The following is a 111,891-nucleotide window of genomic DNA, read 5'->3' on the forward strand; positions in this document are numbered from 1 at the left end:
AATATATTGAATTTGGGGGACACAATTCAGTGTCTAGCAGTAGGAGAAAAGCAATGTTTGCCACATGTGTTCAAGTCCTTCCCTCCTTCAAAAGTTGCTGCCTTGATTCTGTACTTTCTCTTTGGTTCCTTCTTTCAATTAATGTTTATTCAAAAGAATAATTGAGCCCTGGGCTGTGTTGGTTGGAGCATCCTCCTGTGCCCCGAGGGGTCTCGGGCTTGACTCCTCGTCAGGGCACACACGTAGGTTGCGGGTTTGATCCCAGGCCAGGTGCATATGGGAGACAACCGATTGATGTTTCTCTCTCACATCGATATTTCTTTCTCTCCCTCTTCCTTCCTCTCTCTTGAATCAATGAGAAGCATGTTCTTGGGTGAGGATTTTTTTAAAAAGAATAATTGACATTAGCTCTTTCCATCTCTTTTCATCCCTCACTGATGACCACACTGGCTACCAGTTTTCTACCCTTAAGGATTCTACTGAACTTTTTTCCCCCTTGGAAACAAGTTTTCTAATGTTCTTGCTGCCAAGACAATGGGTCCTTTTCAGTTTTGACCCTTGGCTGGTCTTGGCAATATTAACCAACTCCTGGGTTGTCTCTTCCATCTTTCGGTTGTCACTCACTGTATTGTTATTATTATTATTATTATTATTATTTTAAATTTTCTTTTAATTTTTTTAAATATTGAAACGACTACTTTCTTTTTAAATATATCTTTATTGATTCCAGAGAGAGGAAAGGAGAGGGAGAGAGAGAGAGACAGAAACATCAATGATGAGAGAGTCATTGATCAAGCCCACAACCCGGGAATGTGCCCTGACCGGGAATCGAACCCCGATCGCCTGGATCCCAGGTTGACGCTCAACCGCTGAGCCACGCCCGGCTGGGCTATTATTTTTTAATATGTCTTCATCGACTTCAGAGAGAGGAAGGGAGAGGGACAGAGAGAGACAGAAACATCAATGATGAGAGTGTCGTTGATTAGCTGCCTCCTGCACGCCCCCGATGGGGACCAAGCCAGCAGCCTGGGCACGTGCCCTGACCTGGAATTCAAACCCGATCTCCTGGATCCTAGGCTGATGCTCAGCCTCTGAGCCACGCCTGCTGGGGCCACTCCTTGTCTTTTTTAGTCTTTTTCCCGTTATTGTCCATGGGACCCTGATCTTTTTTCTCTCTCTACATGTTATTGCCCCTCGGATTCCTCCTCAGCCCACAGTCCCTCTCATCCTGCATGCTCTCTGTCCGTCTCATTCATTCATTCATTCATTCATCTCTCCCTCTTCCTCCCTTTCTCTCTCAATAATTTCCGAAACCACATTGGAAATCTTGACCTCTCCCCTGAGTTTAAACTTAAACAGGTAGCTGATTACTAGATATATACTAACCTTGGTATTCCATAGGTCACAGACAGACTAGCATGACCATAACTGAATTCAATGTTCCCGCCTCCAATCCTGTCCCTCTCAAAAAGTATTATAGCCCGGCCGGGCGTGGCTCAGTGGTTGAACATTGACCTAGGATCCAGGCGATCAGGGTTCGATTCCCAGTCAGGGCATATGCCCGGGTTGCGGGCTCAATCTCCAGTCAGGCGCGTGTAGGAGGCAGCCGATCAATGAAATGACTCTCTCATCATTGATGTTTCTCTCTCTCTCTCTCCTTCTTCTTTCCTCTCTCTGAAATCAATAAAGATATATTTAAAAATAAATTTTAAAAGGTATTATAATAACCTGCCTCAGTTTACCTAATAAAAAATTAGACATGATCCCTCAGGGCCTCCTTTCTCTTCCCCCACCTGCCTTCCTTAGTCACTAAGTCAACAAGTTCCAAGAAGAAGGAATAATTCTTCTAAGCATTTCTCCAATTCTTTTTTAACACATTCACCCCTCGGCTACCAGGGTGATCACTTGGAAATGCAGAGCTCACGGAGCTCCTTACCCTCTGGGTGACGTCCAAGCTCTATCATGTGATACACTGAGCACCCCTTCTGACCTTTCACAGCCTGAATCTGCTGTTGAAATAATGTCGGGTGTCAGTGAGATGACTGCCCTTCCCCAGGGTAAGTCCCACCTTCTATCTCCGAATACTAGCAGCAAGCCTGGGGCACTCACGCCACCAGCACATACCCATTAGTCTGGGACCCCTCTAGAGCTAATGCTTGTCCAGGGGACTTATTCACAGGGACTTGGCAAACATCACTTCTTGGTTCTGGGCTTCCTGGGGTGTCTTAAAGGCTTTTCTGGACAAGGACATGGAGTTGCGGTGATCTCGCTTTGTCTCCTCCTGAAAAGACAAGAGTTGGTGCTTTCACTGTAGTCACAGTCAAGCAGCCTTTGGGGAATGCACTGGCTGAGTGTCGTGATTGCTTTATTACCAGCCACCGGGAGCAGGAGAGGCATGGAGTGGAGAGAGGGGAGGCAGTATCTGTACTTGGTGGAGGTCACAGACTCCCCGAAAGGTGTGGGTCCCCATCATCAGTCATTCTTGAGCCTGTCTGGGGGTCTGTTCAAGGGGTGAGATGGGGAGCCATGGCCTTTATTTCCTTCTTAAAAGCTGGTTTTCTGTTTCATTTGGTTACTGTTTATCTGGCCATCTGTGGGAGTCATAACAAGTTTCCCCCCTCCTTCCTCTCTCATCCTTCCTGTCTGCCGTCATTTTCTAATCAGTTTCTAGTTTTATGGATCTTTCTCTTCTTCTCCATCTTTTCTCCTTCTCTCTTTTCTCTCCCTTTAATTCTTTCCATCTTTCCTTCCTCCCTCCCTCCCTCCATCCCATCCTCCCCTTTTTTCCTTTCTCAATTGCTATCTTAATCTTTTTCTCTCATTTTTCTTTCCATTTCCTCTCCTATTTCCTTTCCTTACTTCCGTTCCCACCTTCCCTTTCTTCCTTCAATATCTACATGGAGGATTTTGAGCTAATAACCATGGAAAGACAAACATCAGATATCTTGTCATAAAGAATCTCATATGTCCAGAGGAAGGCAGGTGACCCAAAGGGAAATGAAGGGTAAGAAGGACAGGACCCAAAAGCAAAGCAGCCCTGCAGGTCTCACTGGGCCCCGCCCAACCCAGACCTCTTCCACTCCGTATATCGAAGCTTCGACCGCTGGATTTTTCCCTGAGATGGTTTTGGGCAGGTCCAAGACAAACTCCATCTGTTGGGACAAATCAGTCCAGGGTTGGCCATCCATGACTTCAATAGGGTTGAATGTTTTAGAGGACTTGCTGTAGGGTGAGGGGAAGCTCCTGAGGCTGGAGGCTCTAGGTGAGCCTGGAAAGCTACCGAGGCAGACCCCCTGTGCAATAAGAAGGTTCAAAAAGTGCTCTGGGATAAGAAAAAGAAGAAAATGACTAGAATAGGACATAAGAGTCAGTCAGCTGGTGTCTGACATAATGTAGGACAGGGAGACGCAGTGCAGGGAACTGACATGACACAGTAGTCAGACTCCTGGGCTTTGACATCAGACTCTGAGTTCTAGTCTCTCCTCTACCATTTACCTGGCTTTGAACAGGTCACTAGGCTTTTCTGAAGCTCAATTTTCCCCCTGAGTAAACTGGAAAATAACAACTTTGTTGAGTTGTTGTGAGAATAAAATGAGGTTACAAAGCCCTGGCTGGTGTGTCTCAGTGGTTAGAGCATCGGCCTGAGCACCAAAGGGTCATGGGTTCGATTCCCAGTCAAGTACAAGTACCTGGGTTGCAGGTTCAATCCCTGGGCCCAGTTCTGGGTGCATGAGGGAGGCAATCAACTGATGTGTCTCTTTCACATTGTAGTCTCTCTCTCTCCCTCCCTCCCTTTCTTCCACTCTCTCTATAAATCAATGGAAAAAATACCCTTGTGTGAGGATTAACAACAACAAAAAAGACTGACAAACCTCTAGCCAGACTCATGAAAATAAGAGAGAGGATCCAAATAAATAAAATCAGAAATGAAAGAGGAGAAGTAACAACTGACAACAAAGAAATATGAAAAAGTATAAGAAAATATTACAACAACTATATTCCAAAAAATTGGATAATCTGGATGAAATGATAAATTCCTAGAAACATACAATCTTCCAAAACTGAATCAGGAAGAATCAGAAAACCTGAAGAGACAGATAACAACTAGTGAAACTGAAGCAATAAAAAAATAACTCCCAGCAAATAAAAGTCTTAGACCAGATGGCTTCACAGGTAAAATTTACCAAACATTCTAAGAAGAACTAACACCAGTCCTCACAAACTTTTCCAAAAATTCAAGAGGAAAGACAACTCCCAAGCTCAATGTACAAGGTCAGCATTATCCTAATTCCAAAACCAGATAAGGACACTATAAAGGAAGCAAATTATAGGCCAATATACCTGATGAACGAAGATGCTAAAATCCTCAACAAAATATTAGCAAATGGGATACGGTAATACATAAAAAAGATCATACACTATGATCAAGTGGGATTTATTTCAGGGATGCAGGTTGATACAATATCTACAAATCAATAAATGTGATACACCACAGAAACAAATGAAGGGTAAAAACCACATGATCATATCAATAGATGCAGAAAAAACATTTGAAAAAAATTCAGCACCCATTTATGGTTAAAAACAACAACAAAAATAACTCTCACAAAGTGGGAATAGAGGGAACATACCTCAACATAATAAAGGCCATATGTGACAAACCCATAGCCACCATCATACTCAATGGGCAAAAACTAAAAACGTTTCCCTTAAGATCAGGAACAAGACAGGGTGTCTGCTTTCACCACCCTTATTCCACATAGCACTAGAAGTCATAGCCACAGCAATCAGACAAGAAGAAAAAAAGGCATCCAAATAGGAAGGGAGGAAGTACAACTGTAATTATTCAAAGATGACATGATATTGTGCTTAGGAAACCCTAAAGACTCCACCAAAAAGCTACTAGATCTAATAAATGAATTTGGTAAAATAGCAGAATACACAATTAATATTCAGAAATTGCTGGCATTTCTATCACCAATAATGAACTATCAGAAAGGGAAACTAAGAAAACAATCCCATTTACTATTGCAACAACAACAACAAAATAAGGCACCTAGGAATAAATTTAACTAAGGTGGTAAAAGACCCGTACTCAGAAAACTATAGGACATTGAAGAAAGAAATTGAGGAAGATACAAATAAGAGCAAGCATATACCATGTTCATGGATTGGAAGAAATAACATCATTAAAATGTCCATACTACCCAAAGCAATCTATAGAGTCAATGCAATTCCTATTAAAACACCAATGGCATATTTCACAGATCTAGAACAAATATACCAAACATTTATATGAAATCAAAAAAGGACACTTTATTATAGCCTCAGCAATCTTGAGCAAGGAGAACAAAGTTGGAGGTATCACAATACCTGATATCAAACTATACTACAAGGCCACTGTAAACCAAAGAGCCTGGTACTTGCATAAATACAGGCATATAGATCAATGGAACAGAATAGAGAGCCCAGAAATCAACCCACGACTATATGGTGAATTAATATTTGACAAAGAAGGTAAGAGCATACAACGGAATAGAGACAGTCTCTTCAGTAAATGGTGTTGTGAAAACCGTTGGAAGTCCTGCTTGGACAGGTACATGGAAAAAAATGAAACTAGACTACCGACTTACACCATACACAAGAATAAACTCAAAATGGATAAAAGACTTAAATGTAAGTCGTGAAACGATAAAAATCCTAGAAGAAAATGTAGGCAGTAAAATCTCAGACATCTCTTGTAGCAATATTTTTGCTGATATGTCTCCTAGGGCTAGGGAAACAAAGGAAAAAATAAACAAATGGGACTACATCAAACTGAAGCTTCTGCACAGCAAAGGAAACCATAAACAAAATGAAAACAGAACCCACTGTATGGGAGAACATATTTGCGAATGATACATCTGATAAGGGGTTAATTTCCAAAATATATAAAGAACTCATACAACTCAACCAAAGGAAGACAAATAACCCAATTAAAAAGTTGGCATCGGACCTGAATAAGCACTTCTCCAAAAAGGACATACAGAAAAAATGCTTATCATTACTAATCATCAGAGTGATGCAAATTAAAACTATAATGAGATATCATGTCACACCTGCCAGAATGGCTACATTCAATAAATCAACAAACAGCTCAGCCGTTGTGGCTCAGCGGTTGAACATCGACCTATAATCCAGGAGATTGCAGTTTGATTCCCGGTCAGGCCACATGCCCGGGTTGCTGGCTCGATCCCCAGTAGGGGGCGTGCAGGAGGCAGCCGATCAATGACTCTCTCATCATTGATGTTTCTGTCTCTCTCCCTCTCCTTTCCTCTCTCCAAAATCAATAAAGACTTTTTACTTTTTAAAAAAATAAAAATGTGTCTACCTTTTGACCCAGAGATCCCACTTCTGGGAATATATCCTAAGAATTCCAAAATACCAATTTGAAAGAATATATATGTACCCCTATATTCACAGCAGCATTATTTACAATAGCCAAGATCTGGAAATAGCCCAAGTGCCCATCAGTAGATGAGTGGATAAAAAAGCAATGGTACATTTACACAATGGAATACTATGTGGCTATAAAAAGAAGGAAATCTTACCTTTCGTGACAGCATAGATGGACCTGGAGAGAATTTGCTAAGTGAAATAAACCAGTCAGAGAAAGACAAATACCATATGGTTTCACTTATATGTAGGATCTAATGGACAAAATAAACTGGTGATCAAAATAGAAACAGAGGCATGAATACATGGAATAGACTGACAGCTGTCAGAGGGGAGGAAGGGGGGGCAAATGGATGAAAGGAGGTAAAGAGATTAGCCAAAGAACACACATATGCATAACTCATAGAAACAAATAACAGTATGGTGATGGCCAGAGGGAGGGTGGAGGCAGGGGTTGGATGGAGGTGAGCACAGGCGGAGACATCTGTAACAGTGTCAACAATAAAACTAAAGGTAAAAAAGAATTTTAAAAAAGGAGTCATTAGCCAGAAAAAAGCAATTAAGCCAATACAGAAAGGGGACTCAAAAGGTGAAAGAGCCATCCCTGACCACATCATTTGTGTACCTGTTGCCAGGCATGACTAAGGCTTCACACATCCTGGACTTATCAGTTGTGTGATCAATGAACTTCAAATTGAATTTCTGTTGCTTGCAGCTTAGAGAATCCTGAGTAATATAGCAAGACCTCGGTGCAGAGAGTGGGAATATAGGGCTGAATATTGGCTAGAACTTGTTCTTATGGAACCATCTGATTTTCAGAGTGAGTTAAATGCTGAGGCCAACTTTCAGGTATCCATAGTAGTTGCCAGATTCTTTGGGGCTTTTTTGGCCATAGTCAGGCAGAATTTGAAACTGGAGTCCTCTTCCATAGCTGGGAGAAGGGAAATATGAGAGGAGGGCATCTCCCTTTTCTCAAGTTTGGGGAGCCCAGAGTCCTCACCTTCCTCGGGTACTTGTACAGGGCTGTCACTGACTTCACGTGCAGCTCCTTAACGAGCTGGTCCAGGACATGGGACAGAAACTGTGGTGCCAGGACCACGAAAGCCTTCACCACCTGCAGCAAAGATGAGGGCCAGGGCCAGGAGAGAAAGGACCAAAGTGCAGCGTCATCTCCTGGGATGATGCAAAGTCAGTGTTAAGGCTTCCACCACAGTCACCACCTTTATGTGCTCTTGATTGAACCTCAGATATTTGGGGCTGCAGAAAGGGAGAGAATGCAGATACTAATGTACAAGAGTCTGATTCTCTCTCAAACGGCTTATGGGATGGGCAGTAGGACTGTAGATTGAGACTCACCTCCTGTCCCAGGGACACTAGAGAGTGACAGGGAGAAACTAGACAGTGAGGAGAAGAAAATAAAGACTGTGGACCATAACCCCCAATGATCTGTTTAAGCTCTTCAAACTGCAGTTTGCACAGCTATATTATGGAGATCCAGTTGTCATACTTAATTTATGGGAAATACAATGAAATCACATACAGCCTGGCTTAGCTCTGTGCTTGGCACACAGTTTTCTCAGTAGACGATTCTCTTTGGGCCTCATTTGCCTAGGGGCTCCTATGATCTCTATGGTGATATGTCCCATACCTGCCAGAGATATGATATTGTCAACTTGCACCCTACAGAAATGTACTTGGACACTGGCCCACACCTCTGAACCTTGACTTCTCTCCACACACCCACCAAGCTCCATGAGAGTCCAGCTGGGTCTTTTCTGTAGCACTGCATGATTGTAAGGGTCCTTCACCTTCCCCGTATTCTCACTGCAAACCCCGTGGCTCAGAGGCTCTGTCTCTTGGCTCAGATCTCTCTCTGTTCTTCCGGTCAGAGATCAGATTCTGATTCAAGTGCCACTAATAGAAGACCTTTGATATGCTTGCTATGTGCCAGATCTTAGTCCAAGCACATTTTAAATATTAGCACATTTAGTTCTCAAACAACCTTTCATCTTACTTATGGGAAACTAAGGCTCAGAGGCCAAGTAACTTGCCCAAGGTCACACTGCTAAGCAGTAGGGCCAAGATTTTGGCCCAAGCTGTCCAGCCCCCAGAATACATGCTCTTGATCATCATACTATACGCCCTTGTTTCCCAAATCTGCACAACCCCAGGCTTCCGCTCCCCATCACCTCTCCTCGGATGGGGCCCGGGCTGCTGACAACAGCCGTCTCCACAGCAGGGTGCTCCATCAGAACATTCTCCACCTCTACAGACCCCGTCAGATACCTGTAGAAGAACCCACCCGTCAGAGAAGTAGACACAACCTCCAGGCCAGCCCCATAGTCCAGAATCAGTCAGAATAAAGATCCAGGTTACCCTTCCCAGCCCAGAAACCAAGCTCACCCACTGGAGTTCATGATGTCATCTGCCAGGTCCATGAACTGGAAATAACCATCTTGATCTTTGATGGCTCGGTCTCCCATGAGCCAAATGAATATTGGCTGCCATCTTCTCAAGATTGTCCTGGTGACCACAGAAAGACAGTCATTGTGCCTGCAAAGCCTAAATCTCGTGTTCCAGGCTAGGGTTGCCATGAACAGATTTGCAGGTTGTGCAGTTTACAGCCTGAACATCTATGCATGGTGAGCTTTCCCTGAGCCTGTCAACCCAGCCCCCAGGCAGAACTGGATCTCTCCCCTTGATTTCAGTTACTCCTCCCAGGTTTTTCCCCTGCTCCCCCGGTCCAGTCGAGGGGGAAATGTTAATGCATTCATTTGCACAGGCTCTAGGGCATTTTCCCTGACTGATTCCACCTTCCCCTCAATGGTCAGCCTAACTAATCCTTGCTCCATTTCAGGATACCTTTGAAGGGTACCAAGGTTTATGAGACATTTTTCTTGGCTCCTTTCTTAGATTTGAAAGTTCTAGAAATACACCAGCAACCCCCCACCCCCGGGGCCTGCCAAAGTGCATATTTCTACAATGGCTGGACCCCTCTGTTCAGTTGAGGCACTTGTTCTTGAACAGTGAGAAGGTTTGGGGTTCGCCCCTTGTTAGTGCGTCTTTGTGTCTCGTTCAGGTGGAGGAGTGTGGGCTCCGGACTGGACGTTCAGTCACTGGGCTCGAAGGCAGCGTAGGGAGTTCATAGGCTGGCCTCGTCATCTGGGAAATAAGGGCATGGAAGGTCAGACGGACCAGGAGGCATGTCCAAAGCCTAACAGCCATTACAGATGACAGAGCTGACTGGAGTCAAATCTCTGACCCCCACCTTGACTCTTCCTCCTGGTCACCATTCAGCCCCTGCTGGCACTAGCTCTGCGGGCCTTGAGTCTACCTGTTCCCTGGACTATCCAATGGGGAGAAGCCCCTGCCTTAGCTGCCTCACTGACGTGTGAAATGAAGGGGGACAGCACCAGGAAAGGCCTGGAGAAGTGCACGTGCGGCTGAGCCCTCGTCTCAGGCTCACTTTTCCTCGTGTGTGTAATGGGAGTGAGAATTTGGGTCTCCAGCAATTCTTCTTTTACACACTCTTACACAGCACTGCTCCAAGTGTTTCACAGGTAATAATGCCTTTTGGTAGCCATGGTAGTGCTGTGAGATATTATGATACACATTTTACAGGTGGGGACAGCGAGGAAGAGAGATCAGTCACTTGCTCAGTGAGCAGTGGAGTCGGGTTTTGAACTCAAGCAGTTTGGCTCCAAGGATTTCATAAGGTCATTGGGAGGAATAAATGAGTGTAATGTACGCGACGTGCTTTAGGACTGTGCGTATCATGTAGTGAGCACACGATAAATGGCAGCAACTATCATTACCGACTGATTATTTCATTTAATATGAGGCCTTCCCTGCCCCTTTTCAGCAGCGCGGGGCTCGCGTGAGCCTCCCCTGGAGCGAGGTGTTTGGAGCCGAGGCTCATCTCGTTGTAACATCCCGAGGCCTGAAGACAGGAAAGCCTCCAGCTGCACGGGGCGGTCTCGGCGTGAGGTGTCTAACGGGGCCCTCAAGAGCATCGACGGCACAGCGGAGGGAGATGACACTTAGGGGGGGCGCAGGGCTGCCCCGGGAGAAGCCGCCATGCACAGCCCAGGGCAGTAAGCTTTCTGCCACGAAGCGGTTCTTGTGGGTGGAAAGGGGTGTCCAAATAAACATAAGGATCATTTTTTAGATGAGGCCTTAGTGACGGGCTAAGGATGCAGGGTGATTGGCCAGCCTTTTACTTGGCAAAGCGCCCATTCTTAGACACTGGATCTCCTTGTCAATGCCCTCGGGAAGTTCATAACTTTAGGACCCTCATTCCCACCAGGGGATGGTGGTGGGGAGACACATCCCTTACCACGTAGCCAGAGAAGATGCCTATGGGCCTCATGGGTTTGATCCTGATGCCCAAGTCTCCTTCTGCACCAGGGGGCAGGACATGGCCCTTGTCGTCTACGACCTGGAGGAAGAAGGCGATTGGAAGAATGCGCGGCCAGCAGGAGCTGCCTTCAAGAGCAGCATGGAAGAGCTGGGCTGGTCAAGTGGAGACCCTCTTGCTCTAGTGGTGACTGAAAACAAGAACCAGAAACCAGGAGAAGCCAAGAATTTGAAACCCAGATCTCTGATCCATCCGCCTGGAATGGGTTAGGTGAAGCCCCTTACTGAGACTGGACCAGTTGAGCTTGGGAAGCCTCTGGCTTCCGGAGCTCAGGAAACACAGCAGCCTCCCATTGTCTCTGAGGCCCATGGACTTGGACGTCAGACAGATCAAAACGCAAATTACAGCTCTGCTACCTTACTCGTTCGTTGCCTTTGAGCTACTTAAGTCCTATGTCTCAATGCCTTCCCCTGTAAATCAAAGATAGTAACGGCTTATTTCACAGGACTGCTGTCAGAATGAATGGGGTACTAAAACGAGAGCCCCACAAATGGTCACCATAGTTGGTTAGCGTCGTCGGAGCAGGAGTTACACGCAACACTGAACAGAATATAAATTGTTATGCTCCATGTCTGGGCAACTGTGCACAGAGCCATAGACACACGTACACGAATTCTACTCGTGGGAATTTAGCCCAGAGTAATAATAAAGGAGGGGAGCAAAGTCTTAGCTACAACACACTTATTGTAGTGATGTTTTTACCAGTGAAAATTTTAGAAATCATCTATTGACCGACAGAAGGCATAAGGAGTGGTGGAACCATGCTGTCTACACTAGGTAGTCGTTAAAGATCCTGCTGCACGTCAGTATTAATTGACCTGGGAAGATGGTCACCCCAGATTGTTCAACAGGAAAAGTAAGTAACAAAATGACATGTCAAAAATGACCCTTAGGTTTGATTTTAAAACGTGTGTGTTGATATAACTGACTGGTCGGCTAATTTGCTAGCTACTCAAAGTAACTTCCTCTTCATGATGAGAATATAAAATGTCCCTTTTCTTTCCTTCCGTCTTCTCTTCTTTCCTGCCTCCCTCCTTTGGCATATGATATTAATGCTTTTTAAATTTTTCATTTATTGATTTTATGAGCAAGTGGGAGAGAGAGAAAGCACACTGATCGCTGTTGGATTTACTCACCGCTCAGCGGCTGATTCCTGTACCTGCCCTGACTGGGGCTCGACCCCGCAGCCTTGGCCTATGGGGACGACGCTCTAACCAACTGAGCTACTTGGCCAGGGCTTATTTTAATATCTTTACTTTTCACTATTTTTCCTCAATGAAGAACGTAATAAATCAGTTACTGAAAAATGTGTGTGTTCCCCATTTCCCTTCCTCCTGAGTGCACCTAACACACCTGCACATCCTAAAGGGGAATCTCGGTCCCCAGGCAGCCAGGTTTCACTTCCATTGTCTCGGAACCTCTGCAGGTGAGTCCCGGTGGGAAGCAGTAGACAGATGGGCCGACTTCAGGAGGCTCAGAAGGTCGTAGAAAGAATGCAGCAGAGCAGGTCCTGACACAGTCCAGAAGGTGGCTCCCATTTGCTGGCTCTCTTCCTCGCGTTTCTCTGGCTCTCTCCCTTTTCCTGGAATCCCCATCCGAGGGGTTGCACTAAATTGTTTGGAACGCAATCTGATTGACTGCTCCCCAGGAAAAAGGAACTAATAACCACATTATCATATTTTTAAGGAGATCCATACTTTCCTAAGGGCCCATGGACACCAAAAGTCCTTTAAAATCTGATGGGATTAAATTGCCTCCCATAAGAGGGCCAGCCTTGCTTGAATCCTGAAATAAATTTTCCTACAGAGAGGCTGGTGTCAAAGGAGTATTTTCTGAACAAGGCTCCCTCCGAATGGCTGGGCCCCGGCCGTGCGTGCACTGTCCTCCCACAGAGCAAACCTCTTCCACATCGCAGCGCAGCCAGGAGCCCGCTCGGTTCCACCGGGGTCCCCTTAGCCACAGAAGGATGTCGGGTGAAAGAGTGGCAAGGAGGTGGGGACAGGTACAGAGAGTCACAAGTGACGGGTACCGGGGAAAGAAGCTGGGGGACAGCACTCCCAGGTTGTGTTGGCAAGTGGCACCGTGAATCCACATTGGGCCCAAGGGGCCCCAGGGGTTCCAAGGAGATACGACAGCAGGTGAGGCGGGGCTCCCAGGGGGTTCTTCTCACCCCTCACTTTAGTCTGAGCAGCTCAGCATAGTGCCTGACGCGTTTGACAAACTCAAGTCTCGGCTAAAATGTCACCCCACTACGAGGACTTTCCTGACCACCATTTCTGAAAAGCCAGGCCTTCATCCCACCTCACCCCATCTCACTCATCTTCACCTTTCCCCACAGACCTTCTCGCTGTCTGCCATGCCATGTGTTTATTAGTTCATGTCTTTCTGCCATGCCGTGTGTTTATTAGTTCATGTCTCTTTCTGCCATGTCGTGTGTTTATTAGCTCATGTCTCTTTCCCCCACTCCCATGGGAATGCAATCTCCATGAGAGTCTGGCCAGTTTTACTCTCTGCTGAATTTTCAGTACCTATCCCACAGTAGGTGCTCAATAAATAACTATGGAATAACCACGTGATAAATGGTGCCTCATATTTTTATAATCAAAGAATGATTGCCCAGGTTGACCCGCTCATGCTCCCCAGGAGCAGGTGTCATTTCTGTCTGGCCGTAGAATCTTGGATGTCCAGTCCTGTCTGGGACTTCCTGTTCTCCAGAGTGTCTGGGAGCAGGGTCTCCCCTCCACTGAAGCAGTTCTGTAGATGTGGGAACTTGTAACTGAAGAAGAGAAGAGAGGTCAGTGTTCCCCCTTAGCCTCCCTGCACCAAACTCTGCCCAGGCCCAGAGCTGGATTCTGGGTGCTTTGACGATGACATTGATTTCATGGGACAACTATGCTCAGAGGAGATAGATGTGCGTGTGTATAAGTAGGGGAGGCGGGAGAATGGGCCAGTAGATCCAGAGGTCTTCACCATGGCATGGACCTGTAGGTCCCAAAATGTGACTCAGTGGGAAAGGTCAAGAGGTGTGTGTATATAATCAGCCATGAGGAATTTTCCTTCTGCTTATGACTACCTTTGTGACACTCCAGGAGATTGCCAGACACGCCTATTATAACCCAGTAGGATCAGCCGGAGGTATGATCAACACAGGAGGGCAACTAACCCAGCAGAGGGTGCAGGGGGTTGGAGAGAGGATCAGGGCAGACTTCCTGGAGGTGGTGAAACTTCAACAAGTATGACTGAGAGAAAGACAGCAAGACATGCCCAACTCTGGGAGTTAAACCATCCACCAGGAAAGCCTGGACAGTCAGGGATGTGTGGAAGTCTTTGGCTCAAAGGGTCAGGAGCTTCCCACCTGAAGGCAGGATATGTAATCAATGTGGATTCTTGACTGTAGAACTAGGGCACTCAAGAAGCCTAAATGAGGTGAAGCAAGATGTGTCTATATGGCCCGGCCAGGCGTGGCTCAGCGGTTGAGCGTCGGCCTAGGCGATCCGGGTTCGATTACCCGTCAGGGCACATGCCCGGGTTGTGGGCTCGATCAATGACTCTCTCATCATTGATGTTTCTACCTCTCTCTCTCCCCCTCTCCTTTCCTCTGTCTGAAATCAATAAAGATATATTTTTAAAAGAAGAAAAAAGAAAAAAAAAGATGTGTCTATATGACTTCATGGCCCTGTCCAGAGAAACCCTCAAAGCTGGCACTTGCACCTATTCTCGGCTGTGTGATTTCATCACCTTGAATGCAAATGAGTGCAGTCTTTCAGTGGGCGATTTGGCAGTGCTGGTAAGAACACTCAATGAACATGCCCCTGATACTGTGGTTCTACTTGCAGGAATGTCTTACCGAAATGCTCCCTGCCTACTGTAGCTGACAAAAACAAAACAATCTCAGTGTCCATCAGTAGGTGACGGATCAGCATCCTTCTGTGAAATACTCTGTAGCCATTTAAAAAAATAAGTTATGTGTCTAGCTCTGATGAGAAAGTTGCCCATGATACATTGTTGGATGAACAAAAGCAGGTTGCAGAACATTATGTACACTATAATCTTAATTTTTGCATTAAAATTATTGAAGTAATACAGATTCTAAGCAATACATTGTTTTCAGCATAATATAGGTGTCCCACATTTCTCCTGGTTGCTAAAGAAGATAAATGGCCAGATAAAACAATAGTAAAAGAATCTGGAATACTAAATGGTATTACTGGAAGTCGCCCTAGAGATCAGCAAACCCAACTCCGTTGAACAGACCGGGAAATAAGGACCAGAATGGTTACTATTCTCCACTCTACAGATGTTTAGAGCACTAACCATGAGGCAGACACTTGCTTGGTGCTGGGATATAAAAGTTAGCAGAACATGGTACATGTACTCAAGGGCTCATTGACAGGCTAGTGGATGGTTGCAAGGTGCACCTAACCCAGGCTTGTGAGCAACTGCCAGAGAAGGGCACGTGTGAGCTGACCTGGGAAGGATGAGAAGAAGTCAGATAGAGCAGGAGGTGACAGAACAGGGTTCCAGGGAGGCCAAAGCAGGGGAAAGCATAGAGCCTTTAGTTAACCAAAGCAGTTGGAGGACAGGGAATTCTAGTCCTGGATTTAGGGCCATGGTCTCTGGTCCCCCAGTTCAGTGCTATTATTAAAATACTACCTGCCTCTTGCCCGGCCAGTGTGGCTCAGTGGTTGAGTGTCATCCTAGGAACCAGGAGGTCACAGTTGGATTCCTGGTCTGGGCCCACGCCCGGGATTTGGGCTCGATCCCCAGCAGGGTGTGTGCAGGAGGCAGCTCACCAATGACTCTCTCATCATTGATGTTTCTACCTCTCTCTCCCTCTCCCTTTCTCTCTCTAAAATCAATAAGAACATATTTTTTAAAAATAATAAAATAAAATAACAGTATGTGATGACTCAGCACATATATCAATTAAAAGTCTCATCTCAAGTCTTGAATCTGTCTCAGGCTCATGCCACTGGCATGTGACGTCCAATGCTGTCACTTTTGTGTTTGCAGGCTCACCAGGAGCACTCTCACTCACCTTCTCTGCTAGGCAGCCTGGCATGTGCTTGGTGGAACAAACGTGGAGAGGTCATTAATGCCCTGCTGTATGGTGAATATCTCACTAATTTTTAAAATTTTTATTGAATTTACTGTGGTAACATTGATTGATAAAATTACATAAGTTTCATGTGCACAACCCCACAACCTATCATCTGTACACTGTATTGTGTGTTCACCATCTCAAGTCAAGTCTCCTTCCATCACCATTTATATCCCCATACCCTATTCTACCTCCCCCCACCCCCCTTTCCCTCTGGAAGTCACCATGCTACAGTCTGTGTCTAAGAGTTGTTGTTTTTTTTGTTTTTGTTTTTACTTAATCCCTTCACCTTTTTCTCCCTAATTTTTTTAAAAAAATATATCTTTATTGATTTCAGAGAGAAAGAGAGAGGGAGAGAGAGAGAGAAACATCAGTGATGAGAGAGTCATTGATCAGCTGCAGCCCACAACCCTGGCATGTACCCTGACCGGGAATCGAACCCTGATCACCTGGATCCTAGGTCAATGCTCAACCGCTGAGCCACACCCGGCTGGGCTCTCCCTAATTTTTGATGAAGGTTTTCTGGACAATCCTTGACTATATCAACACCAATCCAAGTTTCATATGCTCTAGTTGACTTTCAGTAGACAACACCTGGATGGGGTGTGCTCCTAGGGGCCTCTATGGAGAGCTGGTCTTCAAAGGTGGCATCCTGAGGAATGTCTAGAGGATCCTTGGGATCTGTCAGGGTGACCTTTGAGTGTCGCTTGGTGGCTTATACTATCTGAAACATCACTCCATCCTTACAGAGGAAAATCTATTCAAATAATCTCTTGCCGGGGTTGACCAGCCCCTTGCAGGTTGAATGGGTGGTGGGAGAGTGGGGCATAGCTAGAGGGGAGAGCAGTGGGATGTGTACCAAACTCTCCCTAAACATCTGGAGGGTGGAGAATGCTGGTTATATCCTTGACCAGGATTGCAGAGAACTTTTATTTTGTCCATTGTAGATTTTAGATCTGTGCAGTGTTTCACTTTTTCACAGTATATATCTCTTTTAGAAGTGGTGGGGTGCCCTGGCTGGTTGGGTCAGTGGTTTGAGCATCGGCCTGTGGACTGAAGGGCCCCAGGTTCAATTCCAGTCAAGGGCTCTTGCCTCGGTTGGAGGCTCGATCAAATGTGTGGGAGGCAGCCAGTTGATGTGTCTCTCTCACATCAATGTTTCCTCCCTCCCTCTCTCTCTCCCTTCCACTCTCTCTGAAAAGCAATGGAAAAAATATCCTCAGGTGAGGGTTAAAAAAACTCAAAGAAGTGCTGAGGAAAGGGAACTTTTAAGAGTTAATTTATTTCATCTCCTTCCTCCTGGGTTCCATGCATACTATACCACCTTCTGATATGGCTTCTGTTGTATGTGTTGGGGACAGATACCATTAAATGTGAATACCTACAATTGCCCCCACCTGCCTGCCATGGGTGGCAGGTCCTAAAAGAGAGCCTTCTTTGTTTCCCCCAAGTGGATGATGGGTGAGCGTGATCAGGGACAAGCTGAGAGATGGGTAGGTGGCTTTACGTTGAAGGTGCCTGAAGCCCCCATGCAAAAAGCCAATTCTGCAGGCAGAGAGAGCAAAGAGGAGGGAGTGAGGTGAGCGTTGCCCTCAGCAGTGGAACTCTGGGATTTGTAAAGGGATTGTTAGGAAGTTATGCAATGTAACTCCCTCCTTGCATCCTCAAGAGACCTTCGGTGAAGAACCCTGTGAAGACTTTTCAAGGCTCTTTGGCAAAGCATTTCAGATGTGATGGTCTGAAGCATTGAGACTGTAGACCAGGAAGTCCCAGATTTGTTTGCCTTGCTGTGGCTCTCTCACAGGAAGGGGGACTTGCTGCCCAGGCAAAGGGAGTTCTGGTCAGCTCCACAGTTCTGACTCTCCCCATATGACTCGGCAAACTCCTGGTTTATACCTTGGTCCCTTGTGAGTTGCATCAGAAGGAGTCTATCCTGAGAGGTTGCTGACAAAATGGAATTTCTGGTCCTGTGCCGGGGCCAGCCGGCAGGCGAACGAGGACCTGATTGAGGGGGTGAGGATTAGAAAAGAAAGACACAGAGAAAAGAATGGGATCGGGAGGGCTGCAGCCAAAGCAGAGCTGAGCTGAGCTGAGCCAGGCTGGGCCCCGAGTTTATTGATTACATGCTTTTTATAGTACACCCAAACAATACCCCAAGCAGTGACCGTTACACAATTCCAACTCCTGCACGTCCGCACTTGTTTATCGAGACTGGATGTCTCCAGGTGAAGTCATAAATCTCTTGTGCAAGGCTTCTACTTCCCTAAAGCAATGGTTAATCTTTAAACTAAGCTACAGGGGGTAGAGGTGCTGGCTCAACCGACCCACCCTGCGGGTCAACGTGCCAGAGATTTCTCTCTAAGGCGGCGCTAGGGTCGGCGAGCCCCTGGCGATATTCCAGGGCAGCACCCTACCAGGGAGACTATTCATGAGGGGCAGCCAGCCGGCTCCCCACATCTCCCCCTTTCTTTTCTAAACTAAAGACTTAGGCTCTAAGGCTTTTGGGCGGGTATGCAGGTGGAGAGTATGTAGTCCTATTTTTAGGACTTTAATATCTTTCATGAGTGTTTTCAGTATGCAGGGTGTTATTAAAAAACCAAGGACAACGAGAATAGCCAGTCCGGCCACTCCGAGAATTCCATGTTTCCAATCTGTTGCTGAGAGGAAATGTCCCCTCATTCCATCAACCCAAGATTGCGCCATTTCTGCAAGTGAGGTGTCTATCTTAGGCGCTTCCCTTAAGGCCAGAATTTCTTGATGGAGTTGTATTAAGTCTAGAGAGACATTGCCATCATGCCAGACCCCTGCTAAATGCTTTTGCACTTTGTCCCAGGGGTAGGAAGAGCTGTTGTATTCCTTACGGGTCACGCAAATGTGTTTAAAATCAGCATGACAGTCTAAGTCTAGCCTTAGCTTTAAACTTTGCACTTCTCGCCCTATGATAGTAAGGGTGTTATAGAGTGCATTAAGTCTTTCTTCTATCTTTAAATCTATCGCTTCCTGGGTTCCTAGTGCCTGAGTAACATTGGCACTAAGTTGATTCACCTGATGTGCTGTTTGTATACTTTGAGACAGCGACACGGCCGCGGTGACACTGGCCGCAATGACGGCCACCAGGGCTGTAATGCCTGCAATTAGGAGGCCGATAAATCTCTTGCTCCGCAGGAGGAGCTCGGTGGTCTCTTTGATTACCTGAAGACCTCTATCATTATACCATTCCCCTGAAACATTTACAGGAATCATTACAAAGGTGGGTTGGTACATTACCATAAGTTGATAGTTCAGAGATACATTATACACACAATTACTGATGGTACAATTATTGCATTGGATCTGCCAATATGAGGCATCCCGAATAATATTCAGGGCGCCCACGAGTAGGGCATAGGGCGGTGGGACACAGGCCTGTATTTTACGGAACTGCTGTGTCGGCCCCATGAGGACTGCTGTATTTCCCCGCTCGTCATTGGTATAGATGTCTCCCCCCATGGCAGCAACGAGTCGCCACAGTTGAGTTTGAAATGGCCCCTGGTTCACTGACCAAAAGGACTCAGCAAGGGCCTTCCATTCCGGGCCTGCAGCAGACCAATCATGGATTGGGGACCCCCCGGTTGCATTGATTAGTATACCAAGTTTCCCTCTACAGTTCATCCAATGTGGTTGCTTTGTACGATTGGTGAGATCAGGTTCACAGATAGGCACCCCTTCCGGGGGATTTGTGGCGCTGCCCACAGCGATCTTACTGGGATACCATAGGTCCACATGCCAACGTGTCCAATCTGAAGCCGATGAGACCCAAGGCCGTTGACGGCCATCGAGAGAAAAGACTCCACTGAGTACCGGCAGTAAGGACTCAGACTTAGTGATGCCAATTTTTAAAGCAACCTGCTACCCCGTCGCTTTTTGAAAAGCAGATGGGCTGATTTTTGGCGTGCCCATGATAAGTAAAGTTCGAGGCCTTCACGGGCTGAATATGAATACTGGAATGTCCTCCCACTGCCCAGGTGTCATTGGTGTAAATCACCACCTCCTCATGCTGCCAGGTTACAGGTTGCAGCAATGGAGGACTGGGCAGGTAGGCCCAGTGAACCGCCGCAGAGGCTCCAGGGGCGGCCGCGACCAGGGCTATCATAGCCAGAAACAACCGTTTAGGAGTGACCTCCATTCTCTGGTTCTGCACCATCCTCCTCGCCTGGTCGGTCAGTCGCGCGAGGGTCTCCGTCACCGCGTTCTGGGGCGCTGGGTTCCGTCGAGGCGGGGCTCGGCCGTGCAGGGAGAAGTTTCTCATCCGGTCCTCGAGTGTTCTGGGACGCGTGTCGTACCAGCCTCTCCGGGAGCCACCTCGGCGCTTTGGCATCCTGTGGAAAAACACACACATGCCCTCGGCCCCAGATTAATACCGGATCTGGCCCATGCCAAGCCCCATCAAGCGGATCCTTCCATCTCACCAAGGCTTGGTGCTTAGATGAACTCGGCTGCCAAAGCCTTTGGGCTGCAGAGTGGCCTTCAGCATCCAAAATTAAAAAATTAAGAATAAAAAGAGCATGATTTAACTGATTCTGTGGGGTTGGGGGGTACAGCTCCCCCTTTTTTATTTTAATTAATTGATTTTTGAGGGTGCTGTGCGCACGCTCGACTATGCCTTGGCCCTGTGGGTTGTAAGGGATTCCAGTCTTGCTTTGAATTCCTAGTTGGGCGCAAAAATTCTGAAAACGCTGGCTGGTGTAACCAGGGCCATTATCAGTTTTTATTATTTTAGGTTGTCCTATAATGGCCATGCAGCGTAAGCAGTGAGCAATAACTTGAGTACTAGATTCACCCGGCAAGGCCGAGGCTATTATAAAGCCTGAATATGTGTCTACTGTAACATGAACAAATTTTTGCCTACCAAAACTAGGGATATGGGTGACATCCATTTGCCACAGATGGTTGGGCAGCAGCCCTCGGGGGTTAACTCCATAAGAGGGAACAGTAGTAAGAGCAGGACATGTGGGGCAGTCTTTTACTATTTGACGAGCCGCCTCTCTGGTGATTTTGAATTGGAGTCGGAGAGTATGTGCATTTTGGTGGTGCAGGGCATGGGATGCCTGGGCGGCGGGCACTCCGACGAGGTAAAGTCGGGTAGCTTCATCTGCCCGTCTATTGCCATCAGCTAAAGGCCCAGGTAAATTAGTGTGGGCGCGGATGTGCCCAAAATAACAAGAGTGACTGCGATTTAAAATGGCTGTTTGTATGGCCAGAAATAATTGTTGAACAGTGGAGTTAGTGGTGCCAATAAAGGGCACAGTTTCAATACATGAGAGCCCTCGGACTACATAGTGACTGTCAGATATGATGTTTATAGGCCTGTGTGCAAAGTCAACAAGCACCCGACATACAGCAGCCAATTCCACCTCTTGGGCTGAAGAATAGGGGGTGGTCCATCGGACAACTCGTTGCTCATGCACATAGGCGGCGGTGCCCGATGAAGAGCCATCAGTAAATACCGTGTCAGCATCAGGCAAAGGCTGGTCCGTCACTATCTTAGGAAAGATAACAGAATGCCTGAGAAAAAACTGTAAAAGTTTATCTGGAGGGTAATGATTGTCCACCTGTCCTGGGAATTCAGCTAGAGCAATGCCCCAAGGTGTGCATTTCTGGAATAACCAGTTTATCTGGGCCTGAGAATAAGGCACTAAGATGGCCGCAGGCTCTCGTCCGAAATACCGGCAAGATTCTTCTCGAGCCTGTTGGATAAGAATTGCCACATGCTCGTAATAAGGGGTTAACACTCGAGCAGGTGAAGATGGGAGATGCACCCAGCGGAGTGGGCGGTCCTGCCATAGGACGGCCGTGGGGGAGTGGGTGGTGGCCAGGATGCAGGCATACCAAGGCTTGCTATAATCACAAAAAGTCGCCTGCTGTGATTTTATGGCTGTCTCGACCCTTTGTAGGGCCGCCCGTCCCGCCTGTGTAAGTTGTCTTGGCGAAGACGGGCTTGAGTCACCCTTGAGAATGTCAAACAGGGGTTTTAACTCTCCAGTAGTTAGGCCTAAATAGGGTCTGATCCAATTAATGTCTCCAAGCAGCTTTTGAAAGTCATTTAAAGTACGGAGGTCGTCCACTCTGAGGGACACCTTCTGACAAGAAAATAGGTCAGGCTGAAGATGAAACCCCAAGTAAGCAAATGGTGGGTGGCGCTGCACCTTCTCTGGGGAGATAATTAAACCCTGCTTACTTAAGTCCTGTTCAAGGTCTGCAAAAGCCCTAAGTAAAATTCCTTCCTGACTAGCTGCAATTAATATATCATCCATATAGTGACATAGGTAAACAGTGGGGTAGCCCCGTCGGACTCGGGACAGAGCTGCGGCTACAAATTTTTGACACAAGGTGGGGCTATTTGCCATCCCCTGCGGCAGCACTCTCCACTGGTATCGTTGCATGGGTTCTTTGAAATTTGCTGATGGGACACTAAAAGCAAATCTTTTGCAATCCTGTGGATGAAGGGGAATGGTATAAAAACAGTCTTTCAGGTCAATAATTATTTTGAAAGTGCCTCGGGGGATGGCCGCAGGAGTGGGCAGTCCTGGCTGAAGAGCACCCATAATTTCCATAGTCTCATTAACTTTTCTTAAATCCTGGAGCAATCTCCACTTTCCAGATTTCTTTTTAATAACAAATATGGGGGAATTCCAGGGGGAGTTAGAAGGCTTTATGTGGCCCTGCCGGAGCTGGTCCTGCACCAGGTCTCTAGCGGCAGCTATCTTCTCCTCAGATAGGGGCCATTGATCTACCCACACAGGCTGATCTGATTTCCATGTTATTTTATCAGCGTGGGTAACAGGAATATCAAAGGCCCCACCTAAAAATACCCTAGGCCTGCGCGACTAGGGCGTGGTTGAGGCTGCAAAGGTTCCGTAATTCCATCTCCAGCCTTCCCAAGTCCCTGGTCAGGGAGGAGGCCTTGGTCGAATAGCTGTTGTGTGACTGCTGGATTGGAGCTGTGGAGATATACTCCCATACGCTCCATAACATCTCTCCCCCAGAGATTAACGGGGAGGTCTTCTAGAATATAAGGTTGAAACTCTCCCTGATGTCCCTCATTGTCAGCCCAGGTTAATAATCGTGAACTTATCTTGGGGGCTTTACTTTGGCCGATGCCCTGCAAGTCTGTCATGGCCGGGTGAAGAGGCCATTGGGGAGGCCAATGCTTCTGAGAGAGTACGGAGACATCTGCTCCTGTGTCTAAGATGCCTTTAAAAGGCTTTCCATCAATTAAAAGAACCATCTCTGGCCGTCCCCTTTTTATGGGCTGAATCCAATAAGCATCGGAGGACCCAAAACCTTGGGTTCCCCGTGTTCTTTTTGTCATAATTTTGCCCTGTTCTACGAGGGGCAGTAATACTATCTGGGCGATTCTTTGTCCTTTATTTATGGTGGCCACATTATGAGGAGCATGAGCCAATACTTTTATTTCCCCAGTATAATCTTGATCTATAACTCCAGGTGCGACTAAGAGACCTTTCATGGTGCTGCTACTTCGTCCCAGGAGGAGTCCCACCGTGCCTGGAGGCAGCGGCCCATAGACCCCCGTGGGTATGGTCTGCATTCCCATGGCTGGTGTTAGTACTGCATAGGTGGCGGAACTGAGGTCCAGTCCTGCGCTCCCTGAGGTGGCTCGGAAGAGGTCACAAATGGATTGTTTGCTGGGGGCTTCCCCAAAGTCTCCCCCTGCAGAGCCCCATATGTTTGCGGGGCCTGGGGCTGGCCCCTCCGCCAGTTTCCCGACGGGATGGTGGAGGCGAGGGGCCGTCCCTGCAAGTCTAGCTTCGATTTGCAGTCTCGGGCCCAGTGATTTCCTTTTTTACATCTTGGGCAGAGGCCAGGACTAGGTCCTTGCGGCGGTCCTGCGGGCGCAGGGCGGCCTCCAGCGGCTCTTTGAGGACATTCACGAGTAAAGTGTCTAGCAGCCGCGATACAAAATCCTGATATAATTCATCTGCACCCTGTCTAATTTTTGTCAAATCCATAGTAACGTTTTTGGTAGTGGGTAATTTTTTCCACGCTCTTTTGGCTGCAGCTGCCATTTGCGCATAAGTCCCCATCCCATACTGAAGTTGGGCCGGTGTATCAGCAAAAGGGCCGTCCCCTAAGAGCCCTTGCAAATCTGAGGGTATATTATTGCGCAGGTTAAGGCGATGTACTTTCTCACACTGCTCTGTGTACTCAGATTTCCACAGTAAATAATCCCCTCCCGACAGACATGCTCTGGCCAATAGTTTCCAATCATTGGGACACATAGTATATTCTGTGTCCAGGGCGTCTAGAATGGCCTCTGTGTAAGGTGCCGTGGGCCCGTATTGGGCACAGGCGAGCTTGAGTTCCTTCAATTTTTTAAAATCCATAGGCCCATAAAGTCTGTTCGGGGGATTGTTTCCCTGAGCGGGCTGTTCAAAAATTGGGTAGCATATGGATGCTTCTTCCTCAAAGCCTTCTAAGGACTCTCCCTGCTGCCGCGCCTGAGCTAAGGTTAATTGGAGCGATGATCTGGGTGGAATCTCTGTCTTTACTTTACCCCATCCGGGGTCGTTGATTTGACCCGGCCCTTTCTGTGCTAGGGCGAGCAGGGCGCGCTCTTGGGGGCCAAGCACTCTGAACCCTACCGATCCTGTAGGTGATGAGGCAGTCCCCGCCGCGGCAGCGCCAGGCCCTGTCCCGGGGTAACTAGGGGGGTCTTGTTTAAGGTCTATCGGCGGGGGGTCATCAGTACCTCCTCTCCGCCCGCCAGAGTCTGGACCCTGCAAGAGATCTCTCATCTGCTGTAACATTCCCTGCATTATGTCCTGCATTTCCTCCGCGGTAACTGCGGAGGGGGTAGGGCCAGACCTTTTTGTGCATTCCTCTGAAAGGAATGCAAACTCCCCATATCTCTCTCTCTCATATACTGCAGCGGCTTCTTCAAGATCTCCCTCTTCCTTTGGGGTTAGTCTATCAGGCCGGCTATTGCCAACAAGAGGCCCCGGCTCAAGCGGGGGAGCGGTGGCCACATCCTTAGAGTGTGGATCTTTCACAGAGTCAGCACGGACCTCTAGGGGAGGATTCATGCGGGTGCCTTCATGGCGTGGGTCAAGGCTGTCCCTAACCAAATTCCAAAGAGAAAAAGTTTCTACTGGCATCTTTTGGGGTCCATGGGCCTGAAAATATCCCTGCAAGCGTTCTCCTACCTTATTCCAAGTTTCTAAACTCACTGTGCCCTCTTCAGGGAACCAGGGGCACACTTCCTCCACAAACTGCAAAAATGTACGCAGTTGTGAGGTACTAACCTTAGCGCCCCTAGAACGGAGCATCGTTTTTAAGACTTGTGCGAACAGCATCCTACTATTCTCCTGTCCCATGATTTCTTACTCCCGATATACTGACCGCCCTCCCTGCTACTGCGATTTCACTTACCCAGTAGCGTTGTGCACGTCCCCCGAGCGGTGTCCTCTACCATCGTCCCAGGTTTTCAGGTCCCTGTTCGGGCGCCACTTGCCGGGGCCAGCCGGCAGGCGAACGAGGACCTGATTGAGGGGGTGAGGATTAGAAAAGAAAGACACAGAGAAAAGAATGGGATCCGGAGGGCTGCAGCCAAAGCAGAGCTGAGTTGAGCTGAGCCAGGCTGGGCCCCGAGTTTATTGATTACATGCTTTTTATAGTACACCCAAACAATACCCCAAGCAGTGACCGTTACACAATTCCAACTCCTGCACGTCCGCACTTGTTTATCGAGACTGGATGTCTCCAGGTAAAGTCATAAATCTCTTGTGCAAGGCTTCTACTTCCCTAAAGCAATGGTTAATCTTTAAACTAAGCTACAGGGGGTAGAGGTGCTGGCTCAACCGACCCACCCTGCGGGTCAACGTGCCAGAGATTTCTCTCTAAGGCGGCGCTAGGGTTGGCGAGCCCCTGGCGATATTCCAGGGCAGCACCCTACCAGGGAGACTATTCATGAGGGGCAGCCAGCCGGCTCCCCACAGTCCTGCTGAGCTGCAGACCAAATTGTATAGCAGTCACGCCACCAAAATGCTTCCCCCTCAATGTCCCTCCCTGGGCAGCGATTACATCTTCATTTACTCTTTATCTAACAAACATTTATTTTATTTGCCAGGCACTAGGCTAAGTGCTAAAGATACGGTGATGAGCATAAACAGATATGAGCCCAGCCTGCATGGAATTTATAATGTAGGGGAAGAGGGATAGGACAGACATGAATCAAATTGTCACAAATGCAAAACTGTCACAATTGCAGGAAGTCTACAGTTGCTCTGAGAGACTATAATAGAGGGATTTGGCCCAGCCGAGGAGATCTGAAGGTGAGAAGGAGATATGGAGGGAAAGGAGAGGGAAATGTGCTCCAGGCAGCCTTCGCAGAGGCCATGGAGAAGGCAGGGGGGTGGCAGGTATGAGAGACCTGAAGACTGAGAAAGCTGAGATGGATTGTAAGAGGAGGAGTTGCAGCAGGAGACAGGGGCGCCAGAACACGAACACACTTGAATTTTAAGATTTCTCTAGCCAGAATGGATGAGGGGAGACAATTTAAGAGGCTATATTATTCAGTCCTATTAGTGGATATACATCCCCCCTCAAAATACCCACACAGGCCACAAGGGGCATGCATGAGCTGTTCATAGTGGCAGGCCCATCACCCTGGGTCTGAATAACTAAAATGTGGGTGCCCACTATGAAATATTGCACAGTTGTTCTAAGTAACAGACTAAGTATGTACACAGCAACAACAACAGGTCTTAAAAGCATGGTACTGAGTGGAAAGAGTAAGAAATAGAGTGACGTTTATAGCACAGTACCATTTAGGTAAATTAAAAATACGTGCACACTAAACAACACATGTTTTCCAAAGACACTCCCACACACCATTGGGGAAGGTGGCAGGAGTGGAGAAAAAAGGCCATAAACACAGAAAATAGGAGAGAGGCCATGCAGAGCCCAATGATGACAGTGTGTCATAAAGTGAGAAATGAGTAATTCAACCTCTGCATGCAGGATTTTAAAAAACAAGACGTTTTTGTAGTTGTTCAGGCAAGAGTGGAGGTACCTTGGACTAGGTTGGATGTGATGGACATGAAAAGTGGATTGACTATGTTGTACCAATGAACACATGTAAAGCACTTCAACGGTGCCTGATACGTAGTAAGTGCCCAACAAATGCAAGCTATTCTTGTTTTTATACTGCAGACGCTTAGTGATGGATTGACTATGTAAGGGGAGGGAAAGGGTGATGCCAAGGATAACTCCCAAGTGCTGGATCCGGCCGTTGTTCCCAAGTGGAAAGTGAAAAGCAAGGACCCACAATTCTGTTTGAGGAATTCCGATGTGAAGGGAAAGAGAGTTATCCCTTACATGTGGACAATACTCTAAAACACTTTTTAAAAATTAATCAAGTAAAAGAGGTTTATTGTAGAAACACCAGAAATTACAAATAAATTCAAACAAATTATTGTGAGTCCCAAATATCTCCTGTGGAGCAACTAAGGTCCATATTCAGAAATTATAAGATACTAGCATGTGTGAAATCCCTGCTAGCATAAGTCTCATTAAATGCAGGATACAGAGCTGAGACTGGGTAAGTGGTCAAACCATTCATTGAGGTAGACGCCCCAGAAAGGACAGAACGCTTGATGGACGAAAGTGATGCACGAAGTTGTGGGCTGAAACAGTGTGTTGAAGTTTGAGATTCTCCTCTGAAAACAAAAGTATTGAGGGCGTACTATGTGCCAGACACTGTGCTAGGTACTGGGACTACATAGGTGAACAAAACAGATGATCCTAACCTCACCGAGTTGGCCAGAATACCAAATATTCAAGCAGGTATAAACTTTGGGCGGGGTTATGTAAGAAATTGTAAGATACTAGTATGTAAACCATTACACTTAAATGTTTGCTCACATTCTTAATATGTTCCTGCGGAGGTTCCCTAAAAGCGCGATTTCTGGGTCTACAGATTTGCTTGTTTCAAAATTATTTTTAAAAAATTAGACTTTTTTGTTCACAGCAAAATTGAGGCACAAAACAGAGTTCTCATATACCCACTGCTCCCCCTCAACAGTCTTCTTGGACTTTTGCTGTTTTTAGTGTTGTCGTTTTTTAATGATTCTTTTACAGAGGCTTTGGGGAATGAAAAAGGATACTAAAAACACAAAAGGACTTTGGTTTGTTAAAAATAAGGTTAAGCGGAAGAGTCGGGAAGTGTGTGAAAGAAAAACTACATTTCCCAAGGTTCCGCGCGGCACGTCACAGGGAACGGGCGGCGCACGCACAGAGGGGTCCTCTCGCCGCAACCCAGCTCTTAAAAGGGAAGAAGCGTGGTTCTCGACGTGCCGCGAACCTTCGAACGCAAGCGCGTTGTTATCGACAGACTTTGGAAAGCGTCTGAGGGACGCGCCTACGCCCGCTCTCGCAATTCCCGGCGCGACGCGCTTGTTCGGCCCGTGGGTCGGTAGGTGGGGACGGGTCGCGATCTGGGACCCCGGGAGAATGGCGGGAGCGGAGGGCTGCGGCCCTCCAGCTGCGTCCCCGTCCCCGGCCTCGCTGACGCTGAGGTGGCGCCGGAGAGGCGGTGCGCACGCGCCAGGTCTCCCGGGGCGGGGGCTCGGGAGGCCGGGCCCACGGGGCCTTTGGGGTCTGCGCCTGCGCCCGCTGGTCCCACGGGCGGAGCCTGGTGCGGGCGCCCGCGAAGGTGGGCTGCTCCGCCGCGGTGCGAGGAGACGGGGGCTGAGGCTGGGCTTCCAACCCCGGCAGTTTTTACCGCATCCTGAGGCTGCGCCGCTCTTACGGAACCGCCTCGTTCTCCCTCCGTGCGCCGCCTCTGCCTTCCCTCAGGTGCCCGCCCCCGTTTCAGCCAGAGCCCCGGTCTCCACTCGCCAGCACGTTCTCTGCCCCGAGCCTCTCGAACCCACTCCAGTCAGGCCTCGGCCCACACCACGCCCCTGGGCGAGCTCTTTGTCAGGGCACCGACGACCCCTGGGTCGCCAGATGCCGGGTTGGGCTCTCAGCGCCGGCCCTTCGGGGGCGCCTTCCTCCCGCGGCGGGGCGGCCTCTCCGCCGGTGTCCTCGCCCCTCTTCCCGTCAGGGTTGTGCTGGCCTCAGGCCTCACGCTCATCTCTTCCCAGCTTTCACTTCCGAGGAGGTTTCCATCGCAGGCTGTAAATACAAATACCGTCTGTTGCGACACCTATCAGGTTTCCGTCCTCACACCCAGTGCTCTATCTTTACCTCCAGGGTTTCATTATATTCTGCTCTCTTGGGGCATCTCTTAAGTAACTGAAATTTTGAGCTGTCCCCATCCCCGTCCTTCCCCCACTTCCGGCTCCTCGAGCCAAACACCTTGCTATTCCTGGTGTCTTTTGCCTCCCCTCTCCTCCCCCTGCACCAGTCTGTTAGCACATGTTTATCCTTGAGGCTTTGCAGTTTCGCTGCTGGGTGTTTAATGGTACGTATTCTCTTTGGCACTTGGTCCTTTCTGCCTGAGAATTTGTTTTCAGCTCTTTGACATTCTCGTCATTATTGAGACTTATCTATTTCTCTGCGTTCTGCTCTATATGGTCCTTTTAGAGCGTTGGTTTCACCTACAGATAAGTATGTGGACTATTTGTTTAACATCTGTGTTTCTTTCTGGACTTTAAGTTCCCTAAAAGCAAGGCAGGGACTGTTTGTCTCTCTCACTGTTATATATCCCACATGCCTGGCGCCAGAGTAGGTGCTAGATAAATGCTGTTAAATGAATGAGTTTATAAAAGGGAAGTACCTCTTCTCCATAGGTGGAAAGGAGACAGCCCCTCTTAGAATATGTTGGTAGTAACGGATTTGTCTCTGCAGTGGGGAAGAAGGTACTGAATAGCCCAGCCTCAGACTTGTTGCTGTATTTATAACTTGAAAGACTGTTTTAAGAGGTTTCCAGGATTCGGTTCAGCAGTCTGTTTTGAGGACTAATCTGTTGCCAGGCCCTGTGCTAATCGCTGGGAATAGGAAATGAATAAAACGGCATCCCACTCTGCTAAGAGCTCACAGTTTGGCGGGAGAGACAAGTAAGTGAAACATTTAGTCTTTCCTTGTATATGTGACAAGTGCAAGAATGAAAGTTTGTGTATGGTGCTTTGGAAGTTTTGATTGCCCTTGGCATTGGGGCAGATCCCCCTGCCAGTCATTTCTGGCTGTAAGCAGCTTTGTTCTTTACCCCAGTATGCCATACAGATATTTTCATGTTCCCTGTGCTATGGTGTAAAACGGTTGGCCAGTATTGCTATAAAAGTGTCAACGTTTCTGCCATTTGATTAGGACCCTGAATGATGAGTAAATTTGTGAGATCCAGAGAAGAAGGGGAAGGATTAAAGGGCATTTCAGGGAAGCATAACAGGGCAGGTTTCACAGAAGCATGGAAGTCTGTGCTTGTTTGAGATGGGGGCGCTGGAATTGTTCAGCATGGGCATTGTAGCGTAGGGTCAGTAGGAGAAGGCTGTTTGGGAGGTGCTATCCAGGATCTGAAGCAATGCCTTTGAAAGTGTTTTATAAACCACAGTGGCCCAACAATGAGGCACCCTGTTCTCACTGGGTAGCTTCATTACAGTCCATAGCTTTTAGTTTTTAGTTATTTATTTAATTTTTTAAATTTATCTTTATTGTTGAAAGTATTACAGGTGTCCCATTTATCCCTCTAATTGACCCTCTCCACCGCATTCCCATCCCCTCCCCAGGACTTCACCCCATTATGGACTGTCCATGGGTTATGCCTATATGCATATAACGTCCTTGGTTAATCTCTTCCCACCCTCCACCCTTCTTCCCTCTTTCCTTTGAAATATGATCATCTGTTGCATGCGTCAATGTCTCTGGATCCATTTCGTTTGTCAGATTCTTTTGTTCATTAGCTTCTTCTTAAAGAAGACCCTTCAGCATTTCACATAGTACTGGTCTGGTGGTGATGAACTTCTTTAGCTTTTCCTTGTCTGAGAAGCTTTTTATCTGACCTTCAGTTCTAAATGATAGCTTTGGTGGGTAGAGCAATCTTGGTTGTAGTTCCATGTTTTTCATCACTTTCAATATTTCTTGCCACTCTCTTCTGGCCTGCAAGGTTTCTGTTGAGAAGTCAGCTGACAAGTCTTATGGGTGCTCCCTTGTAGGTAACTAACTGCTTTTCTCTTGCTGCTTTTAAGATTCTCTCTTTGTCTTTAACCTTTGGCATTTTAATTATGATGTGTCTTGCTGTGGGCTTCTTTGGGTTCCGGTTGTTTGGGACTCTCTGTGCTTCCTGGACTGGTAAGTCTGTTTTGTTCCCCAGGTAGGGGAAGTTTTCTGTAATTACTTTTTCAAATAGGTTTTCAAGTTCTTGCTCTCTTTCTTCTCCCTCTGGTATCCTAATAATTACGAATGTTGGGCCTCTTGAAGTTGTCCCAGAGACTACTTACACTATCTTCATATTTCTGAATTCTTTTTTCTCTTTTCTTTTCTGGTTGGGTGCTTTTTGTTTCCTCATGTTCCAAATTGCTGATTTGATTCTCAGAGTCCTCTACTCTACTGTTGATTCCCTGTAAATTATTCTTCATTTCAGTTTGTGTAGCCTTCATTTCAAATTGGTACTTTATTATGTCATTGATTTTTCTCAATTATTTTTGTAAAACTCTTACTAATATGGTTAAGCATCTTTATAACCAAAATTCTGAACTCTGTATCTGTTAGCTTGCTTGGATCTATTTCATTTAGTTCCTCTTCTGGAGATTTCTTCTGTTCTTTCCTTTGTGACATGTTTCTTTGCCTCCACATTTTGGCTGCTTCCAGGTGTTTGTTTCTATGTGTTAGGTAGAGTGGCTTTGTGTAGTAGGTGTCCTGTAGGGTCCTGTGGCTCAGCCTCCCCATTCACCTGAGCTGGGCCTTCTAGGTGCTCCCCTGTGTGGGGTGTGCGCACTGACTGCCCTGTTGTAGTTGAGCCTTGGTTGCTGTTGGCGTCATTGGGAGGAATTGACCCCCAGGCCACTTGGCTGTGAGGACCAGCTGCAGCTACAGCCAGAGAGCTCTTGTGCTGGAGACACCCCTATTGAGCAGGATTTATTTCAGTGGAGCTTTGGTGTTCACCAAGTGTGCCCCTTGAGTATGTCACTCGTGGATGTGGTAGGGTTGTAATCCAGTGTGGCCAAGTCTGACCACCAGGTGCACTGTCTCTGGGGCCTCTGGGGAGGTGCAAAGTCAGCCTCTGCCAGTACCTTGCCCAGGGCCAGCCAGCATGAGCTACACAGCAAACCGTAGTTGGCTGCTACTTGTGCTAGGCTTGGTGGTGTCCAGGAGAGGCCAAGCTATGAGCCAATGCAGGCTGCCGCTAGAGCCAGGCCAGGGGCCACTTATCAAGACATATGAGGGCTCGCTGCTACTTATTTGAGAGATTTTAGGAAAGTCCTAACCATAAGGCGCGGGAGGCCACTTGCACAGAAAAACCACTGGAAATGGCTTGGATGAGCTTGCAGGTGGGGAGGGGCGGGGTCTCGAGGAATCACCGGGGCCTGGCCAAAGGTGTGAGTCAGGTGCTGGAGATTCAAATATGGCGCCTTCCTGCCGGCTGTGTGCGGGGAGGACTAACCTAAGGAGCAATGGCCTCTGCCAGCTCTTCTCTCTGGGAGAAAGCTGCCCCTCCAGCTCTCACCCCAATTGCAGGCAGGTTATTTCCTCCCCAAGTGTCCCAGGTTCCTTTCAAGCTGCTCCCCGACGCTGGGGCTCAGAGGGAGCACGTCTGAGTGAGTCCGTGCGCGGGCCCTTTTAGAGGAGCTGCCGGGAATTCTGGCACCCTCTGGGACCCTCAGCAACAGTCTACGCTGGTTTTCACAGCCCGAAGTTGTGGGAATTTCTCTTCCCGTCCCTGGAGCCCTGGGCTGGGGGGCCTGATGTGGGGCTGGGACCCCTCACTCCTCCCGGGAAATCTCCGCTGCCGAGATGTCCTCCCCGGTTTAAATGGCAGCCCCGGGTGTGGGGCCGCGGCCGCGTCTCTGGGATTCAGCCCCATCCACCCATGTCTGCGCCCCTCCTACAGGTCTTGGTGCTTTTTCAGTTCCCTGGTTGTAGGGCTTCTGTTCACCTGGATTTCAGGAGTTTCTGATGATGGTTGTTCTGTATTTCAGTTGTAATTTTGTTGTGGTTGTGGGAGGCAGCGGTTGTAGCTGTTACCTACGCTGCCATCTTTTTTCGGGCCATTCCATAGCTTTTAGTGACCAACTTTCTGGAGCTAGAAGCAGAGACATTTGATAAGTCACAGGCCTTATTTTTAAAATTTTTTTTCTTTTTTTCTGATTTCTAAATTTGTATACAAAGATTCTTACAAAGGTTTAAAAAGTGATTCTCATTTAGATTTTTGATGAATTGTCTGCACTAGAAAAAATAGTTTATGTCTCTTCAGGATTTGTGGTCACTGTATCCATGGAGCAGAAGGTAGTCTGGTGAACATGCACCAGTGGGAGTTGGATGTTGATGATAAGGGCTTTTTGAGCCCTTAAGGCTCACTTAGGTTGTAGAGTCAGACAAATCTGGATTTGAATTGCACTTCTGCCACTTTGTACCTGCATGACCTTGATAAAGTCATTTATTTCTCCACAGTACTAAATGAATAGTACTTTCTTTGCAGGATTGTTAGAAAAGTTAAATAGGATAACCTACATAAACATGCTTATTAGCATATGGTAGATACTCAGTAAGGAATAGCTGTCATTATTACCTTTATTTTTCTACCTCTTTTTTTCAGATGCCACAATAAATCACCATCAGTGTAATCTTAATAACCTAACAGATGAGTGGCAGTTTACAATAGACTGATGCATCTATTTGCATTATCTCTTTTGCTATTGAATTTGTGAAGTTGTGACAGAACTTGGAATTGGAAGGAAGAGCATAGGTTTTAGAACTTTCAGTCTTGGAATCCCAGCTTAGTTACCAGTATTTCCTAACTGAGTTGCCTAGCATAACTTAACCTATCTGAACTTCTGTTGTCCCAGATAGAAAGAGGGTGTGCCTGTAGGATTGCTATAAGGTTGAAAAGAGAATCACCTGTGTAAGGTCCAGTACAGAAGCATGGTAGGTCCTGGGGGGAAAATATCATTTTCTCCTTAACTTTTTAAAACAATTAATGAATGTAGATTCTTATTGATGGTGGCTGGATTGAAGGATGGGATCTAAGTGTAGGGCTTTAGATGCTTTTCTTCCCTTTGATTCAGAACAAAGCTCGTATTGTCTTAAGCCCTATGGGATTAATTTTAGAGTGGTGTAAGTATAGGATATTTGGATTTGTATGATGCCTTGGCTGATAGTAGAGGGGCTACAGTGCTGCTTTAGGTGTTTAGCAGTTCACGTATAGTTCCTTTCTGCAACCTTTGTCCCTAAGTATTACTTCTTAGTTGTCAAACTTCTCAGTTGCAGATAAGAAAAAGCTAACCCAAACACTAGCCCAGGTGGAAAAGGGGTATACGTGCTTCAGGCACGGCAATATCCAGAAGACTAAAGTATGTCACTGGCATTTTCTGTCTCTCAGCTCTGCTTTCCTCCATGTTGGTTTCTCTCTCAGATAGGCAAAGCCTCTATCAGTTCCAGGCTTCTGTGCTACTCTTTTAACCAACAACTGAAAGAAGATATCTCTTTGCAGATAACTCTAGCAAAAGATCTGAAATTAATTTTTGGCCAGACTTGGGTCACATGATGGTCAGGGAGAATGTAATATTTTCATTGGCGCAGGCAGTACACCCATCCTTGGAGCCAAGGTGAGGGGCAGTTTTCCAAAAAGAAATTGTAGTGCTGTTATCAAAATGGAGAAAAGGTGCCAGGCAAGACATTCCGAGGTTGCTACAGGCCAGCCTTCACGCAAATAATGAATATTTAACTCTTCACAAAATATTGGGAGGAGAAAAACCACTATTTGAAGGTATTGGAGAGTAGCCAGAAGCAGGTAGTAACTGGTCAGGAGATGACACCCAGAAGACAGCAATGATACCGGTGAGTTTCCTATGACAAAGGTGCATCTTGGAAAGAAGATAGCCACAGAGGTGTTCCAAATCTTTATATAAAAGTAGTTTTGGGTGTGGCAAACACACAATACACTGCACAGGTGATATGTTGTAGAATTGTGCACCTGAAACCTGTATAATTTTGTTAACCAATGTCAACCCAATAAATTCAATAAAAAAGGAAAAACAAAAAAAGTAGTTTTACCCAAATGTCCATCTACTGATGAATAAACAAAATGAGGTATATCCATGCAATGGAATATTATTAAACCAGAAAAGGAATGATGTACTGATACGACATGGAAAACATTATGCTAAGTGAAAGAAGCAAGTCATAAAAGGCTGCATCTGTATGATTTGGTTGTATGAAGTGTCTAAAATAGGCAAATCCATAAAGGCAGAAACAGAATAATGGTTTCCAGCGACTAACAGGAGGAGGGAATGGGGAGTGACTGCTGATGGGTAAAAGTTTCATATAGGGGTGTTGAAAATATCCAAAGATAATGGTGATGGTTACACAATTTTGTGAATATACTAAAAAATGAAAAACGACACACAACAACACTGAATTGAACACTTTAGAAGAGTGAATTATATGGTATGTGAATTATATGTAAATTAAGCTGTTATTTTCATTCTTATTTTTTTAAAATATATCTTTATTAATTTCAGACAGAGGACGAGAAAGAGAGAAACATCATTGATGAGAGAGTCATTGATCAACTGTCTCCTGCGCACCCCCTACTAGGGATCAAGCCTGCACTTGGGCTTGTGCCCTGACCAGGAATCAGACTGCGATCTCCTGGATTATAGGTCGATGCTCAACCGCTGAGCCCCGCCATCTGGCCAAGCTATTATTTTTAAAATCTGCCAGACTTCTGAACTGGACAAGCATTGGGCACAGTCCAAGCAGTTTGGCCAAAGCTGAAAAAGCTGTACAGATTCAGCTGATGCCTACCACAGGGAGTTTGAGTTCTGCTGTGTTTAACTGTTTGGTAAAACAAAACAAAAATAAGACTTTTTAGAAGAGCATAACAGAATCCAGAGTCATTCATAATGGCCAGGATGCAATTCAAAATTATTAGACACAAGAAACAAAAATATGAAGTATATTCACACAAAAAAAGCATTCTATGGAGATCAACCCCAAGATGAGCCAGTGTTATTAACAAGAATTTTAAAGCAGTTATTAAAACTGTGTTCAAGTATGTAAATAGGCTTATAATGAGTGGACAGACACAAAATCTCAGCAGAGAAATAGAAACTAAAATAGAAACAAATGGAAATTCTAGAACCAAAAATTCAGATATCTGAAATAAAGACTTTACTAATGGGGTTAAGAGCATATTGGAGTGAGATATTATATGGATAAGAAATACCATTGACCTTTACCTTACACCAAACATAGAAATTGATCTGAGATGGATTATAAACTTAAAAGCCAAAGCTACAGAATATCTGGAAGAAAACAGAAGAGCATCTTTGTTACCTGGGAACACAGAAAGCAATAATCATGAAAGAAAAACTTTGATAGACTTAAAGCTTAAAATTCTGTTAATCAAAAGACACCACCACTAAGTTGAATAGGCAAGCCACAAACTAGGGGAAAGAATTTTCAAAATTTACATCTGACAGAAGACACATATCCTGAATATATGACAAACATTGAAAAATAAGTAAACCCTGGCCAGTGTCTCTCAGTGGTTAGAGCATCACCCTGCACACCAAAGGGTTGCTGGTTTGATCCCAGTCAAGGGCACATAGTTGCAGATTCAGTCCCTGGCCCCAGGCAGGGCTCGTGCAGGAGGCAGCTAATTGATGTGTTCCTTTTACATCGCTCTTTCTCTCTCCCCCTCCTTGTCTCCCCCCCCCCCCGCCCATCCCGCCCTCACTTCCATTCTCTAAAAATCAATGGAAAAAATATCCTTGGGTGAGGATTAACAGAAACAACATAAATCAATAATAAAAAGACAACCTAGTTAAGACACGGGCTAAACACCTGAACAGATTCGCCATAAAGGAAGCCAGATAAGCACATGGGAAGGTGCCCAACACTGATAGTCACCAGCGAAGAATAAATTAAAACCACAATGCAGCACTTCACACTGGCGAGGGTGGCTCAAGTTTTAAATAAAATAAAAGTGACCACACTGTGATGCCCAGGATATAGAGCAACTGGAAATCCGTACATTGCTGGGAGTGGAAAATGGTGCAACTACTCAGGAAAAGGGTCTGGCAGTTTTTGGTTTTTTTAATGTTCGCCCAAGGATATTTTCTCCATTGTTTTTCAGAGAGTTGAAGGGAAAGAGAAACATCGATGTGGGACCAAGGATCGAGCCTGCAAGTGAGATATGTGTCTATGGCCAGAATCCAAGCCGGGAACCTTCAGTCCACAGGCCAACGCACTAACCACTGAGCCAAACCAGCTGGGGTGGGTTTAGCAGTTTCTTACAAAATTAAATATACCTCAGACCTAAGTATTTATTCAAGAAAAGTGAACATCTGCCTCAGAAAGGACTCCCTTGACTGCTCAGAGCAGTTTTATTTATAATGGCCCCAAACTGGGAAGAACCCAGGCCCAATTAAAAGAGCTAGTTAGCCCAGGTCAGCGTGGCTCAGTGGTTAGAGGTTTGGCCTCAGCACTGGAGGGTCATGGGTTCGATTCCCGGTCAAGGGCAGGTACCTGGGTTGCAGGTTTGATCCCTGCCCCTGGTCAGGGCCCGTTTGGCAGGCAATCAATGAATGTGTCTCACATCAATGTTTCTCTCTCTCTCCTTCTCTCTTCCGCCTCCCTTCTACACTCCCTAAAAAAGCAAGGGAAAAATATCCTCACTCTTTGAGTGAGGATTAAAAAAAAAAGCCTGTTAAACAAACTAGTTTGTTCATACAATAGAATGTATGAGATTCATACATAGGTGAATCTCAGAAACATGTTAAGTGAAAGAACCCAGGCCCAAAATAATTGGGTGGCCTGATGGTGGCCTGATGATGTTTATATGAAGTTCTAGAACAGGCATAACTGATCTGTAGTGGAAAATATCAGAATAATGGTTGCCTTGGAGGGTAGAAAGAGATGGTGCTGCCTTCTAAGTCCCTAGAGAGAGGAGAGAGTGCTAGGAGCCAGAAAGGTCACAGCACTGAGCTTGCTTCAGGGCATGCCCGAGGCCTTGCAGGAGTCGCCCAGCCTGGTGGTTGGAGGGTAGTGATGAGGTCACCTGGGAACCCTGGGCTTTGTCACAGGCAGCTGGGCCTGGAGCTTTCCTGCTGCCTGGCAGCCGCCCGGCCTCTCCATCGGGGCTGCGGGTCAGGTGTAGTTCGTGTCCCCTGCAGCTTGCTCCTGCTTGCTTTGCACCAGAAGGCGTGGTGCTCAGAGTAGCGAGCCTGAGGAAGCTTCGCCTCTGCTTAGAGTGTGTTTTCTGAGAAAATTCAAGTTCATAACTGACCGTGTCTTGAGGTAGCAGTAGTTTGTTGTAAAATCATAAAGCGAGGGAGTTCTTGTAGGCAGGGTGCTACCCAGCAAGCCCAGTGATCCTCAGGAACCCCGCCACTCATCGCATCGCTTCAAAACTATTTCACATGGATAAGAATGGGGTGGGCGGAGAGCATTTGGGGTCACCAGTCACCGTTTGTATGTGTGGGGAGCCAGATCATGGGTGGGGCGGAGTGTGGGAGAGACTGAGACTAGTCTCTTCAAAAACAGGGCCCTCCTTTCCCACTGCTGCCTGCTGGTTGCAGGCGTAGGCCCTGCCTGGTTTGGTATCTGACCTGTTCCTTCCCATCCAGACCACAAGGTGGGCGTTTTCACTTTGGTTTGCTGAGCATGGCAACCTCAGTCTCTAGTGTCTGTCCGTCTCTCCACCTACCATTTGCAAAGGTTTTAAAAAATACTTCTTTTCTTGTCTATACATGTGATATCAGTAGAGAATAAATACCGAAGAACAATAGTGGTTGCCTCTTGGGGTGGGAGGTATTGTACTTCTTGAATTGTTTGAATATTTTTTACTAAGTACATATATTATTTACTCAAAGGTTTTTTTCCCCCTTAAACAGGCTTTGTGTCCAACCACAATGAACAGAGATGGGATGATATTGTGATATATCAAGGAGGGCCTAAACTAAGACAGTGGCAGGTGTGGTGGAAGAGGGGAAGCTGAGTTTGAGATAAATTTCTGAGGCCAATAGAATTTGAATGAAGACTGATCATGGAGATGGGTGGTTGGAGATGAGCAAGGAGGAGGAATGAGGGACTCCAGGATTTCCAGCTTGGGAAGCTGGCTGGACAGGGATGGATGCCATTTACCCACATCTGGAAGGCAGAGCAGTGCAAAGACCCTATGGCCAAGGAAGGTCACATTCACCAGTCCCCGGGTTAGGACTACCGCCAATCTTTTTTGAGGGCACAGTAGTTTAACCTGTAACAGCATCTAACGAGGTTCTCTTCTGTTCCTCCCCACCCCAGGCGCCCCGCCCCGTGCCATGGCCCTCGTGTCTGCTGATTCCCGCATTGCAGAACTTCTCACAGAGCTCCATCAGCTGATCAAACAAACGCAGGTGAAAAGCCACAGCCCTCCATTCCTAGAGGGAAACATGGGCTGTGATGCCGAGGTGTGGAGGGGTGGGAAGGGGTTGTGTTCAGAGAGATTGGATGTGCAGGAAGGAAGAGGACGTCATGAAGGTGAGAGGAGGAGGGCAGGACTACCATTCCTGTTGGGTTACCCATCACGTGCAGGATCTCATGATTGTTTGTTTAATAACAGCTATATTGAGGTATAATTTACCCATTTAGAGTATATAAGTCCATGGTTTTCAGTACAGTCCAAGAGTTTTGCAACCATGACCATGATGAACTTCAGAACATTTCACTGCTTGACAGAAGTGCCCTGTATTTAATAGCAGGCACTCCTTTTTCCTTCCACCCCTGAGCCAGGTAAACAAAGATGCTCTTTTGAGGCAAGATAGTCCAAGGGTTTAGAGGTTTTCGCTCAGAAGTCGGTCCAAGGCCAAACCTGTTTTGGATGTGCAGGGTTTGAAAACCCAGGCTGGCTGAGTTAATATTTTACTGCATAAGCCACCCCCTGACCCTTGGCCTAGAGGCTCTCTTATTGCAAAACAATCATATTTTACCATCTGTCTTTGGTATGGCGTTTACACTGTCACAGATACAACGATAAGAGCAGTATGAATACGCTTGACATTTGGAGAAGCCCTTGGGGCTAGGGATAGACTTAGGAAAACAACTAATGTGTACTTAGAGCCACTGCATCCATTTTCATATTGTTGAGCTAATGTGATTACTCGTTTTGCCCTTCACCTACCACTGTTTGTACATTATTATAAACTTGTGTAGAAATATTTAGCATAGAAATTAGCTGATGATTAGAGAAATCCAGTTCTTCCTCAGGCCACTCATTTTCCATGAGTATTATACTCTGAGAAGGCTGTGACTCAGCCTCCCAATACAGTTGGACGTCAGTCTCAGTGTTACCATATCACTTATTTACATAAGGTGGTTGAATCTTAGCGACAGTGCCGTCTGTTACACCATAGTGAAGTATGGTCATGGGAAAATTCATTTTCAATGTGGAACTAATCAGTAAGAATTACAGGGCCTGCCCGCGTCCCAGATATTGCTATGGGCAGGCGTTATTACAGTGGCCATGATTCAGTTATTCCTGGGTTCCAAATCAGCTGGGGATAAAGCCAGTCACCCTGCCTCAGCTCAGAGGCTTTACTGAGCCTGGTTTCTGTTGTGTGCTCTCCTAAGGGGAGGACAGGCGGTACTCAGTACAAGTCCTGTCTCTGCTAACTGTATTTCAGGCTATGTCTTATTTTGATTAACCCTTGGGTCAGGGTAGTCCTGGTGCATCAGTGTAACCTACCAGTGTCCCTAGAGGGCTTCCACAGGTTTGGAGATCATAACATCCCATAGTTGTGCCCCTTGGGGCTTGGCAGGCAGTATGGAGAGCCTTCACCCTGTGGCTGCATTAGCCTCCACCTATATTAAAATAGCCAGGAGGCCTGGTGGGACTGGGTGCAAGCCCTTTCCAACAACACATGGGTCCTAGAAAACTACTTTACTAAATCTTCATCATCTTTCCAGGCTGACTCTCACCCCTCCCTTCCCCTTGCAAGAGAATTCACTTCAGTCTGTTTTTTCTGATTAACACATCTTTTCCCGTTAATCCTATTTCTCATTAAAAGTGCATTTGGCTGGTCCCACAGCGCACACACCCTTTTGTCTGTGAGCCAGTGTCGCTTACTCCGCCGTGATTGTGTTGACGCCCTGTACTGATGGCCTGGGTGCACTTAGCATACATATTTGTCCCCAGAAGTGTTGGGTGCCCCAACTAGGGTTAGATGCGAGGTGGTCACACCTGGATGTAACTTAGCCTGAGCGCATCATACAGACTTTCAAAAGCTTTCTTGGCTCAGGGTGGGCTGTTCCCGGGGAATTTAGACCCAGCATGTGGTGTCTGGTGCTTTAATCCTATCAACAACCAGTTCTCTCCCTATTCTTTCTAATAACTTTTCATTTACAAAGACAGGGGTGATGTGTATTTGTGCCCAGTGTGCTGCGGTATATTGATAGGCACTGCCATAGTCTGTCCCTTGTCCCTTTCTCAGCATGCCATCACCCAGGTTTATAGTTATACGAGGATCAGTCTGCTGAGAGCCATAACTGCACAGTCCAGTGGCCCAGGAGGGAGCAGTTCCCAGAAATTCTTTCCTAAAGGATATCCTTTGTAGTGGGCTGTAACCTGGAAACTAAGAGTCAGAAGATGCTGGCACACATATTCCTAAGTGAAAGAACCCAGTCTGCAAGGTTATTGACTATGATTCCACCTATATGACATTCTGGAAGTGGCAGAACGAGAGAGTAAAGAGATAAGGGGTTTGGGGATAGGGAGGGGTGCATGGGGATAGGAAGGGGTTTTTAGGGAGGTAAAATTATTGTGTGTGATACTGTAATGGTGGGTACATGACCTTATGCATTTGTCCAAACCCATGGAATGTACATCACAAAATGAACCTGGCCCTGGCCGGTGTGGCTCAGTTGGTGGAGCGTCTTCCTCTGCACCAAAAGGTTGCCAGTTCAATTCCTGCTCAGGGCACATACCCAGGTGGAGGGTTCGATCCCTGGTTGGGGTGTGTACAGGAGGCAACCAGTCAGTGTTTCTTTCTCACTTCGATGTGCTTTGTTTCTCTCTCCCTCTACCTTCCTCTCTCTCTAAAATCAAATTTTTAAAAACATATTAAAAATAATAAAGAGGGGGAAAAAGGAAGTGAACCTTAATGTAATCTATGGATTTTAGTTAATAATTGTCAGTATTAGTTAATTAATTGTAACAGCTGTACCACACTAATGCAAGATGTTAATTAGGTGAAACTGTGCAGAGGAAAGCAGGTGTATGGGAACTCTCTACTGTCTGCTCGATTTTTTTCCAAACCTAAAACTGCTCTAAAAGTTCATTAATAAAATGTTAAGGCTAAAGAAAAGAAGATACTGCCACATTGCTAGATTCCCTTCAGTCGTCAGTAGTTAATCCAGTTTATCATCATAGCGTGTAACCAGAATGTCTCTCAGAGGGATGCCACTCAGGACTGCAGACTCCCTTTTAACTCTATCCGGTTCTAAGAGCAGGAGGGATCTTAGCAAATATATGGCTTCACGCTTTTGGGCGTCTGGTATAACCGAGTTTAGAGCCCATAGTATTTTCTTAGTCTGAGTGTATCTTGAAGTTATCAATATAATATTGAACTTACACCATTTCATAACCCATTCATTCCTCAGCTACTAATTTCTCTTTCTCTCCCTTTGTCATTGATTTTTACCCACATTTTCCACCCCTGGAAGGATGTTAGGTTCAGCTGGTCCAGATTGCCAGCAGCAATGCTAGTCTAGCAGGTGTCATGTTCTGTCTCCTCCCCAGCCCTCCTCGGTCATTCCCATTCATGAAGGTTAGGATTACATAGGTACAGAACTACTGGGCTCTTTCGACCACTGGGTAGTGTAGCTGCGTTCACCATTAACTCCACTTTGCAGGCACTTAGAAGTTCTAAGAACCATCCCTGCTTCTGGCACCTTCAGTTGCAGCCCTGGTCCCAGGACCGCTGATGTGGGGAAGAACTGCACCAGCATCCTTCCCCATCCCTCTCCCCCAGCGGAAATGACCATGGATGGATGTGTGAATTCTGGACTCAATTCTAGTCCCTTGCTCTATAGGCCAGTATCACCATTTGACGACTGTAGCTTTATAGTAAATTTGGAAATCGGGAAATGTGAGTCCTCCAATGCTTTTGTTTTTCCTTTTCAAGGTTGTTTTGGCTATTTTGGGTTACTTGAATTTCCATATGAATTTTTTCTTTTTTTCCCCATATCAATTTTAAAATAAGCTTGTCAATTTCTACTAAGAAGTGAGCTGAAATTTTGGTGGGTATTGTATTGAATCTGTAGATCAATTTGTCTTTTCTGGTGGAGAGTCATTAAATCTGTAGTGTACAATTTCACTTTAATGCCTTTGTAATGCTTTTGTGTTAGTGAAGGGGGAATCCTTTGTAACTGGTCCTGACTTGGATGTAGAAAATGAGCGCCATGCTTATGGGCCTGTGCCTGGGGTGCAGGTGGCCCAGCAGGATGAAGGCCTCCCTCCGACCCTGTGGCCTCCTCCTTGCAGGAAGAGCGTTCGCGGAGTGAACACAACCTAGTGAACATCCAGAAGACCCACGAGCGGATGCAGACGGAGAACAAGAGTGAGCAGCTGGGCTCAGGGAAAGGGGATGAGCAGTGGGTGTGGGCCAAGGCTGGGAAAGTGGCTGCTGTCGTTTTCACAAGGGCCTTTGGCATGTGTCTGCGTAAGCCAAATGAGCTGCTTAGGCCAGAGGGACAATTTTCCCTTAGGCTGGGTGACTTAGGGTGACTTAGGAGACAGATACCAGGCTGCCGAGTACTAAGGAACCTTAAAGTCCCCCAACTCTAGGGGTGGGAAAGTCACTGAAATGAGTTTGCATCTAGGGAAACGCCTTAGCTCACAAGCTCCGGGTCAGCTGGTGCTTTCTAGAGCACTTCCCTCCCGGGGCCCCCAGGTGGCCAGGCTCCTGGCCTTGTCCTTTCCAGCTCTGAGCAGCTTTGAGATTGGTTTCTGTTCTTCCGTGTGCTGAGACATCCTTTCCGTATGTATCATGCTATGGCAAAGGCAAGGATCTTCCCTCGGATGTAGTGATGGCATTTGTACCACATGAGAAGGTGAACTCACAGCACAGGGGGCCGGGTGCCTCGGGGAGCACTTCTGAGCCAGTGAAGTTCATGCCGCGGTCCGTCGTGGCTCCCCTGGGCCTCCCGAGGCCTGAGCCGGGAGTACTGGAAGCAGGGCCACATTGCTGCGGGCTCCCCGCGCCCAGCTCTCTCTCGCTGTGCTTCCTCCGCAGTCTCTCCCTATTACCGGACGAAGCTACGAGGCCTCTATACGACCGCCAAGGCCGACGCAGAGGCCGAGTGCAAGTGAGTACCGGCCACCAGCCGCCCTCGCCTCCCTGCCTCCCGGTGCTGGGCTGCAGGAACCTGAGGACCACGGCCCAGCTACCTTCCTGGCAGGGATGAGCCTCTCCCTTGGGGCCGCCTTCCCCGGAGCCCACTTCTAGGCCCCCCTTCCCTAGCCCTCCTGCTCTGTAGATGGCAACAAGGCAGGGGTCAGTCCTCCCACTGCCATTTACCAGCCACATGACCTTGGGCAGTCACTTTAGCAGAGACTCAGTTGCTCCATCGTTAAAAGAGAGATAATAACTAACTATAGAACTGTCTACATAAAATGAGATGATGCATATAAAGTGCCTAAGACTAGTGTTTTTCAAGCTCTGAACCATAACACATTAGGAAGTGCGTTCTCTATTGTGCGGGTAGCAACAGCAACAGTAGCAGTAACAATAACAACTCCATGTGACCTTACTCTGTGCCAGGTACTGTTGCATGTGTTCTATATATTTACCTCATTTAACCCTCAGCAACCCCACTGTGGGGTTACACCCACTTAACAGATGAGGCACTGAAACACTAGGGGATTCTTTATCTGCCAAAAGTCTCAATTAGGAAGTGGGGAGCCCAGTTTGAAACCCAAAGTCGTGTTCTTTAATACCATGTATAAGGATCCCTTTCCCCAGCACACACATCTGTTTTATATGTACACACATCACAGACTTGGAACAAGAAGCACAGTTTTTACTGTTACTATTGTATAGTCTATTCTCTTATTTATTTTTTTAAATGCTGGTGGTTACCCAAGAAATTAATTTTATGACTCGCTAACGAGTCATAGCCTACAGTTTATGTCACACTGCCTTGCCCTTGTAGGTGATGCCTGGCATGCAGGGCCCAGAGGGGTGACGGGCATGTGCCCGAGCAGCACCCTAAGCATTACTCGAGGCTGCAGGGCTCTTCCTACCCTTCCATCTGGCTCTTCTCGGGCTCTTCCCTGTGCTCATGGTTCTGTATTTTCTTTGCCTGCTGTCAGTCATTCTGTAAACCTTTGCTGGTGCTACCCTGCCTCTGGCACTGGCAGTCCCCATATAGAGACAGGATAGTGAGGACCCTGCCTTCAAGGGCAAGCTGTCTAAAACAACACCTATAGGACAGTGTAGTTGATGGACCAGCAGAGAAGGGGCTCACTGTGCTGCGGGTCGGGGATGGCATCAGGGAGAAGGCTCGGGTTGGGGATCAGTAGGGAGACAAGGCGGAGAGCAGAGAGTGTGCAGAGGCCATGGAGGGGACCTGCAGAGCGTGTGCATTTGGGAAAGGAGAACTAGTCCTTATGGCCGGGGTAGGGGAGGGCGGGAATGTGGAGGGCCTCCAATACCTGGACTTTATCCAGGAGGTGATAGGGAGCCATGGAAGATGTAAAAGCAGGAGGAACTGCCACGTGGGGAGTAGACTGGGTCAGATTGAAGGCTACTTAGGAGACCAGGCAAGAGATCCTGATGGAGTTGAGCTGAGATGGTGGCAGTGGGAATGAAACGCAAGAGTGGGCCCAAGGGCAGTTTCTGAGACCAAATTGGGGACCAGGTGGGAGCAGAGAAGACTCTGAGGTTCTTAGCTTGGACAAATGGATCTGGTGAGGCTTAGGGAGGCTGGGAGCAGAACAAAAGGGTGGGGCCAATGTGGGGGGAGGAGAGTGAATTTTGATTGGAGGCATTGCCTCCTTGGCTCTCCAGCCCACGCTTCCCCACCAGTATCTTCTCCCTGATTTTCAGGTTTCTCATTTGGCCATAGTCGGACGCTTTCTCAGTCACCTGGGCTTGCTTGCATAAGTCAGAGTGACTTGGGGTCATTTGTGGGTAAAATGCAGACTGTCTCTTGCCAGCTAAACTGCTGACAAAGTGAGGTGACAAGTTCTGAAACCAGTGTGGTGTGGGCTCTTCTCTGGCATTGGCTTACCCAGAATTCAGCTTGTTCGTAACTGCGGGGCCCAACTTCTTGCAGTTCTGCTACCATTTCCATTTACAGCCTCTCAAACATGTGCACGTTCATTGTCTAACACCTGAGTGAGGCCTCTCAGCACCAGCTGCCCTGCTGGGCATGGAGACAGGGGAGGTAGCAGGAGACAGGAGGTAGCTAAGATCCCAGCCCTGCCTACAGGGCGCCCGAGGCTGGGCGGGGAACAAACCCTGTCCTGCATTCCTGCAGCTCTGGTCCAGGCGCCAGAACTGCGTCAGCTCACTTTCTAAGTAAGTGGATTAAGACCCTCCGGAAACTCTGGAGGAGCCAAGAGCCGGCTTCTGGAACTAGCTCGAGTCCTGAGGGAGGTTGCCATGCTTTCTACTGTGTGTGCTAAGGCTGCCTCCCACCTGGCTTTCCGCCTCCTGTTTGCAGAGAGTGGAAAGGAGACCCTGTGTCTCCATTTCACAGTCATCTCCTTTTTAAAAAGGCCTTGAGCTCTCACACTGGCAGCAGGAGTCGGGGAAACAGGCTCAGAGATCTCACTTTCCATATTCCGGTGGAGGACACGTGGCCGTTGCCGGGGAGCAAGGTAGTGACTAACATTAGTTCAAAAGGCCTTTCTCAGGTGCCACTCGGTCAGGGCGCAGTGAACAGCGTGGGGTTGAGGGGTAACGCTGACTGGAGACAGTGGGTAACAGCCTCAGTCCCTCAGATTGCCGCCAGGGAAGGTAGTTTTGGGAGCGGCTAAGCCAGTTCGTGCAGAGGTACCCGAGGGACCGTTGAGCTTTCCAAGGGCCGAGTGACTCACGGGCTGAAAGGCAGGTGCCTGGAGGAGAGAATCAATGCCTGGTCCATCTTTGCGAGCCAGGCACTGGGCCCCGGGCAGCAGCCCACTTGCTGGTGGGCACCTGCGACATGGTGTTGGTCCACGATGCCGACCAGAGGAGTGCTCTGGTCTTGACGCGTCCCGGGAGGGCCCGCTCCGCCCCCTCGCCCCTGACACAGATCTCAAGAGTTGGCACAGAAGCCACGTGCCCGAGGAGCTAACATTTAGGAGCCTTGTCCTCCAACTGAGCCCCTCCCCACTGCAGCCTGGTGCTGGGGCAATCCGGCAGCAGCAGGGCCCCTGCGGGTTCCTTGTGCTGCAGATGGGCAGAGGCGAGGGGGTGGGGCGGACAGCTCAGCTCCCCCCAGTTCTGCCTGGATAGTGCCCTGGCCTTCGCTGCTTTGCATCTAGCTTTGCGAGCACGACTACAACTATTTCAGCAAGCGAAGGAGGCCCAAAAGGAATTACTTTTTCCCTTTTGCCTTTGAAAATGTCACCCTGATAAATAATCACGCTGTGAATTTGTATGCAGCAGTGTTGGAGTATTTTAAAGGGCCTGCACCATTTTAGCCCCTTCCTACTGGTCATGGAGAGGTGCTAAAGTCCAGGGGAGGGAGGTTAGGGCTCAGGGCTCTTGGCTGAATGCAACAGGATGTCACCCAGAAGGAATCCCTTCCTCAGCTGTCACAGGTGAAGGGGGCCCCTTGGGGTGGCACCAGCCCTGAGCATTGCTGCCAGGCTGGCTGACTGCCTGTCAGAAGGTAGGGAGCCAAGCTTTACCGGGAGGTCATACCTGGTGACCTGAAGCTTTTATGGTCCTGAGATGGAGAAGTTTCAGTTCCAGAAAACTGCTTTTTAAATAGTAACTGCCCTTAACACATTGTTTCCTCAAATCCCTGCAGTGGACCTGGGATAAGTTCCGGACAGGAATTACATTCCTCTCCTAGAGATTCACAGTACAGATTGACAGTATCCAAGGCTCTGCTAAGTTTTGCAAACAGTTTCTTTCACTTGGTATCTCATGTTTATACACTGCTTCTCAAGTCTGGCTGCACCTAAAGGTTCTGATTTCATCGCGATGGAGCTCAGACACTGATAAGGATTTAACTTTTTATCTTTCATACCTTCAGACTTACATAAATGTAATATTTTTCCACATCTGCTTTATCATTGGACATGTATACACATTTTTTCCAAACCCTTTATATTACAGTCGTGATGCCGCTTGACCTCTAAATACATCAGTCAGTTTTTCCGAAAAACAAGGATATTCTTTTTTTTTTAGCCAGGATTTATTTATTTATATAGCTGAGTCATAACCTTACATTCAAAAGGCACTAAATGAGTCATGTGGAATAGTTTAAATGTAAAAGGAGAAAAGAATGTCCGGAAGATCAGTTACATTGGAACAGAATCATAGTGATCAGTAAAGAGAAGTGTGTTCAGCCCAGTGTCACAGGGAGGACTTGCCGTGGCAGAGCTGCTCACGTGGACGCTGAATGACCGTCTGGAGCTGTTCCTAATCTGGAGCTGCCGTGATTGCCTGGTCCTTGATCGCCTGGTCCTTGATCGCCTGGTCCTTGATCTGATCCTAGGAAAGGTCAGGTTGCTCAGAGGAGCAGTGGCATGGACTGTGCGTGTGACTTTCCTCGTCAGCTGAGGAAGAGACCTGCACGTTGAGTTGCTGGTGGTTCAAGGTGGTTTGGATTGCAGTGCCCTCTGCACCCAGCCAGTGTCCCAGTAACGCCTTTCTGACTCTGCTGTACCGTCTTTAGGGTTCCCTCCCCCTCGGCCAGTATTTCTGTTTAATCCGTCAGGGTCTTTCTTTTGTGCTTATTATTTGTGAAGAGCTCTGAGTCTCTGAAAAATTGCAGGTGGTAGCGATGGAGGTTCTACAATGTGCCCAAGGACTTTCATTTTAAAGATTTTTTAACTGATTTTTAGAGAGAGGGAAAGAGAAACAGCAAAGATGAGAGTGAAACATTCATTGGCTGCCTCGTGCACGCCACCTACTGGGGATGGAGCCTGCAACCCAGGCACACGCCCTGAGCAGAAATTGAACCCATAACCTTTTATTATTATTATTATTTTTGGTTAATTCTTACTTGAGGATATTTTTCCATTGATTTTTCGAGGGAGTGGAAAGGAGGGAGGGGAGAGAGCGAGAGAAACATGATGTGAGAGAGACATGGATTGGTTGCCTCCCCCACATACCCAGACCAGGGCTGGGGAATGAACCTGCAACCCAGGTACACCCCCCTGACTGGGAATTGAACCCGAGACCCTTTGGTGTGCACACCGACGCTCCAACCACAGAATCACACTGGCCAGCGCTCTTCTTGTTTGTTGTTTGCCCGCGGACATTTTTATGCAGCCATGCACATTTCTTAAAATCAGGACTAATATAAAACTATTAACTAACCTACAGATCTTGTTCAAATTTCATCTCTGTCTTCTCATGTCCTTCGTAGCAAAGGAAAAGTTTTCTAGTGCACATTGCCGGTGCATTTAGTTACCAGGCTGCCTTAGTCTCCTTCACTCTGCAGCCGTTCCCAGGCTGCCCTTACTTCTCCTCACCTTGACACTGGAAGATCATAGGCCAGTGCTCTTGTTGAATGCCCCTCAATGTAGGTTTGTCTGACTTTTCCTCACAGTTAGATTCAGGTCTTACCCTTTGGGCAATGGCACGGAAGTGATGTTTTCCTTAGTGCATCATGTGAGAAGACACAGTCCCGTTGGTTAAGGTGGTCTCTTCCAGGTTTCTCCTGTGCCAGGTTAATGCTATTTTCCATTGTGTTATTAATGTGTATCTCCTGGGAGATACTCTGAGACTGTGTAAAGATCCCACTTTCAGACCCACTAGTTTTCGCATTTGTTTATGATTCTTGCTTAAAACAATTGGGATTTTTTTTCCAGAGCTTCCCAGGGGGTTCTGATGTCTAGCTCTGGTTGAGAACCACTCCCTTAATATGCCACAGAATATAGCTTAGGACACGCTACATAAACCCGTGTCCCCAGGCAGGCCCAGCGGCAATGATCAGACTCAGTTCCCTTTGGCCTCCTGGCTTTTACTCCTCTGCTCTCCTGGAAGCGTGAGTGCCCCACATCCCGTTGCTCACAAACCTGCGGTGGCTCTGGCTGCATCCTGCCTGCGTCCTGGACCAGCCACACCCAGCAGTGATGCTCTGAGCATGTTGGGCAAGGTGTCGCTGCTCCCTACCCCAACTTCTAGCCTCTGCCTGATGATCTCCACAAGTCACACCCTGTGGGACACCTTCTGTGACTCTGTATTGTGCTGTGTTCTCATATCTCCCTCCTACAGAACGAAGGCCTAGAGGCGTGGCCTGGACAATAGCCCAAATAAGCATGTGGAGTCTGTGCTGCTTTTTTTTAAAAAATGTGTTTTTATTGATTTCAGAGAGGAAGGGAGAGGGAGAGACAGAGAGAAACATCAATGATGAGAGGGAGTCATTGATCAGCTGCCTCCTGCACGCCCCCTACTGGGGATGGAGGCCGCAACTAGGGTGTGTGCCCTGACGGGGAATCGAACCGTGACCTCCTGGTTAATGGGTCAACATTCAACCACTGAGCCACACTAGCTGTACTGTGCTGCTTATTGATGGTAAAATATACTTTAGGGCCTGGCCAAGTGTGGTGCAGCAGTTGAGCATCGACCTAGGATCCAGGAGGTCTCAGTTCAATTCCTGGTCAGGGCACATGCCTGGGTTTTGGGCTCGATTCCCAGTAGGAGGCGTGCAGGAGGCAGCTGATCAATGACTCTCTCATCATTGATGTTTCTCTCTATCCCTCTCCCTTTCACTCTCAGAAATTAATAAAGATATATTTTAAATAATACACACACACACACATATACATATACACTTGAGGGCACCTGGCCAGAGTGGCTCAGTTGGTCGGGCACCATCCTATGCACTGAAAGGTTGCCGGTTCAATTCCCGGTCAGTGCATTTACCTGGGTTGTGGGTTCAATCCCCAGTCAGGGACCATTCAATGGATGTCTCTCTCTCATATCAATGTTTCTCTCTCTCTCCCTCTCCCTCTCGCTAAGCATGTCCTCACATAAGGATTTAACATATATACGTACAGGGGTAGGCAAAAGTAGGTTTACAGTTGAGAGTACCCAAAACTGCCGGGGCCAGCCGGCAGGCGAACGAGGACCTGATTGAGGGGGTGAGGATTAGAAAAGAAAGACTCATAGAAAAGGATGGGATCGGGAGGGCTACAGCCAAGGCAGAGCTGAGCTGAGCTGAGCCGGGCTGCGCGCCGAGTTTATTGATTACAAGCTTTTTATAGTGCACCCAGACCACCATACCCAAAACAGTGACCTTTTACCCAGTTCCTGCTCTGCACAAACATTCTTGTTTGTCTAGACACTCTGTCTCCAAGTCAAGGTCTTTGTGCAGGGTTTCTACTCCCTAAAGCAAAGGACACTATGTAATCTTAACTAAGCTACAGGAGGCAGAGGTGCTAGCTCTGCCGACCCACCCTGCGGGTCAACGTGCCAGAGATTTCTCTCTAAGGCGACGCTAGGGTCGGCGAGCCCCTGGAGAGACTCCAGGGCAGCACCCTACCAGGCAGAGGTGCTAGCTCTGCCGACCCACCCTGCGGGTCAACGTGCCAGAGATTTCTCTCTAAGGCGACGCTAGGGTCGGCGAGCCCCTGGAGAGACTCCAGGGCAGCACCCTACCAGGCAGACTATTCAGGAGGGGCAGCCAGCCGGCTCCCCACATCTCCCCCTTTCTTTTCTAAACTAAAGACCTAGGCTCTAAAGCTTTTGGGCGGGTATGCAGGTGGAGAGTATGTAGTCCTATTTTTAGGACTTTAATATCTCTCATGAGTGTTTTCAGTATGCAGGGTGTTATTAAAAAACCAAGGACAACGAGAGTAGCCAATCCGGCCACTCCGAGAATTCCATGTTTCCAATCTGTTGCTGAGAGGAAATGTCCCCTCATTCCATTAACCCAAGATTGCGCCATTTCTGCAAGTGAGGTGTCTATCTTAGGCGCTTCCCTCAAGGCCAGAATTTCTTGATGGAGTTGTATTAAGTCTAGAGAGACATTACCATCATGCCAGACCCCTGCTAAATGCTTTTGCACTCTGTCCCAGGGGTAGGAAGAGCTGTTATATTCCTTACGGGTCACGCAAATGTGTTTAAAATCAGCATGACAGTCTAAGTCTAGCCGTAGCTTTAAACTTTGCACTTCTCGCCCTATGATGGTAAGGGTGTCATAGAGTGCATTAAGTCTTTCTTCTATTTTTAAATCTATCGCTTCCTGGGTTCCTAGTGCTTGAGTAACATTGGCACTAAGTTGATTCACCTGATGTGCTGTTTGTATACTTTGAGACAGCGATACGGCCGCGGTGACACTGGCCGCAATGACGGCCACCAGGGCAGTAATGCCTGCAATTAGGAGGCCGATAAATTTCTTGCTCCGCAGGAGGAGCTCGGTGGCCTCTTTGATCACCTGAAGCCCTCTATCATTATACCATTCTCCAGAAACATTTACAGGAATCATTACAAAGGTGGGTTGATACATGACCATAAGTTGATAGTTCAGAGATACATTATACATACAATTACTGATGGTACAATTATTGCATTGGATCTGCCAATATGAGGCATCCCGAATAATATTCAGGGCGCCCACGAGTAGGGCATAGGGTGGTGGGACACAGGCTTGTATTTTACGGAATCGTTGTGTCTGCCCCATGAGGACTGCTGTATTTCCCCGTTTGTCATTGGTATAGATGTCTCCCCCCATGGCAGCAACGAGTCGCCACAGCTGAGTTTGAAATGGCCCCTGGTTCACTGACCAAAAGGATTCAGCAAGGGCCTTCCATTCCGGGCCTGCAGCAGACCAGTCATGGATTGGGGACCCCCCAGTTGCATTGATTAATACACCAAGTTTCCCTCTACAGTTCATCCAATGTGGTTGCTTTGTACGATTGGTGAGATCAGGTTCACAGATAGGCACCCCCTCTGGGGGATTCGTGGCGCTTCCCACAGCGATCTTACTGGGATACCATAAGTCCACATACCAATGTGTCCAATCTGAAGCCGACAAAGTCCAAGGCTGTTGACGGCCATCAAGAGAAAAGACTCCGCTGAGTACCGGCAGTAAGGACTCAGACTTAGTAATGCCAATTTTAAAGCAGCCCACTACCCCATCATTTTTTGAAAAGCAGATGGGCTGATTCTTGGCGTGTCCATGATAAGTAAAGTTCGAAGCCTTCACTGGCTGAATATGAATACTAGAGTGTCCTCCCACTGCCCAGGTGTCATTGGTGTAAATCACCACCTCCTCATGCTGCCAGGTTACAGGTTGCAGCAATGGAGGACTGGGCAGGTAGGCCCAGTGAACCGCCGCAGAGGCTCTAGGGGCGGCCGCGACCAGGGCTATCATAGCCAGAAACAACCGTTCAGGAGTGACCTCCATTCTCTGGTTCTGCACCATCCTCCTCGCCTGGTCGGTCGGTCGCGCGAGGGTCTCCGTCACTGAGTTCTGGGGCGCTGGGTTCCGTCGAGGCGGGGCTCGGCCGTGCATGGAGAGGTTTCTCATCCGGTCCACGAGTGTTCTGGGACGCGTGTCGTACCAGCCTCTCCGGGAGCCACCTCGGCGCTTCGGCATCCTGTGGAAAAACACACACATGCCCTCGGCCCCAGATTAATACCGGATCTGGCCCATGCCAAGCCCCATCAAGCGGATCCTTCCATCTCACCAAGGCTTGGTGCTTAGATGAACTCGGCTGCCAAAGCCTTTGGGCTGCAGAGTGGCCTTCAGCATCCAAAATTAAAAAATTAAGAATAAAAAGAGCATGATTTAACTGATTCTGTGGGGTTGGGGGGTACAGCTCCCCCTTTTTTATTTTAATTAATTGATTTTTGAGGGTGCTGTGCGCACGCTCGACTATGCCTTGGCCCTGTGGGTTGTAAGGGATTCCAGTCTTGCTCTGAATTCCTAGTTGGGCGCAAAAATTCTGAAAACGCTGGCTAGTGTAACCAGGGCCATTATCAGTTTTTATTATTTTAGGTTGTCCTATAATGGCCATGCAGCGTAAGCAGTGAGCAATAACTTGAGTACTAGATTCACCCGGCAAGGCCGAGGCTATTATAAAGCCTGAATACGTGTCCACTGTAACATGAACAAATTTTTGTCTACCAAAGCTAGGAATATGGGTGACATCCATTTGCCACAGATGGTTGGGCAGCAGCCCTCGGGGGTTGACTCCATAATGAGGAATAGTAGTAAGAGCAGGACATGTGGGGCAGTCTTTTACTATTTGACGAGCTGCCTCTCTGGAGATTTTGAACTGGAGTCGGAGAGTATGCGCATTTTGGTGGTGCAGGGCATGGGATGCCTGGGCGGCGGGCACTCCGACGAGGTAAAGTCGGGTGGCTTCGTCTGCCCGTCTATTGCCATCAGCTAAAGGCCCAGGTAAATTAGTGTGGGCGCGGATGTGCCCAAAATAACAAGAGTGACTGCGATTTAAAATGGCTGTTTGTATGGCCAGAAATAATTGCTGCACAGTGGAGTTAGTGGTGCCAATAAAGGGCACAGTTTCAATACATGAGAGCCCTCGGACTACATAGTGACTGTCAGATATGATGTTTATAGGCTTGTGTGCAAAGTCAACAAGCACCCGACATACAGCAGCTAATTCAACCTCTTGGACTGAAGAATAGGGGGTGGTCCATCGGATAACTCGTTGCTCATGCACATAGGCGGCGGTGCCCGATGAAGAGCCATCAGTAAATACCGTGTCAGCATCGGGCAAAGGCTGGTCCGTCACTATCTTGGGAAAGATAACAGAATGCCTGAGAAAAAACTGTAAAAGTTTATTTGGAGGGTAATGATTGTCCACCTGTCCTGGGAATTCAGCTAGAGCAATGCCCCAAGGTGTGCATTTCTGGAATAACCAGTTTATCTGGGCCTGAGAATAAGGCACTAAGATGGCCGCAGGCTCTCGTCCGAAATATCGGCAAGATTCTTCTCGGGCCTGTTGGATAAGAATTGCCACATGCTCGTAATAAGGGGTTAACACTCGAGCAGGTGAAGATGGGAGATGCACCCAGCGGAGTGGGCGGTCCTGCCATAGGACGGCCGTGGGGGAGTGGGTGGTGGCCAGGATGCAGGCATACCAAGGCTTGCTATAATCACAAAAAGTCGCCTGCTGTGATTTTATGGCTGTCTCGACCCTTTGTAGGGCCGCCCGTCCCGCCTGTGTAAGTTGTCTTGGCGAAGACGGGCTTGAGTCACCCTTGAGAATGTCAAACAGGGGTTTTAACTCTCCAGTAGTTAAGCCTAAATAAGGTCTGATCCAATTAATGTCTCCAAGCAGCTTTTGAAAGTCATTTAGAGTATGAAGGTCGTCCACTCTGATGGACACCTTCTGACAAGAAAATAGGTCAGGCTGAAGATGAAACCCCAAGTAAGCAAATGGAGGATGACGCTGCACCTTCTCTGGGGCAATAATCAACCCCTGCTTACTCAAGTCCTGTTCAAGGTCTGCAAAAGCCCTAAGTAAAATTCCTTCTTGACTAGCTGCAATTAATATATCATCCATATAGTGACACAAATAGATAGTGGGATAGATCCGCCGGACTCGGGACAGAGTTGCGGCTACAAATTTTTGACACAAGGTGGGGCTATTTGCCATCCCCTGCGGCAGCACTCTCCACTGGTATCGTTGCATGGGTTCTTTGAAATTTGCTGATGGGACACTAAAAGCAAATCTCTTGCAATCCTGTGGATGAAGGGGAATAGTATAAAAACAGTCTTTCAGGTCAATAATTATTTTGAAAGTGCCTCGGGGGATGGCCGCAGGAGTGGGCAGTCCTGGCTGAAGAGCGCCCATAAGTTCCATAGTCTCATTAACTTTTCTTAAATCCTGGAGCAGTCTCCACTTTCCAGATTTCTTTTTAATAACAAATATGGGGGAATTCCAGGGGGAGTTAGAAGGCTCTATGTGGCCCTGCCGGAGCTGGTCCTGCACCAGGTCCTTAGCGGCAGCTATTTTTTCCTCAGACAGGGGCCATTGATCTACCCACACAGGCTGATCTGATTTCCAAGTTATCTTATCAGCGTGGGTAACAGGAATATCAAAGGCCCCACCTAAAAATACCCTAGGCCTGTGCGACTAGGGCGTGGCTGGGGCTGCAAAGGTTCCGTAATTCCATCTCCAGCCTTTTCTGTGCTAGGGCAAACAGGGCACGCTCTCGGGGGTCTAGTATTTTAACCCCTGCCTGTCCAGCGTGCGGCAAGGCAGTCCTCGCTGCAGCAACACCAAAACCCGTCCCAGGGTAACTAGAGGGGTCATCTGTACCTCCTCTCATCCCGCCAGAGCCTGGACCCTGTAAGAGATCTCTCATCTGTTGTAACATTCCCTGCATCTTGCTCTGTACCTCCTCCGCGGTGGCTGCGGAGGGGGTAGGGCCAGACCTTTTTGTGCACTCTTCAGAAAGAAAAGCAAACTCCCCATATCTCTCTCTCTCATACTCTGCGGCGGTTTCTTCAAGATCTCCCTCTTCCTTTGGGGTTAATCTATCAGGCCGGCTATTGCCAATAAGAGGCCCCGGCTCCAGCGGGGGAGCGGTGGCCACATCCTCAGAGTGTGGATCTTTCCCAGAGTCGGCACGGACCTCTAGGGGAGGATTCATGCGGGTGCCTTCATGGCGTGGGTCAAGGCTGTCCCTAACCAAATTCCAAAGAGAAAAAGTTTCTACTGGCATCTTTTGGGGTCCATGGGCCTGAAAATATCCCTGCAAGCGTTCTCCTACCTTATTCCAAGTTTCTAAATTCACCGTGCCCTCCTCAGGGAACCAGGGGCACACTTCCTCCACAAACTGCAAAAATGTACGCAGTTGTGAGGTACTAACCTTGGCGCCCCTAGAACGGAGCATTGTTTTTAAGACTTGTGCGAACAGCATTCTACTATTCTCCTGTCCCATAATTTCCTTACTCCCGATGTACTAACCGCCCTCTCCGCTACCGTGGTTGCACTTACCCAGTAGCAATGCGCGCTCCCCGAGCGGTGTCCTCTACCGTTGTCCCAGGTTTTCAGGTCCCTGTTCGGGCGCCACTTGCCGGGGCCAGCCGGCAGGCGAACGAGGACCTGATTGAGGGGGTGAGGATTAGAAAAGAAAGACTCATAGAAAAGGATGGGATCGGGAGGGCTACAGCCAAGGCAGAGCTGAGCTGAGCTGAGCCGGGCTGCGCGCCGAGTTTATTGATTACAAGCTTTTTATAGTGCACCCAGACCACCATACCCAAAACAGTGACCTTTTACCCAGTTCCTGCTCTGCACAAACATTCTTGTTTGTCTAGACACTCTGTCTCCAAGTCAAGGTCTTTGTGCAGGGTTTCTACTCCCTAAAGCAAAGGACACTATGTAATCTTAACTAAGCTACAGGAGGCAGAGGTGCTAGCTCTGCCGACCCACCCTGCGGGTCAACGTGCCAGAGATTTCTCTCTAAGGCGACGCTAGGGTCGGCGAGCCCCTGGAGAGACTCCAGGGCAGCACCCTACCAGGCAGAGGTGCTAGCTCTGCCGACCCACCCTGCGGGTCAACGTGCCAGAGATTTCTCTCTAAGGCGACGCTAGGGTCGGCGAGCCCCTGGAGAGACTCCAGGGCAGCACCCTACCAGGGAGACTATTCAGGAGGGGCAGCCAGCCGGCTCCCCACACAAAACAGTGTTAGTAAAGGATTGTAATAATCATAACCTGCATGTCTTTTTCCACATGAGCAACTGTAAACCTATTTTTCCCACCCCTGTATTAGGGGAAAAGATTCCCCAGGGTCTAGGCTGAAGAAGCCTTCCTCTGGCCAGGACTTGTGTTCACTTCTGCCAGGTTGCTTGAGCTGCAGTCAGTCTAAAACCTCATCAATTAACTCCACAGTTTTCTGGGGCGCAGCCTTTCAGGAATGAGTTCCCTCCACCCCTAGCCCTGCTCTGAGCCAACAACTCCCACAGTCCTCTGCAGAGCCTCCTTTTACATGTCCCAGTTTGGGCAGACCCCAAGTTTTTCTTCTTTCTTCCAAATCCCAAGAGGTTGTTAGAGGCTCCCCACACTCAGTGACATTTCTTTGGGCTTTGTCAAGTGCACTCAGGCAAAGGCGGCCCTCTGCTTTGCTTACCTATCTAGGATGCTCTTAGGATTTTTGGCCTGCTACTTCCAACTGTCTCATAAGTTGTTTTGTTTTGTTTTGTTTTAAACATGTTTTTATTGACTTTAAAGAGAGAGGACGGGAGAGGGAGAGAGAAAAAGCAACTTCGATGAGAGAGAAAAATTAATCGGTTGCCTCCTGCATGCCCCCTATTGGGGATGGAGCCTGCATCCTGGACAAGTGGCCTGACCAGGAATCATACTGGCAGCCTCTTGGTGCACAGGACAGTGCTCAACAACTGAGCCACACCTGCTGGGCTGACTCATCATTTCTTTTATGCTTTTAAAATTAAAAGTCACCTACATGGGGTTCATAGTTTTCAGCAAGAAGGTTGGTCTGCATTATTAACCAGAAAGGGAAGTCGATGCTTTGTGCTTCAACCAGACCTCTTTCCTTTCTCCCACCCTCAGCATCCTCCGGAAAGCCCTAGACAAGATTGCGGAAATCAAGTCTCTGCTGGAAGAGAGGCGGATCGGTGAGTTAGACACGTCAAGTTAGTTCAGTGTCCTCAGCCAGGTGGAGTGAGGGCTCCTGAGAGCTGCAGTCACGTCTTCCTGCAGGGGTAGCCTGTAACCTCAGCCTGGTGTGATTGATCGGTCCATGGGTCTTGACAGAGACCCAGGGCAGCCTGGGACTGGGAAGAGAATGAAGTCATTCCCAGGGCTCAGAGGCAAGGCCTCCTCATTCTCGAACACCATGGTGATTTTCCCCAATCCCTCAGGGTTCTCTCCCTCTACTGCCCAGGGCAGTCACCCGCCAACTCCCTACTACCCCTAGACCCATTACTTGTTTTTTTAAAAATATATCTTTATTGATTTCAAGAGAGGAAAGGAGAGACAGAAACATCAATGATGAGAGAGTCATTGATTGGCTGCCTCCTGCACACCCCCAACTGGGGATTGAGCCTGCAACCCGGGCATGTGCCCTGACCGGGAATAGAACCCCGATCACCTGGATCCTAGGTCGACGCTCAACTGCTGAGCCAAACTGGCCAGGCATTTTTTTTTTTTTTTTTTTTTTTGGCCCATTTCTTGCTGTGCTGAGAACCTGGCTGTTTTTTGAGAGCCACACGGGGATGTCTTGGAGCCAGCCTTTCAGATGGAGTTGACACCAGTTGCTGGCTTCCAGAGCCCTTTAGGCTGCTTTCCCACGTCTCTCGCCCTTTCCATGAACCCACAGTGGACAGACTCCTCACCCATGGAAATTGTCACACTGCCACCTGGGTTTAAGTTGACTGGGTGTGTGGAGCCATGCCTGAGGAAGTAAGGGCTCTGCCCACATTTGGTAATTCTTTTAACTTTTTGCTTAATTACAACATATTAATAGAAAAGACATGCAAGTATACACACAGCTCCATAAATTTTCACTAACAAATGGTGGTAACCAGCACCCGGATCAAGAAACAACATGACCAATGCCTCAGAACGCCCCTTTTGCCCTTTCTAGTGCCTTCCCCCAAAGGCACCCACTAACCTGCCATCTCACTAGGTTAGTGTCGCTGGCAGTCTTTCACCAGGGGCTTCTAGTGGAGGGTTAGGGGGCACATCTGGGCCCTTGGTGCTCACTCAAGAGGTGGGGCGACCTCCTGACAGCTCGATGCAGGCTTGCTGGGGGCCCGGCGGGCCGGCACCCTCTCCCTGGTGCCTCAGGGGCTCACTTCCTTCCCGCAGCGGCCAAGATCGCGGGCCTGTACAATGACTCGGAGCCCCCGCGGAAGACCATGCGCAGGGGGGTGCTGATGACCCTGCTGCAGCAGTCAGCCATGACCCTGCCGCTGTGGATCGGGAAGCCTGGTGACAAGTGAGGGCAGGCCCAGGGAGGGAGAGCTGGCAGGGGAGGGGCTGGGGCTAACACTTCATTCCACCCTCAGGCCGCCCCCCCTCTGTGGGGCCATTCCAGCCTCTGGGGACTATGTGGCCAAACCTGGAGACAAGGTGGCTGCCCGGGTAAAGGCCGTGGATGGGGATGAGCAGTGGATCCTGGCCGAGGTGGTCAGTTACAGCCATGCCACCAACAAGTGAGTGGTCACACCCAGCCCTGTGGGAACTGGGACAGCGTGTGAAGAGCTGCTCCTTGGGCCATTTCCCCTCCCACCCTCCCCCTCGGTCCTAACCTAGCTCGGGTACCTCCCTGCATCCACTGTTCCCTTTTCACCCACAGGTATGAGGTTGATGACATTGATGAAGAAGGCAAAGAGTGAGTGTGCTGGCCAGGGCGGGGCAAGGGAAGCCTGGGGACAGCCTGGCTGCTGGGAAAGAGCCCCCCGCCTAGCCCCGGGTTGACCTAAGCGCCCCTCCAGGAGACACACCCTGAGCCGGCGGCGTATCATCCCACTGCCCCAGTGGAAGGCCAACCCTGAGACGGACCCCGAAGCCTTATTCCAGAAGGAGCAGCTTGTGCTGGCCCTGTACCCCCAGACCACCTGCTTCTACCGAGCCCTCATCCACACCCCCCCGCAACGGGTAAGGTGGCCCCCATGCACGAGATCCCCCATGACACCAGGACCACCTGGCTGACCAGATGGGTCATGGGGTCATCTTCCCCTCTTGTCCTCACCCTGTAGCCTTTGAGCTGGGAGGGTCCTGTGAGCTGCCCTCCCCTGCTGACAGTCTGCACTGTGACTCCCCTCCAGCCGTGTCCTCCAGGCAGCGCCAGTGGCCCTGCAGAGCCTTAGCAGGCTGGGTGGGGCGGACCTGCTGTGTCCTCTCACCCCGCTTTCCCACTGAGATGGGGAGCCTGAGCCCGGAGATGGAAGCGCCATCCTAGGGGCCTGCCTTCCAGCCCCTGACTCCTGCGCCACTGCCCTTTCCTGGCGCAAGGCTGCTTTTCCTGGAGCTTGTGACACTAGTGCTGGCTCCCTGGTCACCCATCATGGATGGCAGTTTAGAGGCTCTTCTCCCCTCTTCCTCCAGGGCCCCTGTCTGTGGCCCTCTGAATTGTCCTTGCTCCCCTTAACATTGGGTCCCTGAAAGGCACCAGTCCCTTTGGCTGCGGCCTGCCTGAGTGGGTAGTGAGTCCCCTTTTCCCTGCTTTTCATCCCGCCCTTGGCCATTCGCCCTTGGCCCTTGGCCCTTTGGAGCTGAGGAGAGCTCTGTAGCAGCCGGGAGCGGGCTCAGACATCCAGACTCAGTGAGCCAGATGAGACAGGGAAGGCTGGGCCCACACACCAGGGGTTCCTATGGGTCTAGGCTTGGGGGGCCTTGCCTGGGTTTCTGACCAGCGCCTCCTGTCTGCCTCCTGCCACAGCCCCAGGATGACTATTCGGTCCTGTTTGAGGACACTTCCTATGCAGATGGTTACTCCCCTCCCCTCAATGTGGCCCAGAGGTACGTGGTGGCTTGTAAGGAGCCCAAGAAAAAGTGATGCAGGCTGGCAGGTTCACAGTCTCCTGCTGCCCTCAGGGGCAATGCAACAAAAGGTTATGTGATCAAATAAATATTCCTCCCCTTGGCCCATGTCTCCCGGGTTTTACTTTTCTAGACTCTTCTCACCCCTCCCCGCATATGGCAAGTTGGGTTGCTGGGGCCTCACTTGGGGCATTAACTCTTTGGCTCAGGTTTGCTTTGCTTCCAATAGAGACACTCCATGCAACACAAACTGTACTTTATTCCGAGGCCACTGCCGGGCTGCTTTCACACCACGCCCTCTGCAGCGATCCCATGAACAGCTCACAGCTCAGAGCGGAACTCGAGGCTGCAGCCTGCCATCTTCTCAGCATAGTCGGCATCAAAGCGCTCATTCTGGGCCACAGTGAACATGGTTTTCCAGTCCCCCGTGACGCCTGTGGGAGTGGGAGGGAAGGAGGGAGCCTGGAAGTCCTGGCCACAGGGAGGCCCAGAGTGGCTCAGGGCAGCTCCAGCCGCTGCTCCCGCCCTCGCCTCCCAGATGCCCCTCCTGGTGGACGCTCACCTTTCCTCATGAAGGGGGAAATGCTGTGGTCCATGATTTCAGTGGGGACGGTGCTTTGGTTGGCCATGCGGTTGTTCTTCATCTCCTTAAACGATGTGTGCCGCACAATGTGATCCACGGTCTCCTCTGGCAGGGAGCGTCCCAAGAACTCCAGGATCTTCCGAATCTCCCTTTTGGCGTCCTGGAGCAGCAGAGGCGCTCTTCAGTGGGGGCTTGGCTTGTTTGTTGAACAAACAAAAGGGAGGGCCCTGCCCAATGTCATGGCCACATCCCACCCTGCTCCTTGACCCTGGTGCTCTGTCCTCTGTCCCTGGGGCAAAGTTAATTACTTTGTGCCCTGTGATCTATTAAGAAGCTGTAATGAAAAGCAAGGATCTGAAACCAGGACTACTCTATCCATCAAGGCTATAATTCACAATAGATGGTGAAAGTGAAAGCTTCCCAGACAACAAAAGGTATAGGAATTTATCACCACCAAACCAGCATTTCAGGAAATGTTACAGTGAGTGCTATAGCCCTAGCCAGGTCTGGTCAGTGGTTAGAGCGTCAGCCTGTGGACTGGAGGGTCCCAGGATCGATTCCATCCAAGGGAACGTACCTCAGTTGCAGACTTGATCCCTGGCCCTCGTCAGGGCATGTGTGGAAGGCAACTAGTCGATGTGTCTCTCGCATTGATACCTCTCTCTCACTCGCTCGCGCTCTCCCTTCCACTCTCTCTGAAAAACAATGAAAAAAATGACCTTGGGTGAGGATTAAAAATAAATAAATTTTTAAACAGGTGTCATTTAAAAAGGGGCGCTGCTGTAAAAAGAAGTAGAAATAGAAGCATAGGCATAAAGAATTAGAGAAGCATAGGCATAAAGACTGGCAATAGATTAAGCATCTTTCATTAATAACCTCAAATACAAATGGATTAAATGCTCCAATTAAAAGACATGGGACAGCTAAATGGATATGAAAACAAGACCCAAATATATGCTGTCTACAAGAGACCCCCCTCAGAACAAAAGACACACAGGCTGGGAAAAACCGTGGAGGACTTTAAGGGTGAGATCAACAGCAATACAGTCACAGTAGGGAACTTTAACACCCCACTGACTTCCCTGGATAGGTCTTCCAGACAAAAAATCAGCAAGGAAACAGTGACTCTAAATGACACACTAGATCAGATGGATTTAATCGACATTTACAGAACATTTCACCCTAAAGCCGCAGAATAGGCATTCTCCTCAAGTGCACATGAGACATTCTCAAAGATAGACCACATGTTAGGACACAAAACAAGTCTCTACAAGTTCAAGGAGATTGAAATATCAAGCATCTTCTCAGACATTTACACCATGGGATACTGTGCAGCTGTAAAAAAGAAGGATCCTTACCCTTTGAGACAGCATGGAGGGACCTGGAGAGTATTATGCTAAGTGAAATAAGCCAGTCAGAGAAAGACAAGTATCCCATGATCTTACTCATGTGGAATCTAGTGAACAAAATAAACTGATGAACAAAATAGATCCAGAGACATAGAGGCTGGAACAGACTGAGGGATCTCAGAGGGAAGACAGTGGCGAGTGGGAAGAGATTAACCTAAAAACATAAGCATATATGCATAACTCATGGACACAGACAATAGTAGGGGGAATGCCTGGATGGAGTGGGGTGCAGGGGGGAGGGAATCAATGGGGGGAGAGGGAAGGGACGGCTGTAATACTTTCAACAATAAAGATAAGTTAAGACATTAAACACACACAGGAATACCCAGAAACCAGGCCAGAAGTGAAGGGGCAGAGCCCTGGCCATTGTAGCCCAGTTGGTTGAGCATCCCCTGGTGCACCAAGAGGTCACCGGTTGGGTTCCCAGGCTGGATCCCCAGTAGGGGGCGTGCAGGAGGCAGCCAATGGATGTTTTCCTTCCTCTCCCTCTCCCTCAACCTCCGCCCCCAGCCCCGTCCAAATGGCCTCCAGGTTCCTGATAAAGCCAGGACCCCTCCTGCACTCATTGAGAGTGTAGCAGGCCCTACTTGCCCTGCCCCCCACTCACTGTCCAATATCTTGCCAGGGTGGGTATGAGCAGCACGAGTCAGAAGCACGCAGGAAACAGCCCTGGCCGGGTAGCTCAGCTGGTTAGAGTCTTCCCCATACACCGAGGATTCGGGTGTGATCCCCAGTCATGGCCCGTTCTCTCTCTCTCTCTCTCTTTCTCTCTCTCCCCCCCCTCAATCAATGAAAATGAAGAATGCAGGAAACAAACACAGTGATGGGGCAGCGGGAGAGGAGGGGCAAGTCCGAGAGTGTGGAGCCCAGGAGGCCCCAGCCCCCACACTCCCTACCAGGAATGGGCCCCTTCCGGGAGCAGGCGTGTGCATTCCAGGCTTTCTCAGGAGAGACCAGGAAGTGCTCAGGAGCAGAGACAGGAAGGCAGGGACCTGCAGGTGACAGAACTTGTGGGCACACTGGCCCCACTCACCAGGACCCCTCTCAGAACTGGCTGGTCAAGACCTCAGAGCCCTCACCACTGTCTCTGCTGGTCTGATAAACAGAATGTGAGCCAAGCTGGTCCTGGAGGGCAGTCGACTCGGAAGCGGAAAACTTACATGGCCTCCCCTCCCCTTCCTTCTCATTCCCAGGGACATGGCCTCCCCTCCCCTTCCTTCTCATTCCCAGGGACATGGCCTCCCCTCCCCTTCCTTCTCATTCCCAGGGACATGGCCTCCCCTCCCCTTCCTTCTCATTCCCAGGGACATGGCCTCCCCTCCCCTTCCTTCTCATTCCCAGGGGAAGCAGGCAGCTCTGAAATCAGCCCTCCTGCAGCAAGAGGTGCTGAGGGGCCTGGAGCTCCGTGTGCGGACAGGCAATTCTGTGAGGACCTGGGAAGCTTCCTGGGAGAGTCCGACTGGCCCTGGCCCAGGGGCTTCAGCTCCAGTGGTGCCTGAAACAGCTGTATGGCTCCTAGCAAATCTTTTTTTTTTTTGTAATCACCCGAGGATATTTTTCCATTTATTTTTCAGAGAGGAGGGGGGTAGAAACATTGATGTGAGAGACACAGCGACCTGTTGCCTCTCACACCCCCGACCAACCAGGGCCAGGGACCGAACCTGCAACCCAGGAATGTGCCCTTGACAGGGACTCAAACCCGTGACTCTTTGGTCCGTGGGCTGATGCTCTAACCACTGAGTCACACTAGCCAGGGCCTAGCAAGTCATTTTCCTTTCAAGCCTCAGTTCTGTGCCTGTGAAATGGGGACAGTGACTCTGTATGCTCGATGAGGGCACTGGGAGGGTCAGATCTGTCGGATGACCGGTGGGGAAACTATAAAGTGGAGACGCGACACTACGTGAATAGGGTCATTATTCAGAACCGGTGGAATTCTGACAGGTTGACATGAGAGGAGACGTGTCCCCAGCAAGAAGGATGGTGTGAAGCAAGACTTTCTCGCACATTCACTCATGGCTATTTATTGTGCACCTACTAAGTGACAAGGACCAACCCCGAGGAAGAGGAACCAAAAAGCACTTAGACTAAGGCGCAGGTGGTTGAGGTTCTGGAAAGCGACACTCAAGGACAGGCACTGTGCCAAGTGGGCAGTAGGGGACCATGCTAGGAGGGTGGTGAGAGAGAGGCCTTTGGACAAGACAACCGCGGGAGCTGGGGGGCATCTCCAGGAGCAGGGCGGCAGCTTTCTGGGGGAGGGGGTGTGGGCACTCAGGCCTCCCCGCCCGGCGCCCACAGCGCCCCCCAGTCCCGCTCTCTGCCTGTGGCCACTCAGCCCCAGCTCTTCCCTTTGCCTGGGGTTTCTCAGCTGCCAGGGGCCGCCTTCCTGACCCCAGACAATAAATGAATAAGGAAAATTAGAGTTCGTCAGGTGGGAGCTGTGTTCTTAAGAACAGAAACAGGAATATCACCCTGAGTCGCTCAGGGACTTCCTCTGGCTGTTGCTTAAGCGCCACCTGGGCGAGGCCTCCGACCGAGGCCCCTGGGAGCGCGCAGGCCGAGCCCCCGCTCCGGGCGCTGGGTCCGCCACCAGAGCGTGAGCTACGAGGAAGGCCCGGCTGCCCCTGTGCCCGTGGTTTCTAGAACACTCCCTGGCTCAAATATTTGCTGAATGAATAAATGATTATGTCCCCAAACAGTTCAAAACAAAACAAAATAAAACTCTCGAACCCCGTTCTCCAGAGAAAGGAGACAGGACCGGTCACACGCAGCTGGCCTGACATTCTGGGAAGTGATTAGAATCGAACTTTAATTTTATAACTTACATGTTTTGCAAAAGTTGGAAGGAGGGCGAGTTCAGTCAGGAGGGCTGAGCTAGAGGTTGGGGGTTATCTTCTGCTTCCACAACATCAATTGTTTTTGTAACCAGAAAAGCAAAGAAAAGGAAGCGCTTGCTTCTGATGGACAGACACTGGGTTCTTGGTCTCCAGCTGGGAGCAGGGAGCGGTCTCCTTTGTCGGGCTGGCCATCTGCACGGGGACCTGGGACTGGAGCTCTCTCACTTCCTTGCTCCCCTCTGACACTCGCTGAGGTGCACAGAGCTCTCTAGAGGGTTTGAGCGTGGGTGTCAGCACACCTGTCTTCTACTGGCTCACCCTGTGGCAGTGATGAGCGCAGGACCCAGGTCTTTTCTCTCCTGCAAGACTGGTAAATACTCGGTGTGATAATAGTCAGGTCAGGTAACTGGCCCCAGGTCACACAGTCAGAGTTGGGACTTGAATCCAGAGTCCAAGTCCAAACCCTGAGCACTATTTATTTAAAATATATCTTTATTGAATTCAGAGAGAGGAAGGGAGAGGGAGACAGAGAGAGAAACATCAGTGATGTGAGAGCCATTAATCGGCTGCCTCCTGCATGCCCCCGACTGGGGATCGAGCCCACAACCCGGGCATGTGCCCTGACCGGGAGTCGAACCAGGTTCTCTTGGATCCTAGGTCGACGCTCAACCACTGAGCCACGCTGGCCGGGCCAAACCCTGAGCTCTTATTGCTACTTTGCTGCCTCCTGAAGTTCTTTTTCTGGCCCTGGTACTCTGCTAAGTGAGTGAAAAAACAATTTCCTTGTGTTCTCAAACCATGCCAGGAGGCGGGTGTGCTCTGCATCTCCTGTTTGCAGCTGTGTGTGGAAATCATAAAGCAGAGGAAACGCTGACGAGTCCCACATCCCAGCCAAGTTTGCAGGCAGGATCTGGACATAACCTGGGGGACTCTGGGCTTTTCAGTCACTCTTGCTGCGTAACAAATCCCAAATGCAGAGCCTGGAAACAACCATTTGTTATGCTCCGAGATTCTGTGCGTGGAAATTAGCTTGTCCCTGCTCCACAATGTCTCAGGCCTCACCTGGGAAGATGCAGTTGCTGGAAGTGACTTGACAGCTGGGACTGGAACCTCTGCAGGCGCCCTTCACTCACGTGTCTGGAGGTTAAGAATGGCTTCCAGCTGAGACCTGAGCTGGGCTGAAGGCCAACAACCAGTGTCCTTTCCACGTTGTCTCTCCACCGGTACAACCTTGGACTTCTGCACAGCAGGGGCCTGAGGTCCAGGAACCCCAGGGAAAGAGGTGGAGGGCACGGCACTTTCGGACACCACCACTTGTGCCGTACCTCATCAGGCAAGGCGGCCAAAGGCCCTCACTTGTTTGAAAGGAAGGGACACAGTCCCCTGCCCTCCATTTGCTGGAAGGGTGTCAAGGCCACACCATAAGGAGAGCATGTGGGATGGAACTCCTGCTGTGACCGTCTTTGGTAAATATAATCTGAGACAAAAGTCCAGCATCGGTGTCCTAAACTTCAGTGCATGTTAGAGTCACTCTTCAAAGTCTCAGTGCCCAAGCTATACCCCAGACCAAAGGGATCAGCATGTCGGGGAGTGGAGCCAGGCACCAGTGTTTCCTTTAGCTTCCGTGTGGTTACCATGAGGCGCCCTCCCACGTGTGCAAAGCACCTGGCAGAGTGTCTGGCTCCTGAGCAACCAGTGTCTCTCCAAGTGTGAACGCCTCTGACTCTTCGTACACAAGGTCGCTGTCGGCAGTGTGCAGGTGGCCGTAAAAAGTTATAGTTCGGGTTTCTCTTTACAGTTATCGTCTAACAGTGACACGTGGCTGTTGGTTTCCACTTTCAGTGGTTATGCAGTTTCCTTTTTAAAGGCATTTGGGACAAAAGGTAAGGAAGTAGAGGTAATTTTTAGACTTCCAAGTAAGTAATGGTATAGCTTGAATGCGCATAGGGCAGAAATTGCAGAAGTGGTGCCCGAAAGGGAAGGCGAGGCTGGGAAAACCTGGGGCAGATCAGCAGCAGCGGTAGCTGTGACGATTGCTGTGAATAGCATCATCTTTAAGGACTGCTGGCTGAAAATCAGCCTTGGGGAGTTCTGAACTTTTAAAACTAGACGTCTGAGAGCTGGCCATTGAGAAAGGACTGGGCAGGAGAAGACCAGGGTGTTTGTGAAACAAATAAAGAGCCTGGTAGTAAGTTTCCTGGTTCTCTGCAGGGAGCTGGGAATCCTTTGAAAGAATGGTGGCAACCTGAGGGGACATTTCTGTAAGCCCCTGAGGGGGACAGAGACCAGTCATCTCTCTCGTTCTCAGGAGGAACCCAAGAAATTGGGGAAACAGACATTACATGCAACTGGGAGATGGAAAAGAAAAGGTGTAGGAAAAGGGGGGTGGAACAGAACAGGGAGATTCTGGAGGGGTAGAGTCAGGAGCCGGTTCTTGTCCTACTGAGACCCTAGTCCTCATGTGAGTTTAAGCCAGTCCCTGACCCCTGATCCACGCCCCCTCCAAGGCCTTAAAAGAGTGGAGGCTCTAACCCCAGGATCCTTCCTGACCAAACATGCTGTAATTCCAGGAACTGCCTGGTGCCTGGAACACCCACTTAAAGGCCTCCCAGTCATAGGCTGTGCCAGGGAAAGGCGAGGCCTGGGAAGGCCAGTCAGAGGCCAGGAGTGAGGGGTGGCATGTGGGGCCTTCTGTCAAGTGTCAAAGGACCCAGTATCCAGGGTGTGGCCACAGCCAGCAAGGGACACAGCACTTCCCAGGCTGTTTTCTCCTTTGACATAGACAGAGAAGAGGGTAGTCTCACCAATTGACAGGTGAGGAAACTGAGGCTCAGAAATGAACTACATTCTAGGATTCCTCGGTCAGTATTCATGGTTGTCAGGCATGTAGTATACAGGGAGAAGCCCAGCTTCTGCAGGTTTTGGTTGTGTGACTTTGGGCAAGTTACTTGACTTCTCTGAACCTCAATTTTCTAGCCTGTAAAATGGGATCAATAATAATACAATGGGTTATTGTACGGATTAAATGAAACAATGCCTATAAAACACCTATCACAGAGCAATAGCCTAGTACATGGAAGCTGCTGCTATGATTTAAAAAATATATTTCTAATGATTTTTAGAGAGAGAGAGAAAGGAAGAGAGAGAGAGGAACATTGATCTGAGAGCAAATCATGGATCAGCTGCCTCCTGCATGCCCCATACTGCAGGTTAAACCTACAACCCAGGCTTATGCCCTGAGCAGGAATCGAACCAGCAACCCCTTGGTGCACAGGATGATGCACAACCAACTGAGCTACACCAGTGGAGCCTGTTGCTATGATTTTTGAAGCTGACATACCAGATCTGTGCTGCACTGAGAGCTCACTGCCCTGTGCTGCTCCTGGCATTTTCCTTGAGTTCCAGAGCTGACAAGTGGCCCTAGGGACTGGTTCCAATCATGCCAGGCTCCCATTTGTCCCTCTATGCAATGCATGCCTTCAGCCAGGCCCTGGTAACAGTAGGCATCCAATAAACATTCACGGGATGAGTAAATAACTTGGGAAAGGGGGGTTTGAGGGGAACCTCCGGAGCTGTGGGCCAAATGACGGTGGGATTCTGGGCACAGGCTTGTGTGGCGGGATCCAGAGAAGGCGACCGCCTGGGGTGGAGGCAGGAGACGGGTGGTGGAGGGCAAGTCGGGGATGGCTTTGCAGAGAAGGGGGCATTTGAGCTGAGCCTCATGGGACGGGTGCGTAAAGGCATCTCAAACAGAAAGGACCAGAAGAAGAGAAAGGACCAGAAGAAAGAAAGGACCAGAAGCTTGTTCAGGGGCAGGTGGGAGAGTCAGGTTTCAGCTGCTCTGGAAGGAATCAGGCAGCTCCAAGGCAGCAAGTGCCCTGTCCCAGTGAGAGTCACGAAAGCAGGTGACTCCAGTAGGGGCAGCTGGGTTGGGCTGGGTGGTTTAATGTCCTCAGGGAGCGATCCTGTCACTGACCTCAGGCTGGACTCAGGGGAGGCCACTGGCGAGCGGTTCCCGAGGCTCAAGCGGGCCGGGCCGGCTGCGCATCTGCTGCGGCTCCAGCGGGCGCCTCACTGCTCGGTCACCGTCCCGGTCCCTAGGACCCGCTGCTTCCCAGCTCTGCAGCCCAGGGCTTGCACCGAGGGGACCGGAGGGAGAAGGCTCTGCCCGGGGCCAGCCTCGGGGTGGTCCCCCCCTTTCCTTGAGCCTGTCTGTGGGAGATGTCCCTTGCCAATTTTAGCCGGTACCCGCTCTCGCCGCCTCCTTCAATGAACCCGCCCTTCCGAGCCTGGCCCACGCGGGCTGAGCAGCTGCTGCTGGACTTTCCGAGCCGCTCCCGCACTTGGGTGTGGCCGTGTAACTGAATTCCAGCAGAAGCGGCCTGTTCCACTTTTAGGGTACGGCCCCAAGAGGGAATCGGTGTGGCCTCCCCTGGTCCCTCCCTGCTCCCTCTCCACAGGCTGGCTCCGAGCAGCTGGCTGGGGCCCCGAGTGGAAACCATGCTCTGAGGGGGCAGAACCATGGGCTAAAGTAGCCGAATCCCTGACGGGTGGAGCTGCCACTTTGGCCCAGGAGTGCCTGCCCTTGGGGCTGTCCTGTGACAGAGAGAGAACCTTCTATCCCGTTCTGTTTGCGTCTCCAGGACAGCAGCCCCAACTCGTATCTCAATCAACAGATCCACTTGGCCCCCCCTCCTGTTTGCCCTGCGCTCCTCTCAGACCTGGTCTGAGACCCGTCACACCAGGTGAGCATCCCCCCAGCTGACCTCCCAGAGCCCTGTCCTGGCAGCCCCCTGAGCGAAGGGACCCTCCTCACTCGAGGACCATGAGAATCCTTGAAGTTGAGCCCCGAGGAACTTGGGCAAACCCCTCAATGTTTTAAGTCTCAGTTTGCTCCTTTTGGGCATCAATAGATATTCACTCGAACGGTGGCCTCATACGAGTTCAAGGTGGTCAGCAGACCCTTATTCCGGAGCTGGGAGGCGCTGGGAGGGGGACGTGTCGGGGCAGATTAAAAAGGTGCCTGGCTCAGTGGTTAGAGCGTCGGCCTGCGGACTGAGGGCCCTCGGGGCGGATCCTGGCCAGGGGCACGCACCTCGGTTGCGGGCTCGATCCCCGGCCCCAGTCCAGGTGGGTGTGGGGGGCAACCAGTCGGTGTGTCTCTCTCACATCGGTGTTTCCCTCTCTCTCTCTCCCTGCCACTCTCTCTGAAAAGCAACGGAGAAAATACCGTGGGGCCTGGATAAAACGCCGCAGCAGAGGAATGCCCTTCACGCCAGAGGACACCGCAGAACCCGATGCTCCGCAACCGTGCCACTGAAACCCAACCAAACCCACCCAGCCCTGCAGGCCCCTCAAAGTCAGACCCCCCCCAGATGCGTCACCAAACGCAGACACTGACGAAAGCCGCTCACTGGCCACGCAGACGCAGACACGTGCGGAGCCCGGCGCAGAGGAACCAGGCAGAGGGAAGAAACACTCAGCTGCTGCTGTGCTTTATTGTCGCTGCCACGCAGGGAGCTCCGCGGTCTTCAGCATCTTTCTTTCAGGGGTGTCTTCGTGGCTTTGCCTGTCCATTCCCTGCCTCTTGCTCCCTGTCTTGCCCTCTTTCTGGGGCCTCAGTCAGGTGGGGTAAGTCCTGGGGATCGGGTGGGGACACGCAGGCCTGGACCCTGCTTCCAGGAGCTGGCTCCTCCGTGGTCCTGCCACCATCGCCTTTCGGGTGCGTGCTCTGGCCTCATCTGGGGAAGAAAACCAGTTGCTGGAAGGGACAGAGGCCTGGGTAACTCTGCCTTTCCTACTCACGTGCTCTGTGACTCCAGAGAAAGACCCTACCCTCTCTGGGCCTAGTTTCCCTCTCTAAACCACATTTCCCTCCTGTAGGAAGGGGTCCCTATTTCCCCCTTTGCACTGGCCACTAGGAAACGCAGAGCAAATGTAGGTCTCATCTGCTCCGACGCGGATACCGCAGTTCCTTAACGCCCCCTCCCACCCGCAGCGTGCGCCCGTCCTGTCCTGCCGTCCCAGGCAGAGGGGCCTCCCCGCTCTGAGCCCGACCCGCACCTCCAGCTCTGCCTCAGGGCCGTGCCCCTCGCTTTTTCCGCTCTGTATTCTGGAGCTTGGTCACCAGCTTCCTCTCGTGCCCACCAGGGCTGGGGCGGTTGGTGTTGGCAGCGGCTTCTCTCTTGGTGCGACCCTTCCTGCCTCCCACTCCTGGGAACCGAGGAGGCAAGAGCCGCAGTGAGGTGGCTGGAGGCGGGATGGCCTCAGAGGGGAGGAGGGGCTGCGAGTGCAGCGGTGGAGAGAGCTTGGGTTGGAGTAGGGAGGCCGGGGTTGCCACCACAGAGCTTTGGGGTACAGTCTCTATTTCCCCGTCCGAGAAATGAGGGCCCCCAGATGGCCCATTGTTGCTCCAATATTCTAGGCAGGCTGAGGCCCCAGGGCTGAGTAGGACAGTGCTCAGGGGATGAGGGGCCCAGGGACAGGTTGGAAAAGGGTGAGGGATGTGGAGAAGTCCCAGGAGGGGTCCTAGTGCCCCGGGGGGGGGGGGGGGCAGAGGTGCAGGGACCAGAAAGGTGGCCCGGCCAGGCCTTACCGGGGTAAGAATGAGCCAGGCTGTACAGGTCGCACTCATCCAGGCTGGGGTCTTCGTCCTGGGGGTCTGGGGGCTGCTGGGCCGGGCTGGCTGCTCTGGGGAAGGTGGCCATCCTGTCCCGCTTGCTCTCACTGTCTGTGTGTCTGTGTGTCTGTGTGTTTGTCTCTCTCTCTCTCTCTCTCTCTCTCTCTCTCCTTCTAAAGCCTAGTTTGTGTCTGGTTTCCTGGCACCTCCCAGTTCACTGGATCCAACTTTGAAGGCCACGTCTCCTCCTCAGCTGCCCGCAGGCCCAGTCTGACGCAACCTGGCCCTTCCCCAGCATCGGCAGTAAACACCCGTCCCTCACGGTCATGAGAGGGGAAAGAGTCAGTCTCATGAGTGCTCCCCCCTGCCCCCCCTCCCTGGGGCTCCCCAGCAGGTGTTTTCCACAGAGGAGATTCCCTGTCCCAGGGAAGACGAGGAAACCGGTGAGGTCTGGCCATGAACAGTCCTTGGGAACCGCCTGCAGGGACCCGAGGGCCTCACTGGGCCCACTCCTTCCTGTCCATCTGCTGCGCTCTGCACGTGGCCCCTCTGGGATTGGGGTCACGGTCACACAGCTGACCCTCACTCCCACGCCAGCTTGGCTCAGATTCAGGACTGTGGTGGCAGCAGATGGAGTGAAGTATATGGGGTCAGGATATCAACATGCTATCTGCCAGGTCCGTGGATCTCACCCTGTCACATCCAGCACTCCTCCCCCCCCCCCCGAAACAGCTTGGCAAGCCCCCTTAATATCCTGAACTGGGGGTCCCTAGGCAATATCCTTCACCTGAGAGAGGCCAGCTGAGTGGTTAAGATTGTGGAGCTAGATCTCCAGCCCCTGCTCCACCACTTCCTGTGTGACCCCAGACAAGTCACTTGACCTCTCTGTGCCTTGGTTTTCCTCTGTAAAATGAGGATGATAATAACCGAAGCTGCCTCACAGGGTTGGTGAGAGGAGCAGATGAGTAGCTCGTGGAAAGGCACTTGCAGCTGGGCCGGGGCAGCGCACACCGCACAGGGCGAGAGTCAGTCTCGTTTCCAGACCCCTCAGTAGACGCCCTATCGTACCGTAAAGGAGCCATCAAAGGAGATTAATTTATTATAAAATAGTATGTGCTTCAAAACATGGATATCCCAGAGCAGAAGACATTATGAAGCAAGATGTTTGTAGTGATCGAATAGGAATTAAAGGAAGGGGTTCGGATGGGAGGCGCGTGAAACTGGAATTTTCCACTCCTGCCTGAAGGATCTGCGCAGGTCGAGTTGCCCAGAGAGGCCCCACCTCCCGTGGCTGCGGCTTCTGCCCGGCTCCCAGCTCCTACTGCCTGGGGCAGGGAAGGAGGCCTCGTCCTTGTTTCTAACTCTGTGGTTTCCAAGGCGACAGGACCTTGTCCCGGGCCGCTCCCGCTTCGCTGTGAGCCAGCTGCCCCGCTGGTACCTGAGCCCGTCCTTCCCCAGCCCTGTAAGGACCCCGCCCTGCCCGCGGCCCAAGGAGCAGCAGCACTTCTGCTTGCATTTCTCCCTGGCCTGAGCCAGAGGTAAATTCAGCTCATGTTTTCCAGATCGGGTGGTCCCTGAGTTCTTCAACACCCAGGAGGTGAAAGCGGAGACAGGAGGACTCTTGGATAAAAACAGAGTTGGGATAATAACCGATCAGGTGATGAGGGAGAGAGGAAAACAACCCTCATTGAAACAAAGGACAAACTAAGGTGGAGGAATGAGGAGCCGTGTCCTGCGAGCGGAGGACTTTTCCACTCCGTGCGACTCCCTGTATCGTGGCATCGGATGGGGTAGGTTCTAGGCTCAGGTCAGTCCTTGCAAATAAGTTTTTTGGCTTCGTGAATGTCTCGCGGGACAGTGAAATGTTGTGTGGGACGTGGGACAGTTCTGTGTGCCACTGTTCTGTTCTGCCTCCCTTGTGATGACCAAGAACCCCCCCCCAAACCCTGGAGCTGCCCCTCAGGGTGGTCTTTCACTTACTCACCTCTGCCACCAGGACCCTGGTTCCTAGTGAGATTTGGGGCTCACTTGTGAGTTTGCTCCCCTGTAAAGCCAGGAGAGCCACAGCGCCCACTGTGAGACAGGGCTTCAGACAGGGCTTCGTCCAGAGGCCCCCTCCCCCGCCCCCGGTCTCAGTGTCTTGCTCAAGGTGAGGCAGCTGGAGAGGGCTGAAGGACCCTCCCACGGCCTCCTGACCTCCCGTGGGGCTCACTCTAAGTCGGCACAGCTGGCCAAACACTGGCAGGTGTGTGTGGAGCACCTGCCAGGGATCCCTCCTCCCTCCCTTCCCCCTTCCCGCCTCCCCTCTCCCCTCCCTCACAGTTAGTGTCTGCTTTGGACCAGGGGACCCACAGGACCGCACCGCCTGGCCCTCTGCAAGCTCTGCGCCCTGGGGGAGGAGGGTCTGTGAGTGCAGCGCCCTCCAGAATGCCACACATGCCCCCAGTCCCCTGATTTGATCTTACTCTCTCCATAGCGTTAGTTACCACTATGGAAAGATCTTTTTTATTCGTTTACTTCTTGAGGATTTGTCCCCATAGGATGCGGTCGTTGGTTTGGTTCAGTTAGCAGTTAAGGGAGCAGGGCCTGCAGGCGCACCGAGTCCAGGCCTGGTGCCACCACTTGTTAGTTGTGTGCCCTCAGACAACTTATTTAGCTTCTCCGTGCCTCAGTGTCCTTCTGAAATGAGATTAATAATAGTGCCCACCTGGTGAGACTGTTGTGAGGATAAGAAGACCAATTCCTATACAGGCTTAGCACAGTGCCTAGAACACAGTAAGTGCTCAATAAATGTCAGCCATCACTATTATGATCGTTCCCCGTGAGGGAAGGCATCTTGTCTATCCTGCCGTTGCTGTGTCCCCAACGCCTGGCCCAGTCAGCGCTTAATAAGTGCCTAGTCGGATGCACAGAGCTGTGCTGGGGTTGCCGCTGCGCTTTCGGACGCTCTGCTCTGAGGGAGCAGAGAGCTCAACCCGGTCCCGCTCGGGTCTGTGAAGTCACTGCGCAGTCACTGAGCCAAGGAAGGCGTCCCTGCCTTGATCATGCAGGTGCTGGAAGGACCCTGGGGGAGGGTGGGCAGAGGGGGGGAGAAGGGACTTTTGGGAACCCACCGCCTGGAAAGGTCCTGTTGAACAGCACTGGGCAAGCAGCGGTGCCCCTGCCAGGCTTTGGTTGGTAGCTGGACAGCGCCTGCAGGGGGAGCCAGCTGAGACCCTCATCACCAGGTCAGCTGCACTTACCAGCACACACAGTGGTGACGACGAGCGCGGGCTGTGGCATTGGAGGGTCTGCATTGAAGTCCTAGCTTATTTGCTGTGTCTCAGGCCAAACGAGCCCCAGTTCTCATGCACCCCCAAGCCTAAAGTAACAGAAAGGGCCTGCACGGGGCCTCCGCTTTGCATCTCTCCCGCGGGTCCTCGTGGCTGTCCGCTTCCTCCACCCGCTTCTGCAGCGGCCGCAGCTCCCACATGCTCTCCAGCTGAGCCGCAGAGCCCCAGGCGGCAGGGCTAAACACCCCCCAAAGAGAAGGGCCAGGGTGAGCCCCACAGCGGCCTGGGTGCACCGGGGGTGATCCTGCTCTGCTTCAGGAGCTTGGCGAGTTGCTCGAGGTCTCTGCAGAGCTCTCAGGTCCTCACTCGCCTCCTCCTCGGGGTTCGGCTCCAGCGTCTCCTTGTCGGGCTTCACGGCCCCCGGGGGGCAGCGAGGGCTGGGGGAGGCCCCTGGGAGCTGCTCCCCACCCCGGCTCCCGCCTCGCCCTCGGGCACAGGGGTCTCCAGGCCGCCTTGGGGTGCCAGCCCCACTCCAGCCCGAGGTCCACAGGAGGCCACCCCCCTGCAGAACTCATACGGCGGGGGAATGGGGGGACTCCCCACACCTCAGCCCCGGGTCCAAGCCCCGGCCTGAAGTGAGACCCACCGGGAGGGCCCGGGAGCCCAGCCAGGTCCGAGGGTGAACCTGCCCGGCTCCGGCCCTCCCGGCCCATCGCCTCCCCCGCCCGGTGGGGGCCAGAAGGAAAGTGGGAAGCCAGGTGTCCCGCATGGGAAGGACAGCGCCCCAGCCCGGAGGCCTGGTGGAAGGAGCTCAATAAATATTTTTTTAAAAAGGGGAGAAATTAGTCTGTGGTGATGGCAGTCAGAAGAATGATTAACTTATGGCGCGTGGACAATGGCAGGAGCACTTCTGCAGTAAAGCGAATGCCTTATGTCTCGATAAGGTGATGGTTACACGTGGCTGTCATAGATCGAATGCTGTGTTCCCCCATTTCATATGTTGGAGCCCTAAACCCACGTTAAGGTGTTTGGAGGTGGGGCTTTTGGGAGATAATTGGTTTAGATGAGTCATGAGGCTGGGGCCCTACGATGGAATTAGTGCCCTGGTAAGAGGAATGAGAGACATCAGAGTTCACTCTCCCCACTACATGAGGACACAGCAGAGGGCAGCTGTTTATAAACCAGAAAGAGGCGGCTCTCTGACTGCAGAGTCCCAGCCTTCAGAGCGCTGAGGGGCACATGTCTGTTGTGTAAGCCTCCCAATCTATGGTATTTTCTTATAGCTGCCCAAACTGGCTAATACAGGGTCTCACAAAGGTAAGTTATTTGCAAGCTGTAGACTTAAAATAATTGTACTCTATGCAATTGACCTCTAGTCTGTGCTGTACTTCAAATAAAAAGGAAATCACACACACGCACACACACACACACACACACACACACACACACACACTTCCAACAGTGCATCCCTCCCTATACTCGGTTCACCACCATCTGTCTGATACTTGGCACCAGAGCAAGAGACCAGTAAATACGTGTTGAGTGAACCAAGGGCCCATGATGCCTGTCTCCTGAAGATATTCTTTTTATCTGTATATGTGGTTATCTCTTTCCCTGAACCATGAGCTCTATGAGGCCAGGGACCATTTCCATCTTGCTTACTGAACAGCGTCCATCCATAGGGCAAGGGTTCGTCAACATTAGATGAAGTGAAAGAAACTGCAGGAATTTGCAGTGTGCAAACTTGGACTGGCTCTGAGCATCTGGTGCAAACTGGAGCCTCTCTTACCTTTAGAATGACCAGCGGGTCAAACTTTGACAGGAGATGGATAAATATGCATGCTCCTGACGTCCAGGGCTGCAGAAATGAGCCCAGACGCTCACTATCCAGGCTGTGTCTGATATGGTCCATATTAGGCCTGAGGCTGGCAGGTCCACCCAGTGGCTGAGAAAAGGGAGGAAACGCAGGGACACACGTCAGTGCCCGCGGGGGGAACGGAGCAGGAGTGTGCACGTGCGGTGGGGCAGCATGTGCGCTGGGGGGGTGCCTGAGTGTGTTTGCACACCTTCGCAGGAGTGCGCGTGAGTACAAGCTGGCAGAGGAGAGAGAGAGCTATTCCATCTACACATTCCGTTTCAAGAGGAGGAGGGCATTCGGAAGGCGTGACCCAGCTGACACGACTCAACAGACACTGTACTTGGGCCTCATCTCACTTTGTTCCTAGGACGTAGTACAGGTTTTGACATGTGGCAACCAGCCAGGAAATTTTACTCACAAGAAACATCTAAGTGGTGACTCTTGCAAGTAGCCTTGCTAAGTTCCAGTTCAGCTGAGTAGACTTTTGGTTTCCTTTTCTTGAAGCATCACAAAACGCCTAAGCTGCTTTCCTTTCTCTTTTTGGGCCACAATAGAAGGTATTAGGTCTGTCCTTTTTAAACAAATTTTTAAAAAAATCCTCCCTAAGGATATTTTTTCTGTTGCTTTTTCAGAGAGAGTGGGAGGGGGAGAGAGAGAGAAACATGGGTGTGAGAGAGACACATCGATTGGTTGCCTCCCGCACCCCTCCCGACAGGAGCCAGGGATCGAGCCTGCAACCGAGGGACGTGCCCTTGGCCGGAATCGAGTCCAGGACTCTTCAGTCCGCAGGCTGACGCTCTAACCACTGAGCCAAACCAGCTAGGGCGGTATGAGGCCTGTCTTAAAGCAGGAATGATTTAGGCTAGACACGAAAAACTTCCTTGTAGCTGGGAGTCACCGTAGTATGTGTCCCTTCCTGAAAATGATTTATACTTTCCATGCTGTAAGAACATTGGTCGTAGTCTAGCAGGAACAAATTTGGGGGATGGGGTGACAACTAATATCTTAGTTACATTTATCTTCCATATTTTAGAAACTGTATTTTACTAGAGCTCTTCTAAATTATTTCTGTTAAATAACTTAATTTTCTGGTAACACAGACTCATAGGTGGGACATTTAAATTTTTGAGGATTTTATGCATTAAATATTTTTCTAGTTGTGATAATAAAATAACCTGGTAAGCAGGACCTACTGGAAAAGACCCCAAAGACTCTTGCTCTAATTGCATGACAACCCTGGCACAGTGTTTCCTGATTCCACTGATGGGGTCCGTGTAGAGTGGAAGGAAATTCTGAATTTTGACATCTGAGATCTCATTTCATCTAATTAACCCGATTATAGCTTCCACTTCAATGAATTTGAAAAGTAATTTGCTGCTGACAAAAGTGCCCCCTTGGAATGCGGGTTGTGTCAAAACAAATGACCAGCACCTCAAAGGACAAGTCATGGGTCAGCCTGGGGAAGATGCATATGAACCTTTGTTAGACAGACATGACGGGGCACGGACGATGGGCCAGGGACAGAAACTCAGGTCAACTCAGGCACAGAGACTCACAGGGCAGTGGGCCCCGGATGCCTAGCAAGGGGCAAAACTGGGAAAGCAAGGACCTTGTCCCCAGGGTAACCTATCCTCCCCGGCATGTCACTGGTCATTTGGTTTAGACCCCCTGAGCCTTTCCTTCCTAAAGACAACATCTCAGTAGTATTTCAGCTCCAGGCCCAGAAAAGCAGGGAAACCAGGCAAATGGTGCCCTGGCTGGCTCAGGACCAGCTACACTGACTTAATGACCCCCTGTCCTGGCACCGACCAATCAGTGGAGACCAGGATCCCACCCGGAAAGCTAATGAATATTCTTTGAGACACTCCTTTGAGACCTCTCCTAAGATTTCCACCCCAAGAAAGAGATAAAAAAAGAGATAAAGGACCCAGCACGCACCCCCACCAGGGAGCATGCTGGTGCGATCTCCTTCCCCTTCTTCTCTCCAAGGGGACCCCATGAGACTTGCAACCAGGGGAGCAATGGGCAGTGGCAGCTTGTCGTGGGCTTACCCCTGAACCTGTCTCCAAGGCCCCTTCCCTCTGACTTCCCAGCGAGCCAGAGCAGCCCAGCCAGGCCCTCCCGGTACTCCTAGGCACCGTCTGGTTTCACCGTCCTGAGTATATTTTTGCTGCCATCGTGGTCCCAATACCCTTTGACTCAGCGCTGTGTGGCCCTTCCCTTCGGATATCCCCACGCCCATCCCTTCCCTAAATAAATTCAATTTTTCTTTAGTCACCCACTGAGATGGCTATTTAGCCTCCCAGCACACCATGGACCTTGACGTTTCAACTTTGTGCTAATCATTGGAACTGGCAGACTCGTGGCTCAGAGCCCTGAAGAGGTTTTGAGATTTCGCGTCATCAGACACAGAAATGTCACGCTGGAGGTCACTGATACCTGCACGCTAAGCCGTGCTCCCTCTTCCCAGCTGTCTCTCAGAAGCACCAGGTGGTAGCCGTCCCAGGAGAGCAGGGTTTGAGCTCAGAGAAGTCCCGAGGTCTGGCCCCGCAGGTCTCTGCAGAAAGCAGGGTCTTCCCACCCAGGGACCATCTCGGCCTGGAGGCCCAGGCGTGCGCGGGAGCGCTCTCCCCCTTGGGAGGGCCGGTGCTCCCACTGGTGAAGTGGGTGGCAGCTGCCTCTTGGCTTCCTGTCTCCACACAGTGGTGAGTGGTAGACGCTCCTCTGACAGACAGAGTGTCACCTTCTCAGGTCTGTCTCAGGTCAGATGTCCTGGTGGCCCGTCTTTCCCCCCTTCCCCCTGCTGGCAGGGGTAAGTCGGTCCACCCACTCCAGAGGGAGGCTCATCAGTGGTGAAGACCATGAGATCCTAAGTCAGTGGACTTGGGCTTGAAAGCCGCTCGGGTTGGAGACTTTGTTAACTGTGTAACTCTGGACTACTTATTCAACTCCTCTGGGCCTCACTTTCCATATCTGTGAAACGGGATCACTAATACCTGCCTCACAGTGTTACTGGGAAGGTAACTGCAGCAAAAACTCAATAAATGCTCACCTAATTGTTGTTGGGCCCCCTAGCATGACACCAGGTAAGGGGGGGTGCTCAACTAGTCCCTGGAAGCATGTGCAACTCTCTTGACGTCTCCGGTGCCCTGAATTCAAGTCTCTCGGAGCTGCTCTCACGCTGTCTGATCCTCTGCAGTTCCCTCGGGTGTCCTGAGGAACGTGTCTCCCGTTTAGGGACTTCACACGTTTCTCCCTTCCGTTCGCTCCTCCTGTATCCAGGGCATGTTACTTAAACATACGTTGCAAGTCCACTGGATGCTCAGGCGGTTTGGCCACACTGCAGAGAATCTTCAGGTCATGAGATTCGTCAGCTCCTCTTCAAGGTGGCACAAATGCAGTTATGGTTGTTTGCTGGGGGTGGGAGGGGGCGGGAGTTCTGGGCCTGTGGGACTCTGCTTGTCCCCGGAAAAGGTTCAGTGTCCCCAGAGGCTATCCCTGGTATTCCTAAACTGGGGGCACTTTTGCCCCTCCCCTTCCCCCGAGACTCTAGGCAATATCCGGAGACATTTCTGATGGTCACACCTGGTGGAGAGGACGGTGCTACTGGCATGAGCAGGTAGAGGCCAGACAGGACGCTGCTCGACAGCCTGCAGCGCACGGGACAGCCCCACGGCACAGAATGATCTGCTCCCATGACAGCTTTTGCTGGTAGTTCAAATGGAGATTTCTGCCCTAGTGCCTCTTAAGGTCTTTCTGCACAAGCATCCGATGCACAGTGGGAGCGCAGCACAGGGTCGTGATGGGGTAAGTGGTCAGCGTCTGGGTGATGGACAAAGAGACAGCTGTCAGAAGTGGTTAATTAAAGGCCACCCCTAGGGACGACGTCTACACCCCCAATTCTCCTGTGCGCATCTCACTAGTGACTGTATGTCTGTTGGGAATTCTCAAGTATGGGAAAGGATATATATGTATTTTACAGTAATAGACATACACAGTCAAATTCGACAAAAAGCGAATTGTTGAACTTGAGAACCATCCCAAAGTCTGAACTGGTTTATTCTGCTTTGGGGCTGCAAATTGCCTCTCATGGTGAATTTTGAAGTACTGACAACTGGATAGTACCAACTCCGGATCCATATGCTAACCTACCCAAACCTTTCCAACCCCGTGTCTATAGAAGACATTAGTCCCTGGCGTGCACTTGACCAGGCAGGTTAAGGAGAGTGTCAGCCTGGGTTGCCACTGAGCACACTGCCAGCCTGCCAGCCCTGTGTGTTTATCAAGTGACTCCGCCTGCAGGCACCTATCCCACCCCAGCCGCAATGTGCATCCTTGCCTCTCCCCACCCAGTGGTGCCTGGTGTGCGGTAGAACAGAGGAGCACTGCTGGCACACCGAGCTGCCAGTCCCTTGCCACGCAGAGCCTCAGGAAGTGGCCGAGCCCTGGACCTGCTACTGGGGCAGCTGCACTGGGGCAGGCACAAGGCTGGTTGGGTCCCTAAAACACGGGGACCCACAGTGGAGAACAGGGCCTCTGTGTAATACCCACTCCCAGAGTCTGGGCCCCTGGCCAGAGGATCTTCAGGCTGCTTCTTCCCGGGGGGCGCTCTCCTCCTGCCACCTGCAGGGCTGTTACCAGAAAGGCACCTGGCCCTGACTGCACCTGCCTAGGGCCGACTGGCAGTGTGGGTTCCTGACTTTCTGCAAGAAAGACTTCACAACAGGTGACTTTTAGAGGATGTTTTGTAAAGCTGGCGACAGTGAAGCATGGAAGGGCCTGGGACAGGAGTAACAGGAGAGGCACTAACCGGCACCTCAGAGCGGAGACGGAGGGTCCTCCTGGGACAGGCTAGTAAGCCAGGACGAGTGAGCGGGAGACTCAGATAAACAGCCAGGGCGTTTACAACAGCTAGAGAACCGAAAAATCCTGCCTTCCCTAAGCTAGGGCACCGGCAGCAAATGGTTCACCCTTGTCCCCAACCGGAGGGTAAATAGCTTAACAAAAATAGATCACAGAGTCCAATAGGTGCTGTTTGTGCCACACACCCAAGGAGGAAAGAAGGCCACAGAACAGATCTCATCTCGGCGCATTTAGAGCTGATGGATATTCCGCTGAGCTCCCCCCTGAGCGCCCAGCCCTTAAAACCCTGGAGACGGGCTGGGCCCCCTCCCCCCGCCCTGCGGGTGCGTTTCCCTCTCCCTCCCCCAGCCCTGGGGGTGCGTTTCCCTCTCCCTCCCCCAGCCCTGGGGGTGCGTTTCCCTCTCCCTCCCCCAGCCCTGGGGGTGCCTTTCCCTCTCCCTCCCCCAGCCCTGGGGGTGCGTTTCCCTCTCCCTCCCCCAGCCCTGGGGGTGCCTTTCCCTCTCCCTCCCCCAGCCCTGGGGGTGCGTTTCCCTCTCCCTCTCCCAGCCCTGGGGGTGCGTTTCCCTCTCCCTCCCCCAGCCCTGGGGGTGCGTTTCCCTCTCCCTCTCCCAGCCCTGCGGGTGCGTTTCCCTCTCCCTCCCCCAGCCCTGCGGGTGCGTTTCCCTCTCCCTCCCCCAGCCCTGGGGGTGCGTTTCCCTCTCCCTCCCCCAGCCCTGGGGGTGCGTTTCCCTCTCCCTCCCCCAGCCCTGGGGGTGCCTTTCCCTCTCCCTCCCCCAGCCCTGGGGGTGCGTTTCCCTCTCCCTCTCCCAGCCCTGCGGGTGCGTTTCCCTCTCCCTCCCCCAGCCCTGGGGGTGCGTTTCCCTCTCCCTCTCCCAGCCCTGGGGGTGCGTTTCCCTCTCCCTCCCCCAGCCCTGCGGGTGCCTTTCCCTCTCCCTCCCCCAGCCCTGCGGGTGCCTTTCCCTCTCCCTCCCCCAGCCCTGCGGGTGCCTTTCCCTCTCCCTCTCCCCGCCCTGCGGGTGCGTTTCCCTCTCCCTCCCCCAGCCCTGCGGGTGCGTTTCCCTCTCCCTCCCCCAGCCCTGCGGGTGCGTTTCCCTTTCCCTCTCCCAGCCCTGGGGGTGCCTTTCCCTCTCCCTCCCCCAGCCCTGGGGGTGCGTTTCCCTCTCCCTCTCCCAGCCCTGCGGGTCACCTTCGCCTGCCCCTCTCCTCAGCTCCCAGGGCCCTTTCTTTGCTTCTGTGGCTCGTTCCTGAGCCCGGCAGCCCGGCCGGCTCGCTCCTTCCTCTGTAACTTTCTAACCAATGCCGCCCACAATTTGAGCTCTTGGGTCTGAAACCTTCCTTCGCCGCCGCAAGAACCGAGGTCCAATTTCCCGCCAACTCCGCGGGCCACACTCGGTGCTGCCCACCGTCTGGGCACATTGGTCAGTTGTTGTTGTTTGTAAACAGCTCTAAAGGGCCGCGGGACCGCGCAGCCCCAGGTTAACGCCTCGGCGCCTCTGCGCGTGAGTCCTGAGCGCGGCCAGGGGCGGGAGGCCAGGGGCGGGGGCGGCAGGGGGGGGGACGGAAAGGGCGGGGCGGGGACGCGGGGGCCCTGGTCTGCTCTGACCCGCGCTGGGGTGTCCGCTGGTGGTCGCAGGGGCAGCGCGGGGAACTCTGAGCCGTCGCCGCCGAGCGCGGCCCGGGGCACCTGTCACGGAACCGGCCGCGCCCGCTGGGAGCCCCGCCCGCCGCGCCCCCGCTGCGCCGTGTTCCCCGTGGGGCCGCGCGGGGCGGGAAGGAAGCCCTGGCGGCGCCGTGTGCGCCCAAGCAGCTGCTCCCGCGCGGGGGCTCTGGCGACGCGGTGAACGCTCCAACCAGCGGGCGTTGGCCAGAGCGACCGGCCCCGCGCTCTTACCGGGTCCGCAGCAGGACGCGGGCCGGAGCCCGCCGCCTGTGCCCCCGGGCTGTGCTGGGGAGCGGGGGCCGGGGCCCCGCGCCGCTGCCTGCGAGCCCTTGCGGTCCAGTCCCGCAGCGCCCAGAGGTCCTCCCGACACCGCCGGAGCCCGGGGAGGGGCAGCGTGCGGAGGGCGCTGGGCGTCTGTCTCCGCTTGGTCACAGGTGACAGCCTCTGGGACACGGGCGGAGCGGGCGGTGCCTCCTCCAGACGCGTGGACGGGACAGAGGAAGGAGGGTCCAAAGGGCCACGGGGTCGGACACGGGAAGGCCAGGCCCTGGGCCAGCGCACGGACCTCCCTGGGGTGGTCCCGCATTTCCTAAACTACTTATCCACGCAGTGCCTGGCCCCGCGGCAGGCCGCGGGTGGGCTTCCACGGCTTCTTTATTAAACGCGGTGCCTGCAGTTCTGGAGAAAAGGGACCGTTGCGCTTGGTGAAACGGTTTCCGCGCGCGGGGGCGAGGCGGGGCGCCGCGGGCCTGGAGCAGCCAGCGGGCGCTTTGCGGGGCCGCCCCGCGCGCAGCCTCCTGCGCGGCCGCGCGTTTCCTCGCGGAGCCCGAGGCTCTGACTCCCCGGGGCCGCGTCGCTCGCCGAGCTGAACCCCGAGGGCTGGTGCTTCTTGCTGTGCCCGGAATCCTCATTTTCACGCAGCACCAGTGTCTCGGGGTCAGTGGGGAGCTGAGTCCCCGCCGCCAGCGGGAGGCCTTGGGTGGCCCCGCGCCGTGGGGCGCGCTCGCGGGGAGCCCACTGGGTCGGGGCGTCCCGCCGAGGCCGAGAGGGGGCGGCGGCGAGCTAAGGGAGAGGGCGCCGCGCCGCCAGCACCGCCTTCCCGCAGCCTCGCCGGGCGGCCCCGCGCGAGCGAGCGGACCCGGCCTCCGCTCCGGCCCGGCGACCGGGAGGCGGGTGGCGGCAGCTAAGGGCGCCCGCGGGGAGCGCGTCCTTGCAGGGCCGGCCCGGGGCTGCCGGGGCGCGGGGCGCACGGCCCAGGCGGCAGGGGCTTGGCGATGCCCGCGGTCCTCGGGGGCAGGGAGCGGTGCGGAGTGAGAAGGGCAGAGCTCACCCGCAGGGCGTCGTCCCTCACCGAGGCGCACGGATCCCGCACCTGCGAAGCAGGACACAAAGGACAGGTCAGGCGCCGGCTCGCTCGCGGCAGCTGGACGCCCGCCCCCAGGATCCCCACGCCCGGCGGCGCGACTCCCCGGGACCCCGAGGGCGAGCGCCTTGGGTCCTGAGTAACCCTCGCGAGCCTTTTCGTCTCAGAAACTCCCGACCCCGTGACAGCTGGGCTGGCAGGAGCCCCGTTCTTCCGTCGGGGGGGGGGGGCTCCGCATCGGCCCGGAGCTCCAGGCCACAGCCCGGGCTGTCAATTTTCCCGCCTCTGCCCGCGCCCGCGGCCCCGTCCCTCCCTCCCGGCCCCTGCGTGGTGCCCGGGGCGCCACCGTGTGGTGCGCGCGGGGAGGTGAACTGGCCGCACCTCAGCCCGCGAGCTGCGGGGCCCCGCCCGGCTCTCCCCCAGCCCCCCGCCCCCCCTCGGCGGGCGGCGGGCCCGCTCCAGGAACCCCGGCAGAGGAGCGCCTGGGCGGGGGGGAGAGGGGGGCACCGTGTGCATCTGCCAGCGGCTGCGGCGAGAAGCCCACCGCCTGCATTCAGGTGACACCGAGGAATCCCGCCAGCGCCGCCCACCCCGCGCCCAAGGCGCATTCTGACAACGCTGGAAGGCAGGAGAGCAAGGATTTTGGAGGCGCTGCACTGGGTGTATTTTATTTCATTTTCCATGGTTTAGATGCCAGTGCATTTTTTATTCCTAGGAAAAAAGAAAGAAAAAGCTACCAAAAAATATGATCGATTGCTTTTGTAAAACTCAACAAGGACCAACAGACCACCCTCCTTCCCAGTAACCAGCGACGCACTATACTGTTCGTTCTTCAAGTTCTCAGGCAGCCATAAACTTCTTTCACTCACGAAGTTACAGTTCACCCCAGGTTTTCATGTCACGTTGATAGTTTTAGACACATCAGTTAACCAGCCACAGCTCCGCCCTCGGGAGTGGACATCCCCGGGCTACGCTAACGCTGTTCAGACCACAGGTCGCTGCGGGAGTCCCAAGTTCCACTCAGGCGTCCAGGGACAGTGGGGAGGGGGCCCACCCAACGGGTGGGGGGCCTGGGGAAGATGATGAATTTTAATAGTCCAGCAGTACCTCTGCATTTTAAATGTGCTCCATTACATCAGTAATTTCTAATGAAAACACTCTTTATGCCCTGTGGTTAAGCGCCATCAAATCAGTACTGAAAAGACCTTGACCATATTTATAAGACGCGCCCTGATGAACTTTCACTGACCAAGATTTCAAAGTTGGTAATTCTCTTGACAAATCCCTGACCTATCTGTCAACTCTCAAAGTATTTAACCACAAAGTTCAAAACCATCAGATGGGTAGTCCCTCTACTTTCCTGTGATGTCATTATTGGGATCATTTTTCCTTTGGGTTTGCATTAGGAAACTCAGCCAATTTTAGTCATATATTCAACAACGGGGAAATTCAATTATCTGGGAGAGTTGTGTGAAAGCGTATGGCTTTGGTCTGTCTGTTGCCAAACAGAATAAGTGTTCAGAGGTAGAAATTATAGGAGGCGGATTTCTATTCAATACTCTTACAACTTTAAGAATAAGAAAAAAAGAAACTAAATTTAAAAAGGACTTGAGCCCTGGCTGGTTTCGCTCAGTGGGTGGAATGTCAGCCCTGGAACTGAAGGGTCGCGGATTGGATTCTGGCCGGGGGCATGTGCCTCCGTTGCAGGCTCCATTCCTGGCCCTCGTGGGGGTGCCTGTGGGAGGCAAGCAGTTAATGAGCCTCTCTCACATCGTTTCTGTCCCCCGAACTCTCTCTTCCCCCTCTCCATCTCACCCCTCTCTCTCTCCATCCCACCCTTCTCTCTTCCTCCCTCTCTAGCTCCCCCTATCTCTCCCCCTACTCTCTCTCCCCTCTCCCCCCTTTTTCTCTCTCCCTCCCTCTCTCTCCCCCCCCACCCCTCTCTCTCCTCCCCTCTCTCTCTCCCTCCTTGTCAGTCTCTCTCCCTCCACTCAGAAGAAGGACCCCTCGCATGGCTGGTGCAGAAGGGGGTTGCCTCCCCGCACAGGTCAGGGAGGAACCCCCATGACACCCTGACAGGAATGCTGTATGGCAGGAAAGACCACACGCTGGCTGCTCAGATTTTCTCTAAACCTAATTTCCGGGGCTGTCTAAAATCCCCCTCCTCTCCCTTTCTCTCCTTCCCACAGATGGCAGCAGGAGCCCCAAACGACCAGGGTCTAGGTGGAAGCGTCAGGTGCCGGTCCTGCTACAACCCATTGCCGCTGCTCCCAGGGGAGCCCCCCCCCCCCGTGGGAGGAAGCCCTTTCCCTGGAGCACCCCTGGGGCCCTCGCCTGCTTTAGGGACGAGCGGGGCACTGGAGGCTTCGTGCACACTGTGGGGCTTTATACAGACAGGATCTTAATACAAAGTAAACTTAGGCAGCTAGGGTAGCATTGAGTATTACACAGTTACAGCGTTTTTTATTACCAGGGAGCCCCTGAGGACTGACCAAAATACTGTGGAAGTTTTGTTTTTTTACCAAACACAGGCTTCCATATAACTATAAAAGTGGTGCATATGTACCCTGCCCCGTGCCAGTATGTGGCCCCATTATGCTGGGCAAAGCACCCCAAGTTCACCATCTTTTTACAAAGAAAATTATGGTAAATAGCTTTTGAAAAAGCATGAATGAAGAGGTGCCCTTTCAAAATACAAGGCCATGAACAAGTTATAAATTCTTGCAGAACATTTTAAAGAGGACAGACCCCAAACAGAGGCAGGATCGCTCTAAAAGCCAAAAGAACCTAAGAGCCCCTGCAGCTGCCCAGTGAGTGGAATTTGAGAACATCTGCTTTAAGGGAAGCGGAAACGGGGCCCACACAGGGCACTATGTGGCTGTGCTGATATGTGGATTTTCAGGGGAGATTTATTACACCATTTTGGCTTCCCACTCCTACCCTGTACAGTAGGCTATTTCTTCTCTTTTTGACTCTCCCTGCATTTTCTTGTTCCAGTGGGGAGAACAGGATGGCCCAGGATGGTTGATGACTGAGCTTTGCAGCCTCCTAAGCAAACCCAATTTTCCCTTGGTGTTTAGGGTGCGAGGAGCCCAGTGCACTTGCAGCAACACCCCAGCTATTCCTAGGACTCTGCATAGAAGGTTTCCCTTCCTCTTTCCATGTCCCCCACCTCCGTTAGTGTAAAGTCCCTACCCCAACTTGAAATGTCCCTCAATCAACCCCTTTCTTGCCCAGACACTGACATACAGTCTCTCTCCATCCCTTGCGTCCTGTTGCCTGTGACTTATCTTGAACAATAAGATGTCAAGAAAGTGACACGATGCGAATTCCAGAGCTTGGGCCTTCAGTAGCCCTGCAAGAGCCACCTTGCTCTCTGAGGACCCTGAGACCAGTTGCTGGACAGAAGCCTGTGAGAGGGTGAAAGGCCATGTGTCTAACTAAGAATAGTGTAAATCCATAAGCATTTTAAAAAAATCTATTTTTAAAATTTTCATTGAATTTATTGGGGTGACATTGGTTAATAAAATTACATAGTTGGAGTTGTACAATTCTACAATACATAATCTGCATATTGTATTGTGTGTTTACCACCCGAAGTCGCATCTCCTTCCTCGTGAAATGAGCTTGGGAGCCTTCCCTCCTCTTGAATTTTTTGGAAGAGTTTGAGAAGGACATTTGTTAGTTCTTCTTGGAATGTTTGGTAAAATTCACCTGTGAAGCCATCCAGTCCAGGACTTTTGTTTGTTGGGAGTTTTTTAAGTTACTGCTTCCATTTCATTAGTTGTCATCTGTCTCTTCAATTTTCTGATTCTTCCTGATTCAGTTTTGGAAGATTGTATGTTTCTAAGGATTTATCCATTTTGCCCAGATTGTCCAATTTGCTGGCAAATAGTTGTTCATAACATTTTCTTACAGGCCTTTGTATTTCTTTGGTGTCAGTTGTTACTTCTCTTTTATTTGTGATTTTATTTATTTGGGTCTTCTCTCTTTTTTAGTTCATGAGTCTGGTTAAAGGTTTGTCAATCTTCTTTACCTTTTCAAAGAACCAGCTCTTGTTTTTTTTTTAATCTTTTGTATTGTTTATCAGACCCTATTTCGTTTATTTCTGCTCTGATCTTTATTATATTTTTTCTTCTACTCACTTTGTGCTTTGTTTGTTGTTCTTTTTCTGGTTCCTTTAGATGTAAAGTGAGATTGTTTATTTGAGGTTTTTCTCCTTTCTTCAGGTAGGCCTGTCTGGAATGCTATGAATTTCCCTCTCAGGACTGCTTTCACTGTGTACTATAGAATTTGGGCTGTTGTGTTCTCATTCTCACTTGTTTCAAGGTATGTTTTGATTTCTTCCTTGATGCCATTGTTAACCCATCCATTGTTTAGTAACATGTTATTTAGCTTCCATGTCATTCTGTGTTTTTCATGTGATTGATTTCTAGTTTCATACCATTATGGTCAGAGAAGATGCTTGGTATGATTTCAATCTTCCTAAATTTATTGAGAGATTTTCTATGTTTTAAAATGTCGTCTCTCCTAGAAGATGTTCCATGTGCACTTGAAAAGAATGAATATTCTGCTGCTTTGAGTGAAATGCTCTGAATATGTCAATTAAATCCATCTGACCTAGTGTCATTTGAGGCTGCTGTTTCCTTGTTGATTTCCTCTCTGGAAGATCTATCCATTGATGTTAATGGGGTGTTAAAATCTACTATGACTGTATTACCGTCAATCTCTCCCTTTATGTCCATCAAGATTTGCTTTACATATTTAGGTGCTTCTGTGTTGGGTGCATAAATGTTTACAGGGTTATATCCGCTTGCTGGATTGCTCCTTTTGTCATTGTGTAGTGTCCTTCTTTGTCTCTTACTATAGCCTTTGTTTTAAAGTGTAGTTTGTCAGATATAAGTGTTACTACCCCAGCTTTTTTTCCCTTTCCATTCGCATGAAATATCTTTTCCCATCCCTTTACTTTTAGTCTGTGTGTATCTTTCATTTTTAGGTGGGTCTCTTGTAGACAGAATATATGTGGGTCTTGTTTTCTTATCCATTCAGCTACCCTCTATCTTTTGATTGGAGGATTTAAGGCAATTACAATTAAAGTGATTATTGAGAGGTCCGTATTTGTTGCCATTTAATTATTTTAACTATGTTCCTCTGTTTCTTCCTTTTTTTCTTCATCTTCTTCTTCATCATCTTCATCTCTTCTTTGTCTTCTTTGTCTTATTCTGTCTTCTTCTTCTTCCTCTTCTTCTTATTCCTCTTCTATGTCTTCTTCTTCCTCTTTTATGTCTTCTTCTTTTTCTTCTTCATCTTCCTCTTCTTTTTCCTCATCTTCTTCTTCATCTTCATCTTTGTCTTTTTCTTCTGCTTCTATGTCTTCTTCGTTGTCGTTTCTTCTTCTTCATTTTCATTTTCTTCTTCCACTTCTATGTCTTCGTTGTTGTTGTTTCTTCTTCTTCTTCCTCTTCCTCTTCTTCTTCTTCCTCTTCCTCCTCCTCCTCCTCCTCTTCTTCTTCTTCTTCTTCTTCTTCTTCCTCTTCTTCTTCTTCTTCTTCTTCTTCTTCTTCTTCTTCTTCTTCTTCTTCTTCTTCTTCTTCTTCTTCTCTTCTTCCTCTTCTAGGTCTTCTTCCTCTTCTACGTCTTCTTCATCTTCTTCCTCTTCTACATCTTCTTCTTCTTCATCTTCTTCTTCTTCATTGTCTTCTTCTTCTTTGTCTTCTTCTTCATCTTCTTCAACTTCAAGGCCTTTTAACATGTCTTGAAATACTGGTTTGCTGGTAACAAATTCCTTTTTCTTTTCCTGTCTGGGAATCTCTTTATTGCTCCTTCAATTTTAAATGATAGCCTTGCTGGGTAATCTTAGTTGTAGGTCCTTGTTTTCCTCACTTTGGATATTTCATGCCAATCTCTTCCGGCCTAACATGTTTCTGTTGAGAAGTCAGCTGTCAGTCTTATGCAAGTCCTTTGTAGGTAACTAACTTTTCCCTATAATCAGCCTGTCTTGGCTCATGCTTCAGACTTTCCAAAAATCTCTCAAAGGTTCACAAACCCCAAACAAGCAGCATCGGGCCTCCACATGCCCCGTACATCTAGCTAAGTGGCCTCAACTCCAGTACTATAGGCAGCCAGGCTCACTTTGCATCTCACCTTCTCCCAGTCTCCTTCCAAGTCCAGAACAATTGGCAACTATCTGCAGATCACTTTGTAGCTCACACCAGGTGGCCCAGGGCAGGACAGAGGCAGAAGCTTACCTTGGTCTGCACATTTCAAGAGACCCCAAAACAAACATACCCATTGGCCAGCTTCAGACCATACCAGAGCACCACCCAACCAACTCTACAAAGGACATGCTCACTGGGCAGACTTGGCAGGCACCAGAGCCTTGCTAAAATGGATCCTGCTAGGTAGGGTCATCCCCTGCACAACAGCTCCTCCACTGTAGCCACAAACAATCTTAACAACCAGTCAGATTTAGGGTCAGTCTCTCCAAACATCAATTAAGTCAACTCCAATAAGAGGGCACAAACAACCCACACAAGGGACACACCTAGAGAACCCTGCTCAGGTGACCAGGAAACTGCACCACTGAATGCCACAGGCCATAAGGCCACTGTACCAAGACTAGGAAATGTAACAGTTCTACCTAATTCATAGAAACAAACATGGGGAGGCCCCAAATAAAAGCACAGGAGAAATCTCCAGGAAAAGAACTAAATGAAATGGAGGCAAGCAATCTACCTGATACAGAGTTCAAAACAATGGTTTTAAGGATGTTCAGGAAGCTTCATGAGAACTTCAACAGCATAAAAAAGGACGCATAAACCATAAAAAGGAACCAGTCTCAAATGAAAACTACATCAGAGAGAACCTAAAGTTGATTAGAAGAAGTGGAAAATCAAATCAGCAATTTGGAAGACACGGTAGCAGAAAGCATTCAATCAGGCAGCAAAAAAAAAAAAAAAAATTTTTAAAATGACCTGGTCCAGATCACCAAGGAGCTGCAGCAGCATGTGAAGAAAATGACAGCCCATACAAGTACCCAAGGAAGGTGAGGACTCTGGTCTCCCCAAACTTGAGGAAGGAGAGATGGCCTCCTCTCATATTTCCCTTCTCCCGAATGTGGAAGAGGACTCTAATTTCAAAGTTCTGCCTGATTATGACCAAGAAAGCCCCAAAAGACAATCCATAAACTGCTATGGATACCTGAAAGTTGGCCTCAGCATTTAGCTCACTCTGATTGAAAATCAGATGGTTCCATAACAAGTTCTAGCCAATATTTAGCCCTATATTCCCACTCTCTGCACCAAGGTATTGCTATATTACACAGCATTCTCTAAGCTGCAAGCAGCAGAAATCCAATTTGAAGTTCATTGATCACACAACTGATAAGTCCAGGATGTGTGAAGCCTTAGTCATGGCTGGTAACAGGTATGCAAATGATGAGGTCAAGGATGGCTCTTTCACCCCTTGACTCTCCTGTGTTGGCTTAATTGCTTTTTTCTCCATTTTTTCTGGCTAATGACTTCTTTTTTAAAATTCTTTTTTGGAAGATCCAAAATGGTGGCAGACTGAGTGGAAGCTACACTGACACTCTCCCAGGACCAATTTGGATTTACAATTCAAACATAGAAAAACCATCCTGAAAAGCAACTAAAGACTAGCTGCAGGGCATCCTCATAATCAAGGAGGAAAAGTGGAGAGCACATAGAGACTGGTAGGAAGTGTGAATGCGAGAGGGCTGGCTGGACTCCCACAGGCAGCGCTGAAGGACTGGAGAGATATCTCAGCTATAGGGGTTTCCCACTGAGGACTCTGGGGCATAAACCCTATGCTGAGCTCCCAGCCAAGAGCACCAGAACTGAGAAAGGTGCCCACATAACATATGGCTGTGAAAAACAGCAGGGTTTCTATCTACCAGGGAGAAACAGCTGGAAATGCAGGCACCCTCTTAAAGAGCCAACACACAAAGTTTCGTGCACAGGCACTTACCTTGGGCTCTGGTGGAGAGGGAGCAGAGTGGATTGGAACTGTGTAGGGAGAGTCTGGGGTTGTGGGCTCTGGAGAGTGACATCAGGGGACACCTGTCTGGATTTCTGTGCCGAGTCATTCCCCCAGACTGTGGAGGACATCTTTCTTGGGCCAACAATATTTGACTTTTGCCTGAAGGAGGAAGAAATTGCCCTACACTGCTTGAAAGCCTCTCACCCCACCCAGAGGAGTTTCTACAACCTGAAGCTTGTTAATAGACTGATAACAACTAGCTACCCAACCCTGTGGAGCTTCTACAGCCTGAGGCTCATTAAGGGAATCAGATTAATCAGCCTGCAGGTTGAGGCAGACCTCAGAGTGCTTTGAGTCTTTGCCTGATCTGCTTCAGGACCTGGGCCTTGGAAAAGCAGACTTTGGTGTGCATCTTGGTCCTGTCCAAATGCACCCAACCCCAGCAGAGGAGACCTCAAGCCTGTTGTTGATAGCTCCAAACAGGGTACTCAGGGCCAGTCACAAACACTGTCAGACATTGGACTGTACCAGAGACACTACAAAAAGACTGAGAGTCTTAGCATATCTACCTAATACTTAGAAACAAACCCAAAAAGGTAGCCAAAATGGGGAGACAAAAAATTATCCCCAAATGAAAGAACAAGAGAAGTCTCCATAAAAGAGCTAAATGAAATGGAGATAAGCAATCTCTTAGATATAGAATTCAGAATATTGATTGTAAGGATGCTCAACAGCATGGAAAAAGACAGGGGAACTATGAAGGAAATTAAAAATGACATAGAAGAAATAAAGAATATATTGGAAGGAATAAACAGAAGATTAGAGGAAGCTGAGGATTGGATCATTGAATTAGAACACAGGGTAGAAAAAATAACTCAATCAGAGATCCAAAAAGAAAAAAACAACTAAAAACCAGGAGGACAATCTAAGGGAGCTGTGGGACAACATGAAATGTAATAATACTCACGTCATAGGAGAACCAGAGGAGGTTGAAAGTAAGCAAGGGCTAAAGAACATGTTTGATGAAATAATGGCAGAAAACTTCCCTAACCTGGTCAAGGAAAAAGTCACACAAGTTTAGGAGGCACAAAGAGTCCAAAGCAAGAAGAATCCAAAGAGGCCTGCACCCAGACACATCATAATTAAAATGCCAAGAATTCAAGACAAAGAGAGAATCTTAAAGGCAGCAAGAGAAAAGCAATCTATTACCTACAAAGGAGCTCCCATAAGGCTGTGAGCTGACTTTTCATCAGAAACTCTACAGGCCAGAAGGAAATGGCATGAAGTATTCAAGGTAACGCAAAACAAGGATCTGAAACCAAGGCTACTCTATCCATCAAGGCTATCATTCAAAATAGATGGTGAAATAAAGAGCCTCCCAGACCAAAAAAAAAAAAAGACTAAAGGAGTTTACCACCACAAAACCAGCATTACAGGAAATGTTAGAGGAACTGCTATAATTAGAAGTAGAAACAAAGAGAATGAGAAACATAGGCATAAAGAAATAATGGCAATAGATAAGTACCTATCAATAATAACCTTAAATATAAATGGATTAAATGCTCCAATCAAAAGGTATAGGATAGCTGAAGAGATAAGAAAACATGACTCAAATATATGCTGTCTAAAGAGACCCACCTCAGAACAATAGACTCACATAGGATGAGAGTGAAGAGATAGAAAAAATTTTCCATGCAAATGGAAATTTTAAAAAAGCTGAAGTAGCAATACTCATATCAGACAAAATACACTTCAATATGAAGACCATAGGAAACAAAATGGCAGCATAAGTAACAGCTCTACCCACCGCCTTCCACAATCACATCAAAGTTACAACTAAACTACAGAACAACCATCACTCAGAACCTCCTGAAATCTAGCTGAACAGAAGCCCTACAACCAGGGAACTGAAGAAGCATCGAGACCAGTAGGAGTGGTGGAGACACAAGCAGGTCAGGGCTGAATCCTGGAGACACAGTCGCAGGCCCACACCTGGTGCCGCGGTTTAAACCCTGGAGAGACATCTTGGTGGTGGAGGTCTCATGGAGGAGTGAGGGGTCCCACCACCACATCGGGCCCCCAGCCCAGGGCTCCAGAGCCAGAAAGAGAAGTCCCCACAACTTTGGGCTGTAAAAACCAGTGGGGACTATCACTGAGGGCTGCAGAGACTGTGGGAGCCCCAGGGTTTCCTCTTAAAGGACCTGTGCACGAACTCACTAGGACGTGCTCCCTCTGAGTTCCAGCACCAGGCAGCAGTTTGAAAGGAACCTGGGACACTTGGGGAGGAACTGACCTGCCTGAAACTGGGACGAGAGGTGGAGGGGAAGCTTTCTCCCAGGCAGAAGTGCTTGCAGAGACCATTGCTCCTTTGGCAAGCCCCCCGCCCCCCCGGAGGTGGCAGGCAGGCACCATATTTGAATCTCCAGCATCTGACTCACCTTTGACCCCACCCCAGTGATTCCCGGGGACCCCACCCCTCTCTATCTGCAAGCTCATCCAAGCCATTTCCAATGGCTTTTTATGCAAGTGGCCTCTCGAGCCTCATGCTTAGGACTTTCCTAAAATCTCTCAAACAAGCAGCAGTGGGGCCCATACAGCTTGATAAGCGGCCCCATGCCTGGCACTAGTGGCAGCTGCATTGGCTCATAGCTGGGCCTCTCCTGGACACCACCAAGCCCAAAACAAGTAGCAGCTAACTACAGTTTGCTGTGTAGCTCATGCTGGGTGGCCATGGCCAAGGCACTGGCAGAGGCTGACTTTGCACCTCCCCAGAGGCCCCAGAGACAGTGCACCTGGTGGTCAAACTCAACCATGCTGGATGACAACCCTACCACATCCACAAGTGACACTCAAGGGATGCACTTGGTGAACACCAAAGCTCCACTGAAGTAAATCTTGCTCCATAGGGGTGTCTCCAGCACAGCAGCTCTTTGGCTATAGTTGCAGCTGGTCCTCACGGCTGATTGGCCTGGGGGTCAGTTCCCCCCAGGGACACCAAGAGCAACCAAAGCTCAACTACAACAGGACAGTGCACACAGTCCACACAGGGGGGCACCTAGACGGCCCAGCTAAGGTGAATGGGAGGCTGAGCCACTGGACCCTACAGGATACCTGCTACACAAAGCCACTCTACAAATTCCAGAAGACATAGCAGCTCTATCTAATACATAGAAACAAACCCCTTAAGCAGCCAAAATGTGGAGGCAAAGAAACATGTCACAAAGGAAAGAACAGAAGGCAGCTCCAGAAAAGGAACTAAATGAAATAGAACCAAGCAAGTTAACAGATACAGAGTTCAGAATTTTGGTTATGAGGATGCTCAAGGATCTTAGTAAGACTATTATGAAAAGAAGTGAGGCCATCGATGACCTAATAAAATATCTATCAGAAATGAAGGCTACATGAACTGAAATGAAGAATAATTTACAGGGAATCAATAGTAGAGGACACTGAGAATCAAATCAGCAATTTGGAACATGAGGAAACAAAAAGCACCCAACCAGAAGAGAAAAAAGAAAAAAGAATTCAGAAATATGAAGATAGTATAAGGAACCTCTGGGACAACTTCAAGAGGCCCAACATTCACATTATTGGGGTGCCAGAAGGGGAAGAGAGAGACCAAGAAGTTGAAAACTTATTTGAAAAAATAATGACAGAAAACTTCCCCTACCTGGGGAAAGAAATAGACTTATAAGTCCAGGAAGCACAGAGTCCCAAACAACAAGAACCCAAAGAAGCCCACAGCAAGACACATCATAATTAAAATGCTAAAGGTTAAAGACAAAGAGAGAATCTTAAAAGCAACAAGAGAAACGCAATTAGTTACCTACAAGGGAGCTCCCATATGACTGTCAGCTGATTTCTCAACAGAAACCTTGCAGGCCAGAAGGGAGTGGCAAGAAATATTCAAAGTGATGAAAAGCAAGAACTTACAACCAAGATTGCTCTACCCAGCAAAGCTATCATTTAGAATTGAAGGTCAGATAAAGAACTTCTCAGACAAGGAAAAGCTAAAGGAGTTCATCACCACTAGACCAGTACTATGTGAAATGCTGAAGGGTCTTCTTTAAGAAGAAGCTAATGAATGAAAGAATCTGACAAACTAAATGGATCCAGAGACACTGACGCATGCAAAGGACAATCATATTTCAGAGGGAATAGGGAAGAGGAGTGGAGGGTGGGAGAAAATTGACCAAAAAAGTTATATGCATATGTGCATAACCCATGGACATAGACAATGACGGGCTGAAGGCCTGGGGAGGGGGGTGGGAGCAAGGTGGATGGAGTCGATTGTGGGGGGGGGGGGGAATGGGACACCTGTAGTGCTTTCAACAATAAAGATTAATTTAAATATACAATGAGAGACAAGAAAGGTCATTACATAATATTAAAGGGATCAATCCAACAGGAGGATAGAACCCTGATAAAAATATATGCACCCAATATAGGAGCACCTAAGTTTATTTTTAAAACTTCTAGAGGACTTTAAGGGAGAGATGGATAGCAATACAGTCATATTAGGGGACTTTAACAACCCACTGACTTCACTCAGTAGGTCTTCCAGACAAAAAATCAACAAGGAAACAGTGAACCTAAATGACACGCTAGATTAGATGGATTTAATTGACATTTACAGAACATTCCACGCCAAAGCTGCAGAATATACATTCTTCCCAAGTGCACATGGGACCTTCTCAAAGATAGACCACATGGTAGGACACAAAACAGGTCTCTACAAGTTCAAGAAGACTGAAATCATATCAAGCATCTTCTCGGACCACAGTGACATGAAATTAGAAATCAACCACAATAAAAACACTAAAAAACATTCAAATACATGGAAGCTGAAAAGCATGTTTTTAATCAATGAATGGGTTACCAAAGATATTGAGAAAGGAAGAAAAAACTTCCTGGAAACAAATGAAAGTGAACACACAACAACTCCAAATCTATGGGGCACAATGAAAGCAGTCCTGACAGGGAAGTTCATAGCACTACAAGCCTACCTCAGAAATAAGAAAAACTTCTGATAGACTCTCTAACCCTACAATTTAAAAACTTAGAAGGAGAGCAACAAGAACAGCCCAGCGTAAGTAGAAGGAAAGAAATAATAAAGATCAGAGCAGAAATAAATGACATAGAGACTAAAAAGAACAATACAAAAGATCCATGAAACCACGAGTTGATTCTTTGAAAAGATAAACAAGATTGACGAGCCTTTAGCCAGACTCATCAAGAAATAAAGAGAGAGGACCCAAATAAACAAAATCAGAAATGAAAGAGGTGAAATAACAACTGACCCAACAGAAATACAAAGGACTGTAAGAAAATACTATCAACAACTATATGCCAACTATATGTCCAACAACTATAAGCTGGACAGCCTGGATGAAATGGACAAATTCCTAGAAAAATACAAACTCCAAAACTCAGGAGGAGTCAGAAAACCTGAATAGGGTGATAACTTCTGATGAAGTTGAAGCAGTAATCAAAGGGCTCCCAGCACACAAAAACCCTGGCCCAGATGGCTTCACAGGTGAGTTTTACAAACATTCAAAGAAAAATTAACACCTACCCTCTTCACACTATTTCAAAAAATCCAAGAGGAAGGAACACTTCCAAACTCTTTTTACAAGGCCAGGATTAACCTAATTCCAAAACTAGATAAAGACACTACAAAGAAAGAGAATCAGAGGCCAATATCCCTGATGAACATAGATGCTAAAATTCTCAACAAAATATTAGCAAATCGGATCCAGCAATATATTAAAAAGATCATATGCCATGACCAAGTGGGATTTATTCCAAGGATGCAAGGCTGGTGCAATATTTGCAAATCAATAAACGTGATACATCACATAAACAAACTGAAAGACAAAAATCACATGATCATATCAATAGATGCAGAAAAAGCATTCAATAAAATCCAACCCCCATTTTTGATAAAAACTCTCAGCAAAGTGGGAATAGAGGGATCATACCTCAACATAATAAAGGCCATACATGACAAACCTACGGCCAACATCATACTCAATGGACAAAAACTAAAATCATTTCCCCTAAGAACAGGAACCAGACAGGGGTGTCCACTTTCACCACTCTTATTCCACATAGTACTGGAAGTTGTAGCCACAGCAATCAGTCAAGAAGAAAACATAAAAGGCATCCAAATTGGAAAGAAAAAAGTAAAACAGTCATTCACATGACATGATATTGTACATAGAAAATCCTAAAGATTCCACCAAAAAACTACTTGGTTTAATAAATGAATTCAGCAAGGTAGCAGGATACAAAATTAATACCCAGAAATCAATGGCATTTTTATACACCAATAATGAACTCTCAAGAAGAGAAACTAAAGAAACAATCCCATTTACCACTGCAACTAAAAAAATAAGAAACCTAGGAATAAATTTAACCAAAGATGTAAAAGACCTGTACTCAGAAAACTACAGAACACTGAAAAAAGAAATAGAGGAAGATATAAACAAATGGAAAATATACCATATTCATGGATGGTAAAATTAATATCATTAAAATGTCCATATTACCCAAAGTAATCTATAAATTCAATGCACTCCCTATTAAAATACCAACAGCATATTTCACAGATCTAGAACAAACACTTTGAAAATTTATATGGAACCAAAAAAGACCCCGAATAGCCACGGCAATCGAGAAAGAACAAAGCTGGAGGGATCACAATACCAGATAACAAGTTATACTACAAAGCCACTGTAATCAAAACAGCCTGGTACTGGCACAAGAACAGGCATATAGATCAGTGGAACAGAACCGAGAACCCAGAAATCAACCCAAGCCATTATGGTCAATTAATATTTGACAAAGGAGGCAAGAACATACAATGGAGTAAAGACAGTCTCTTCAATGAATGGCTTTCGGAAACTTGGACAGGTACATGCAAAAAAATGAAACTAGACCACCAACTTACCCCATTCACAAAAGTAAATCCAAAATGGATAAAAGACTTAAATGTAAGACATGAAGCCATAAAAATCCTAGAGGAAACAGGCAGCAGAATCTCAGACATCTCTCGTAGCAATATGCTTCTGATACATGTAGGGGAAGAGAAACCAAGGAGAGAGAAAAAGGGGGGGGGGACTGCATCAAAATAAAAAGCTTCTGCACAACAAAAGAAACCATCAATGAAACTGAAAGGGAGCCCAGCCAGGCATGACTCAGCAGTTGAGCATCGACCTGGGACCCAGGAGATCTTGATTCAATTCCCAGCGAGGGCACATGCCCGGGTTGCAGGCTTGATCCCCAGTCGGGGGCGTGCAGGGAGCAGCTGATCAAGGATGACTCTCTCGTCACTGATGTTTCTATCTCTCTCTCCCTCTCCCTTCCTCTCTCTGAAATCAATAAAGATATATTTTTAAAACAAAACAAAACAAAACGGGAACCCACTGTATGGGAGAACGTATTTGCCAATCACATATCTGATAAAGGGTTAATATCCAAAATATATAAGGAATTCATACAATTTAACAAAAGGAAGACAAACAATCCCATTAAAAAACGGGCAAAGGGCCTAACTAGACACTTCTCCAAAGAACACATACAGATGGCCAAGAGACGTATGAAAAAATGCTCAACATCGCTAATCACCTGAGAGATGCAAATTAAAACCACAATGTGGTATCACCTCACACCTGCCAGAATGGCACCATCAACAAATCAATGAACTACAAGTGCTGGCGAGGGTGTGGAGAAAAGTCACCCTGGTGCACTGCTGGTGGGAATGCAGACTGGTGCAGCCACTATGGAAAGCAGTATGGAGGTTCCTCAAAAAATTAAAAATTGACCTGTCATTTGACCCAGTGATTTCACTTCTAGGACTATATCCTAAGAAACCTAAAACACCAATCACAAAGAACTTATGTACCCTATGTTCACAGCAGCACAATTTACAATAGCTAAGATCTGGAAACAGCCCAAGTGCCCATCAGTAGCTGAGTGGATAAAAACGCTGTGGCACATTTACACCATGGAGTACTACGTGGCTGTAAAAAGAAGGAGCTCTTACCCTTTGGGACAGCAGGGTGGGAACTAGAAAGTATTATGCTGAGTGGAATAAGCCAGTTAGAGAAAGACAAGTAGCACATGATCTCACTTATATGTGGAATGTAATAAACAAAATAAACTGATGAACAAAATGAACCCAGAGACACAGAAGCATGGGACAGACTGAGGGTCTCAGAGGGCAGGCGGGGAGGGGGGAGTGGGCAGGGAGAGACTAATCAAAGAACTTATATGTTTATAAGCATAACCCATGGTCACAGACATTGGTTTGGAGAAGGCCTGGGGGTGGGGTGGATGAGGGGTGGAGGGGAAAAATGGGGGTAAAAAGGGGACATCTGTAATATTTTCAACAATAAAGATAAAAAAAAAATTTTTAAATAAGACAAAATAAAAAGCAATTTTATAAAATCAAAAACTTGAAAGGAATTTAACTATATTATAGACATTTATTAATAAAAAATGTATCATTCTTTTTTACTTTATTTTTATTGTTGACACTGTTACAGATGTGTCCCCCCCTCCCTTGGCTCATCTCTATCCAGCCCCGCCCCCACCCTCCCTCTGGCCATCACCATATTGCTGTTTGTTTCTATGAGTTAGGCATATGTGTGTTCTTTGGTTAATCTCTTACCTACTTTCATCCATTTCCCCCTCTTCCCTCCCCTCTGACAGCTGACAGTATATTCCATGTATCCATGCTTCTGTTTCTATTTGAATCATCAGTTTATTTTGTTCATTAGATTCCACATATAAGTGAGATCATATGGTATTTGTATTTCACTTAGCATAATACTCTCCAGGTGGATTCTTGCTGTCACAAAAGGTAAGATTTCCTTCTTTTTACAGCCACATAGTATTCCATGGTGTAAATGTCCCACAGCTTTTTATCCCCTCAGCTACTGATGGGCACTTGGGCTGTTTCCAGATCTTGGCTATTGTAAATAACGCTGCTATGAACATAGGGGTACACATATTTTTTCAAATTGGTATTTTTGTATTCTTAGGCTATATTCCCAGAAGTGGAATCTCTGGGTCAAAAGGAGGATCTTTTCAAATTTTTTTTAAAAAATATGTTTTTATTGATTTCAGAAAGAGGAAGGGAGAGGGAGAGAGAGATATAGAAACAACAGTGATGAGAGAGTCATCGATTGGCTGCCTCCTGCACGCCCCCCAACCCGGGCATGTGGCCTGAGTGGGAATCCAACTGCAGTCTCCTGGATTATAGGTAGCTGCCCAATGACTGAGCCACGCCAGCTGGGTCCAGTTTTAATTTTTTGAGGAAACTCCACACTGTTTTTCACAGTGGCTGCCCCAGTCTGCATTCCCACCAACAGTGTACCAGCGTTCCCTTTCTCCACATCCTCGCCAGCATTTGTTATTTGTTGATTGATTGATTTTTTAAAATATTTTTTTATTGATTTCAAAAAGACTTAGGGAGAGGGAGAGAGAGATAAAAACAGTAATGAAACGAAGCAGAAACCCAGCTTTTAGGAAGGAAATAAAGGCCATGGCTCCCCATCTCACCCTTGAACAGACCCCCAGACAGGCTCAAGAATGACTGATGATGGGGACCCACACCTTTCGGGGAGTCTGTGACCTCCGCCAAGTACAGATATTGCCTCCCCTCTCTCCACTCCATGCCTCTCCTGCTCCCGGTGGCTGGTAATGAAGCAATCACGACACTCAGCCAGTGCATTCCCCAAAGGCTGCTTGACTGTGACTACAGTGAAAGCACCAACTCTTGTCTTTTCAGGAGACAAAGCGAGATCACCGCAACTCCATGTCCTTGTCCAGAAAAGCCTTTAAGACACCCCAGGAAGCCCAGAACCAAGAAGTGATGTTTGCCAAGTCCCTGTGAATAAGTCCCCTGGACAAGCATTAGCTCTAGAGGGGTCCCAGACTAATGGGTATGTGCTGGTGGCGTGAGTGCCCCAGGCTTGCTGCTAGTATTCGGAGATAGAAGGTGGGACTTACCCTGGGGAAGGGCAGTCATCTCACTGACACCCGACATTATTTCAACAGCAGATTCAGGCTGTGAAAGGGCAGGAGGGGCGCTCAGTGTATCACATGATAGAGCTTGGACGTCACCCAGAGGGTAAGGAGCTCCGTGAGCTCTGCATTTCCAAGTGATCACCCTGGTAGCCGAGGCGTGAATGTGCTAAAGGAGAATTGGAGAAATGCTTAGAAGAATTATTCCTTCTTCTTGGAACTTGGTGACTTAGTGACTAAGGAAGGCAGGTGGGGAAGAGAAAGGAGGCCCTGAGGGATCATGTCTAGTTTTTTATTAGGTAAACTGAGGCAGGTCATTGTAATACTTTTTGAGAGGGACAGGATTGGAGGCGGGAACATTGAATTCAGTTGTGGTCATGCTAGTCTGTCTGTGACCTATGGAATACCAAGGTTAGTATATATCTAGTAATCAGCTACCTGTTTAAGTTTAAACTCAGGGGAGAGGTCAAGATTTCCAATGTGGTTTCGGAAATTATTGAGAGAGAAAGGGAGGAAGAGGGAGAGATGAATGAATGAATGAATGAATGAATGAATGAATGAATGAGACGGACAGAGAGCATGCAGGATGAGAGGGACTGTGGGCTGAGGAGGAATCCGAGGGGCAATAACATGTAGAGAGAGAAAAAAGATCAGGGTCCCATGGACAATAACGGGAAAAAGACTAAAAAAGACAAGGAGTGGCTTCAGCAGGCGTGGCTCAGAGGCTGAGCATCAGCCTAGGATCCAGGAGATCGGGTTTGAATTCCAGGTCAGGGCACGTGCCCAGGCTGCTGGCTTGGTCCCCATCGGGGGCGTGCAGGAGGCAGCTGATCAACGACACTCTCATCATTGATGTTTCTGTCTCTCTCTGTCCCTCTCCCTTCCTCTCTCTGAAGTCGATGAAGACATATTAAAAAATAATAGCCCAGCCGGGCGTGGCTCAGCGGTTGAGCGTCGACCTGGGATCCAGGCGATCGGGGTTCGATTCCCGGTCAGGGCACATTCCCGGGTTGTGGGCTTGATCAATGACTCTCTCATCATTGATGTTTCTGTCTCTCTCTCTCTCCCTCTCCTTTCCTCTCTCTGGAATCAATAAAGATATATTTAAAAAGAAAGTAGTCGTTTCAATATTTAAAAAAATTAAAAGAAAATTTAAAATAATAATAATAATAATAATAATAACAATACAGTGAGTGACAACCGAAAGATGGAAGAGACAACCCAGGAGTTGGTTAATATTGCCAAGACCAGCCAAGGGTCAAAACTGAAAAGGACCCATTGTCTTGGCAGCAAGAACATTAGAAAACTTGTTTCCAAGGGGGAAAAAAGTTCAGTAGAATCCTTAAGGGTAGAAAACTGGTAGCCAGTGTGGTCATCAGTGAGGGATGAAAAGAGATGGAAAGAGCTAATGTCAACTATTCTTTTTAAAAAAATCCTCACCCAAGAACATGCTTCTCATTGATTCAAGAGAGAGGAAGGAAGAGGGAGAGAAAGAAATATCGATGTGAGAGAGAAACATCAATCGGTTGTCTCCCATATGCACCTGGCCTGGGATCAAACCCGCAACCTATGTGTGTGCCCTGACGAGGAGTCAAGCCCGAGACCCCTCGGGGCACAGGAGGATGCTCCAACCAACAGAGCCACACAGCCCAGGGCTCAATTATTCTTTTGAATAAACATTAATTGAAAGAAGGAACCAAAGAGAAAGTACAGAATCAAGGCAGCAACTTTTGAAGGAGGGAAGGACTTGAACACATGTGGCAAACATTGCTTTTCTCCTACTGCTAGACACTGAATTGTGTCCCCCAAATTCAGTATATTGAAGCCCTAACCCAAGACCTCAGAATGTGACTGTGCTTGGAGACAGGGCCTTTAAAGAGGTGATTAGGTTTAAATGAGGCTATTAGCCTGGGCCCCGATCCAATCTGACTCCTGTGTCCTTCTCAGAAGAGATTAGGACACACGGAGAGACCTTGGGGCGCATGCAGAGAGACGAGCATGTGAAGAGGGAAGCCAAGAGAAAACCAGCCCTGCCAGCACCTTGATCATGGGCTGCCAGCCTTCAGAACTGTGAGAAAGTACATTTGTGTGGTTTAAGCTGCCCACTCTGTGGTGTTTTGCTATAGCAGCCCTAGCAGACAAATACACCTACCCACTGGCCGTTCCTCACCACCCCCTGCACCCCACATGGCTCCTTGCTAAAAAGAACCCCAACTGTGTTCAGACCGGAGTGAGCGCCCCACTAGCACATGAGTTATGATGTGATTAAGCTGATCTGTTTCCATTTCTCTCCCATTAAGCCAATTAGAAAGTGTCAGTTTGCTGCTTCCTCGCCTTCCATCCTTCATGGGAGAGTTTATTTCTCACCCAGCAAATCTTCCCTCTCTGCTCACCCGCCGCCCCCATCCCTGCTCAAGGCAGGAATAGAGTCTTCGCTCCATGAGGTCCAGCTGGTCCTTTAACTTGCTTTGGCTGATGGGCTGTTAACCAGAATGATGCGAACAGGGCTTTCAAATGTGCTCATGTGGTCTGACTTCATCTGCGGTGCTTCTGTCATTCATCACGAGAAGAATGTGCTTGGAGAACGGCTGGTCCCAGAAGGAAAGGCTCGTGGATCAGACAGAACCCCAACCCACAGTCTGCAGCTGAGCCGCCCAGACACCCTGCAGGTGAGTGAGAAAGAAGTGTGTGTTGGTTTAAGCTGCTGAGGAGTGAGAATTGTTTGTTACCCAACATCATTACAGCAAAAAGGAACTGACAAAACCTTAATTCTCATTTTTAACAAAAAGGGACCAAGACTAGTCTCAAATGCTTGTCAGGCAACCGTATCCAAGTGAGATTTCAAAAGGACAACAATTTGTGCTTTCATTGTATTCATGTTTAGTTTCTTCCATTGTAGCAACTAAAATTAATTTCTAAATTATAGTAGTGGTACAGTTTCATTTGGATGATTCATATTTTTTGTTTTTTTATTTAAGTTTTCAGGGAATCAATGTAAAGACAAATATTAAGTCAATAAGACTACAGGTAACAGTTGCTTATAAAAAAAAATGGAAAAAGAAAAGAAAATGAATGTGAGGTGCTGATGACTGAAGCTAGAGAAACAACGGTACAGTAAGAATGGGGCAAAATTACAGAAGAGAAGGGAAGGGATGGGACCAAAATGAAAACCAGAAAGACAAGGCAAGTAGTGTCATTTTACCCAAAAGGAAACAGCCAAGGGTGGAGGAGAAAGGTAGCTGGCTCTCGGAGTTGCAAGCTATGGGTTTGAGTTCTAGTCTGTCACTAGGAGTGCCCTTGTGACCGTGGGGGATTGTAACCCGCCCCACTATTCTTTGGACAGTTGTTTCTGTCCATGCTGACTCTGACTCATATGTAGCTTGTACATAAACAGCATGTTTGTGTGAGAATCCCAGGAGCCAACTTCAGAAGATGCAGACTCCGACCTTCAGTTCTCCCAGTTCTGGGAGATTTGCTGACCTTCAGCCATAGAACCAGGATGACATAGAACCAGGGTGAGGAAGAACAAGACTACACACACCAGACCATCACCTGACCAGTGTCAAGGTCCTTGTCAAATAGACTGTGCTGTGCTGGCCAATATGGCTCAGTGGTAAGAGTGCGGCCCGAGCACCAAAGGGTCTCAGACTCAATTCCCCATCAAGCGCATGTACCCGGGTTACAGGTTCAATCCCCGGCCCCAGTTGAGGGGGTGTGGGAGGCAACCAATTGACGTGAGAGCATTGATGTCTCTTGCTCTGTCTTCCCCTCCTTCCCTCTCTCCCTTCCACTCTCTCTAAAAATCAGTGGGAAAATATCCTCGGGTGAGGCTTAACAAAACAAAACACACATGGGCTGTGCTGCCTCCATGGAGAGAACTTCTCAACCCCTCCCCTTGATCTCTTTGTGTTGCTTCCCCTCTCCCTCCTTATAAAACCTCTGCCTGCGCTGAGGTAGGAAGATGGGCTTTGGACAAGAGTCTCCCATCTTCTCAGGCGGCTGACACTTGAATAAACCTCTTTGCTTTTATACAAGCAACTGTCTCATGGTTTGGCTTTCGTTGTGACAGGTTTTGATTATACCCTGCCCACTCTGAGCCTCAGTTTCCTCATCTGGGAAATGGGACTGATCCAACATCATTGTTACTGGCAAGTTTGGGTTCTTGTCTCCTGATATAAAACAATTTAGACCAGGGACACTGATAAAAGCAAAGGCAGATTTATTGAAACTCTGCAGAGGGCAAAAACACTGAGATAGGGCTTCAGGTTCTGTGCCCCAAGTATGGGGCTTGAAGGTTTTTATTTTTTAGAAACATGGAAGTTGCTGAGGTTAACCAATCAGGGTGTAGGTTGGCTGGCTTTTTCCTTTTTAGGAACCCTGGGGTCACACTGAAGTCCAGGTAGCATTAGTCAAGTGAAGCACTCTGGGGTTGTGCAAGACTTATCATGGGATGCAGGAAGGAACCCTCCCAACCAGGTATTGAGTTTGTCTCTTTGGTTTTGGGCTTGGCTTTAGATCTGAAAAACAAACTTAAAAACAAGTCAGGGCAGTTCCGGGACTATTGCTTTACCGCTACCTGGTGATAAACTGCCATAGTTGTGTCAGGGTTTGACTTGGAGCAGTTTTGGGAACATTTTGTTCTACCTGTTCCATCATTCCAGTATGCGGTAGTGATTCGTGTAGATTATGCCTGTGGAAGCAGCTCTCAGGGTTCAGGTAGACAACTAAGAAGAGAATAATGTTTGACAGGCATGAGTGTGAAGGCCAGAGATGGTGCTAAAAGACTAAACACTTCGCCTTGGCCCGTGTGGCTCAATTGGTTAGGTGTGGTCCTGTGCACTAAAGGGTGGCTGGTTCCACTCCCAGTCAGAGCACATGCCCAAGTTGCTGGCTCGATCCTCCCAGTTTGATGTGGGAGGAGGAAGAGATAAGCAGACAATAATTAAGAATCAAAATAGGGAATAAGGTAGGTTGTGGTAAATGGTACAGAAAATGCAATAGGTAAGAATCAAAGTGATGGTAATTCTTTTTATTTTTAGGGATAGAAAATATATGAGGTGGAATAAATAGAACTATATACTTTTTTTTTTTTTTAAGTCTTTATTGATTTCAAAGAGAGGAAAGGAGAGAGAGAGATAGAATCATCAATGATGAGTCATTGATCGGCTGCCTCCTGCACGCCCCTCACCGGGGATGGAGCCCGCAACCCGGGCATGTGCCCTGACCAGGAATCGAACCGAGATGTCCTGGATCAAGGTAGATGCTCAACTGCTGAGCCACACCGGCTGGGAGAGCCATATACTTTTGATAGATTTTTTTGTTCCTGAAAGACTCACAGTAAAATCCCACCACCACGCCTACGCCTTGGGGACTGTTCAGTAGGCCACTGGAATGTCATGTTGAGTCATTGAGAGGCACAGAACACGGCCATACTCCTTGCCCTGCCCACACTGACTTGTGAAAAGGGGTGTTTTTGTTGGGCTTCCTATCTGGTTTCCGTCATTTTTTGATGCTCAGAGTATCTACTCTACTTTCCCAATGCCACCAAACTCACCTGTAATGATGCAGAAGATACATGACATTCCCAGGTTAACATTCACATTGGTAGTTTTCTCCTTCTTTGGGTCTCCCCAGTTTTTCTCACTGAAGCTGTTGCCCTGGGTTGTACAGGTTATGCCCAGTAGAAGTGCATCCTGCTGCAGGGGCACCTTTTTCAGTGATCTCCAAAGTGATTTAAAGGCCATTCAGAGAATTTTTGACTTAAGGTAATGGATTTTTCAGTTAAAGTTTCTCAATTTAAAAAATTTTTGACTTTTTTGCTCAATGTCTTTATTTGTTCATTATGAGCTTATTTTAATTTAGTCCTTGAGCATAGTTATTAAAGCTATACCACAGTTATTAAAATCCTTGTCTACTATTTCCAATATATGTGTCATCAGTTTCCTCTATTGATGTCCTTTTTATCTTGAAAATGGGTTATGTTTCCCTGTTTCTTTGTGTATCTAATAATTTTGGATTCTATGCTGAACATTGTCTATAATATGCTACAGGGATTCTGGAGTTTGTTCTGTTTTACTGAAGGGTACTTTGTTTGTTTGTTTGTTTGTTTTTTGGTTTATTTGTTTGAGCAGGCAGTTACTTGGCCATACTTAAGCTCTAAACTCTGTCCCCTCTACAGTTTTCAGAAACCGACCTCCTTCAGTTCTTTAGACTGAGACTAAAAGGATTCTGTGCAGTTGAGGGATCAGCCATAAATGTGGGTAAAGTGTATACACAGAGTATGGGGATTTCTTTCTCTGGCTCTTTCTTTCTTGAATTTTCCCCATAAAAAGTAGGAAACTCATCCAATGCTATTCATTTCCTTCAAGGGTAGACTCCCTCTGTTTTCTGACAGCTTTGGTAGCTCTGTAGTACATTCTAGTGTTGTTGTTGTTGTTGTTGTTTATATTTTGTTCAGGGTTTATAGTTGGTATCTGTCAGAAAGTGGGTCCTGTGGAAGATAATAGTCCATTACTTGAAGTGAAAGTTCTGTAATTAAATTCCTAGTTGTGAATTTTTTGGTTAACGTCCGCACCTGCCTGTATGCATTGTGAGTGTGTACACTTTAATTCAATTAAAACACCTCCCCAAATGCTATTTTATGCTACTATGTATTAGCCGTTCCCAGGACGGAGTAGGAGAGCGTTTTGGACTGTAATCCATACACAAGCTTCGAGCTAAACTTTGTTGTACTTCAGAGTGTTTGCACTTGGATTTGGAATAAGTTAAATCTCCGTAACAGGCGATTATGAAAGAACGGTGGGCTCTTTCAGTTGGGACTCCTCCTCAGCCCAACATGAACCGGTGAATAAACATGATGGCTGAGAGCAAATATTTTACTTAGAGCCGAGTGGATCTAGATCCAAACACTGCTTCTGCCATTTCCTGGCTGTGTGGCATGGGACAAGTAGCTTAGAGTCTCTGGATGTCAATATTCTCATGAGTAAAGTGGTGGTAATGATAGTGCCTTCCACATAATGTTTATATTATATGACTTAATACATGCAAATAGCTTGTCACAGAGCCTGGAACATAATCAATGTTCAATAAATTTGAGTCAGGATTTTGTAGTCATGGGAAATTCTGAGTGTCAATTTCTTCATCTCCTAATGAAAAGAAAAACACCTACCTTGAGACAATAATATATGTAAAAATGAGGTTATGTATATGAATTCCTTCAGGCAAGAGGTCCTCAAGAAGTAATGACTTCTCTCTTCCCATTACCCTTCCCCTCTAATAATAAATAATAATAATATCCTTATGATGTTCTAAGCTGTCTACATGTATTACCTCCTTTAATTCTCATATCAATTCTATGAGGTAGGTACTATTCTTATCTTCAGGTGAGGAAACTGAAGCATAGCATTGCAGGAACTTTCCCAGGGCCTGTGTGACCTAGCAGCTGATGGAACAGGATTTCATTTCTGCCTATTTGGCTCTGGAGTCTCTGTTTTAAAAACAATAACAACTGCAAATTGAAAAGCACTTTCCATATGTTCCATATACTAGGCCATTTTGAATGCCTTCCAAACATTATCTCAAATGGCTCCCTTCAAGGGACACAAGTCCATGCAATACTGGATCTGAAATGACTGGAGAAGGTATTGGTGAATTCT

General features: G+C 49.1%; 2 protein-coding genes, 1 long non-coding RNA gene and 1 pseudogene across 14 annotated transcripts; 1 reads left to right on the forward strand and 3 right to left on the reverse strand.

Annotated features, from left to right (window-relative positions):
- Positions 1-900: 900 nt before the first annotated feature.
- Positions 901-75,114, reverse strand: LOC308555136 (nuclear protein 1-like). Of its 4 annotated transcripts, none has more exons than XM_081133015.1 (3): positions 73,167-75,114; positions 72,635-72,784; positions 901-917 (listed from the first exon to the last, which is right to left on the reverse strand). In XM_081133015.1, the coding sequence occupies exons 1-2, from the start codon at positions 73,276-73,278 to the stop codon at positions 72,648-72,650; spliced, it is 249 nt and encodes an 82-aa protein (XP_080989141.1). In that variant the 5' UTR covers positions 73,279-75,114; the 3' UTR covers positions 901-917; positions 72,635-72,647. The 4 variants fall into 4 exon arrangements, with proteins under 4 accessions (XP_080989141.1, XP_080989140.1, XP_080989139.1 ...); XM_081133014.1 differs by lacking the exon at positions 901-917 and adding an exon at positions 69,258-70,783; XM_081133013.1 differs by lacking the exon at positions 901-917 and adding an exon at positions 71,943-72,312.
- Positions 28,243-61,849, forward strand: LOC308555132 (SAGA-associated factor 29). Of its 2 annotated transcripts, none has more exons than XM_081133008.1 (10): positions 28,243-28,425; positions 39,417-39,508; positions 43,633-43,708; positions 44,384-44,456; positions 58,809-58,873; positions 60,069-60,198; positions 60,269-60,415; positions 60,559-60,594; positions 60,698-60,860; positions 61,645-61,849. In XM_081133008.1, exons 2-10 carry the CDS (start codon positions 39,434-39,436, stop codon positions 61,759-61,761), a joined length of 882 nt encoding a protein of 293 aa, XP_080989134.1. In that variant the 5' UTR covers positions 28,243-28,425; positions 39,417-39,433; the 3' UTR covers positions 61,762-61,849. The 2 variants fall into 2 exon arrangements, with proteins under 2 accessions (XP_080989134.1, XP_080989133.1); XM_081133007.1 differs by lacking the exon at positions 28,243-28,425 and adding an exon at positions 28,613-28,808.
- On the reverse strand, positions 61,985-64,475 carry LOC308554472 (sulfotransferase 1A1 pseudogene; annotated as a pseudogene). Its single transcript, XR_014000598.1, has 3 exons — positions 64,446-64,475; positions 62,308-62,488; positions 61,985-62,179 (listed from the first exon to the last, which is right to left on the reverse strand). The product of XR_014000598.1 is annotated as a sulfotransferase 1A1 pseudogene (transcript).
- Positions 75,115-75,680: 566 nt separating the features above from the next.
- Positions 75,681-86,545, reverse strand: LOC308555138. 7 transcript variants are annotated; one of them, XR_013998485.1, is made up of 5 exons: positions 84,370-84,712; positions 81,373-82,142; positions 78,252-78,407; positions 76,304-76,382; positions 75,681-75,869 (listed from the first exon to the last, which is right to left on the reverse strand). It is a non-coding gene; the product is annotated as an uncharacterized lncRNA (long non-coding RNA). The 7 variants fall into 7 exon arrangements; XR_013998482.1 differs by lacking the exon at positions 84,370-84,712 and adding an exon at positions 86,216-86,545 and having other exon boundaries at positions 76,304-78,407; XR_013998483.1 differs by lacking the exon at positions 84,370-84,712 and adding an exon at positions 86,195-86,545 and having other exon boundaries at positions 76,304-78,407.
- Between the last annotated feature and the right edge of the window lie 25,346 nt (positions 86,546-111,891).

Source organism: Miniopterus schreibersii (genome assembly GCF_964146895.1).
Source record: "Miniopterus schreibersii genome assembly, chromosome: 3".
Lineage (NCBI taxonomy): Eukaryota > Metazoa > Chordata > Mammalia > Chiroptera > Miniopteridae > Miniopterus > Miniopterus schreibersii.

Bases quoted from the DNA above. Each gene is read 5' to 3' on its own strand.
- LOC308555132 (XM_081133008.1), top strand. From the start codon at position 39,434: ATGGCCCTCGTGTCTGCTGATTCCCGCATTGCAGAACTTCTCACAGAG. The intron at 43,709-44,383 runs GTGAGCAGCTGG...CTTCCTCCGCAG, and splicing joins GATGCAGACGGAGAACAAGA to TCTCTCCCTATTACCGGACG. The intron at 44,457-58,808 runs GTGAGTACCGGC...TCCCACCCTCAG, and splicing joins GACGCAGAGGCCGAGTGCAA to CATCCTCCGGAAAGCCCTAG.
- LOC308555136 (XM_081133015.1), bottom strand. From the start codon at position 73,278: ATGGCCACCTTCCCCAGAGCAGCCAGCCCGGCCCAGCAGCCCCCAGAC. The intron at 72,785-73,166 runs GTAAGGCCTGGC...CTCGGTTCCCAG, and splicing joins CCTGGCTCATTCTTACCCCG to GAGTGGGAGGCAGGAAGGGT.